The 144,179-nt window shown below is 38.4% G+C and overlaps 1 protein-coding gene across 2 annotated transcripts; it reads left to right on the top strand.

Moving 5' to 3' along the window:
- The first annotated feature begins 25,641 nt into the window (after positions 1–25,641).
- Positions 25,642–139,997, top strand: MBP (myelin basic protein). 2 transcript variants are annotated; one of them, XM_074899326.1, is made up of 9 exons: positions 25,642–25,755; positions 52,147–52,221; positions 81,931–82,021; positions 120,935–121,365; positions 134,907–135,014; positions 135,518–135,553; positions 136,134–136,166; positions 137,145–137,270; positions 139,561–139,997. In XM_074899326.1, exons 2-9 carry the CDS (start codon positions 52,171–52,173, stop codon positions 139,615–139,617), a joined length of 933 nt encoding a protein of 310 aa, XP_074755427.1. In that variant the 5' UTR covers positions 25,642–25,755; positions 52,147–52,170; the 3' UTR covers positions 139,618–139,997. The 2 variants fall into 2 exon arrangements, with proteins under 2 accessions (XP_074755427.1, XP_074755428.1); XM_074899327.1 differs by lacking the exon at positions 136,134–136,166.
- Positions 139,998–144,179: the final 4,182 nt, after the last annotated feature.

The following is a 144,179-nucleotide window of genomic DNA, read 5'->3' as shown; positions in this document are numbered from 1 at the left end:
TGAGCAAAATGGATGCTGACCAGGCCACTGATTTGCAAAGATTGAGGGAAAGGAGCATTTTCCTCAGCTGAAAGCAAAGAGAATTTCAGAGGTTTGTGTCTTACATAATAGAAGTGAAAGAACTCCTTCCACACTCACTGGGAAGATGAGTAATAAATATAGGAAGCCAAACTATTTTCTTCATTTCTTTGATTAGTTTTTAAACCTATTTATCAGTGAGGATATGCTTTTCTAACCAGTTGTAACAGCTAAAACTTGAGAACATGAGAAGCATATACAATACAAGAGTGAAGAAGTCTGAACATTCTTCAGTTCTGCTGATTTAAATGGAAGTTATCTCCTATGCTAGTAGCATAAAAAGATTGGTGGAAGAAAATGTTGGTTTATAGAAAATACCAGGCCTGGACGTCTGATTAGATTAAATCTACAAATCCTATTCTGTATATTCACACTCACAATTCAAGTGTAGACAGGTCTTTCTTCTAAATTCATAGGCTGCCAGGTGCAGATGACTAAAATGAAATAGTACAGTACTTGTTACAGAATGTGAATGTACTAACCTGAGGTAATATAATTTGATCTGTATGTTAGATAGCTGTTCTTTGATTTTTGACATATGTAAAAGTTCATCTTGTAAGTAAAAAGGCCTCTGCTACTTCACTTATCTGATCAGGTGAATTGTAGTTGTCTGGTTTTGTATTGCATTATATTTAAGGTCCCCAAAATGTTGCGAATCTTGTTCATAGATGGATTCCATCATTAATACAGTTCAAACTGTAGCTGTCATAAAGTCAATTTGTAGCCACTATCCCTGATGTGCATGACTGCAGTTACAGTAATCTAGTCTCGTATCTCAGCAGTATAAACAATATTGTGGAATAAGAAGTTTTTTCTTTCATAATCAAACATTTAGGCAAGCTGCACTTCAGATTTAGAAAATCTGAGAGCCTATCAACATACAGACTAGGTACTTACAGTTTTGTTCTGCATTGGGGATAAAAGTTTTCATCTAAATTTATCCCAGGTTACAGGGTAAGAGGTAGCCCTGGCCCAAGCTGTGGGGTTGCACAACAATGGCCACACCATGCAACCAACCTAAATTTTTTCATCTCCACTATCAAAACCCCTGGGTGGATAACATCCATGTAGCTGATGCTGGAATCTCTCTGGTTACCTTAGTCGTTATCTGGTTGACAGCTTCTTCTGACACAGTCTCAGATCTAAGTGCCAGATCCCAAGAATATATACATTGCTATGAGGACAGAATCAAACTTTTAAGGGACTGTCTTGCAGAACCATTTGATTGAATGTAAATGCTGTACAATAGAACGGCTTGAAATTAATGTAGTAAAACCAAGTATGAAAACAAATCATATGTTTGTTTCCTCAAACTTAGAAAATCTCCATTAGGAGAATGAGAAAAACTATTTAAAGTCCATCCTCTTTTGTGTTGTGGTGGCACACATGCAAACTAATAACATTATTGCAATATCAAAATGCAAATGGAGAAGGCCTGCAACTTCACCTTCTAGGCCTATTTACAAGCTTTATTATAGTTCTTTCTCACTTTTAGAAATACAAGACATTCAGGTTACAATCTTCCATCCTTTGTTTTTGTAAGACGTTACACTTTTTTAAGAGGGCTTGATATAGACCACTTGTGCTGCCTGAGACTGCACTAAGGAAAATGTGGAGCTTTTTTACTAAAATTAACAGAGAAAGCTGGGAAAAACTCTATGAGAGTAATCTCCAATTACATCTGCCCTGAAGCAAAACACAATGCAGGCAGAATCCTACTTTGGTGTGAGGTGACAGAGCAGTAGCAACCTCAGAGATTTTTCAGGAAACTGGTACCTGTGGCCGAGAGAGGCTCTTGTAGCTGTCATTGTCATTCTTGCACTTGTGGCAGAAGGTCATACCAATCTTGACTGCATTTCTTTTGGGCATACAGTGTGCTAGTTACATAGTATGACAGTTTATATAATCACGCTATATTTGTTCACTGAAGCGCAGTTTCACTAAGTGAGACCATTAAATGCTATGGGCTAAATTGAATTCTCTCATCCCTCTGCTCTGCAACTACAAGCTAAGCCACAGAGACCTGTACTTTCTACATTAAAAAAAAAAAAAAAAAAAAAGCACTCTAGTATTGATTAGATACTTTAAAACCAAGCTGTAGACATTTCAGACTGTGTATCTAAATTAATAGAAACTTCTGTCTTTAATTTCTGGCCTTATGCTCTTTGTAAAAGGCAGAGAATCCTCTGTCTTTGTATCACATGAGAGTTGTGAAACACCCTAATGCTACGTTTACAAGCAGCATAAAAAAATCATGAGAAGGTAAATAATTCTGGTTTTAAAACAGCATTTCTGCAGTATAGGGTAAATATGATAAATAAGAAGTAAAAAGCATTGCCTGCACATTGATCAGAAGTGGGGAATAATAGCCAAAATACCGAGTAACTGCCTATCTACACAACACTGTCCAGCCCATGTGCTGAATGAGGCAGGGGTCCTACCGAAGGATATAGTTTGATTATCCAGTTAGATAGTGCATTTCTTTGCATTTCTTAACTTGTAGAAACCTTAACTGAATAGCCTTACTGTTTTTGGCTACCTGGTTTTGTAAATATTAAGTATTCAAGGAATACTTAAGTTCTTGTAATGTGGTAAACAACAATCAAGATAGAGTTCATATTTCCTTACTCAACAGTAATAAAATAATGACTTCCTTCTCATCATCTAATAATGCTCCTAAAGGAAGAGGTAGAAGGTAGAGGAAAATTCATAAATGTTACAGGAAAGTTGACTCACTGTAGTGTTATATAATTTTTCCACTTTTTTCTCTTTTCATTCTTCCTTCTAATATTTCTTCAGAGTTGGTCTTTTTTGCTTCTCCTTCCTGTGCTGTGACCTGCATTTCAGTAGTTATTGCTGAAAATGTAGATGAGAATAATTATTTCTAAATCTCTTTTATATTTAGATACTATAATAAAATATAATGAACCTGGAGCAAGGGATTTGCAATATCAGAACTCTCATTTTCACTGTATAAAATGTACTCAAAAGTGTCAAACCTTCACAAATAAGATTAAAGAAAAAAAAAAGGAAACAATGTGGAAAAAATTATACTGTACTAACATTTCAAGGGATGTTTTGCATCCTTAAATCACTTTTTTGTCAAACTGTACTAAAGCATTGAATTAATTCCTGGCCAGTTAATTGCATATCTGTAATAAAATGGAAGAAACTGTAAATCAAATGAAGTATGAATTATTAAGATGTTAGTAACAGACATGCAAAAATGTGTATAGAATAAACTGCTATCTCTAGTAACAAGATCCTGACTTTTTCTGTTCAAATTCAGAAATGACTGTGAGTATTCCTATCAGGATTGAACTGATAGCTGAATTCTGAAAAATTATAAAATGATTTTTTAAAAATTGCTCAGATCCTAATTTGGTAATGGCTTCTTTATTCATTCTTGTTTTCAAGCCATTTCCTAGTGTAAATTTTAATATTAGACTTTAACATTCAGATGCGACAGCAATAACTGTTGTAAGCTTCACATAGATCAAAACTAAATAACTTGTGACAGACAATCTGATAACCATGAACATTTATCATCAGTTTGTAGGCAAAGTTCCTCTCATATCTTGGTTGTCATAGCTGCTCTAATATAAGCAAATTCATTCAATGCAAAGACAAAGGAAAAAGGTGTAGAGTTGCATAAATATTCAATTACTTGCAGTTGTTTAAAGCTAATAGCTAACTACCTAGCTTTGAACAAATTTATGCCATATCTGCCAAAGATCATCATCTAACGCGTAACTAAACTGTGCTGTACATCTAATGTATTAGCAATGGACAGTAGATTTCTGTGTATTAAACACAGAATATCTCTATATTTGAATCCACGCCATCTTCATGACACTGACAAGTGTCCACAGTGATGTCAGTTTTTCCTGACAGTGCAATGGCATGCAATGGCATGCCATGACAGAGCATGAGCATCCGTGCAAGACTGGAAAATCTAGGAGGAAAAGAGTTTAATAATATCTGTGTAAGCTGCTAGTTTTCTTTCTTTTACCCAGTAAGGATAAAATCACCCACACTAAGTTCAGGTGCACCTTTCAGGATAGTAAGTGCTTAATAGCATTTCAATGTTTCACAGATGTTTTATTTGCCATCGTATGCCACTAAATGTCATAAAACTGTTTAAACCTTTGGAGAAGGGTTTCAGTGGGTGTTGGATGAAGACCAGGTCCAAGAAAGGCATGCTGGTACTAGATGGCACAGAGATGATTATTTAGGGCAGTGCAGAGCGTAGTAGAGGAACTCAAAGACCTAGTACTCCAGCACTGCTTAATAGCATTGAGAACTAATCCTGTTTTATGTCATCTGGCATTGCAGACATTTAACACTGCAGTACTGATGTAGTAGAAGAACATTGCCCATCGCTTTTTATCTTGAAACAGAAGATCCATAAAACAAATGTACTTCCTTGACAGACCACAGGGACTTGTGAAGTTTCCACCTGTGTTTCTCTTCCTTTCTGCTCAAATTGGGCTTTCGCAAACTTTCATAGGAATTACCGGACCCTTGGGAGTTACACCTGCTAAAGGAACACACATGCCTAGGAGAAAACCTACATTCTCCTCTAGGTGTAACTCTGACACAAAAAACCTGCTACAGATTATTGTAGCATAATTGTATTGTCTTCCTAATTCATGCCTAGATCAGCTGTTGGGGAAAAGACCAATACGTCTTTGGGGTCTTCTGTCCAGAGGGTCCTCCTTTTTGCTATGATTCTCTTAGTTTCCTTCTCTGGGGAAATGACTGACATTAAGGATAATGAATGTACTGACTCACACTTCTGTTAGTCATTAAGTCATGTTAAAGATTTTCCCTCTGTGTGGGCAGAGGAAGCTGGGCTTCATTAGGCGTCCAGAAGGAAAGATCAATGCATTAATTAATGTACTAGAAAATGACAGCCAGGATCTCTGGAACTGATTTCAGACCGTGTTCTAGCTGCAGTATCTCATATGACAGTTCTTCTAGATTTAGTCAGAATTTGTTCCATTAGAAGACTGCTCATACTCACAATTTCGAATAGGATATTCCACCGACAAGAACCAACATTAATAGCTTATATTCCTTCTGAGAAAAATAATTTGTATTTATTCATCATTGTGTATCATTGGCATGGCTCTAGTTACCTCAGTGCAAAACTGAAGGTGAAACCCAGGCAGAATTATTCCCCATATTCTTGTAGTAATGTAGCCAAAATACTGAAAAAATGAAGTATTCATTTATAGTGACTGTCTTTGTTCAGGAAAGGCTCATTGTCATCTTTTGTGGCCCTCTAAATCTTGGTAGGTAAATGGGATAGGTAATTTTATAACTCTTGGCCCTGCAGCTGGACCAAAACTGCTTTTCTTGTTATTAATTTTCAAAACCTTAAAATTTTATATGCATGAAGATGCTATTTTTTGAACTGTGAAACTTCCTCACAGGTGATAAATACCGTGTGTATTGAAGATTGGGTTTGGATTTCGGGTTCAGAAAAGATTTGTTTATACAGGCAGCAAGGACACAATAAGTTATGTGGCTGTTAAAAGCCACTATATTTAGAGCCTGGTGCACCTAAACTACTATGTCAGGTAATCATCGGTGTTGCAACACCACCTTCATCAAGGTGGCCTATCACACCTATTTGTGAATTTTACAATACAATTTGCATTTCGTTGTAAAAATATTTGCATCTTCCACTGAAATATCTGAAGTTGGGTAACAGAAAATATAGTCAAATAGAGGCAATGGTAGCTGATCCAATATATTCCTGACTGCTAAGTTTATTTTCTGGTGTTTATTATAGATTCAGTCATTTTTAGGGGGGTCAAACTACAGCTGCCAGCTAAAAGGAACAACAAAGTATTAAAAGCTAGCTAGAAACTTAGCTGTATTCAGCCATTCTTTCATTCATTCTTTCATTCAACTTCTGTTGAGTGCCTCTGACTTTGCTTCCTCTCCCCCAAACTTTCCATTGTTGTTAAATACTATTTTAATGCACAGAATTTAACTTTTCGTCAGATAATGAATTATCGGAGCCCACAGAATATGGTAAATACAGCAGCCTTTCACTCATTTTTGCTTGCTTGCTTGTGTTATCCCTTTCTTGCCTTTCTGTTACCTATATGGATCACAAGTTCTTTCAGGAAAATGCATTATATTTTTCCATACATTCACTTGGTTAATTTTCTCTGGGTTCACTTTAAATGTATTTTAATTGGTAATCCCAAGATAAAAATTTTTACCAGTTTTAACTTGTTCGTAAATGACAGTTTAAATTTTTTTAAGACTTTTTCCCAATACAGTTTTTTTTCACCTTAGAGACTAACTGCTCAAACTGCTGCTTAGGCTTTGAAACCACTGACAGTCTGTTACGCCTTTTCAGATGTTGCTAAAATTCAATCTCATGTTTAATGATTCTCATTAGAAAAGAAATCATTTCTTAGATCCATTAATTTAAATGTACTTTGGCAAGAGCTTGTGACACAGTTATTAACATTCTGTTCTCATATTGCTCATCTCTGAGTGGCTGCGACTACCAGCAAGTATTTTGGGATGCATATAATTAATGAGAACCAGGAGTACGCTTGATTAGCAAAAAAACATTAGAGGAAGAATTAAATGTCCTCTGCTGAGTGATACTCTTTTTTCCAAGGAAAGGACAGCTGATGTGCCTGGATGGTGTTCACCTTGGCATCATTTAATTCCATGTATTTGGAATCTACAGGAGAGGCAGAACATTTTGTGCTGTGGCAGGGTCCTGCTGACTCAGGGTCCTTTCTTTACCTGCTATCCTTTACAGTCAGTGCTTTCTCTCCATCCTTCCTCTTTAACATTTCAGAGTATCACAAGCAAGCAAGGTCCTTGGGGTAGAAAATGGACAGGAATAAACCAGAAGTCTAAATTGTTGTGGATACATTTCAGATGGGAAGAACTGAGTTTCATACTAATCATTTGCTGTGTCCAAGTTGGACCAAGACCCTCAGGAAATACATACCCATTCCTCTGTTCAGCAAGATCAGCTTGAGTTCTCATGTTGTTTTTCCAGGGCCAGGCAGGCTGGTGGTGCCTCATGCCATTGGGCTGACACTGCTGTTAAAAACAAATGTATTGTTTCAGCTTCTTCCACACCAGTACAAAAACACTATGGGTGTAAACAAGACCAAGAAACTACTTGTATTGTTGGGGATGTTCACCTACAGATAACTCTGGTGAAGAGATGTATACACGCACTGCCAAGCACCAGTTGCACTGACAGAAAAGTTGGACCTGTGGCATGATTTCTTTTAAAGTTGCAGAAGAACCTACTGGGGTGAAAGGGATATATTAAATCATGGGCGAGTTTCCAGAGGAAGAAGAGATTTGGCCAGTATGTGACATTTCTGTGGGCACAGGTAGTCCACGCTTGCTTGTGTACCAGTCGCACTATGTTACAGGCAACAGCACAGAAGTGTAAATGATTGAGACAGGATGAGCATTCTTGAATTCTGTCTCTTCTGTGCTCTATTATATGCATATGTTATATTGATTTTAATTTGATTAATGAGGTGACTTTTTGTATTTCCAATATTTCACTGTTAGCTAGTCTCCTGAGAGCAGAGAAGGCTGAACTTGTTATCACCCACCTAAGAGGAATTCTTAATTTACCAAAGGAGATTGTGACTCTCAGTGTAGTCATCACATGCTTCAAATCAATGTATTGAAAAAGACTGCTAAAGTCAAAGTGTCAGAGTGCCAATTTGTTCCCAAATCTTGTCCAGGTTTGGCTACAGCTCTGGTAACCTGCCACAGCTGGATGCCACTGGATGCAATAACAGTAGTATGTTGACTATAGAAAGAAAGAAAAAAAAAATATTAGGATTATGCACGTCCACCTAATTAGTATTTGCCAACAATGTATTATTTTCCTATGGATCTACTTTGAAGGCTAAAACCAGGTGTTGCATGCCAGACAATAGAGAGTATACAATTTATGTGGGGTAACTGTCTTTTTAGAAAACTAAAACCTCTAATAGAGCTTGTCCATCTTTTTTTTTTTTTTTTTTTTTTCCTTTCCCCCCCCTCTTCTACCTGCAGTATTGGAAGTTTAAGAAAGAAATTCCGTCACATTTCTAAATAACTGCTCCCCTCTAGGAGACCAGAGTTCTTCACTTAATAAGCATGCAGGAATGCAGTATATTGTATTCTCCAGTCCACAAAGTGAGCTATTCCATTATTGATGGCAGCTCCATGCTTCGTATTCCTCCATCTTCACAGATGTGCAAGCCACATACTAAAACAAAGATTCTAGGTTTTGACTGCTTTTTGATGAAATGCATCTTTGCTCTATCCCCACTGCATAGCATTCAAAATTAAGTGGGGAAACAATTTTTTGAAACCTTGTTTGATTTCATTATCTGCTTTGTCCACACAGAGTACTCAGCCATATGTGCCATATGCCAAACACTGTGTAGGGTTTTCTACCTCAGAATTGGATGTTTCAAATGATGGAGCTTCAGATGATATATGGGAAATCTAGCAATTATCTTGGTTAATATTTCTACACTTATGAAGAGTGACTCATGTTCTCTACCCACAGAGATTTGCCCAAGTTTCTTATTACCCTTTAGCCAAAATGTGACACTGCCTTCCTCCCAATTTGAGGCATCAGCCAACATTTGGGGATTACGTAAGGCATTATGCTTTCTCTTCAGCACTGAGCACGTCCCTCAGGGACAATCTGCTTATAAAGAGTTATCTGATTCACAGATGATTCTGTTAACTCATTTCTGTACAGAATACTACAATTTTTCAAGATCTGGAAATAGATATCACTAGGCTGAAAGGAAACAGTGAGAAATGGAGAAGAAGTTTAATAAAACAAATAAAACAGATGAGCATGGGTTGTTTCATGGGTTTAATTTTTTCCCAAATGGCTTTTGTGTAGACTTTTATTTGTGAAACTTGGGTGAAATTAACTGTGGATTTCAGATGTGTAACAAAATTTTTCAAAGCGTGATAGACTGTGAGATATGACAGTTTTGTTTCAGTAAGATCTGGGTGTTCTGCAGCCACTGTCACTGATAAACTTTGTGGGTTTAAACAAATAATTTCATCTGCTTTTGCACCCATTTGTCTCTTAATTTGGCTTGTCCACGTAGGCTAGTTTTTCTTCAGCACAATAGCCCTTACTGTGTTTTTTGACATTGTTGTTATGACAATCAAATATAATCTTGGTGGGATCTTGCAAGCAATGTTGTACTAACAGTAATTGAAAATATAAGAACTAATATATGCTTGGAGACAAAACATAAACTTAAATAATGGTTACTTAGTTTTTATAAATTATTGCAGAACATAGAATTGTTAAAGAAAAAGCCATTTATTTTTGTTTCTGAGCATGAGACCTACAGTAAAGCCTACCCTTTCAGAGGGGTACAGAGGTAAAGGCAGAGTAAGAGGGTAGAAGAGCAATTCCAGATTATGGACTCTCATAATACAGATAAATATGACATCTAAATGTCAGCTAAATATAGTGATTTTCCCATTTTGGTTTTGAATGAAACATCTTCTCTCCTCCCTTTACAAAATCTCGTGCCTTTGGAATTCATATTATTGCACTGTTCAAAAAGGAGAAAACCCCTGGGGGAAGCAAGAGTACTGCATTGCAAAGCTTTTGGAAAGAGCCTGCTGCATTGGAAGATGATGTTGTAGGCTTACTGATTTATGGCATGTTTGTACCTTATCTCCTGTATAATTTTCACTCCAAAGTTACTGAGCAGCTTGTGGAGCATGTGGCTTTGTTCTGCTTTTTTAAAATATTCTTTCAGCCTTTAACACAGTGGAAACCAGTGATGATACTGTGACATTTTTCCTGCAAACCTCACATTTAACCATGACTCTCTCCTGATATCTGTGGTGCTAGCCCTCCATCTGACTGGTGTGACTGAAATGTAGCCTGTTCTGTTACCCTCTGAGTATAGGAGTATGTACTAAGGAGGCAGGGTTTTATTGAGATAGCCCAGTGTACAGATACTTTTAGCTAAGCAACGTCATGCTCTTCCAGTTACATTAAATACCACTCAAGCTCAGTTATGGTGGAATGCAAATGCAAGCATTTATGCACAACATGGCAAACCAGCAGTTACAAATCATTGCAAAAATATATACATGCAGAAGTGAAAGAAAGTTTTGCCTAGTGTACTTAAAACAAGGCTATGTAAGAAAAATCTTCCTCTCTTATTCACGTAATACTATGTCTACTTTGAGAAGTTATCATCTGGGGCTTGGGCCTTTGCCACACGTGTCAGATGTTGCTGCTGCTCAGTAGTCTCCCCCTGAAATCTTGTCCATTACACTTCTTTTAGCTTCCAACAGGGAAACACCTTCATGGTGCACCTTCAGGTATGCTTACATCTCTGCTTGCTCCCCTTCCTACCCTTTGTTAGCTCTCTTCCCCTTCAATCCTTCAAGGACATCCAGACAGATCTATTCTTTTGCACCAAAACTCATGTTAATCCATGTTTTTGCAGGAGATAATCAGGCCATTATTCTTAATGAAAACCAGAATTGTTTTCCCTCCTTCAATATGTATATATTGCTTTGTTAACCAAGGGGTTGCTGCCTATATATAACTAACTGGTACACAATGCTTTCCTTCAGTGAGTAAAATTCTTTCCTCCTCTCTTTAATGACTGCTTGTCATGTTTCTGTGTGGAATGTAGCTTTCACTGCACTTTATATTCTATACCAATCTGTACATTAAAACCATAATCAAGATACTTATACATAGGTGCTTTCCTGCATCTCATTATTGGCTGAGTCCTGCCTGGACTGACAATGAATTTTGGTGAGTGATGTCCAACCTCCTACTCCAAAGCATACAACTGTACATACTAATGATCTTAAGCTTTAAAAAATTGGTATTTATAGTTTTATTACTCTAAGACCATGACTATACTGGGAGACATGTAAGACTAAGGTGTGCTTTTAAAAATTATAATAATGCAGTGACTTTTGAGGAAGTCAAATAAAAATATTGAAAACTTTGTAAAAAGTTGTATTTTGAAGACTAAACAGACCGAATACCATCAAAACCACATTGGATGGAGGGAATTCAATCTTGTATTTCAGATTTGGAAATGTCAGGTTTTCTCTGAAGCGATAGTGCTATTGTTGAAAAACAATTTAAGATAGGAAAACGGTGTTTGTGAGACGTAGCTGAAAGAATAATTGATACCAGGTACTTTGATGAACAAAAAGTGAGGATAAATTCATCAAGTAGTAGTATCCATACTTTTTTTCCCAGGTTTTGTTTAAATTTACCAAGACTGGAAAGGGATTCTTCTACCTAGTCAGTAGTATCTCAAAATCCAAGCTTTTTGATGAGCCAGAAGCACTGTGCCATCACTGAGTATATATGCTTATTGACCTTGATTCTTCAAAACATCATTGCTATTCAGCTTAGAACACATGATGGAATTCACTGGAGTTGCTGTAAATGTGTGTTTAAATGTCTTTTGTGAGTAAAGATAGATGAGATCTCGTAGATCTGCTTTTTGGATCTTGAGCCTTCCTTCCATCCTCCAAAAGTTAAAATTCCTATGGCAGTTTCAGCCCTGAAAGGGTTAGGGAGTTCCAGAAGATGCTGTCTTACAGACAATCTTTACTTTTTTGGGAATGTAAGTCCTCTACCTGAAGCATAATTCCTAGAAGAATTAAGCTCTTGACAGTGTAAGTGGCTGAATGCAAATTTTAATTTTCTCCTGTCACTGCTGGGCAATCCATTGTATATGCATGAGCTTTCCCAGTAATGAAGAGAGAGGTTTGATCAATGTCTGTGTTTGTTAATTGCCTCTGTGACAGGGCTCTGACAAGGCTTAAAGAGCCCTCTTCACTATTTAACTACCCTGAAAGGTCTCTCATCTAATATATATGCTACCTCAAAAGTGAGTAGCTGTACAAGTGTTTCACTTCAGCCTTTCTGACTCCTTGAGATACTTGTATGACAGGAAGCCTCAACCAGTAACATCTTTTTCTTCATAGGAACTCAATATAAACATGGAGACAAATATGGAAAAATTAATGCATTGGGGTTTTTTAAACTTGATTGAATGCACTCAGAAAGCATTGGCAGTATTTACACAATTCTACTGCTATCTTTTCATCTTAGTCTGTACAGAGACCAAATTCAACAATTTCATGAATCTGGTGGAGGGAAAACAGGTTCAGAATAGATAAAACCAACCTTCTGCATCAGGATAGCTAATGAGCACGTCAGGTGGTAACAGTTGTGCATGAACTTTGTGTGAGGCATCATAATTATCACATTATCCTTTCCCAAATCAACTGTATTTATTTCCAAATGAGAGTAATTTTGTCTCATTTAATGGTAGGAAAAATGAAGGAAAATATATGGGTTTTTTTCCTCAATGAGACTAATTTTTCAAGAGCAAAAGGTAAATTACATTTTTTTCTCAAATAAAGAAAAAAAATCAAATGAAAAGAAAATCTTCTATCTCTTGCTCCATAAAAGTCTAACATCCACTGTTTTTACCTCTTTTCAGAGTAGTTCAATCCAAAGCCTGTTATGACAACTGAAAAGTTAATTATCAGTCTCAGCAGAAGATAGACAATGAATTGGGCCATACAAGCTGAGGACTTAACCCACAGATAGCCTTGAAATGGAATGACTGTGACAGTTTCTGTGGAAAAAGGCAGGTGGCAGTGCATCTATATTAGATATGTTTCTAATCATGTGGACAGACAACGTCACTTTTACAGACGACCTATTAACACAGCACCTCTCTTGAGCAGTACATTCACATGTACTACAAGTGTGAAAGGCTCTTGATAAAACAGACCGTTGTACAAAAGGCAAATTCACCTATCTTGACACCTCATAGAGTAAATAACTTTGCAACTAATGTAATTTTTTTTAATAGGAGTGCTTATTAAAAAAAAAAAAAAAAAAAAAAGTATTCCACACCACATTAAGAAGTTGTCGGATCTAATTCTAAAGGGAGATTTTTCCAAGTACAGGTATGTAATAATGGTGCACTGTGTCACTAACTCTCAGCATTACTGGATAAAGCAGAATTATTTATTTACTTTGTGATCTAATATTTAAGATGTGGATACAGTAAGAGAGAAATTGACAACACAAAAATAATTTCCTTCCAAAGATAGTACTTTGCAAGGGAAATAATGGAGAATGAGAAATTGGTAAGTAATATTCTATTATTGAAGAAACAGAAGACTTCATTAATAGTGCTGAGAGACACGTGAAGTGTCAATAAATATTAGTTGATGCTTGAAATGTATTATTTTTACCTAATATTTCACTTAAACAGCAGCCTTATGACAGAAGTTCTCATTTAAACACTCTTTACTTAATAAAATAGTTTCCACCTTTTTTTTGTAACTACCGTTATCATCCTGAATCAAATCTCTGACAGCAGGCTGGATACCACACATGACAGAAAATTCAATTCCTCCCTGAAGAGCTTACAGTCTACTAAGCTGACATTAAAATCAACGTGGATCTGCTCATTAACTTAAGGGAAAGGGACTGATTGAATTGGCCCAGATTTAGAGTTAAGGATCACAGTCGTATACTGCTTTGAATAGGCAGCTTCAGTGAATCTAAGTGCAAGATGACATTCAGCAAGCTGTTCTTTGCAAGTGGAACACCCATCAAAAGCACTTTTTTCCACCAGTCAAAGATGCTTTCCACTAAAAAAGTGGGATGCTTTTCGGTGCCACTCCCAGAACTCAGAATAGGCAGAACAAACCACAAGATTTCCAGTGAGGCTGGAGAGATTCTGCTCAGCTTATTCAGCCTTCAGGATCAGCAAAAGAGGCCTGATCCTGAACGGGATCCTGTAATTTTTGCAGTTTAGCTTCAAAAAAGCAATGTAGAAACTTACTCTGGAAATATATTACTTCTAACATTTATTGACAGATTTAAAGACATGCATAAGATTTGCAAACAGTTTTTAAAGTAATTTCTATCTCTATGATGGGAAAAACAAGAGCTAACTAGTAGCCATGAACTGAATATGTTTGCTTATTGTTAAAACATTTTTTCCCCATCTGGCTGCAAATTAGATTGTATTGGAGCCCTTAGTTTGTGCCAAGCCAGCAGGAGGTAGACATTTTCATTAAAAATGTAGGTAGTACAGAATTCTTCAAAGATCTTCATGAACTACAATCTCACAGCATGAGAACTGATGTAGTCAAAAGGAAAAAAAGACACGCTGTAATAAAAGTGTACTAGCTGTAATAATGTTTATTAATGTCACGGTAAACCCAAGGCCTTTTTGTGCTAAATGCTATTTCCAACATGAAAGTAAAAGATGGTGACTATTACAAAGACTTCAAATGATAGACAAGACAGCAGATGGACACAGACAGATGGGAAGGAGTATAAAGAGGCAAATACTACCAGTCACAAATAGTATCGGTCAGCTTGCCTGGCAGTTGTCTCAGTACACCAAGAGCTTAACCACCATTATGCTGCGGGTGGGTGTTTTTATTTGGGGAGGGGGTGGGTGGTTCTTGTATGTTTGGGGTTTTTTTAACATATGCATTATTGCAATTGAAGGTATTAAAGCAACTGGAAGGAGGATAAAAAGATAGCTCTGCAGATGTTTACAGGGAGAATCAAGGGCACAGATAATCTCATAATGTCATCTCTACCTTCCTCTCTAAGGATTTGTGTCAGTTTTAGTGGGTTATATACTCAATAAGCAAGTACCTGGCTTCATACTGTATGCCTACCTTCATTTTGGTGAAGTTCAACTCCCCAAGAATTTTAATCGCACGGAATTTTGGTAACGGGGGTAAGGTGTATGCTGTAATGTAAAGAGGTGTTCAGTATAAGGGTCTTGTGCTATTAAATATATGCCTGATTTAACTTGGATTGATGGGTCAGCACTGTCATCAAAAATCACATTTTCCCTTAATAGTCTTTCTACGGTAGAACACTTTAATATTGTTCACTCTGTAATATGTCCTTTCTGAATGCATCATTTTCCCATGTGAGATGTTACTTGATGTAAAAATTACACACCGGCTATATTACTAATAAAAAAATACAACTATCTTCTGCTATTCTCGACAGGCTGATGGCTCCAGTACATGCTAATTTACAGTAATACTTTCACAAAACTTATCTTTGAACAAAGTTCAAAACAGAACAGTAAATCTTGCTGATTTCCAAGTGTAGTGAAGAAAGTATTTAGTTTTGCTTATCATCTTAAAATGGCTATTTTAAAATTATTTGAGCAGTTTCTTATTGCATTTATTAATCTGAATGTTGTTTAAAATGTATCTAGAAAAATTCTTTTTATTTTGTTAACTTCTAAGGACTTTTTGATTTTTTTTTCAGGTTTTCAATAAGCTTGATGGAAACTTGCAAAAGAGAAACCTAGCCATGTCCTACAATCACTCTTGTACCAAACCCAAAATTTAATGAAAGATATGCAGTGGTTTATGACATGTGAAGCAAACATCACACAACATAATCTGAAGACAACACATATAGTGTTAGCATAATTAGGATGACTGAAACAGAGCTATTTTCAGACAAAGACTTCTTGGGCTAAGGCTGAGCCATCAATAACCTTGGTCTACAAAAAACTTCTCACACTGGCATTTTTACTGGGATAGTTTCAGCCACTGGCAGCTGCTCAGCTGTGATTATTTTTTTCCAGTAATCTACATCTATCACTGTATAATTACAACCTAGAACTATAAACGTTGGCCTTCACAGGTTTATTAATTTATACTTTCCTGAACATGTACACAGAACTGAGTCCTCTGGACTGAAACTTTAAAATTTGACTATTTTTATGAAATAATTAAAATATACTACTGTTTATTCATATACTCACTTTAATTCTAAACTAATTGACTCATTGAATTTGGCTGTTCCCCAGTGGAGGTGCTGATAGTAAATTTATAAAGCATTCACTGATCTGTTTGCTTTCCGTTTGCTTTGTTTCTTCTTCTTGGAAATTCAGCTTTGTGCAGACAACTAGTATTTTTTTTTTCTGTTTTCCGTTTTAAGTATTTTTTTCCCTTGAAATGTCAAGTTTCCAGTTTACATCATCTCCCTTGGTGATGCATCAGATTTCAGTCTTTCCACAGCTGTGTAAGCTGTAAAACAATGGCATACACTTCACATTTTTTTCATTTTAGAAAAAGGGAATTCTTCTAAAACATTGAACACTGCATGTTCCATCCCACTAACCAAAGATAGTCATTTATGCAATATTTAAGTAGATAGTTTTGTCCCTTCAACACTGCTGTCTGCCCTCTGCTTAGTGACAATCATTTTACATGCACAAGCACCCTTGTTGTAGCTACAAGTAGTGCTAGAGGAGGGATAGCATAACTGTACACAGTATTTTTCTTCTAATATTTAGCCTTCACCTCATTTTGATTACCAGAAAACAAATCTTCAAAAATCTGCTTTACTCGGGAAAAAATGTCACAAAGAAGATACTTAAGTCTGACAAATAGCTCTTTCAGCTAGCATCACTAAACCTCTACCCTGGACTTACATGAGAAACTTTACAAAAATATTTCTTCCCAATATTTGATGTTATTAAAAACTTTGCCAGCTATTTGGGCCACTTGATGTTGCGTCCTTAAAACTGACACAGCTGTAAGTAACATCAGTTGTGGTCTGGCATTCCTTAACTCAATGAGCACCATCATGGCTCTTGATTAGTCCTCATCAGGATATTTTGGACTACCAAAAAGATCATGTATGTGACTTTTATGGCATTTATGCCATCAGCAGTGCAGATGTCAGGGAGACATCTGCATTGAGAACTACAGGAGCATCAAGCAGCAACTCCAGGAGAGATCAGTGATTGTACCTGCACACTGCTGCAGACAGATCATGTCTGAAGCCATAGGAGCTCATTCTGATACTTTGCCCCATGTTTTAGTTAGTGTTGCCCTTCTCTAAACTCCTTTACTACAATTAAAACTACCTTCTACTTTCATTTGTCCTGTTTATAACAATCTTTTATACACTGGAAGATTTCAGGTTCACCCCCCAAGCCTGTCTAATGAAGTTAATGGTATACTTGTAAACACCAGTCATTCCCCAACACCCTGCTTCTTCCCCATTTTGTATTAATACCTTTGTTTTCCCTTTCCTGAAGTCATTACCTAAGAAAGGTTTAGAGCTTAATTTCTTCAAGATTTTAATTTTCATCTTGTCCTATCAAATTACTTGCATACTTTCTCAATTGGCATCTTCCACCATTTTATGGGCATCCTTTTTATCCAGCTCATATTACACAGGAAGGAATCCAAACAGACAACTGTAGGGTGTGTCCCTGTTGAAATGCATTCAAGTCCCAAATCTTCCTTTAGTCTCTAAGCATTCAATAATCCCCACTGATAGCACACTGGCTGTGGCTGAAGTGCACTGCTACTGCAAATCAGGTCATTTATTCAGGTGTTTTAATATGGACTAAACAGCTCATTTTAGGCCCCTACTCTCAAAAGTCCTCATTTATATACTTGTCCCAACAGTCATTATATGAAGTAGTGGACATGTATGAATGGTAGCAGCTTGTATGTAGAAGAAAACACTTCATATAACTGGATTATGAAAAAAGTGAACCTTCATAAGCGCAGCTCTTCCTCTTGCTCAATTTGAAGTATAGAAAAGTTTAGGGTTTCTTCCTTGAAACAAACTTGCACCAACAAATATATTCACTCTTTGCTTGATCAAGTCATAACTGTTCATTAGTCTCATAATATTATTTTTACATAGGCAGTAAAACTAGCTAGTAATAAGTGAATTCTCAAATTAGTCTATCTGTCCATGATCAGTAACAGTACATAAAAATCGGATACAGCTCATCTGACAGATAAATCCAATTAATCATTTGTAATTAATTATTTCTCCCACAGAAACAGCAAAGTCTGAGCTATGAAGATTTTAATTGGAAATTATGCTGAAGCAAATCTTCATTCCATGGAAGAGACACCAAGTGCTCTACCTTCTGTTATCTGCCCAAGCCTGAGTTCTCTCTGAATTATGTTTTATTTTAAAATCCATTATATTTTCCTTCTCTTTTTTTGTTATATATCTTCTCTTTTTTAAGTGTACCTCCTCTTACTGCCACCTGCCTTTGTACTACCTCATTAATCTGTTCTTTATTTTCCTTTTTACTAATTTTTTTTTCAGTGTAACTCTGTTGATGAAAATTAAGTTTTGTACTAGTAACTAGAGCTTATAATGAATGGAAAAACTTACCAGGAATGTGGTAGACTACTGCTATCTCTGAGCTGCCTATTCTTTTTCATTCAAGAGGCAGCTTTAATACTTAAAACAAGTAAACGCAAAGAAGCTCTATGGTTTGCATTATGACAGAGATCAGAGAATCTCTTAAAATCTGCGGCTACAGAAAAGGCCACTTATCATTTCACTAAATTTCAGTTATCTGGGAAAAATTTATTTGGCCTATGCCCTTCCCTACCACCTCCAAAACATTGTTTGAGCCATTTCTTATACTAGGATTGTACAGATAGTTGCTTTCTCCATATAAAAACAAAAAAGCAATCTTTGCAGTGCAGGCCTAAAAATCCACATGGGGGGGTTGTTAGATCTACCATGCAGGTTAAGATGAATATCTGGTAGTATTGTCCTATTATACCTTATATTTGTTTTGTCCGAGAAGAAAGCTTGGCATAGTCAAATCCAGAGTTGATCCTAGACAAAGTTTTCACTATTGGCTGTGGAGGCAAGATAACCTGCTCAATCCCCTCTGAAACTTCCAGTATAGTCCTTTATCATCTGAATGCGTGGAGGCTATGTTGAGCCTTATTGCATTGTGACCGTAAACAAGGTCTCCTGATGACTGTTGTGTGGAGAAAAAAAAAATCACAAAAATAATAAGAAGGGAGTTGAAGACAACACTATGCAATTTATCATTGTTCATGAAGACAAGACCAGAAATGTATTTCCAGTGATTACTGAGTATTTTATCTGTTTTAATAGATTCAGACTTCGGCATAATTTTTATTTTCACAGTGTTTTCCATAGTCGGTCCAAATAGTAGTCTTTTACTGTGGTTAAATTTATTAGGTGTATAAACGTGAATCACTTTCTGATGGAGGTTTGAATCATCCTCCTATGCCCCATCTCTGAATTTGGGGTAAGCTCTTGTACTAAGCAATGCAGTACAGTGCGCACCGTACAGGAATGAACTGCTGCTGAAAGCCTCTCTCTTTCTACTTGACTATTTGCTTACCTGATAGCATAAGTCAATATGTACCTCTTAGCCAGATGTGATCACCAAGAATAGACATTCTCTGGCACAAATTAGGACACTATCATGCTCATCTTTTAAAATGCTACTGACACCCATGCTTTCTGGACCTCTTTCATTACAGTGATACAACATCCTGCAAGGGTACTGCATCCTACTCTTTAAAAACAAACTTTACAGGTTCAAATAATTTCCGTTTCTTGTTCACCTTCAATTTGCTAACTTAAGCACTTTGCAAATGTAGACTTTTGGGGGAAGGAATGCTACACATTGCCAGCTTCAGGTAAAGTCGGTAGCAGAACAAAGTCATGCGCATTTCATTAACAAGCATTGTAAGCATAGTTGATAGAATTCTTTCTTATATACATTGCACTAGCTATTTAATCTGCTCTAACTGAAAGAAAAGATAAGAGAGTGGTTAGCACACTGCCAGGTATGAAAGAGAAAAGCATTTCCCAGTGGGAAAAGAAGGCAGTGCAGGCAAATACATGCCCTGTAATCGTGTTCTTTGCATAGATTTATACTGAAAACTACTTGTCGTTTTCAAATCCCTCTAGACTATGCAATAGCAAACCAGAAAAAAGGCATGATTTCCCATCCTACAAAGCTGAAGCCCAGCTGCAAATGTGATTGGTTTTGCAGTAGGAGAGGAGACCGTGAGGAGGGGAAGGCCCCAGTTCAGTTATTAGAAACGTTTGCTGGTTTTTCTGTGCTGAAACTGCTGCAGCTGTATTCAGGCGTTCTGGAGTATGTTTTATGTGTGAGACTGGGTGACTTCCTCTCGTTGGAAACACACTGAATAGCAATAAAGCAGAGCTTTGTAGAAGTCTGCCCACACAGTGACTACAGCTTCTTCTCTCCTTAGCAATAGGAGAAAATATAATGATGGCTATCATATTTCAGATTTAAATAACATGTTTTACTTAGCGTAAAACTGATCTGAGTACACATTAGATTCTCCTGTGATGACAGATCGTATTTCATCTGCATTCTATGATTTTGTTTCAAAATGCAGTGACTTCAAGAGCTAGGTGAGCACCAATAGCATGCAACACAAATCTTGCAGATTTTCATTTCAAGAGTTACACTGTAACAAACAAGAGTATATTGTCATTATCTTATATCACATATCTTAATAAATCTTTTATTTCCCTTATAAAAATTAATTTGTAATTTCAAATGTCAGAATCTTATGATTATGTAAAGAAAACAAAGTTATTTCATTGTGGGTGCCAGGCAATCATTCCTATTGATAAGTACACTAAATCTGGTTTTTTTCAATTACCCTTTCACTTGGGGAGTTGTAAATCTTTTTTAAACCTGAGCAAAAGCATTTTTCCTCTTTCACGAGGAAAAGTAAAAGGACTTCTGACTGGACAGCCTCCCATGTAACATTTGTTTCTAAGATCTGTGTGATAAGCAGAGCTTTCACATCTCTGGAACAAGGTCGATTTCTCCAAAAGGCTCCTGTAAACTAGCATTAGAAACAAACCAGCACTTCAACACACCGTAGGCATTGGATTGAGAAAATGGATATTGCAAATGGAGACACAGACAGGCAGACCTTTCTGTGACGCTGAGCTGAGTAAGGACTGCTATTTTAAAAACATTTGTACTGAAATAGAGGAAGTGTTGTGCTGGTCATCCCAAAGAGAAGTCCCAGTTCTGAAGAACATGCAGTGTAAGAGCCAAGGTGTAATAAGTGAGAAGAATAAAGGTTCAAAGTAGGTAGAGTCCTGGATATATCCATTTCTGCCCCTCTTCAAGTTAGCTTTCCGTCTGTCCACGGAAGCCCTTACCACACTATCGTGGCTTAAGAAAAAAGGGATATACATGTATCATATGTATGTATATGCGTGTGTGCATGCATCTAAGTAATTAATGAGAATACAGACACTTCAATTTGTGTAAGTGAAGAGGTATTTATACACAGGCTTGTTTTCCATTCATTCATTTGTAAATTAACCGGCGCGCATCAGGCATGTTTTCTCTACTGATTAAGTGCAAGTGAAAAAACAGAAACATGGTAATGTGCTTACAAGCACTTCAACACATCAAATATTTTTTTACTAACTTTCCCATTATCTGGAATGTTCACGTCAGAAGAAACAAGAGTGAAAACTCCTTTTATTGTAGGGCTTTTTTGACCAACATTGCAGCAGTGCATGACATCTGTTTGAAGTATCATGTGAGATAACCAGTTCTATAGAAAACTGGGTTGCCAGAGGCAATGATTAGATAAAGGCAAAAAACTACAAAATGGAGAAAATCCGTTTGAAAGTCTACTATATTAATCTTCACAGCCCTGTGCTACTACAATCACCTGTTACTGAGCTTTCTGATCTTTTTTAGCAAACAGGATATTGGTGGTGTCATAAAAATAATGCTGCAGAATTTGAAGAAAAAATATTTAGGTAAACAATTCTGAACAAAAATTCTTGTTTGATCATTGTTAGGTTATTTCTGCTCTAAAATGTAGTATCACTTGAATCTTAAAATGCCAGTATTTCTGTAAACAATTACTTTTCCTTCTCATTCAAGCAAGGACATAACATTATTTTCAAGGACTGTCAATATCTATTACATTTGTCATTCATTCACTGCTGTCTTAATTCAGTAGGGAATAACTTACCAGGAGAAATTTTCTATCCAATGCATATTTACAATAAGGTCATACGTGTTAATTTCATGGGTAGTAAGAAACTGAGTTCTGACAAGATTTCTGAAGAGGCTCTGTCCCCTTGTGGCTGCAGAACACCTCCGTGATTCTCAAGGTTCACTTAGAAAATAAAAATGCAGGTTTTCTAAGACTCAAAGGCTTCAGAAACAGCGGCTTTTTTACAGCCCTTTTCACAAGTATTTGCTGAAGGAGGACATATTTTGGACCATTTTTCAAAATATTTGGCAGAGATCTTCTGAAGTGTAGCTACTGAGACCACATAGAAAATTCTCAGCAACCCAAGTCTAACTTTGATATTCATCAGTTACGCACACATAGCTCCCAGTTTGTGATAGATCTCAGCATCTGCAGATAATGGTGTTCTCTTTGCCTGTGTAGACAGTCTGAGATTACTCGAACAAGCACTTGCTGAGATAATGCTCTTGTATCGGAGTCTCCTTGGAAAAAAAGTATCAAGAACGCCTCCTGATTCTGCTGATAGAAGTATTTGTAATTGTTGTGCTGTTATTTTCAAGGACTCATATATAATAAAAGGTTTTAAGAAATACAGCAACCTTATAAGTCTTTATAATTAAGACAATTTTAAGACTTAAATGGAAGTGTTATCACCTGGAGTTCACTGAATGTCCATTCATGAAAAATTTCAAATGAGTTCATAATCAGATCTAGATTAGCTTTCCTCTGTACATAGGGCTTGATATCATTAATCTTGCATCGGCAGTTACCACTGTCTCAATGATGGTTCCTCATTACGGCATTTTCAGTTCTTGAAAGTGAATAGCTGTTCTTTCATCTTAATTCAATAGCATCCTGTGAATTTTAATTAAATTATTCTTTGAGTTTATACGACATCCATCTGGTTATGCATTAGGAGGCTTTCATACCCAAACTACAGTTTCCCTAATAAGTCTAACCTATCGGCCAGGCGGGTCAATTGTTTCTCATCAAGAATAATAAATGGCCTTTTCTAATACAAAAGTACATATGAAATATTGTGCAAATTCTGCTTTCCTTCCATTCCCTTTCTCTGATTTGCATAAAGGAACACTTTATACTTAACTCAATCAATTTTTACTGGACAGTTAATTAAAAAAAAAAAATCAAGATTAATTTCCTTGTTCCACTTGTTTTCATACTGTCACTTATTCAGGTAGAGCTCTTTACAGTGGCCCAAGGAGCAGGGGTGAAATATTGTGTAGGAAACATTTAAAAATGAAGATGACATTCTTTTTTTCTCCAGGCAACAGGAAACAAACAGAAGAAGAAACGATACTGGCTTTGTAGACCTGGACATATAAACAGTGCTGCTGAACATACACACTTGCTTTCTTCATGAAGACTTTCCAGAAGCTGGCATTCTTTAGTAGCAGAATTATAAGGGACAAATTAGAATGTCCACATACCTAGATACCAATGCTGTCCAGCGATTCTAGTGTTTTTGCAGAAGTTTATTTTTTATAAGTATATGTAAATGAGCATACTGACATCTGCCTACATACAAAAATCCTGGAACAATAAAGGAAGCCGCAAACTGGGAAGTAGGGAGATAGTCAACACATGAAGAGAGAGCTGATACAGCTGTGCCATGTAACACAGCCACAATTGTGACTCTCCTCACAACTTTGTAAACCTTTAGGCCTCAACAGAGTAACCATGTGTAATTGTATGTAGACATGCATACACAGGTATTTTTATATACATGTATGTATGTTAAAAATGTATGCACATCTGTATGCAAAGATAAATTCACATGTGTAAATACATGACACACTGCCTGCAGGATAATTATTCTAGCTCAAAGCTACATGTAACATGAAAGTATGAGAGATTAGGGTTCTAGTCTCTCTACCGTGATTTATTCATCTGCCTCTGAGAGATTTTTGATCTAATTGTTCCCTGAGATTTTTATGAAAAAAAGGCAGAGATGACCAACTGAAGACTGAAATTGAGTGTTGTCTTTTAAAGTTTGTAAATGCTGGTTTCTTTTTGTCATGCTTTTTAACAGTTACCATTTCAAACTAAAACCATGCATTACACTTAACTATCAAACTCATTTAGTATGTTCCTCAAATTTCCAAGACAAGAAAGTTATACCTTCTGGCCAGTAAAGGAGTATGAGGAAAGACAGTGATTCAAAGCAGTATTTTCTGTATTGTTGGTATAAAATTCCTAGACTTTCAATTGCTCATAATGGTGATATTCCATCTACTTTTTTCCTCTGCAATCCATCCTTCCTTCCTTCCTTCCTTTTTAACTTGCACTCCAGTGTTTTATCTTCAGCTTTTAGCATTCTGTCTGGTAGTCTTCATGCTTACAATAAAGACTGACATTGCAAACTTCTCACTTGACACTGTCAGAGCACTATTGGTGGGATGTTCCTTTCATACAACATACATACTGTTTATCCATTTGAACATACAATTTATAATCTGGTCCAAAGTATTTTTCTAAAACCTCCTCCATCTTCAAAGAGGAATAGTAAGGCAAAAAAGAATTATGTATTGAGGAATTTGTGGGTAGCTGACTTCATAACTCTCCATCTGTTGAGGTTTAAACATGAAGCACTTGACAAGTCCAACAGATAAATACAGTGATCACCAGTGAACCTTCTAAATAAAGTGACTTCTTAAAAAAAGCAACTATCTATAAATTAACTTCCTACGTTTGCGATTTTGCACAGGATGGAAACAAATGTTATTTACCCCAAGTATTCATAAAAGTGAACTGCCTCCCCCCCCAAAAACCAGATGAAATTCAAAAGGTAGTTTCTCTTCCCCAAGCAGCCCCACCCTCGGGGTTCAGGCTTCGAAACTTCTTCCCACGCAGGTGGCCGAAGCCTGCCCGCGCCTCACGCCAGCGTGACACCGAGTCACGGGCCTGCAGGCAGCCCCTCGGAGAGCGGGGGGTCCCCCCGAAACGGCGCGTTGCGCCCCGGGGCTCGGGCTCAGACCCGGCACAGCACGACGTGACCCGGGGATCCGTTGCGGGTGCGTGACTTTGAGTCTAAAATTGCAGATAGCTTCCTCCCCCCAAGGAGTCAGCCAGGTTTATTCCAACCCCACGAGGCCCGGCTACGGGGCGAGCAGCCGCTCCGTCAGGCCCGAGAGAGCGGCGGGCGCCCGGCCCGGGCAGGCAGGTTGCCACCGCTCGCCTGGCCGGAGCCGAGCCCAACTCCCGGTGTGCCGAGCCCGCTCGGCCCCTTTAACCGGCAGGAGAGCGGCGTTCGCCCCGGGCAGGGTGACGGGCTCCCGCTCCCCCTTCTCCCGCGGGGGGCCCTGTCCCGCCCGCCGCTGCCGGCGGGGGGGGTGCGGGGCACGGCGGGTGCCCTCGCCCGCTGCTTCTTCCTGGTTGAGGCGGCGAGGGGCGGGCGGCGGGGAGGGAGGGAGCGGCGCGCCTTCCGCGCAGGTACCGGGGGCCGCCGCCGTGATTTCACGAGGAGGGTCGTGGGGCAGGAGAGAGCGAGCCAACAACCCGCCGACACCGAGCGGGGGGATCTCCTCGCTGGCCGGCGGGGCGGAGGAAGCGCAGCTGTGGCGGCGGGCGGGAGGGACCCACCCGCGCTCCGTCCCCGCCTCTCCCCGCACCTCGTCGCCGCCTCTCCCGGTGGGTGGCGGGCACAGGTCCGGGGCGGGGGGTGTATATGGGGTGCTGCTGCCCTCCCGCACCTCGGCTGCCCCCGCTGCATGCAGCTCCCGGAGCGCGCAGCCCAGGAGGACACACCGGGTGCGTTGTGATTTATCCCTTTATTATTTTGGAGTTTTTTCTTTTCCTCCTCTCCGGGCGGCTTGGCGGAGGGGAGCCCTGTGGGAGGGGAGCGGGACGGGCTGGGGGCTTGGCGGACACCCCCCCCCTCACCGCCGCGTTTGTTGTTGTTGTGCTCCGGGGAAGGAGGCGGTAGAACGAGCGGTTCACCCGGGGCCGAGGAGGCGGAGGGGGGGAGGGTGGGTAGCGTTGGGACTTGCTTCTCTTCCTCTTTGCCGTGTGTGCCCCGCGTCCCTCCTCCTCGGCGGGACGAGCAGGGGGCTCGGCGGGACACCTGGAGCAGGTGGCGCCGGCACAGCCCGGTAGGTTGGCCCCCGGGCTCCCTCCTCCTCCCCTTGATTCCGCCTCCGGGACAGGTACCTGCGGACAGGGCGAGCGGTGCCCGGGGCGGCCCAGCGCGATCGGCGGGACGGCTGGGGGGTGCAGGGCCGCCCGACCCCGCGGAGGGGTCTCCTTCACCTCCTCGCCGCCGCGGGCGGGCGCGGAGCTTCCCCGTCCCGGCGGTGTCTGTGCCGGGGCGTTACATAACCGGGCGGGGGGTGGCACAGTCTGTCGCGCCCCGGCCGGCAGCTGGAGGCCCGAAGTCGGTACCGTGGCCTTCCGGTTCCACATGGTGGCCGTGCCTGGAGCCCAACGGCCAACTTCTCTTTTTTTTTTTTTTTTTTTTTTTAACATCACGGGGCGAAGCGGCGTGGCCAAGCGCTGGCGGAGATCACAGGAGCGGGGCAGGTGCTGCCCGCTCTGCCGTCCTACCGGCTGCCCCCCTCGCCCCCGCCAAGTCCGCGCCCGGGCACTCACCGGCTCCTACTAGGGATTTCCTTGAAGTTTCTGTGGGGAAAACGTGAAGCGCGCCCGGTGGCGGGGCCCGGGCTGCGGCTGCGAGGTGCCGCTGTGCCGCTTCCCGCCCCGGCTCCTCTCAGCGCCGGGGCCCGCCACCTCCTCCCCTCATCTCGGCTCGGCTGGAAGGTGCCAACCTTTGGTGGGTGTCACCGGCTGGGCGGTTCGCGTGGAGGCTTTGGCAGCGTCTAAAATAACCGGGGTTTGTTTGTGTGTGTGTGTGTGTGGTGGGCTGCGGCGGTAGCGAAGGCAGCAGTTTTAGTTTCTTCGTATGCGGGTGGGGACTTGTTGAAAATCGCTGCAGGATTTGTCTCGGGAAGGATGTAAACATGTATTTTTGTAATTTTGAGTAGGTCAGACATAATGGTATTTTCTGTGGGCATCATGTTTGTCCTTCAATATATCAGATGCTACCTTTGGAGTAATGTTGATTTAAAAAAACCCAAACAAACAACAAAACAAAACTGAAAATCAAGACTTTCTTGTGGAGAAACTGAAGTTTCCTCCCTTTGCAGTGGGACCAGCATTGAGTCTCAGGTGATCAGGAGTGACAGCATGCATGTTGCATTGTTTCATTTCTGCTATACCCGCTAATTATTTTTAAAATGCTGAGGTTAATAAATACAATTTTGTGTCTATGGACAAAGGTACAAAAAAGTTAACCTGTAGGTTGTGCGGTGATTGTGTATAAAGGCTTGAAATACCTGGCTGGAAGGATGGTGAAGTGCTCCCTGTCAGTCAAGGTAAATAATAACAGAGTAAGAGAACAGTCTTGCTTTATGTTAATGACTTGATTACTGTTGGCAGTTAAGTAGGAAACAGTTCTCTGATGTCTTTAAATGCTCTTAGAGTGATAACTGGTATGAGTCTGTTGGAGCTGTCAAGCATCATGAATTATATACTTCTAGTGTTTTACATGAGCTGTGCCGTATGCATTCTGAATTATTCTAAAGAGCACGTATGAGAACATTGAAAATGCCACACTGGGATGTACCAGAGTTTCTACTGGCAAGAGGCCACGAGTAGGTGCCTAGAGAGGACCATGATAGGGAAAGCTTGCAAGTGATGCTTCCCCAGCGTACTCTCTCTCCAGGCAGCTGTGGCTCAAGGATTCTCTTGAGTAGAACTGTTGCCTTTGTGCTTGACAAAGTTCGTTGTTTTTTTTCTTTGATCTTATACAGTATCTTTTGAAGCCGTTAGTAAGATAATAGGTATCTGAGGAAATAGGTGACCAGATTGAGGATTTTATAGGTGTTATTGATCACTAGTAAGATGGTCAAAGGACAGTTTATAGTTTGCAAAGGCCCATGCACAGAAGTTATATTAATGGATATTAAATTTCAAAGCAATGTTCGTGCATTAGGCTCTGAGATAATCCATCTAAAGTAAAGCTTGATATTTATAACAAAAGCAACCAAAAAAAAAAAAAAGGCAGAGCGTTATGCTCTTCTAATGTATATTGAGGAAATGATTCAATTAATTTTCACTAAATTGGGAGACAGCCATAAGTAAGATGTAATTTTTTGTCACCTTCACTGGATTTGTAATAAGTAGAGAATTAAGAATAGAAATTAAGAGTTTATGCCATGCTGTACAATTAACAAATGTACACAAACTTTCAAAGCCCCTGTTTTGTAATGTTAATTACTATGAATGGGGCAGTGAATGTTACTATCATTATTGTAGTGATTGTATTTTGGCCCTCCTCTTTATAATAGAAATTGCAGCACATGACTTAAAAATAGTTTTATATTCTTAGTTGCTAAATTTTGTGCATTCATGAAAATTTTCATGACAAAGTTGTTCTTGCATTGGGCTTTATTCCTTATAAAGTTGGTTCCCATATGATATTTGGACTTCTAATCAACTAAGGTCTTACATCCTTTTTAAAGACAAGCTTGTCAGAAGTACAAAACTCACAGAGTCAATATCCTGCACATGTAGAGAAGGATTATATCTGTTTTCAAGGTATGTCAAGAAGCAAGACTTGACATTAGCCACCCTCTGAATTGGTAGCATAATTGGGATGTGCTTCCAGTTCTTTCCAGTTCTGAGAGTTTGAGAAGACGAGTGTTAAAGGTGTGTTGGATTAGAAATGAAGGTACACGGAATGGTAGGATCAGGCAAGAGAGCAACCCATCCTAGGGGAATGCCAGTGTTTTCTATTTTGGTGTTGCCTGTAAAAACATGGAATTTGGAAAATAGATGCTTGTGTCTCAGTACCGCTGTGTATGCACAGATTTTCTGTTTATTATTCTTGTGATTTATTTATTTTTTTTTTTTTTACTCAGTACTCGATATAAAGTACGCATATGATTGAAATAGCCTCTTCAGTTATTTATTCCAACAAACAGAACATATTGTTATAGTTTAGGCTCTGATTACTCTGCTACATGATTGTTATGACTAAAGAAACACTTTCATTATGAACTGTTGAGAGAAGGCAGATTAAAATGAAATCCACATCTCATACTTACTTGCAGCATAAATAGCAAAAGTTAAGTGTTCAAAATATGCTACCTGTTTTCTGTTAACTTCTTACCTGCCAAAAAGCAGAGCTGTGAAAATAGACAAGTGCCCATATATTAGAACCTGAGCAGTTTGGTTCAAATTTTTACTTACCAGAACTAATCAATTTAATTTACATGAGAACACAACAATTTTTGACAGTTAACACAATATGCAGACTAATGTGATTGAAATGCAGTATTCTTTGGCTAAAGCATTGAAAGCATAACCAGTGTTTAATGGAGGAGAAGGCTGGAAACTTTGCAGTCTAAGACTCTGGTCTTGCATACAGGTTTAAAGTGTACACTGTCATGGATTAAAGGATAACAGAGTCTTCTGGATCACTGGTGAGGTGCCCAGTCCTGTGGTGTTTCATTACCTGAATAATTTTTCTCTCAGGCAAGATGTCATGTTGAAGCTCTGGTCCGTGTTTTCTGTAGTGAGTCTCTTAAATAAAGGACACCAGTCATGAACAGCAGTAGGTCAGAAACTTTTAGATGCAGTTTTGAATACAGCCAGTTGATAGTCTTTTATAAGACAGGTGGTTTGTCTGGCTTCTTTAAAATGCTTTTTTGAAGGTGGAAAGGGAAAGTCATTACAGTTGTACAGAGTTGTTAGGTGTTTTCAAGAAAAAATCAGCAGGACGCTGCCATTTCTGAAGAAGCCTGACTTTATACATTTTTTCTTTTTTTAAAAAAAGTTAACAAACAATGGAAAAAGAATCAGATAAAGGATACATGCTTTAGAGCTTGACTGCTCAAATAACTTGTACAACTGGAGTTTCAGGGAGATAACAGTAGGCTCCAGTACTTTATTTGCATGTTACTTGTGTTAATACCCGTTTTCTGGGGCACCCAGGCTTCTGCACAGACTGCTTAATTTGGACCTAATTAGATAATCAGTATAAAATAAACAAGTTGGTCTCTGTGAGACCAATCCAGTTGCCAAAGGCAGTGGCTGACTTCAGCGGAGACTGCATTAGTACTGTATTACTGTAGCCTTCAGTCGTAGTTCGGGGTCTTGCTTTACTAATCATTCTGCAGGCAGATTGTTCTCACCCCGATGAACAACATGTGAATGCTGCGTTTGAGCTAAAGGAACACAGTGTTGTGATACTGACTGCATCATAAATTAAAATGACACAATTGAAATCTAGTTCTTTAGGGGTTTTGCCCACTGGAGAATTTACACAAAGTATTTTTAGTGTAAGCACTGTAGAAGTAGCTGTAGCTGGAAACAGTTGCACAAAACTTCATTGTCAGCTCGCCCCAGCGAGACAATGATAGTGTATAATCTTACATATTCAGTGATGTTAAAGGCTATGTCACACCTGGTTTTAGATTTTCTTTACTTACTCATCTCATTCAAATCACTATGGATTTTCTATATTTGTTCCTCTGTTTTTTTTCATGTATTAGTAGCATGTGAAGAAATTTCTCTCTCCTACCATCCAATTACCATACAGATATCAAATGTAATCATCGTTGAATCCTTGTGTCACATGAGCTTTTGGGTATAATAGTAAATAATTTTGATATTAGTTATGTAGAAGATTAGCAAATTCATTAACTTTTCTGAAGAACAAACTGTACTAGTTTTTTGATTTGCCAGCTGTTGCAGAGTTTGTCTTTTGTTCTTTTAAAAAAGACATTTTCTTGATATCCAGGAGATATCAGTCACTCGTCTCAATTTTCTGCACCTCATCTTCTTAGCTGAGAGGTTTGCAGAGTGACCCTTCTGTAAAAGGTGGATCATCCTGGGTTTAACTTTTCTGTAGAGATTGACATACGACTTCCTACTGTTTTCTTTAAGGGATTCAGAACCTATTATGAACCACTATGTGATTAAAAATTTTCTAAATAGCAGGTAAGTTAAACAGTTCCGGGCAACAGTATTCAGATTTTAATGTTCTGGGTTTCTCATATTTGGGAAAAAGCTTTATGCTGCTTAAAATGCTCAGTTAAAAATAATTGGAGAACTCTTTGGTTAATAAAAAGTGAGATCGTTCCTATGAGGTTTCTTGCATCAGTTGCAGTAACTGTGAAATCCCAGCTCGGTTGCTTGGAATAGCTGTAAATCTTGGACATATCCCAGGAAAGCCCACACAAAGGGCAAGTGAGAAAAAAACAAGAAATAACATGGAAATTTCCAGCCAGTTTTTTTGTTCTGTCCTGAAGCAATTTTGAAATAACTCAGTAGGGAAGTCAGTTTTCTAAATCTTTACTTCGCTATGACTTTTTAATTATTTTTTTTTTTTCCTCCCTGAAGCTATGAAGCTTCTGTAAGGCCTTTCAAAGGGGAGAAACAAAGTAATAAATCTGAAAAGATTGATCAAATCAAATTATCTTTTTTTTTACATAAATACTGTGATTGAAGGTACAACTGATTTTTATATTAATATTTTTTTAAATGTCAGCAATTTTTAGTCAATACATCAGCTGTACTACGTTTCTTTTGCACATTGGAAGGAAAGATGGTTTTTAAAACTTGCGGTTTTGTCTTTTATTCCAACACTTACAAAATTTCTTAGTGTATAATTGTAGTTCTTATTGTAGTTCTTAATATTTAGTTTATTAAACTTTTGGGAAAGCCTTTCCAGATAGATGCTAGATTCTCTTGTTCTTAATTTCATCAGACTATTACGATTTGAAAGTGAGAGGGAAAAGAAAATCAAAGCAAATATATATATATATTCCTAAAATTACTTCAGGCATGTAGTGTATTTTTATATGTTTACCTGGTACATTATCTTTGGCTTCTGCTAAAAAGTTGAAATCTCTGGATTACAAGTGCAAATATGTTTGCTCCTGTCTTATTTCTTATTTAGAAGTCACAAAATTCAGGTAAAACAATGCAGTTGGACAAGTTATAGCTATCTTTGGAATTCAGACACTTGAAAAAAGAGGCTTGGCAGCATGAGAGATCAGTACTAACAGATACACATAAAGGTGTTCTGGAAAAAGTTTATGTATTGTTTACAACCTTTGTACCTGATCCTAATGTTTGCTTTTAATCCTTGACTTCCTGGAAAAGATTCTTCAGAAAATACTGGAGAGAGAACATTGTTATCAAACATACTGATATGTTTGTTGTACCTGGCTCATTTTTGAGTCCGTTCTCTTGATTGCAGTCTTGTGAATACATGCAAGACCATGAGAAATAATGGTTATATGCAACTGATTAGGTTTGATTGAGGACTTGTGTAGTGCAACAGGATCCTCTCATCTCAATGAGAATGTATTTGTCCTCCAAAGACTCAAAAAGCCCTGAAATACAGCTGTGGTATAGTGGTTAGTGCCCTGCCATTTTTTTTTTTTTTGGTTATAAATTGCGTCACGATAGTTTCCAGATTAGAAGGCAATTGCATATTCTGGGTATCCAAGGGTCTTTCAGGGGACAGTGTATAGCTGCTGCTTTTGTTGTGTCTAGGCACGCTATTGCCAAAGTGGTGGTATGGTGGTAAGAAGGCATCCATGAGGGAGATTCGTCTTTGGGGATAAGGTGTTTCACTGGTAAAACTGTCACAGTAAAATCATAGTTTCTACTGTAACGATAGCCTCAGAGCCCTAAGGACAATTGTACTTAATATTTACATTTCTAGTTTTCCTTGCTAGATGTCAGATAGACAAACTGTAGTAAGGTAGAGTGGCTTCAGGTTGGTAATGCTGATTGGGTGCATTAAGTGGTAGAGGTGGTCTTTTCTGTCTCCTCAAGTATTCTTCCTCACCAACCTAACAGTGTCACTTTCAGTTTGTCCATTACAACTGACCAAATCTCACTCATTCCTCAGGGTTTGTATTGGCTGGGTTAGTGTCTGTCTTGATGAAGATACAGCCTAGACTTTTGGTTCTTTAATGCAGCAATTCTGCAGATCCTTTTTACCGTTGTTACTGTCCTATGGCCTTAAAATCTGTCTATAAACCTGAGTGTCATCAACATATCCCTAGCTCACAGCCTTTTTTTTCTGACTAATATATTTAATAATTATATATTGAGAACTTCTGTTGGCTTCCCATAGTACTCCCTTCCAAGAAGTGTTCTTGGAGTTCATGACAAATTCCTTAAGTAACCTCGACTCTCAGCTCATCTCAGAAGAAACTTGTCAGCTTCTGGGATCACAGTTAATTCCACAATGTCTCATGGTTAATAGCAAAACATTGCTTTATGATGTTGTCTTATGTATTGTAATGCTTTTCACTTATCTTTCTCCATCATTGTTATCTTCCAGATGTCAGCATCCCTCTTCTGATTTAAAAAAAAAATAAAATCCTTAGTTAAATTCTCATGTCACATCTTGTTAATTCTCTGGATGAAAAATAGTTTTGGAATATCACCTGAAAAGCTACCATAGACAGAGCTTGCAGTGATTAAAATAAAATCATATACTTGTCCCGTTAAGAAGGTACAGAAGGAATTATGAGGGATTTGCGCATCTGTTGGTTTTGTTTGTGAAGGACAGCTGTACAACTTTGTGTCCAGAAAGGACTTGTTACAGTGAAAAACATGGCAGCAAAGGCTGAAGCCAAGACAAGGAAAATAACAGGCTGATGTCTTCGGTAGACCTGTGGTATGGGATACAATACTGATGAAACAATACAAAGCAGTAAGTTTGGAGATGGATGCGTCCCTTGAAGCTTTATCCACAAAGAATGATGTAATCATTGGAACAGGAAACTTTCTGACCCTTATTGTGTTGCATTTGTAGTGTTTTGACACAGCTCACGCATTCCAGAGAGCTAAAATAGGAGCAAAACCCATAATCTCCTAAAATACTAAAATCCACTGTCAGATTACACAGTGATCCCATTTTAGTTTGCTCTTTACGGAAATGGTCACTGAAAAATAGTCAGCAATTCGATTTGAGGCATTTTCATCTCTACATTGCTTACTTCAAAGAAGGAAAATACAACGCCTGAAAGTCTGACCAAAAGACAATGGTGAACTCTTGTGGAAATGGTTGCGTGGTGTGCTTCATATTTTAGTGAAATTGGTGATAGCAAAGATGGGCAGAAACTTTTCTCATTTTTTAAGTCAGCTTTTTGTTTTTGTGAAGAAGACAATACAGTGATGTTTTATTCCTAGTTGTTTTTTAGGTTAATATACCTGCTCAAATAATTGGCACTGACTTAAAGGAAAACAATTGAAATTGTCTTTTATTTTAGCTCTTGTTGGGCCTTTGACTCTTAGACTCTTTCCCCAGATGGTGGAAGTTACTGTATTGAGAGACTTCTTACTAAACAAAGTGTGTAGCTTCTACAAATAGAAACTCCCTGGCTTGGTTTTCGTAATCTTTTATCTGTACTATTACTTTGCCCTGACTTGTTTGTGGAAAAGAGGTAAGTATAAGCTTCTGCATAGCTTTCATCAGCATAGCCTGACTCAGCACTGTGCACCTGGAGGGTGGGCAATAATTTGGCTTTGTTTTTGTTTTTCAGAAAGATACTCTTGTCAAATGGTAAAGAACACATAACAAGCTCACAGGTTGTCATTGTTTTAATGGGAATTTTAGTAGGTGCTTTTCAACTGAATGCAGTACTGCTGGTGTTGAAAAATTTGTCTTAAATTTTGGCTGACTTCTAGAGTGGGTTGTGAAATATTCTATTCTCCTTCTGTGGTAAAAAGCTTTGTATGTGGTGTGGTAATTGGGTTTGGGTTTTTGGTTGTGTGGCTTTTTTCCTCACCTTAATACTTAACTCCTGAGTGCCACAATTTTCTTTATTAATGAAAGCAGTATAGGAAGAAATTTGGTTCTAACTAAAGGTTGGAATTGTAGCCACAAGTATTATAATAGTTCCTTATGTCCCTGGAAAGCACAAGAAGGGTTGCAGAGTAGTTTTCAGTAGTTTTGATTGGCCTTTTATTGTAAATGGTTTGTACATTTCATCTCTGTGAGTAATATTTTGTCCAACTATTAGGCCTTAGTGAGGCCACAAAGAGCACATAGCAACAATAAAAGTGTGCTCCTTGATTTAATGGAGTTATCTGGTACAGCACTGAGTAGCATCATACTCAGAATTCTCAGCTGCAGTTTACTTTCTACCATTAGAGACTCTTGTATCAGCCCTGAAGCATATACTGTACCTGTAGTCTCTTCTTATTTATAGTTAGCTTTTGGTTTTGGTGGCTTCCCCCCTACAGCTGCAGTGCTACTAAGTGAATTAGGATTAATTGTGGTTAAAGTTGTTCATTCTTTCTGGCTCAGTGAGTCAAGCTTTTGAAGGACATGTGCTGTGCAGCCCTTGTCAGTCGCGTAACTAAATAATTACATGGATATGCGGTTCTTTTATCTGCCTAAGTGCATACAATTCAGACAATAGTGAAGGTGTTCAGTTTACTGCGAGTACATAGATCATTTGTACAGCATGTTTCAAGTATGCCTGAAGTTTCTTTTGTCTTCCTGGATGCATTGTGCCTAAACGTGCATGCTCTGCGTAACATATGTACGCAATTCCAACGTAGCTTCATAGAATTATACAGGTTAGAAGAGGCTTTGAGAGGTCCCTAGTCCATCCTTCTGCCTGAAGCGAGGTCACTCGTAAGAGCAGACCAAGCAACATAGGGCTTTGTTTAGTTAGGCCTTGAAAAGTTCCAAGGACAGAGTTTCCACTGTTTTAGGGTACCTGTTCCAATGCTTGATTATCCTCATAGTGTATTTTTTTCTCCTTATCTAATAAATACTTATTAACTTCTCTGGTTTCAGTTGACATTGTTCTCTCCCCATGCACCTTGGTAAAAAGCCTGGCTCAACCTTTTTAGCAATTCACTTTTAGATACTGGAAATTTGCTATTAGGTGCTCCAAAGCTTTCCTGAGGCTGAACAATACCAGTGTCCTCAGCCTCTCTCCTCACAGGGCACGTGCTCCAGCCGCCAAATGTCTTTGTGGCCTTTCTCTGAACTTGCCTCAGTTGACTGTTGCTTCATAGTGGGGATCCAAAAGTAGACTTAGTAGTCCAGGTACCAGAATAATGGAACATGCATGAAACAGAACAATTGCCTCCCTCTGCCCACTGGCTGTGCTTCTGTTGTCAAAGCCCAGGATGTTGTTAGTTCTCATGGCTGCCAAGTGGGCTGCTGATTCATGCCTTGCTTACTGTTGTCCAGGACCCCAAGGTTGTTTCCAGCAGAGCTTCTCACCAGTAAGTTAGTCTTCAGGCTATGCTCTCAGGATGTTTCTGTCAGCCCTATCTAAATTGTTCTGAATGGCAACCCTGCCCTGCAGTGTATCAGCCACACCCTGAACTCTGGTGGTGTTTTGCAGATTGATTGAACGTTCTGCACACTCTGCCAGGTTGCTGTTAAAGATATTAAACAGGTAAAGCCCCCAACCAATCCACTTGTAACCAGGTTATAGGCAGATTGTGAACCACTAAGAGCTACTGTTTGAGCCCAATGATAGAGATAGGGGTTTTTATCGTCTAATAGTCTACCCATCTAGACTGTACTTAGATCAGGTTAAGTGCAAAGATGCTGTGGGAGACATTGTGGAGTCTTGCTAAATTCAAAGCAGATCTCTAATCCGCAGATCCTTTCATTTTACAACAGAGAGCAGTCCTCTTGGTCAGGCATTATTCAACCTTGGTAAATCCATGCTGGTGATTCCCAAGCACCACCACCTCCTTCATATGCCCAGAAATGACATCCAAGTGGATGTATGTCTGAACATATGGAGTAGGCTAAAAAAACAATGAAAGTAGGCTGGACTGTCATGCTTTCTCTTCCTGTAATCCCTCAGATTTGGTAACCTGTGCATAATCTCCCTCTTGCTTTTCTTTTCTGGATGCCTAGCTGTTTTCCATCTGTAGGTGACTGAGTGCATGCTGGTCACAGGATGGAGCACCTGCATCTTGGGAATGTGGTGATGAATGAGTTGGGACTTCATGTGACCTGGGGGAACAAGCTTGTTAGGAACATGTTGCTGCTAGAGTGATTCTTGCTCCCTGTGTGTGAGGAATTTATAAGAAAGGAGGGTGCCAGCAAAAGTGACAGTAAGTTTAATAATTATATTGCTTTGATCATTTTATTGATGACCTCCATATAGCCAGTGGGTTTTGTCTTGAATTCTCTTTTGTGTTGATTTAGGTCTGTAATCTTGCTGTTAGCTTGGTAATAAGAAATACATATGTGAGTGTCAGTGAGAGGGTATGAGAAAATCTTAACTTGCATTCTAATATGCATTTAAATCTTTTTTTTTTTTGGTGGTTGGTTGGTTGGTGGTGGTCGTTGTTGTTGCTAATACGCCTTTTAAACTCCTCCAGTCATGTGGTGGCTTTTTTTTTTCGTCTAATCACCATTTTGATATTCCCTTATTACTTGTAATTTTTTTTAGGTAGTCTTCAGAAAACACCAGCAACCCTCAAATGCAGTAAGGCCCACGGTAAAACTGAGACTTGCTTGATTTGCATGTAGTAGGAAGCAAACATATTTAACCTGACTGTACTGTGCTGAGCACTAAGTTTATAATGACTTCCTGGGAATTTAGTATTTCTGAGATCTTATCATGAGCACCACATGCCTTACTGGTTCAGACAATTTTCCAACTTTTTCTGTTACTGATGAACAATGGTTGCTCTGTGTAGTTTATCATGTATCAAAATAATTTTGTCATGTGATGATAGTTGTCCTTGGTTTCGTGCTGTACAGAACTACACATTATGTTTTAGGTCTTAATTTTTATTCATTGTGTTATTATTTAGGCTCTAAAAAACCTCTTGGGAATAAGGTTATAAATATGTTTAATGAAACATTTTTCCACGACCAGTAGCTGAACTGAATGTAAGAGTTACAGTTTAGAAATGTTCTAGTGCCAGCAGATTCATAAATAATTTGTTTTATATGTTTTGAATGGCATGTATAATTAATGTTTTTAATATTTCCAATACTGTTTAATTGTATGAAGACTTTAATACTTTAGGAAAAAATCGTTATAGATTGAAAATAATTGTCAGTATTTTAACTCAGTCTTACATGTACCCCAAAATCATACTGATGATTTCTAAGCTGACGCTGACAAATCCATGTAGGGGAAAAAGTCAGATGCCAGAAGGTAAATAATACCTCCATAGTAAGTTTTAGATGTGTAAATTTTTACTTTTATGTTTAGTGTCTATGTCTCTTAGATTTTAGGAATCTGTTTTTATGCTTTAATTATTTGTGAAGTGTAAAATCACATTTTCCTTTTGTCTAGTTTGGTCAATTAATCACTGCAAATAAAAGATTAACATGCAAATATGACATTGGTAGAATATTACATTTGAAGATGGCCAAATGATTAAAGGTATTTCACAATCAGCCAGCTCTGTACTTTAACCTGAGAAAAATAACGCGGGCTTTGGAAAGAGAGCAATTAATTTCATAATCACTTATGCATTACAGCAATAATACTGGCATGTAGAAGCATGAAAGCTGGTTTTGCAGTGTATACCTGATGCAAAACAGTACAATTGTCTTTAGTAGGCTTGCTTATATAAGAAAAGACCACCTAAATAAGATCAAATGAATGCAAGATTTTAAGACGTCAATGTTTGTTGTCACACTAATTTTAAATAGATGATACATAGATTAAAAGGTTATTCTGCATATGTCTTTTTGTGATATTGAATCATCTTGTGATGATTTTTTTCTTTATTGCTTGAGAGAGGCGTTGACTTAGGGTATGTTGACTCAATTCCATCTTATAATTACATTCTGTTTGTATAAAAATTCCTCCTGTAGTGTCAGTTGAATAAGTTGCCTGTCATTTACTGTGTTAAGCATTTTAAGTGTTCTCTATTTAAAGGTTGCTGCGATTCAGAAATGCTAAAATAGCCACTCTTAAGATACTGTATTTTTATAATAATGGTTTATGATCTAATGATACAACTTTACATAGAATACTAATTTTCATGAGGCCTCGTTCCTGAAAATGAAGCTATAATTAGATGAAACTAAAAGATACACTTAAATTATTTCACTTTGACCCCTGTCATAAAGAACAAGACTAACTCCTAATTAGAGAGATTCTTATGATTGCTGTCATAACAGAAATTCGTAGCAAGAAGCCCGAAGTAGACAAGTCACAAAAGTAGTACCAGTTCACATGAACCAGAAAATAAAAATTATGTTCAGAGAAAAGTGAGGCAAGAAATTAGAGTTCACACTGAACAGAAGGCTGAGTAACATTTCTGTGAGACATCTATAGCATGTTTCTGGCCAAGAGAGAAGATTTCATTCTGCTTGCAGTACCATATTTGTCATGTAAGGCCAGGCAGGTTAGGGGAGGTGAGCATGAAAAAAAACTATCTCCTCTGATAAGTTGGGTGTGGGCAGGCTGCAGTGTGCAAAGGGTAAGCAAGTGATGAGCAAGATTCTGTTACTGCAGGAGTGTCATGACTTGAAATGAGCAAAATAGTAATTGGGTACCAAAATTATTAAGCACCCTTGCTTCTGCTGTGTTGTCATACCATTCATTTATCAACCTGTGCATGTCCCGGTCTCACTGGGCCTGATATCACTGTGTGTCTGATTCAATTATTATCTGTTTATGCCTCTTCCCCATGTGGCATTTGAGAGAGCATCTGTGGTATGATCTTCAAACCTTCTCCGTTCTAGCAGACAACCAATGTATAGTGTAATTTTAAGTGCATTAGGACTGGCTTATTCATATGATATAGCTGGCATGATAAGGGAAATTTATGTGTGTTACTAATTGAATGTAATACTGAATATAAGTAAATTCTGATGTTTCCAAACTGATTAAATGTTTACATGCAGCTATGTTTAAAAAAAAACCAAAAAACAACCCAAACCAAAACCCAGTTGTGGTGGTAATTGCTTTCCACTTTGCTTAACTTGAAGCATACAGTGTCTGCAGGGCTTTTAGCTTATGCTTTTAAATGTTCTTGTCGAATACTATGAAACCTGTGGTTTGGGGATAAAGCTGTGTTTTTGATGAGGGTGGTTGATTTGATTTTTTGAGGTTTGATTTTTTTTTTCTCTTTTTTTATTTTCTCTGAGTGAATATTGTGTGCTTCAGAAATAAATGGGGAAAAAATCCTCCTCCCCCCCCCCCCCCAGCATTGCTGTATTTTTGTTTTGGACATTGACATTAATTTTGGCAGATGCTCAAATACTAAAAAGGAATGGATTTACTAGTAGATACTTACTTACAAATGGTAATGCATTAGAATTATTGGATGCCCCAAAAGAAGATAGTGGTTAAAACTGTAGCATTTGCTTACTAAGAGCAAGTTCGTTCATTCAGAATTGTAAGGTTTTAAAATGTCACAGTCCAGATATCAGGGACCGCAGCTGGGCAGTGTTGGCATAAAGAAGAAACTGGTGCCATACATGGGTCATTGCCAATGTGTTTGGGAGTGAAAGGGTCCAGCTGCAACATCTCAAAATAGTCATAGCCACTAACTTAGAATAGCTGGATTTCCACTAAAAAAATGGGTTTATAAAGTAGTTAAAAGCTGTCAGTATAACTTAATTGCTTGTAAACTGATTGATCCCTTATAATCTCAGTAAAAGCTGGTTTAAACAAGATGATACATTAAATAAAAGACCCATTGTTTTCACTCAGGGATAATTCATATAAGTGTTAAATGACAGTTTTTGGTTCGTGTAATTTGTACTTTAGAAAGTAACTTGTATTAATGACTGCACTTTTAGTACTATGAGCTGTTGTTGCTTGAGAATGCTATAGGTGGGTATAGCTGATAGTAACAGGTTGAGATGGTAGGGAATTCGGCCAAACCAGCAGCTCAGTATCTATTCTGTGAAAGATTTTAACTGTTAAGGAGTGGGATGAGGGGCACCTTTATTGATTGAACCAATATGATACACATGCAAGTTTCAAATGTCTGTTGCTGGAGAGTTTCTTATATATATGTGATATAAAGTTTCAGTCATAGACTGTAGAAATATTATTCATTACTGCTTTCCCATGGTGGAGCGTTTACTGCAGAGTGCTCAAGGAGGGGAAGGGATTTTAAGGACTATTTTGGAATATAGTGTTGGAGGAATGTCATGAAAAGACCAGTTGGTTTGTAAGTTATTTGGGAAATAGGGGTTAAAGTGACTTAAAGAGCCTTCTATAAAGCACGTTAAGTCTGTCTTATGCTGAGCATTAGATGTCCCAGATTATTATCTAACGTAGCTAACAAGCCAAGCAGATGGCTTCTTGAAGTCAGTATCCATCAGAAGTGTGTTACACTGCTATTCCTGTTCCCAGCACTGCAGAGGGCAGAGGTGGGCTTTGTGTATGTCTTGAAACCCTTTCCTAAGGGCAGATGCCCACAAACTTGGAGAAGAGCTGGTTAGCCAAGACCCTACCATGCTATGTTTGGGATGGAGGTCAGCTCTGTCTCATCCCCAAAGGGTTCAGACCTGCATTTCCCACTCCAAGGAGCAGGCTGCAAAGGTGAAGGCTCTTGTGCAGGGGTTGATGGTCCCTTTCTTCAGTAGATGTGTGTCTTTGTGCAGAGAGAGTTAGTTTTCCTGTACTTCATACTGATCGCTTACAGGATAAAATAAATGAACAGGAATTCATCAGTGAATTCAGAGCTGGGAATAAAGCCTGTTTGTCCGATACCCTACACCCCAGTGAAACCCAGCTGGCTAAAAGCAAGCATGTTTCATTTTTTGCCCTCCATTTCCAGGGTATTGCTGGTTTTGTGACTTTATTTTGTTTGGGGCTTTGATTATTTTATCTTTTTTTAAAGTCATTTGTCAGTATATGAACAGGTTCAGCAGAAGGTACTCCCTCTCTGTTCCCCCACTACCCTGCAGTGCTCCAGGTACACTGTAGAAATGCAGACTGGAATATCCTCAGGCAAAAGGAATCGCCTGTGTCATTTGGGCTGTTCTGCCATGGCAAGAACCATGCCATTCACGCAGTCTCTGAAATAATAGTAGGCAGACTCTTGCTTTCTGTCCTGAACATAGCTAGGTATGTTATTCCCCTTTGGTACTTCCAGAGCCCTGCTCTTCTGATGTTTAGAAATACTCTGACTTTCAGCTTAGATTTATATGTGGGCTGCATGTGTTTTCTCCTCTTCTAACACCCATTTAGCTTTGCTTTACTTAGGCTTGACATGTCACGGGCTTTTATCCCTGTATAATAGGCTTCTACTGCTCTCGCCATCCTTGCATCTATTCTAGTAAAAAATTTATGTTTTTAAATATGGCTGACCAGAATTGTATCTTGTATTTAGGGGAGGTTATGCTAGTGGCTTGTATGATGACATTAATTCTTCACTATCTTGACTGGAAATATCCCCTCATGATACAATGTAGGTCTGTTTATCTATCCTTTTTAAAATTTTCTCCCGTCAGATCACATTGGTGACTCACAGTTATCCTGTGATCAATTCAGACTGATCTCAGTCAGACTGATCTTTCCCCTCAGTATCTTCTAAAACAATCCCTGGTTTCCCACATCCTGTGTGAGTATGCTAATCATAAGCTTATTATCTAATGGTATGGGTGACCTCCTGCTATAGCTGTTTAAAAAAAAAAAAAAGCAGGGAGGGGGGTGTTACAGTGGTTTCCACTCTGTCTTGTGATAAGCTTGAGTCTGATGGTTAGCATATTCTGTCTGAGAAAGTCTGCTGCATTAAGACCTAGGATGGCAGAGAAATAACCTCATTGTATATTGATGGAGTTCTGGTACAAAATGATGTGAAGCTGCTTGGCTGTGTCATCATGGCTGGAGTGTTGTTTTGTATGACTGATGGCAGAACTTGAAGTCCATAAGCACTTGTAAAACAAGAAATGAGGTGTCTGTTGTGATTATGACCCCTCCAGCAGTATGTAGTAGCTGAGAAGAGGTTTTCAGAATTGCAACTCTGGATTTATGTTTCTAATGTCTGCTTAAGCTTCTCAAGTGGGCCGTAAGTAATTTTTCACATATTGTCCTTGACTTATCTCTGCCTTTGTTCTATATCTGTAATATGGGAGAAAGGTTTACCTCCTACTCATGTGCTTTGTATATGTATGTTGCAAGACCTTTAGGGGAAGAAACTTCCTCTCTGTCTTTGCATACTGTCTGGAATGAAATTCCTTGGTTGAAGGCTGTGGACCCTGTCATGATTTTAATGATGGTGTTTGAAACATTTTCTTCTTTTTAAAGCATTCAGTTAATCATAAAAGTAAAATAGTTCATCCCCATACTTTACAAGTGCAACTTGTTCAACAACAATATATTCTTTTGACGGATGCTGTAAATATTACATGTAAGCTTACTTAACTTTTAAACATATAGTGGATTTGAGGTATATTTTAGTAATCATCTTTTGAAAGTGAATACACTGCTAGGCCTTACTGAAACATTATTTTGAAATGTTGCCAGATTTTGGGTTGAGTTGTGGGGGTTTTTTATACACTGAATTAGATGTAAATGGTGAACTGCATTGGAAAACTGTGCTGAAGAAACGAGTGTTTGGCCTGTCACATTCTTTTGTCTTTTTTTTAACATGAATTAAAAGTCTGATTTTCTTACTAATGAAAGAAGAGGAAATAATTGTCTTGTCTACATTCTCATGTTCAAATAGAAATTTTTCCCTGTGTCTGTCATTGTTCTCTTCAATAGTAATTCAATAATGACTGTTCCAATACTGTCTTTGTGCATAGCCTGGATAAAGGTTGGGAAATCAACATTAGTACATGGAATTCAAGATTTGAATAAAATGGTGCAATGTTCAAGAGGCACGAATACCTGAAAGCATTTTGAAGAAGCACAGGAGTACAATAATTGTATCAGGGTGATGTAAAGACTTAAGTGGTTTCTTATGCAGATTTCAGTGCCAGGATTGCTGCTGTTACTCATTAATTATTTAAAATTCCAAGTTCAACAACTCACAGCTTAGTGACTGTAACCTGCTGAGCCTCTGACCTAAAAAACTAAAGCCCAGAATACCTGGACTAAAATTCCATTTGAAAGGGAGATTGATTTATTTATTTCCAAGATACACAATTATTCTTAGCAAAAAATAATTTTGCTTTCTCTGTTTAGAAAGGAAAGCAAAGCATTGTGTCATTGCCAGAGAGAATCCCAAACTGGTGTCATAGTTTCTGTGTTTCCAGATAAGCAATTTTTCTGTGCTCATGAATGCCTCTCTACAGCATTGTAAATCCCTTTGTTCTTAAATATATTTATTGATTTATGAGCAGAGGAATTTACAAATCCTTACTTAAGCTTCATGAAGTGACACTTGCAACTTGCATAGAAAACGATTCAGGATGGAGAACTGTCTTGTTTGTGCTAATGGACTGCAGATAATGGTAACCTGTTAGGAGGCTGCCACATGGATCTTGAACCTTATTACATGTCTTAAGCACACTCACAAATGAAAATATTGAGGACTAAGTCTCCATCAAACTACTTAAAAATACTTCTAGAGTCATGCATGAAACGTCATGAAGTCAAACTAGTAAAAGATAAGGCAAAAAAGTGAGAAAGATAATGCACAAAAAGTAAGAGATATAAGCATGTAGTTAAGGATTTTTTTTTCATGTCAGAAATGAAAGATTGGGTTTTGTGGCTCTTTGGCAGTGTGTTTATCAGAAGGGAGGGACATGATTTTACAGCAGTAGATTGAGCCAAGAGGGAGTCAACTTGGAGTATGGTGAAAGGTGGATCCTTTTGTAATAACAATATTTATGCCAAATGTAACAGAGGAGCCCATCTCCTCTGTTCTGTTACAGGAAACCCATCTCTTGGTTGATATGTTTACAGTATAGATTGATAATAGATGAAGTCAGAACAGAGGGAGAGAAAGGTTGGACAGAGATGTTTTTTCTTTTTTTTAAATTTATTTATATAATTGAGAAGGATATAGTGGTTCAGTGTTTTCTCACAGCAGAGTTAACGGTGTCTGGAGAGGTTGAATCATCATCTTGTCCCATTTGTCAGTCTGCTGAATACGAGAAGATAAGAGCCAGCATACAGTGTCTTTGATTCATGTGTGTTTAGAACTGCAGGTGTGCATTTTGTCATCAGTCCTCTACAGCGTGTTAATGAAACGCTGATCATCAAAGAGGCTGAGTTTGCTAGGAAGCTTAGGTGACCTACCTCACTTTAAAAGGGAGACTATACCATTCACCATTTGGAGAGGTCTTGTTTTTCTAAGCAGAGAATGGAAAAAAATGTGAGTCATCAAACATAGCTTTTATTCTCAAGTTATTTTTTTTTGTTTTTATATGAAAACAGATGTTAGGTCTTGTCTGATTTCAGAGTACCTTGATCTCAAAAACTGAAAATCTCCTGGTAACAAATAATGATACTTGTCTGTGTGGTTTCTTGATTGCTCTGTGCTTTTTTCCCTCTGGAGGTGGTAAGATTATTACTTAAAACAAGAGAAACCTAAACTACAGAAAATAAATATATGTGGTTTAGCAATTTCATTGTAATTGTTTTTACAGACTGTTGTCTGTAATCAAGTTTGGACTATCCCTAGCTGTGCTGAGGTGAGATTCCTGAAAATCACGTGTTTTTACGAAAAAAAAAAAAAAAAGTAATATCCTTGTTGCTGGCAATAGACAGAAGAAAACTGCAATCAAAGCAGTCGGAAAAGATCATAAACCTTGGGTCCTGTCTGCTGGTCTTACTCCATGGCAATTTTAGGAAATTACTTGCAACAGTGTTCTTTCCCGGAATGTATTCTATCTCAGTGTTGTAGACTTTCTCCTGTGTCACATGTTTGCAGAAAATTGTAGTGAAAATTAACAAACTTGTCCTTTGCAGTGATAGATGAGGTGTATGTAAATTACTGAGCAGCTGTGCCAGCACTGGGGAGTACCTTCTCAGATAATCAGCATTTCAGAACTTGGCCCATCTCTCAGAGGGGTGGTTTTCTAGGTCTAGGATCCTTGCGAAGGCACATACGGTTGCCTGTAAACATGGAAATTGCTGTAATGCCTAGATAGGCCAGGAGGGTCAGGACTCTGATACGCAAGGCACTGTACAAGCATGATTAAATGCACCTATTGGTACTAAATACCTGGTGACTTCTCTAATTTAAATATTATGGTTGCTACTGAAATGTTGTTTTTGATCATTCATGATGAAAATGTGTCTGGAATAATGTATTTTTCTTTCAGGAAGGGTTTCTCTTGGAAATATCATTGTGGAACTTAAAAATGAAATAAGGTTTGTTCTAGCACGGATTGTACACTTTCGTGGGTAATAAAAAAAAAATCTGCATTAAATAACAATGAAACTTGTAAGGAATGTAAGGCACTATATTTTATGAAATGATTTAACACTTGAATTAAGAGGGCAGAATTCCTAGGAAGAAGTTTGCCCGTGAGGCAGGTTACTTTTTTCTGTGGTTTCTCACATCTGTCTCTGAAGCACCTGACTGTGGCTGCTGATAGAATTAGTTGCAGGTCACTCACTTGTGCCTGCCAGAGGTTTTCTTTCTTGTGTGTGGAATACTAGGTTACTACGATTAGAGAATTCTGAAGAAACAGATGAGGCATGTCCAGTGTCTTGATCTGTTTTGAAAGAAGGCTAGATTGAAGGGCCTCCTTCCAAAGGGAGATATCACATCAAGAGCCTAAAAAAGCCCACTCAGAGATTTCCATCTAGCTGGCAGCCAGTGCTGGACAGTGTGTCAGCTTGCTTCCCAGGAAGCTATGAAACCTGGACCTGACACTAGAAGAAAAAATCTTTTGCATGTCATTTTGCTGGGTAAGTTTGTAATAAAGAGCCTTTGCTAGAGGGCTACTGAAATTAGAGAGAACTTGCACATTTCTTAAAATTAATTACATTTTCTATTTTGTCTAATAAGATCTGGATATAGTAGTAAAATGTAATATTTACTTGGATAAGGATAGTTATTAATTTAGTGGGAACTTTTAAGTAAATTCCTCTTTTTTTATATTCTATGACTGCCCTCCCATTCATGAGTAGGACTAAGAGCACTTGCTACATCTATCTGGCATTGTAGCTCTGAACTATTATCTGACAACGTCAGTCTGTGGTGAATATGTATTCCTAGACAAGCTAATAATTATGTTCTGATACGTGTAAATATGTAAGTACTGGCATACCTTTGTTATTATGTGTAGTTCTGTTGAGTCATAATTAAGTGTGTAGGAAGAGGTAAGATTGAACCCTTATTTTACATAACTAAGTTACTCTTCAAGGATCATACTTAAGAATCCATTTGCCGCATCCTGTGATTTACATGTGGTAGTTTATGTATTTTAGTACAAAGTAACCATTAATGTTCAATAAAGGTGCTACAGGTGCATTGGCTTATAGCCTCTTGTAACTTCTGAATTACAATTAGTAAGCTGTTCAGCTCCTGGGATGAAGTTTATTGTTTGTATTTAGCATATACAAAAATTACAGTGTTCTGTGACATATTACAGGGGAAGGACACTCTATAGAGCCTGATGATTACAAGGGATGAACTTTTCTCAGGCTCTTACGAGCAAGTAAGAAAATGCTATTTTGCAGTTAAAACAGCATAACCTGCAAAAAGTGATACTATTGCATTTCTTGTTGTATTCAAAAAACTGAGAAGCATTTTTCTGCCTTTCAGTGATAATTCTAAATCATAATTTAAACTTCTTTATAGGAAATGTATGTATGGGAAGATGATTAGAACATCTTTTTTAATTACAAATATGCATTTGATTTCAACAGGCAGACTAGAATGGACTAAAAAAAGATACATGTTTCTAAAACCCTATTTTTAATCAGCTGTTTAGATGAAGATAAATAAGGTACATGATCCCAGCATACATGTATTTTTACATGTATGTGATGTGTAGGACTGAGTTTTTCCATCCCATTTTGTATTTGCTTGGGTTTTATTTTTATCTTGTGTTTGGCAGACAGCTAGGAGAACTTTCTCTCCTTGGATAAGGCAGTGGCATTTCTGTAGTTGTTGCTAGTTGGAATACGGTTTCCTATCGTGAAGAAAGCAGGAGAGCAGAATGGTCTAGCCTTCCATTAGGTTACCCGTTTGACTCCGTAAGAAGGTAAATAGATGGGAGGATACACTTTATTTCCCTAGGCAAAATCCTTGGGCTGCTTTTGGAATTACTTGAAGCAGTCTGGATAGCTGGAGTTATTTCTGTATCAGTCATCAATTGGGAAGTGCCCGGGTCTTGGCAGCAGAGCTGATTCAGCTCGATACGTGGTTGCAGCATAGTGCTGAGGTGGCCGGGTGACTCTGTTGGCAGCGTCTGCAGCGGCGGTTCACAGCTTCCTGCCATAACTCACACACTTCACTCAAAACAGTTACCAGGTAGCTGAAATGGTTCCAAACTTTTAGTCCTGTTAAATCAGTTTGTTTGCATGGCCTGTTATTTCCTGAGTCTCTCAGATGGTTTAAATAAGCTGAAACCTACAGGCTTGATGGGGAGTTTTATAGGGGAGCTGGTGATGTACTTTGCTGCAGACCTGCATAGTGCCCCCCCTTCCATTTTGTGACTCAAGCTCATGTACAAAATCTTTCATCTTGCAGGATTTACAAAACTTGCAGGGTTTCGTCAGGAATATTTTGGGCAAATGCTGTTGCAGTCATAAACTCAATCTCATGCTTCGATCTCTTGCAGCAGCTTGTCATTAGATGCGATTCATGTTGGATTCAAAGAATTATTACTTATTATTGCATTTAACAGTACTTCTGTTTTTGCAGTGTTTTGGAGCTTCATGACCTGCTTGTGTCTGTTTAAATGCTAAAGCATATACAGGTTCCTCTGCAAACAAGAATGTTGATCAGCTGACTGACACTTGTTAGTATGTGCAGGAAGCTGCTTTTTTGCTTTATACAGAGCTGCTTAGTCTGGCAACTTGTACGTTATGAAGGTGACTATAATAAAAAGAAAATGAAAATCTTTCCAGCTCGGATTTTTTGAATAGTTGGCTGCAAGTTCCTACAAAGATCATTCAGTGAGTAATCCTGTTGAAGTCAGTGACTCAACTCATTGCATAAAGATTGGCACAGGTAGAAACTGTAGTGTGGTCTCTTCACAACAGTAAGAACGCAAGTTGGTGTTTACGTCTTAACACTTCAGGATGCACTTGCATCCTGAACTGCAAGTGACCCATGTGCTCAGTTTTTAGTCAAGGCGGGCAGACTTCAGATTGAGGCTAAAGTGAAAATTTAGGTATTTTTGTTGTTGTAGAAGATTTTAATATTTACAGGCTTGTATGTATGTTTTGCTTCCTAATCAGGTTCAGTAGAATGGTGGCACTATAAATTTTCTTTCCTAATTCGTGTCAGATTTTTTGGAAGTCTTTTTCTCTCAAAGGATTACTTATAGTTTTCTCAATTTAATAGGTAGCATAAAGAATTCTGTAACTTTTACGATGCTCTTGCTACCCAGCTGGTTGCTTTTGTCCTTTTGGATAAAAAGTAGCTTTATCTCTACATAAGGAATTTATAGCAGGTACCTATAGCGAACTTAACTTGAATTTAAACATCTCTGCTCATTTATGCATGAAGAAGGTGAAGTAAAATCTAGTATTAGTGTTAGTTTCTGAATAAGAGGTGAGAATAAGAGGGGGTCAATCATGTGAATTTAGACCACATGCTGTCCCTCTGACACATTCAAAACAGTAGAGGAAACAGAAGTGCAGATTTACAGGCTTCATCAATGCCATTAGTTTTAAGCTTTAAATCTGTTCCTGTAGAGAAACTTAACACCTGGCCCAGATGTAGGTGTACTCTCAAACCACAGTCCTAAACTTTTAATAGCGTAGTTCATTTCCATTTCTCCAAGCGTTTTTCTCTTTTTTTTTTTATTCCCTTCCATGTGTAATTTTTATCATCTTGCTGAAGGATTTATACCCATGGGAATCAGGAGTGCGTTAATCAGCTGTTTCATATACTTCTTTGTTTGCTTGGTTTTCATTTTGTTTGCTTGCTTTGTGCAGACTTTTGAGCAGAAACTGGTCTTATCATTTTCATCTGTGGTGTGACAGCATGGAAATTTTTATTGCTTTTCGCTGACCAACAGATGATTTTTTAAATATTTATCTGGTTTAGTTTCACAGTATAGCTTGTTTACATCTGGTATCTTTTTCTACTTCGGCATTGCAGGACTGGAACTCGGGTATGCTCATTGTTTCATAGGTGCAAGGTGGTTGTACCTGGCTTGTTATTCCAAAGACACGAGGGAAACTAAGTGGAGACAGGAGGATACTGATCGGAGTTCTGGTTTGCAGGTGTTATGTTGGCTCCATAATCTGTTACTTAAACATCTGTATATTACAGATCAAGTGTAATTGTTAGTCTTTCAATAAATGACTAGAAGAGCAACACTCAGAACATTATGCCTTTATGTTCCACTGTAGACATTTCTTACGGTTTTGTATTCCACTCTTATTTTTCTTATTTTGCAAAGCAGGTGATGAGGGGTGAGCTGCTGCTCATCGTTTGTAGAGGAAAGGCCAATTTGTGGTAGTTCAGCTCTGAAATCTGGTGTATATAAATTTATTTATATTTTTCCTTGAAAATTTTCATAATCTCACAAAAATGTGAATTGGTTGTGCTTATTTCACAATTTGAAAGGATGGGGTTTTTCTTTTCATGCTTTATGCAATAGATAGCACTGTTTAAAAAAAAAAATAAAATCTGTTTCCAGTTTGCCAATAAACTGTACCTTGAGTACATTTACAGAGTTTGGATGTTTTTTAGTTTTAATTTTGCGAGACCTTAGAAGTGTATATTTATGAGGAATTATTTAACTGGATACAGTGATATGCGGCACTTTGATTTTAGAGTGAATGGGAATTCAGTGAATAGCTAAATGAGCACTGCAGACCCTCACTAACTTGAAAATTTTTTCATTGCCAGAGAAGGGGAGGGTGGAGGATAAATCGATCAGTCTCTCCAAAAGTTGCAGTTGAGATATAGGATAAGATTACCTCTGCTAAAGTACACGTTTCTGCAATGGAAGGTCAGAAGTAATCCATATTTAGCGTCCTTTGGTAGACAAACCAGTGCGTATAGCAGGGGTTATAATTATATTTGTAAGTTCTACCGAGCATACCTGGTTAATAGCTTATTGTTTTACTTCATGCATTTTCTATCAGAGCAAAGGTCTGGTTGTCCTTTTCTCCCAAGCCTTTTCATAAGATTATGCTTAATGAAATAATTTAGCCCTCTGATATTGAGTGTTGTGCTAGGCTTTCTGATGCTGAAGGTTTATGGTATATACGTCTGTTTATTACAGAGTAATGAAGCGTTACTGTTGCCACCAGAAACTGAACTTTACTACTGAAAGTTCAGCTCATAGTTTTGAGAGGAAAAAGTCCACTTGAAACTTCTTTTGCAGGTAGTTTTAAGTTTCAGGACTTTAAATGTTACCTTGCACTGCATTCAAGTCGGCCGAAGGCAGCAGCTGTGTGTAAGATCCTATACAAACACATGCTGCTATGAGAAGAAACACATAGTGTAACCACAAATGATTCGAAAAGCTGAAATTTGAGTGTTGTGGTTTAACCTACATAAACTCTGTTAAAGCTGAGATGCAACAGGATGAGCCAGAAAATACAAAGAAAGAAATGGCATTCCTTTTATATGTGCTTGTCATGAAAGTGTGGGCTGTAAAGAACATACCCATTCTCACCTCCACAGCAAATTGTTAGCAGTTTAGTGTGGTGCTTTTTTCAGTAATTGCTGTTTATATTTATATAATGGCAAATGTGAATTTGAAAGAACTTAATCTTTTATGAAAGTTTGTAGTTACAGATCAATTGATACATATTACACTGTTTTGGTATTATAAACATAGTATCAAGACACAGGACCTCTACCTATTATAATTTCTAATCTAGTCTTGTATTATCTTCAAATTTCATAGTAAACGTTTTATTTTTTCTCCTCTGCTTATGTCTCTCTTTTTTTTTTTTTTTCCTTAGGATCTATCATAGATCTTACCTTGGACTGTAAAAATGCTTGCTGTATGAGAACTATCTCTTTGTTCTGCGTCAATGAAAAATTAACTTGTATTTCACTATAAATGTATTGGTTTCAAAAATGCTGTTTTTTTTATCTTTTCAGAATTTGAAGTTCTGGTGATCCATCATGGGGAACCATGTAGGAAAACGAGAACATAGTGCTGACAAGTCAACCAAGGTAAGTGTAGAAAATTGAAGAGGCAATAGTATTAGTATATTAGTGTGTTTACCAGATCACTTTCACCATTACTATTTTGTAGTTGTCACTATAAAATAATCTCCTTTTCTTTAAAGAGTGTCCTATAAGATGTGGCTAAACCAGGATTTTGCTGTGCTGGATTTAATGAACGATGTTATTTTTTTCTGCGTCAGATCAATAGCTGATAAAAAGCTTCTCAGTCACAGTGGACATGAATGAAATGAGCTTTAGAAACATGACATTGCACAAACTTTTAAAGAGCCAGTGAGCTAAATTATGTTCTGCATGCTGACAGCTTTCCATTTGGGCAAACATTGGCTTTATCCATAAAAAAGAAACTATTAAAAAAACATGTAAAATAAGAGAATTTTAAAGGAAAAATGTCAATCTGCAGAGATACAGCTTTAAAAATCTCCTCCCCATAAAAAATATTTAAAAAAAAAGAATTGTCAAAATGTTCATAAGAAGTTTGTTTTTGCTTTCTGGCCTCTGCTGACACTGTTGTGTATTTTGCACATAATGTAGTACTCTGATTGCCTTGTGATAATATCTTGTTTATTTGTTTTTCTACATTGTACCGGAAAAGAATTCACACATATCTTAAAAAAGGGCATCTTTCTATATATAAAAAAAGATGTTCCTTGTTGTTAGCTATTGCTAATTTCCCTCCACCCATCCCCACCCCACCAGTTTAGAGTCAGCCCACGCTGTATAAAGTTACTGCCCTTTGCATTGGACAGATGATATAAACAGATAGTTCTGTGCTTTATCTGGAGGAACGTGAGTATTTTGCATTGTTGTGGCAGATAAGCAGCTATCCTTAAAAGGTATACAAACTAGAATTCATACAGTTATTAATTCTTTGCCATCTCCTTTAGGAAAATACGTAAGCACACTGAGGGAATAAGGAGAAAACAGCAGGAAGAGAGCACAACTGGCTACATGTGTTTTGTATTTCTGCAGTATTTTGCAAAATGGTTTTGTGGCCTAAAGTTTCTGTTTCACTATGAACAACAGTACGAGTCCGAAGTTGCGGTCTTGTAGTGACCAGTCTTGTATACTTCCCCTCTAGAAAACTCTGTTGTGCAGATCCAGCAGTCAAATGCACCAAACAGATGTGTTTAGTCAAATATTTTGATCCTTTCTGACCAAGAATGTGAGATCCTGCAGGTATGATATGGCAGGCATACAGAGCTTGGTGGTCTGTTGTGCACCACGTATCCCCTCCTTTGGTCTTTGAGGACAAAATTTGGTTAGAAAGACACATCCTAAGTTTTCTCCTGCTGTGGGATCAGGTGTGTCTGATGCATCTGGGTGGCAGGTGAGTGAGCTGTTGAGCTCATGGGGCCTCAGAAAGGAAAAGAAACTGTAGCAGCCCATGCAATAGATGCAAGTTCTGCAGCAGTGAGTGACAGTCAGGTGGCCATGAGTCTTGTACTTACTGTGTGAGAAAGGACTACAAGGAAATGGGTGCTGCAATTTTAAAAAATTCCTTCTTTCTCATAGTTAGCTCATGGAGAATACTTGAATCTGAAATCTCTTTTACCTGAAATATTTTTGAAGGGGGAACATGTTTCTATAGTAGTATCTTCTGTCCTTCACTCATCCTTCTAGAGTGAAAAAAAACCAAACCACCAAACCCCTAAACTTTAAAACAGGCAATACTTGATCAAAATTTCCCTCTATCCACATAAGACAGTAATCATGTCACAAGAAATAAGGTCACAGATTGAAGATCAGGAAATATATGGTTAAAGTGCAAGTATGTATTCCACAGAACTAGTAAATCTTGATTTGGTTCTTACAGGCAGCATTAAAGTTCTCACTGGCCATAGTAACCATATATCATACTTTTTTCATTTTAGTTGTGGGTTTTTTTTTAATTTGAAGTAGCCTTTCTTTGTCATAGCTGTTCAATATAGCTGTAAATTAGAACTGGTTTCCCACCAGTCTTATAGTGTGGTATGGGAGACAACTGCTGAAGGCTTTCAGAGACTACAGTGGAAATGCTGAACTGCCTCTCCTCACGCTTACCCATAGAACTGCAATGAAAGAGGCTAACATCTCATTAAGGTCTTTCGAAAATACATTACTTGTAGCTTCAGCCTGTTTAGTATATTTCCTGTCCCAAAAATATAGTACCAAAGAACAGCATCATTTTAGGCAGCTTCTTTGAACCTGTGATGTTTGCTGCACAAACACTGTACTGCTTCCTGAACTTACAGACCAGTTCTCCAGACAGCTACTTTACGTACAGTGATGTTAGAGAGACTGTTGCCAAACTGTAGCAATTGTGATTCTTGGTTGTCCAATAAATGTCCTGTAATACAGCAATTATTATGGGATTGGGGTTTTTTTGAGTTGGCATTTATCTTTGTTTGCTTTCAGCAAAATTGGGCATTTGAATTACAAAATTAGAAATAGAGATCTGGAAAGCAATTATTTCATCAAATGTCTAACATGACACCCAAGATGCTTTCAAATTGGGAAATCTGCAAAAGACAACAAGATGTGTTCCCATGCTGTGATACTTCTTTTCAAAATATTGTTCTTCTCTTGATTTATAAATGTGCCAAACTACAGTGATTATTTAATAAATAATGAGATACTGTGTAATTAATTGAATGCTTTGAAAAACAGTCAGTCTATTTGACCTAAGTAATGCAGAAAATATTTACAAAACCCTCATGTTTTACTCAAAGCAGTAACGTACTTCATCTCATTTCTGTCAGATTTCTTTTCCTTGTATTTAATGGATCTGCATTTTTTATGGTTTTGTAAGATAAATTGCTGGGTTCATTGAATTTTTTTTATTTATCTTCTTTCTCTTCATTTTGGATGCTACTAGACTTTGCAGTCTGCTTAATGCATTAATAAATGTGTAAGGTTTTTTTGTTTAATTTTGTTTGTAGTGTTCATACTTGGGTTTAAACATACATAAATGTATCTAAGGACAACAATAACAAAATTAATGGGCTGTCCTTTGTGCCCCAAGTTTCCTTAAGTTCTTGGAGAGCTAAATGTAGAGGAGTAGACAGAGTAGACAAGTTTTATTGGTCTTTGATTGGAGTTGTAGTTGATGTGTGTTAATTTGGCATCATTAAGCTATGAAGCGCCACACGCTCCTTTGTAACGGCTAAAGCTGCCTGTAAGTATTACAACAGCGCAGTTCTCCGCTACTCTCCATTTTGATTGTCTTCCTCATTCTTCACAGCACATATATTGCCATCCCCAAATCTTTGAACCTTCTTGGTATCTGTCAAAACTGGCCCTTAACTTCATTGATTGTTTTAGAAGATTGGAAGGAAGTTTTGCAGTATTGTCCTATTTATTCCACAGCAAATACCAAATGCACTGAGTCCACAGAACCTGGTTTACATATGTCTTAAGCCATGTAGTGCTGTGGGGATCTGGAAACCAAGCTTGTGACCTATAATAAAAGATCAAAACCTGCTGCCCTGCCTTGTAAAGGGATTGTTCAAAACACTTATACAGGCCTGGAACACATTAGATTATTGGAAATACTGGATTATCTACCTATAAGTCCTTGACATATTTGGGGTGTGTTGTAAATAAATACCAAGGAACCAGTTGCTACCTCAGATACCTAACTCTGAAAAACTCTGGGAAATGTAATTACCACAGTATATTACTTTTTCACAGGCCAAACCTGAAAACGGATGTAGTAATGATAAGGCACTCAGTCTACAATTTAATGTTTTGTTTGAACTAAAAGCTATCTGTTAACAATGACTGAGACTTGCTGTGTAGTAAACTTATGAAAAATCTTGCCTTTAATTGTCCTGTGTATGTACCTAGGTTCTATAATGTGTTTTGTAGTGGCTGATTTGATAATTTTAATAAATGGGCTGGTTCTCAGTGTTTAAGGAAAACTCAGCATAACTAGTTCAAGGGAAATTGCTATGGTGAGCATGCATCAATAAAATTGGATGGTTGCTATGCTGTTTCTGAGGAGATTCTGTTTTCTCTCCTCTTTTTTTCCCCGTCTTGCTAATGTTCAGAAATTTGCACTCTGCGCAACCTTACTATTGGTAACATTGGCAGAAAGCTTTCTGGCTGTCACTGATGAGAGAGAATTGAAATTCTGAAGATGGCTGGCACAGGACCGTAGTTGTATTGTTCACCTCATAGATTCTCAGTGATCTGCAAGCAAAAGGGTTTTCACGCTGTTCTCGTCTGATGCCCTGCCTCTCATGGTTGAGACTGCTTACAGACCTGAACCATATGTGTAGTTTTTACCAGGTGCTTCCTCCTCTTGGTATGCATCATAAAGTATCAAGAAAGGAAAACAGAAAAAAACAACAGATGAAGTAATTTTATTTGCTTTATTAATTGCTCTCGTGTTATTTTTGTAAGATAGAGTGCTTTTTTTTAATACAGTTTGAGAGGTACATGACATACAGATTATGTGTATTTTGAAGTATAGGATGCTTTTCTGTAAAAAAAATTAACAAACAAAATCAAATGTGGTCTTTGATTTTTATTATGTTTAAATAAATAGTCATTACTGTACATAAATTAATCAGAGTACACCCTCTTTGCTTTTTTCCCTTAGGAAAGTTGTATAGCACTGTTTTTATTTCCTACTATAATTGTGTGTTTTCTCAGAGTTTTACCTTTTGCTATAAAGCAGTAAAGATCCAGGGGCTATTGTGGTGTATTCTTTGTAATTTGATATATTGATTAAAAAAACTCTCTCTCAAGCCAGTATCTTTCTGAAGGCAAAGGAAGAAGGAAGGAAAACTTTAAAATGTTGAGAGCACCAGTATTTTCCATGAGAGATCTGATAAGCATTTTCATGAGCCAGTTTTACAGGTTACACACTCTAGAAATTCTTGGGACCAGCCAGTGTCTGGTTAAACTAGTGCCTGGTATAAGGAAATACTTCTTTTGGAAGAAGCAAATCATCTTCCAGGGTGTGAAGGGAAGTTCTGTACAGTCAGGTTAAGCAAGACCAGTTCAATTTGCTAGATGCCAGTTTTCTTCAAATTCTACCAATCAACCTAGATTTGGCCTTGATCAAATGCTTTGTGCTCACTCTGTCCTCGTATTTCTTATCTTAACCTTCATACTGTCTAACTGGATTGTTTGTTGGGACAAATGCAGTGTCATTCTGTATTAATAGTAGAGCTTGGAGACCTTGAGGGAGCCTTCAGGCACTAATGTGCTTCAGCTAGTGAGATGATATCATAGCAATGCTGAAATGACTGTGCAGTTTGAAGCCTCTGAGAATGGTAGGTATGCAGCACCTATGACATCTGTCCTCAAAAATTAACCTTAAGACCATCATTCAGTATGATTTTGGAAGTCTTAAGTCTTAAATAGGCAAGTAGCTCTACTGTAAAGTTGAAGGGAACAATTTGTGTCTAAATCCAAGTCATATGTTTGAATACTTGACTGTTCATTAAACTCTTCAGGTGCTCAATTTAATAAGGTAGTTATAATTTCTAATCTTTCTAATGTCTAGAATATGGTACACTTGTCGTAAGTATGTGAGGAAAATAAACTGTCCCTGGATCAGAGCTGGTACTTTTACACTTCTGTGTTTCCTTTTACACTTTCTGTGTGTGAAGGCCACTGAAAGTACTGTGCTCTGCTGTGCAAAGCAACTGGTAGAAGAGTTAAAAGTAGGAGACAAGGGTGGTGTGAGTGAGGAGCAAGTTCTGGTCTTGTCAGAACTAGCAGCACCTGCTGCTAGTATTTCAGTTGCCTGAATTGTATTATCTTGGCAGTATGTCACTAGATCTGCATTTCAGTGAAAAAAGTAAGTAAATATGTAAGTAACGGTTACATGAAATAAGTTGAGAGCATGTTTTTCTGGTTTGCACGCAACTGCTACGTACTAGTGTTTAGGTCTCAAGCTGGTTGAGCTTGCATGGGTGTAAGAGGAAGAGGTGCAGTCGCTGTGGTTTTGGCTGGGAGGAGGTAGGGTCTTGGGCTTTGTTCTCCCACCCTCAGCCTGCAGAACTCACTAGAAGAGGGAAGTACACTCTGTACATTTTAAGGTCTTGTGCTTCAGATGCCATGCTGTTGTGGTATAGTTTCCTATAGTTCTCTTAGTTCTCTTCTTGGCTTTGATATAGAACTAGATAAATGTCCTGTCAAATGAGTTTAATGACAGTACCACTTAAATTAATAAGGAGTCGGAAGAACAGGAGTGTAATGTACTGCCCGTTCTTTGTGAATGCTCTGTGAATTGTTCTAGTTGCTGAGATGACTTCTGTAATAAGAGTCAGCCCATACTTCAGCCTGAGAACATGTTGTTCAGTGTTTTAGCAGCTTCATGACAGTAAAATGAAAGTTATTTTTGATCCTGAGGAAGCAGTAAGTGACATGGAGGTCCTGAAAGGGAGCAATATCTTCCTTCCTCACATAATGTTTTTGTGCTTCTACGGTTGTGGTGGTCATAGATCAGCCTGTGGTGGAATGTTGCATCACCTGCTCTGAAAGTGAGATGTCAAAGTAATAAAACAGAATTTCCATTACTTATATTTGAGAAAAGCTTAAAAAACCTTTTGCAGTAATGTATTACATTAGAATACAGTTATAGCTGTAAAATCTGTTACAATGAAGTGCATTCCGCCTGTTACAGAGATTGCCAGGCTTTACTTATGGGTACCTAGGGTCAAACCACATCAGAATCTCCAGTATCTAAGACAGCGACTGGTAAATCTGTCCTGTAGCATTTATCAAAATATTAAACCCTGGTAAAAATGCATTTTGAAGTTTGTCCTCATCTTTTTTCCCCTAATGCTAGTTCTGTTGTCTGTGATGCTCCTGGGCAGCAGCTGGGAAGAAGAGTGATGGAGCCATGTTTTATTTTAATTCTCAGGTTTCATATACTTGTATTTCTGATAATGTACCTGGCTGTGCAGCTAGGTCAGTGTAACTAGTTGTAGGAATGGTTTTACACTTTGCATTGGTACAAAGCCAAAACCCCGTCTCTTCTCAGATCTGATGCTAAATGTTCTGCCATGAGAAAAGAGGAGTTACACATTGCTAAGGTGAGCTGAATCTTACTGTAATTTGTAAATTCAGCAATTGTGCAATGGAAAAGGAAAAAGATACAGGACTTTCCTATCCAAAGTATCACTTTAACAGTAGCTTGTTTTTGCATTTCAGAAGCTGAAGATGAATTTCTTGTGTAACTGGAGTTATTTGTACACTGAGTAAATTTGACTTGTCTGCGGCTATGGTTCAAAGACTGATTTTTTCCACTTTGAGCTAAAATGTCATGGACCGTTTTCCTTTTTACTTAACTTTCTCATGCCCTCTGCTTTAAGTTGATGGAAATACTTAAGTAGCATTTGCTAGAGAAAAAAAAAAATTTTTTTGCAAAAAGAAATTTAAAACCTTTTAAGAAGAGTAATATGACTTTATTCTTGACGGCTGAGATAAAGTTCACTCTTAAAAACAATCTGGTCTTTCAGTGCAGCATCCTATGGATGTGGACATAAAAAATACCAAAATTAACATCGAGGTGGAAGCCACAAGATACATACCGCTTACCCTGGATAATTAGGGGGACTTAGGAGCATCAGATATAATCAAGAAGAGGCAATAATGGAAATCTTGCATTTTTGTCACGGTGCCACAGAGTGACATTCAGGTTGGTGTAGCTGGACTTGCCTAGAACTGAAAGATGAATTTAGGGAGGCATGAGAGCACTCAGCTTGCTCATGAACTCTGTGCAGCTCAAAAGCCACGGAAGAGACTGAAGAGCCAGAAATCTTAGCAAGACTATCACTGACGTGATCTATCCTTAAGCATGTCACTTATTATCAAAAAAAAAGTCACCGTTTTTAGGTTCTCAGTTATTCCCAATCCGTGCAAGAGCTTCACGGTTGGATTCATAGGTAATGCTGAGGTTTTCAGATGAATTATAGAAATCCCAATATGCAGAAGGCATCTCAGTTAAAAGGTACTGTCCAAGACTGTTATGTTGAAATCTGAGTGATTTTTTTTTTTTGTGGTCATAACTGACTTGCATGTCTAGCACATTTTCCCAGCCTTTCATACACCTCCTCTTCCTTCCTCTCTTTATCTTCCTTCTTACATGCAGTTTCTTTCTGCACACTACTTTCTGCCAGCATCTCCATCTCTGATGCAGTTTAAATTCAGTGCCACATTTTGATTTTTCTGAGACATTAGAAATAACACTTAGTTGCTACCAGTGCGGTTACATGCTCAGAATCGGTGAAGAGATGGACAGGTAACAGTCCGTCTGATCAGGAAGGTGGGAACACCACGGAAAAGAGAAAATTTGCACTTTTCTGAAAACACATATCCACTTGAAAAACATTTTTTTTCTCTTTCAGACAGCTTGCTCGCTTCATGTTGACATACGACTTTCAACAACTATCCCAGCCTACCATAGTGTGTTGCTTTACAAAGCAACCCAGTAGTGCCATTGCCAATATTTGAAAGCTGAAAATCAAAACTTCTCCTGTTATATTTATGACCAACTATCATCATCGTTTATATACTTTGTCATAAAGTTGTGTTGCTTTTTTGCATTTGTACCTTGTACCTGTTAAAGGAATTGTTTTATGCAGAAAACACAAGTATTGCTGTTAAATTCTTTTGAGGAAACACGGATAAAATCTGTCAATCTGAAGTGGAACTGTGTGCAAAAACTTTAAATCCCACTTTAATTCCTTGTATGCATGTATATATGTGCATGCACACACCCATATATAAAAAGTACAAGTGTATATTAAAAAAAAAATGCAGGTGTATATTCAAGTATAGATATTCTGCTTATATCCCTTTATGGCTGCAAATGTGCTCACTGTATGAGTTTCAAAAGGCAAGACCAGTAGCCTTCCACCCTGGGGAGTCTGGCTATCCATTCTGATCTTCCCTGTGAACTGCAGAAAACGAAAATGTTTTCTTAATGTTGAGCCAGAGCTTTCTACTGCAGATGAAACTCACCTTATGGTGCACAGTGATAAAGTCTGAATAATCACTGTCTTTTTGTTGTTTGGTTGTTGTTGTTTTTTTTAAACTTAATGTCTGAAATTCCAGACAACCCTGTTTTTTTGAGACTTAGCAGATGAAAAGTTGGTGAATGTGAGAGACTGAAAATCTCAAGTCAGTGTCTGTAACAGTTGAGGAATGTTTATATCTCATAAAATATATTAAAGATATTTCAATACTATGTATTGATTAAAAAAATAATCTTTAATATATTTAACAAATATATAGTACTAGTAGAGATAAATTTTGGATTGGAACTAGATGATCTTTAAGGTTCCTTCCTATCCAAACTGTTCTATGATTTTAAATATATCTTTGTGTTCTAGGAAAGGCATCAGAGCTCACAGTAGGTGAGACCCACTGCATAAAGCAACAACTGCTTTGTCTTTAGTACGCTGCTACACAGAAAACTCAGTATGTTTGGGATGACTGACGTTACTTCTGGAGCTCAGTCACATGAGATGAGATTCTAGGTCAAAAGCTGTACGTAATGAAGACTAAAACTTAGTTTTTCCACTGAAAGAAGTAACTTACTTTGTGCTGCAAGATACTTTCTGATAGAAGGAGGTCCTCCCTAGCACCACTGTGGTGCTAATTTTCGGTTTCTTTCCAAATCAAATCTATGTTCAGAGAAAACTTGTTAAAAATTTTATTGAGATGGATCCAAACCACTGTAATTCATTACATTCAGACTTAAATGAAGCATGTTTATTTGTAGGTGCTGACAATGTGGACCTGAACACTTAGCCTAGAATTCTTGCAGATTCATTTACTTGACGTATTACTTTTAATGTTGATTTTTTTTCTACAATTCAGTATTTTTTTAAAAAAATTCTTATTAAAAGGTTGTTCTTTATATTTCTTTCAGCTTATTTCTTGCCTTACAAAGTAAGAGTTAAGAAGCAAAGTAAGAGAAAAAAAGAGGGGAAATACCTATTTAAAATTGAGATTTGACACTTTTTTCCTCTTGTTTTGACCTCAGTGCTTTGTGTTTTACTTCAATGAAGTCCTCTCAGGAGGAGAGGAAACATAAATGGATTTCTTCAAGGTACCTCTTCTGCCCGTTGCACCCTTTTCCCTTCCTCTGGCATCTTGTCTGCTGTTTATTATTTTATTATTATTCTATTATGCTATACTATATGAGCCGTATAAGGATTGATAAAACCATCTAAAAATTGAAGTTTTTTGGAGCTTGGGGGAAAGGAGGCCAAAAGGCCTGTGTCACTGGATTCATTCAGGTGGGATGGGGAGTCGTGGGTTCTAATGCCCTCTCACCAGATTGCCCGGGTGTCCTGGCTAGTGACCTTTAACTCAAGTAGATGAAGAGCCAGAGGAATAAGTGCTGTGTCTAGAAGGGATGCCGAGATCTTTCAGGCATCAGATTCTACTCTGAGATTTTGCAGAAAGAGTTTATAATGCAATAGCATAATGCAGTTAATACCATAATAATACTGCATTGCAGCTGTTGAGTCACCCAATTATGGGAGAATAAAAGATTTGTGGCATTTTGGAAGCTTATGGGACTTGACATATAGACTTTGTATCATCTAAATTGCTGATTTTGATTCAGCCTCCTGCTGCTGTATGTAAGGGACAGGAGACCCTCTGAACTTGTCTTAAATGAAGCTCATAAGAGAGATGGCTCCACCAGGAGCAGGGAGCCTTAGCTTCTATTCCAGCTTCTGAGCACTGGTCTCAGCAGTTGACAAGTTGTTCTGGTTTTTGCCCTGATCAGCTTGCTTTTAGCCAATTAGGCTATGAACCGTGGGCTGGTGGAGCAGGTGCAGAGCTGCCTTCTTCGTGCGGAGAGCCAGATGGCCAGTTAATTGTCCCAATCACTGAGTAAGACTTGGCCACATCTCCTGCTCAGTTCTCAATTCTGCTGCTGTGCTGCCAAGTTAAGGCTTGTGGCTTTAAGAAAATGAGGACTTCAGGGACATCTCTGAGCATCTGGACTTCTCTTAATCATGATTTAATGTGGTTAGTGGTTCCTAGCTGATTTTTTTAAAAATCTGTTGATGCTTAACAGGAGTAAAGACTTCTTGGTCTGAGTTAGGACAGTTTGCTTGTTACAGCATTGTTAGCATTGAGGTATGGTTGTGACAGAGAAAAAAGTTTAAGTAGGAACCTGTATTTTGAAGGATTGATTCTCTGGGATTTTGCAAGCAGAACTTTTGTATCTGTTGAGTTACATCCTACAGAGGAAGAGTATTTTGGTTTGCTAGGGTTTCAGTATCCTTTTTTAGGATAATTATTTTTTCTTGTTAGGAAGAAATGGGAAATAATTGTTTGAATGCTGCACTTAAGGAGATGTTTACAACCCCTTATAGTCTATCACATGCTATTGGAAATGCAAATGAAGAGTATTTGCTTATATGTGTGTTTATACTTAGACACAGTGTAATAACTGCAACTATACTTTACGTGTGACTTCTTCATATGAATATATTTTTCTTCAAATGCAATATATGTTAATCAGTTGCTTTTGTGTCAAAACAATTCAGTTTTGTTACAGTAAATCATTTTAAGAGGTAAAACTGTGGAGTGCTAGAGGCAAAGGATGGGACAAAGCAGATAATATGTCATTTGAAATGGTAGAGAATTTTATTGAAAAGATGCCTAGGCATTTCCAGCAGACCACCTATTTTGTTCAATGCTAAAAAGGCAGTCCTGGTCTAAAGTGATTCTGAAATCCCATGTTGATAGTTATTCAAGTGGCTTGAATAGGCTGTCAGTTAATTCACAAGTAACCTGTATATGGGAAGGATTAAATATATAAGTTAATAACAACAGGGCTATATAAGTTTTTGTATCGAGGGTTCATGAATTCTAATCTGCTTGCCTTTTTTCCCATCATTATGCTCCACCTGTTTTCTTGAGTCCCGGATCTGTTTTGCACAGCTTTTTTTAGTAGTTTTTTGCCTGTGGCTCTTGGCGGTACCAATTCTACCAGGAAGTTATGTAGCCAGTGGATTATGCTACCTCTAGGGAATAAGGTGAAGAGCTTTGCATAGTCTGTCGTGCTTATATCTGAAGTCTCACTGCACAGCATATGAATAATAGCAGAAAGTCTGTCTGAGGTCTAACTTCTTTGAAGTTGGACCTGCTTCTTTTTTTATGATGAAATACCAGCAGGAGAATGGCAGTGGAAATACTTCTGTGTTCATGCACAGGTTTTCTCTCTCCAGTTAAATTCCCTGCCTAGAGAAGTAGTTGAACATAGCTGGCTCAAGTTTGATTTACAGTTTCCCACATGACACCTTTAATTCCTGCTTGCCTATAGAATCGAGGCATGGATTTTAGCCTTCGCAACACATATGCAGTAATGTAAAATTCTATTTATGTGCAGAGGGTTACTAAGTAACAGTTGCTGAGGAAAATGCAGTCTTCAACTGTGTGACGTCTGTGCACTTAAAATTGCCAGCCAAGTAGTGCATTAACATAGTTTTTGCACATTAATGTAATGGGATTTGCTGTGGGCTACGTGTGAGCAAAACCTTGAGGGGAAAAAAAAAAAAACAGTAGCGTAGTTTGAAGAGTTGGAGTCTCTCTGTATCCTGGTCTTGTGGACAGGAGATGAAACCTAGTTTTGCCCTTCTACCGCATCCTCTCCATACTACACCATAATTATGGACCTTGATATATTTGTGTGTGTGTTTGTATTTATATGTACTTATAGATAGAAAGGTAATCACTATGTTTTGCATATGTATTTTCCTTCGGGGGGAGGAGGGTTGAGTGGCAAACAAGAAGACAGTTGTGACTCAGGGATAGTTTGGATGTTGATAATACAAGGAGAAGTTTGCCTTGAGCTGTGTCTCCTCTAGTAATTGTGTTTACTTATAATTTTTCACAGAGGTTATCAGAGGATTTGTCTTTTCTAAGGATTTATTTTGAAGGAATGTTACTTTGGAAAGGTCACCTGTCTAGCCTTGAGATGGAGCTTATGTATTGAAAAGGATTCTGCTTAAGTGATCAAACTTTCCTTTAAATCACACTTAGTATAGCTTACACTATGTCTTTGAGCTAGAGACCTTTATATGCTGATGAAAATGAGCTGTTGAACTGTCATCAAGTCCTACAGCTTTTAAATAATTTCTCTGTTACAAAGCTACTTTTTGTCTGCAAATACTTGAACGATGGGGGTGGGTGTGTGTATGTGAATAATTATTGCAGTGGGAAGGTAACATGAGTTTATGAGGCTGTATGTTACTCATCGTGGACTATGTAGAACTTAATTTCAGTGAGATTCTTGTATTAATTTTATCATTATGTCAGTATATGTAAAAGATGTGCAAAAATAAATTTTGATAAGTAACTACTACTACAGTCCTTTTATAAAAGTGGCATAAATATCTATCAGGCATATTTAGTAATTAGTTTCTTGGATTTTTATTATGTTGCTTAGCTGAATCCAAGTATGTTGTTTGTTAATCAGAGAAATTCATTATAGCCAGGAGTTGATGTCATGTTATTTACCTGGACTCCACAGTAACCAACATATGCCACTATCATAACTTGTCAGTTTTGCAAAATTAATTTCATCTAGTCATTCATGGTAATTGTTTGGGGTTTTTTTCTTGCTATGGATGATTTACCCCCCCAAAAAAAGTGCACAAAAAAAAAAAATCAACCCCAAAAACCAAGCCTACTGACATCATCACTCTAAAAGCTGTGTACATTGATTTTTGTTTCTGGCATTGTAAAGTCTCGACACTTTTGATAGGATATAGTTCCAAAGTACTGGCTGGCTGCGTTTTTTGCCTGTGTTTGAGGTAGTGTCATATCTGAGCTTTTTTGTAGTCTCTCATACAATCCACCCATTTTGGTTTTGAGGTCAGAAGCTTTTCCCTCTGGGGAGAAATCAGTCAGGCTCCTGTTTTTCTGTAACTCAGTGGCCAGCTGTGACTGTTCAAGGGATTTTAAACTGGTGTATTAGCCACAGCTTTTCCCTTGGGAAGCTGTCCTCTCTGGTGACAGTATTGACTCCAAGCAAAATATCTTTAAAGCCAGTAGAAGAAGCAAAGCAGAACAAGGGGAGAAAAGTTGTCAGCACAACACTAAGTACATATCTGTTCTTCCAAACCCTTTTCTTGTTGCTCTACAGGGACTTATGTGCATCTTTTCTCTTAAATGTCCAAGTTTAGGAGAACTGGAGTTAAGCCTTTTTGCTAACAGTGCCTACTTTTGCCATGTACTTCAGGAGCTGTTCACCAGTTCCAAACACCTGTAATACAGTCATTTATAGTCACTTAGCTAAAATGGATACTAAAAATAAACAAAACCTTTTCTGCAAAGCTGATCCTAGTGAATGGGGCTATGCTATTTCACATGCAGGTCTTTGCATTTGCTTTCATTGAACTTCATGAGATTCTTGTCGGTTTATTTCTGTAGCCTGTCAAGGTCTCTGAATAGCAGCTCTACCTTTTGGTGTACTGACTGGTCCCCCTGTTTGTTATTACCTGAGTTTTTATTAAGACATTAAATGATACTAGCTTTAGTGTTGATCCCTAAGAGATGCAGCTGCTGACTGACTGCCAGTTGGACTTCGTGCCTTGATCACAATCCTCTGAGCCTGATGGTCCAACTAGTTTATCCACTCCTTGTATTCCACCTACCCAAACCTTATCTTCTCTGTTTGACTATAAGGGTAGAGTGGCAGACTGTGGGAGGCAGTGTCACAAGGCCATGCTAAAGTCAGGGGATATGATGCCATGCTTTTCCCCTTCTCCACAGAACCAGTCATTTCATCACAGAAGGCTCTCAGGTCGGTCAGGTACCATTTGCCCTTGGTAAATCCAGGCAGGCTGCTCCCACACACCTTCTATCTATGGAGAACAATTACTGTTAAAACTGTTATGTTATCTGCCTTTAATAAAAAGATAAAAAGAGCTATGTATTTGAAGTGCTCTGTATTAAGTATGGCTTTTGCTTTACCTCAGTACATTATCGCTCCTTCACTGCGGGTACAGAGGGTTTTGTTGAGCACAGAATGTACCCTACCTTTGGTAGTCTTTTATACTTTGGTACAGTATTGCACTTCGGGATAATTGACAAAAAAATACTGGAGATGAAGCCTTTTAAGACAAATACATATAAAAGAGAGAAGAGGCATGAAGTGCACTTTCTAGTTGGATGATGATCCTTGCTTGCTTGAAACCTTGTTGGAAAAATGAATGCTGGTTACAGATTCACAAAGACTTGACAAATTGATACCAGCCTGTGGTAACTCTTAACAGTACAGAGTTAGTGTTGAGTGGTCACAGAAAAAAGGTGCTGCTGGCTGTCTAAGCTAAGGGTTGTTTGTTTTATTGTTTTGGCTTTGTTTGGGCTTTTTTAATTAAATAGCTAAAAAGGAGGAAAGATCTGAAAATTAGGCACCGAAGGAAAAGGTGGAAAGTTGAAGAGAAGAACATGTGTTTGTGCCCGGTGTTTGAGACACACCCAGGCAGTGAATAGAAATGCTTGCTGGTAATGCTCCATTCTCCCCCACTGAGCCTGGGACTTGCACAAATGAGGGCTATAAATAGTGCAAAAATATCACTTATTTCAGTCACTTTTTTTTTAACATATAGGTCTTGAATTTCAACATAATACAGGCGTGTCTTTGTTCCTGCCTCCCCCCACTATGATGCTTTTCTTCCCCTGAAGGTGTACAGAGTTTTTACCATTTTTCTATTGCTTGGTCTTTGAGTTTGTTTCTTTGTTTGACTTTATGTATTTGGAAAATGGTAGATACAGCTGTGTAAAACAATGCTGTACCTGTAAATGTTCTGTTTTAAAACACAACAACAAAACAAAAAGTGCTCCTGAAGAACAGGATTGTGTATAGTACAGGTAGCATCTTATTCGGTGATTAGATTATCTCTTCATGCTTTTCAGAAGGTATGAGAACAGCCTTATGTAACATTTATATTATGGAGCCTGTATCCTATCACGTTGTTCATCTGACGACACTTTTGATAAATGCCTTCTGATCACAGTTTTGTTTTTTTTTTTAAATGGTGTACGTAAATGAAAGCAATTAGCTCTACAGGAAACCCCCCCCTATTTCCAGGTGAGTAATAGTGTGCATTTGCTGATGAATCAGGTGTCATCTGGGACTGAAGAAGCACTCAGTGTAAGATCTGAGTGAGTCATTTCCCCAAGGCTCTCAAGGTTTGTCTTACAACTGGCTCATTGTGGTAAGCAGCTGTAGTTAACTTGAGGTAACTATTTCTGAAAGTTATTAATGTATTAAATTCTTAATATATAGGAAAAAAATACATTTTACCTCTACTTGTTGCATATGAAATCACCAAGACATGTTAGAAACTAGCCACATCACTTTACCAAATTTTGGTTAAACATTAATTAGATCGCATATGTAAGTGTCTACAACCATATGTTACAGTCTGGACTGCATTAGAGTGTAAGTGTGCTCCAGAGGAGGGCACCACTATCTGAAGGTGACTGTGGAACTGATGTAACAAACCATTTGGTGGCCTGGCAGCCCCAGCTCACTGAAGTCAGGCTCTGAGTGATAGTCCTTAAAGTTTCTAGGAGCCCCAGTGAGATCAGGTGCTCTGATCAGGTTTAAAATGCATGCTCATTGAAGTGCATATATCTCAAAACTGCATAAACATTATGATATTATTGCTGCTGAATGAAACAATGCATCCACTATTTTCTTGTAGTTTGCTTCTTGTTTCAGAGGACCTTCATATATCAGTTGTGGGGTAACTAATGAAATTGGCCTCTGCCATTCATTAATATCAGTAGCTCTTCAGGGTTTTGTTTTTTTTTTTTTGTTTTCTTTTCCCCCTCACAGTGGTCAGTACAATTTGAATGCCAGCTTAGACATTTTAAACACAGACTGAACTGTTGCCTGAAAATAAACAATTATAATGTGTTCTCTCTGAGTCTGTTTGGGTAAACAGTCATTTTTGGCTTTTTTTTTTTTTTTTTTCCCAAATGTTTTGCCTCTGAGACTTTGTTTTTCCCTTCAGTGATGGGAAAGTTCAGCTATTGAACATGCAGGCTAGTATTTCAGCTTGGTAGCTTCATACATGTGTTACAATGGTCCGTTTTTCTTCAAATCATATTGGTGCAATTTGTAACTCTGCACAGTCATTTTTGTGAGAGTGCCTCTGTCTTGGCTTGAAGCATGGAGGAAAGCATTGTTCTCTGGTTTTGCTTTTAGAAAACAAAATAACAGAATAAGGAGCAAAATCATGGGAAGAGGTATCTGGTATTAGACAAATCATTGACATAATACCACTTACACAGAGGTGGCTGACAAATGTTGCTTTGAAGGCATTCACCGTTGTGAAAAACTGAGCATGCTTTTTAATGGTGAGTTCAGCAGAGCCTCTTGCTTGGAGTCTCTGGAGTTGCAATTCTCACCGTTAGCAGCATCAGAAAATCATTTGCTTCTATAGAAGCCGTCAAAGGAGAAAATACCAGTTTTTATGTAATGTCAGATTTCCTGTCGCCTGATTGTTCTTGCACAGTGAGTGATCTATGTGGGTACTTGCTGAAGTAACTATGAGTTACTAGTGAGTAACGATGAGTTACATCGTGAGTGTATATGGTGTCTGAAGAAGCATTGGCTTCCTAATGGTTTTCAAATCGCTTTCTCTGTGAAAACAGTAATAAAGAGCTATGATCTTGTTTAGTGCATCTGAACATTGTGAGAGGGAAATAATCGTCTCATTAAGGGTCTGCTCCTCTGTTCCTAGTAATGGATGGTGAAGTCAAAGCAAGCAGTGAATGGGAACAGTTTCTATTTGTGATGGAAACGTTGCTGTGAAATGTTTTTTGTTGGTTTTGGAATGGATTATTTTTGGTTAGCTTTTTTGAGATTCTCTTGACTTCTGTTGTATTGCTTTAGTGTTAATTAGGCGTATTTTGTGGGTTTTATTGTATGTTCTGTGACAGTCTTTCTGCTTTGGTTTAGACAGTTTCTTGAAAAATGACTGACAGCTAGAATATTTCAAAAATCAGTTAATCGCTTTAGAATTTGCATTTTGTGGTTGGTAAGGTAACTAGGGAAAGCAAGAAAGGGATCCTTATTGTGCTTCTCTTCAAATACCTCAGGCAAATCATAAATTAGTATAATAGGTGTTCTGAAAAGGCTTTCTCAAAAATATCCAGAAAACTATTGTATACATTTCAGTGTTTATTCTTTGGTTCTAGGATGACCTTTTTTTTTTTTTTTCCTAAACATGAAAAAATCCTAGATACATAAATAAAATTACTAAAACAGAGAAGTATCAGTGCCAACTACCTACTAGTTAACATTTGGTTTATACTTGAGAGACTTACAGTGGCCTGCTGAAAGGAAGGTCAGCCAGGTTTGTGCCCATAGTTACACATTAAGTGAACAAATCCCTGGGATGGTATCATGTCTTTCTGAAAAGTTAGTTGTTCCTGCCTTTTGATTCTCATATCAAAATTTAGCATCTAGCTGTTGGCTTCCTGGTAATTGTCTGGCATGTGAATTAAAGTTGCTCAGAGTTAATGGGCAAAGTCTGTCTCTTAAAATGATATACTTTAAAATGTATTTTAGTGGTAGTTCCAGAGAAATATGTTTGAATCTATCTACTGAATTTCTTTGAAGGAGGGAAAAATCTTTTATGCTACAAAGGTCTAAAAATGTTTTGCAGGAACCATTATTGATGAAACTTCTTTTTACTGAGTTGCAGCTTTCTGATTTACTGGGGCAGGAAAAGATGGTACTTTAGGTTATGGCTTTCCTTTGAAATTTCTTGCAGTGCTGCATTCATGTAACTACTACCCAAAATCTCTGATATTGCTTCTTTTTCAAAGAAAAAACACCATGAAGATACCTATTTGCCACCAGAATTGTTTTAAAACTCTTTATGCCTGCTGTTATTTTGGAGTACAGTCTGCCTGCATATCTCCTTTTAAGAAATAATTAATGATGAAAGGGTTTAAAACCGAGTTCTTAACCATATTTTGTTGATATAGAAGTGAGAAAGCTTGATAATTTCTTTTTTTTTTTTTTTTTTTAGTCTGGTTTTGTTCAAGATTTGCAGGGGTGACTAATACTTTTAAATGTCTTCTTGCAGTGTCTTTGGTGAGATATAGGAAAGGGAGGTGATTTCTGTTCTTTTAAGTATGTTGAGAAACATCCATGAGGTGCTTTATGTTAGTTTTTAGAACCATATTATACTTCCCAATTGTCCCTCCTTCCTATCTTTTTTAAATCCAAGGTCATTACTTAAGGTGCAACTACATTTTTGTGCATGCTCTTTTTCTCACATACTTTCTATTTTAGGAGAGAGGTTTGGATCCATGGTGAGGCTGCTGGGGCCTGTTAGATTGTTGCCCCCTTCTCTGCTTTTCCACATGGGCACCCTTGATACCACTAGGGGAAACCTGGAGCCTCTCAACCATGGTTATATGGCTCAAGGGCAGAGAGGCCAAGGATTTTCTCCTTGATCCTCCCAGTGGGAGTGTAGGGCTTGAGAAGAAGAAGCTGATGGTTTCTGGAGGTCAACAGCTGATTGCACAGCTGATGTTGACAACAGGCTTTTTTTTTTTTTTTTTTTTTTTTTTTTTTTTTTTTTTTTTACAATCATGGAGACCCTCTTTGAGGATCAAGGACTGCTCAGAAGAGATTGAATCTACCTGACCAAGTCAGGCAAAAGCATCTTTGCCAACAGGCTGGCCAACCTGGTGAGGAGAGCTTTAAACTAGGAATGACGAGGGAGGGAGATGATAACCCACAGACAAGTGAGAAAGTGGCAGACTGGGTTGGCAAATAAAGGGCACAGGCTGATGTGGACAAGAGAAACCTTGGAGACAACACAACAGGGCTGAAGGCAGAAGTTTTTTTCCATGGACTATCAAGGACATGCCGCTGAATAATCAGTTTTGCCTAGTGTCTAACATTCCTGGTGAGTCTCCATTAGACTCAAGTTTTGATAAAACTTAGTATCTAATGTTTGTGGCATTTTTTTTAATGTAGTTTTATAGTGAGGAACTATTTTTGACACATTACTATCTTGATAAAGTAATCCTTGACAACATGATCAACATCTTTCCTTATCTTCACATACTGATAGTTATGGTAACACTAAGCTAGAGCTTGTAAAATCAAAGAGTCCATACTTTTGTGCCCATACTTTTGTGCATGGAGCTTTTCGTGACCTGTGGTGTTTACTGGATGCACTTAATTTTCAACAGAGAAATGAGACTGACTTCAGGAAGTCATGTCTCTGTTCTTGACAACTACCCTTTCCTGATCACTGTTCTGTGTTTATGAGTTAAGCTTCAATTTCAGAGATCTACAAAACCACACACTTTTGAAGTGAACAAAGGTTTTTTTGTTTGTTTGCTTCGTATTTTTAATTTACTTAAGTGGGGGCATTAAAAGGTGTCATACCAGTTTTTACAATTATACAGTCAGTTTTGGGTCTTTGTCAGTTATTTTAGCTAAAAAAAAATCTTACTTCCATGCAAACTGTATTTCAAAATTCGTATCTGAAAAGAAATCTTTATTTGCATTTTGGAAAGGGCAGTCATGTTGATTATTTTGTAAATATTATCCCTGTAAGTCTTGACATTTGAAAATATTTTCTTTTAAGTGGTGTTTGTGCATTTATTTACAGTATGCAGAGGATCTGTGTTCATTCCAGGAGTACGGAGTAATAAAACTTGGGTTTTTTTCAAGATCATGCATTTAATATTGGTCTATTTAAATCAAACAGGGAAGTGGAAAAGCTCCTGTCATTCAGTTATAACATCCATAATTTTCTATCTTGGGTGGATAGACGAGAATATTCATATGAAGACCTCATACTCTTTGACCGGTGGCAAGTTCATGGCAGATGCCGTCTTAACCAAATGTTACATAGCAAACCTTTTTTTTCTTCCATTAAAACTGGTGTGTGTGTTTATGTGTGTGTGACAAGGCTGGGGCCATGGGGGGAGTGTACGCCCATGAGGAGCTGAAACATCTGGGTTGAAATACCATCCCAAAAAAAGCCCAACCCCTTTTTATACAAAATCTAAGAAACATTTGATAATTTTCTCTTATCACAGTACAGAAACAAATGCGTTGGTCAGTATTGTGGTCAAAATTTCCTTTAAAACTACAGGTCTTGCAAGTAAATATAATACATTTTAATATCAGGCAAATTGTGTGTAAAATTTTTTTTTTGGCTTTGGCTCAGAAATACACTTCACAAGGATAGAGACTGCCAAGTGACCTAAAGGAGCGAAAATGATCTTCCTTCCAAATCAGTATGTTGGAAAAATTCCCTTCTAAAATTAACTGTTTGGTGTTACATTTATTTCCTCTTCTAATTCTTGGCAAATAAATGTAAGTTTTGCCTTTTAAAAATATCTTGGTTGTTTTTAGGGAGTTGAAGGGATGTAATTTTGAATATAAAGTTCTTTTACATAGCAGCCTGTGAGATTTCTTTCCTCATGAGCTAAAAGCTTGGAAGTAAAAATTAAATTCAACAAGTCAAAAGTCCATTTTTGGTGTGCAGTGGGAATTGTTTCAGGGTGTGTTTCCTGCTCATTAAGTTCAAAAGGAATTTGGTTTAGTCTAATGTATCATTGTGAGTAGAACAGTGAGAAAGTCAAGTTGACCATCCATTTTGGCCTTTTTTTATGGTACCCTCTTAACACAGAGCAAGCACTAAAAAGATACTTTCATTATTCAGTAATGCCAATCCTCAGCTGCTTATAGAAATGGCCCAGATGTATATGCTGGCGTATTTATTTTGCACACTGAAGGGCTGGTTCTTGCATGTAATGGAATTAAGTATAAAATACCAGAAGTGAAATTCTGTCCTCCCTGCAGTCTGGTTTGCTGCTGAGGAACGAGGCAGAGCTAGACTGTTGTGTCGGGTGCTGAGTTCCTTCTTTGAGTGTTTATTTGGCACAGTTGTGTTCCAGCTTTTTGTAGCCCACATAGTCACATGCATTCCACTTCGCTTCTGCAGGCTTCTGGAGTCAACTACTTATATTGACTAGGGAAACCTTATCTGGTTTTCCCATAATAAAGGTAATGCTGGCTGCAGATTCACGATGTCAACTGCATTGGGTTTTTGTCAAAAATACCTGTCCACTGTCAACTGGAGTACTGCAAAAGCCGGAAGGTTTTCATAGCTCGGGACCCAGAAAAGATGTTTTGTTGCTGCTAAGCTGGTAGACTGGTTTAGTTTTGATAGTCTTGTATCATTCTTAGGCATGACACTTTTACAGTGAATATTTCTGAGATTCTCTGTAAGAACTTTAATTTTATAATAAATTTCACTCAAAATATCTTTTACGTAATGGAAGGGAAAAAAATATTTAATTGAATATTTGATTTTTAATTTTTTTTTTTACTCATTTAAGACCCTCTGAGTATCTTCTTGTTTCTGGGCCACTGCAGGCATCCCTTTGTGTGATGAAGCAGATTTAGGCATTGTTTCAGGCATGATTATTTTAAATTTTATTTTTTTTTAAGCCTCCATAAGCAGCAGACTAATGCAACATTATACAGCCAGTTGGTGGGAATCTGGGAAAGGGCTTTAGTCTCCTCTGAATGTCATGACATCAAGTAACTTCTGTACTGAATTACGATTTGGAATGGTCAAGTCTCCCAAACGTACTCCAGCTATTTGAAGAGCTCTCTCAATGCCTTTGCTTCCTTTGCTGTTCAGTGCTGCTTTATAAAATTACGCACACGTGTAGAGCCCAGCACCCTCAAAAAACCCTCTCAGTGTTGCTTTGAGGCAAGTTTGTAGTGCTGCTGAGTGCTGTGCTGTATTGTTGCATTATGCTCCTCATAGAGATCTGCCATCTTTCTTACCTCTCTTCTCTCTTCCTGTGGTTAAAAAGAGCAAATCAACAGGTTTACTGCCACAGACAGCCCTGTCTAGGCCCCTAAGGAGGATTCAAGGCTGATGATCTCTAATAATTAAGGCAGTGGCAAACATTTTGTTTTTTACTCATTACAAACTGACAAAACTGCAATATGAGAAGTTTAATGGTTAAAAGGCAATTTCTGCCTGAAAAAAAAAAAAGCTCCAAGTGTTTGTAAGCTTCTCTCTCTGACTAGTGGATTGTTATTTTGCACTTTTTAAAATGGTAATAGTTTGGGGGTTTTTCTGTCTTGACTGTTGTGCATCATTCTGTAACTAGTTTGTAGTTTTTGTGTCTCTGTTGTGCTTTTAGTATAGATTGAGTGTTCAAATGCGTAGATGGCCTTTTTTATCTTTTTCTGGTGTGTCAGATATCTATATGAACTCTTTTCAGATTTTGTCAATATGCTAGAATATAGAAGTGGTTTCATTAGCAGAAGGAAACAGGATTGCTTTTGTACACTTTCTTTTATTATTATCCTTCAGAAGGACCTCAGGTGGTGGCATTTGAAAATTACTAGTCTGCTAGGGTTAGACACTGCCATTATTCAATGTATTTATAAAGCCCTTAAGGAGATACACTGAGAGTTGAGGCTGTGTCATCAACACTGTGTTTATGACTTAAACCACATCCTTTTCTTGGGAAAAAAAAATATTTGTACTTGTTCAGCATGTGGCTAAAAGGAAAGTAAATTAGCAAACACTGTCTAGATGGGATAAAGGTGAAGAGTGGACTGTGAAAATATCAGTAATCAGTATTGATAGCTGTCACTCTTCAGAGTGTTCTGGAAATCTGCTTAAACACCTTTTGTAAAAGGAATTTGCTATTGTGCTTGATATCCAAGGTACCTACTTTTGGTTTTGTTCATCGAGTGTTGTTATGCTTCCTCTTTGATTCATGAGGTCAGGAGCTGCATCCATCAATGTGCTGCCAGATGCTGTTTGCAGTGACACTCTAGAAAAATGGCCTGGGTTCAAAGCAGGCTGCATATGTGCTTTAATAACATTAGTTCCAGGTCAAGTGTTCTGGAGGCTGTCAAAACTCAGCGTGTTTCCAAGTGCGGTTTTAGTTCCTTAATTGATCTTCACAATTTGGTATTTACTGTGTGTGCCACTGCGCTGCTTGTACAGCTGATGTGGTGGTGGTTACTCTGCTCTGTAGGACCAGGGAGGGATTGATAGAGGAAATAGCAAATCATAGCTCTGTCTGTACTTGTCTGAATTTTATGTGATTCATGTTCAGGTTTCCTGTGTACGGTTTCAGGATTAATGTGCACAGAGTGAAAGACGCATGACAGGATTATTGCTTTAAATTGAAAATACTGACCCGGAGCATATTTTTGTCTCTTGTCTTAACTTGTTTTGCAAATTCCTTGATGTTTTATGAGAATTCCTGATTCTGACAGTGTGTTAGAGTACCTACAGAGTAACAGGTCACTCACATAGCTTTTCTTCTCCCTCTGCCCCTGTGTATGTGGTACATGAGTTCAGGTTTGTTGGGTATTTTCAGTTCACAGTATTCATGGGAAAACCTTGATTCTTGCACGGAGTTGCCTGTCCTGATTTTTAGTTTGTTTTGTTTCCGAAATGAACTTATTTAGGTCCTTGCTCCCAAATGCACTTAGGCTCTCTTCAGTGGTATGGACACAGTAATGTAATTGCTTGCTTTCTGCCTACTGCATGTGTGAATGTCCCTCCTCAGCATTGAAGGAATACCTTATGGACTAGTAAAAGCTGACTAGTAGCATACTGTGGATCCATTAGTTGTCTCTGTTTATTACATTCTGAGCTGAAGAGATTTTAGTTCAGTTATGAAATATGAAAACCCCAGTGTGGTCAGGAACCTTTTCTCAAAATGAAACAGAATCGCTTTAAAGGCAAGATGTCCTGTCTATTAACCTAATCTGTAAGAACTTCTCCACAAACAGTAGTTTTTAAATGCCTTTCATAAAGGGAGGGAAGCACATAGCAAATTAGTTTGGAACTGATAATGAGGAATGTAGCAAGTTTTTGAGTTGGAATTCAGTGTTTTATACTGCAGCCCCTCAGTATCTTAAGGTTTTAAAATAGACTGAACGCATTTCTTCAGATCAGGATAATGTGTTTGAGGCATCTCAAACCTTTTTCAAAGGGCCTATGTCTGCCTCGGGGGTTAGTGACGGGATCCCTTTGTTTGAAATGTCTTTTGAAATTCTTCATCTGTGACATTAGCAGCAGTAGCACTATACTGTTGAAGCTGAGAGGAACAGAAAACTGTCCTTGGAAAACTCTAGCCCTCTCTCTTTCCATCACTGTCATTTTTCATTATCTTAAATAGGATTTTGACATATGCACAAGAATGATTACTCTATATAAAAGTTATTGCATATTTTGAGTATTACATTTTAGCAACTGGATGTAAAGAATCTTTAGAGATGAAAATAAAACTGAAAATATGAGGTATACCAGAAGACTGGAGATAATGGTTGTGACTATCTTGCTGTTTAAAAGAGTTGTTTTATTTATCTGAAAATTAATGGGAGAATTTGAATCCTTTTCATGACTGGTGGGGACAGAAGAAGAAACTGATGTGGGAGTTCCTGGAACATTTTCAAGAGCTTGAAGCTGTGTAGAGATAACATGAGCCCAGCTTCAGTCTGGTGTAAGCCTATTCTGAATGATGGCAGTACTCTCGCTCGGGGAGTCCTAATTAGCCAGTATGGCATTGTTAAAATTCACCATTCGTGTTCTGTGCAAGAAGCCTGATGCTTGCTAATACGTGTATGAGTTTCAGTGTTAATGCAAAGGGGGTTGGAAAATCTCCACAGTTAAGAAGAATTGATGGGTGAGTTCAGGAAGATGTTGGAACATGCTTGTTAGTGCAAGTCCAAGAGATCTCTGCCCACGAGAAGAGGGCCAACTGCCATTCCATGAATTTTTAGTGTTAATAAGGATTGTCCACAGCATCTTGTCTATTTGATTGTGTTAAGCTGTGAGTGTAAAATTCCTCACAGGTGATGGGAGCTAAAAACTTTGAGACTAATGGAGGTCTCTGAGAATAAAATAACAGGGAACTTTTTCCAGTTTGAGTGGAAGGATCATTGTTATTACTTAATCTGAGGATGCAGAATACAAAAGTTGCAAAGAAAATGGTCACTGTTAAGAATGACTTGCGTCCTGTTCTGCCAATTGCAGCAGTATTTGGTATTTGGAGAAACGTTCATTCATTTGACGGACTTATCAATACATGGCTCTCAATCATGTTACTGTCCTGTTTTTGAAGGAGCACATATACATAATTTAAAGATTTTTCTTATTTTGTTTTCCCTGGAACTCTGTTGGAAGATCATTTAGCTCTGAGAAGAGGCAACATAGATAGTGTCCCGAAGGTATTCTATAACCTGAATATCATACAGACATTTTGTGAATATTAAATGAAAAGGTAGCTTTGTCTGATAGAATTTAGGTGAATATCGCTGCAGAAGTGGAAGATCAGGAACATTTTGCAGAATTCTTCAGCAGAGTCGAGAGTTGTATGGTCTGCTGCTATGGATACTGTTTAGATTATCAATATTGTTATTGCCTGCAACAATTTACCCTTTTTCTGTTATTCTGAAATGGAGGTTTATTGCCAGTCAAATCTGATTTTATCCACTAGAAACTCTTGTCTGTCTTTTGAGGTGGCATCTGTTGTTTATTTTAATTTTGGAAATGTAGCATAGAGGAGGAATCAAGTGTGCTAACATGCCCCCAGCTCTGCTAGGTGTTGTGGGCTTAAGTGGGCTAAGGGAAGGTGATGTGCTACGGACAGGAGTGAATGAATGAATCAATGAATGAGAATGAGAGAAGGAACTGGAAAAATGGCTATGCTGCCAAAGTAGCAGTTCATGCACTCACAGTCTGTGTTGTCTTGCCACAGTTAGAACTTTTGATGTTAGCGTGGCACTTTTCTGTCAGTAAAAGAAATTTCAGTCTGTTTTCACTTGTGTCATTGGGATGGAGCTCAACATGCTAGCAAAGCACATAATAAGAAAACATAGTAAATTGTAAAAGGCAGGAATGAGAGCACAGACAATATGAATCTCTGCTTCACACTGGATTTCTTGGATTCTCTTTTAGACATAACACTTCATGAATAATTGTTTAGTCTGTCATTTGTAAAATGAAGCAATTAAGTACCAGTTTTATCATTAAAGGAAAAGAAACAGGCCCTTCCTAACTAGTATGCAAAAATGACAAGGTAGTTAAAAAGTTTTTGTAAATTTAGGTCTCTATAATATTTATTTCATGCTAAAATCAGGTGTAGTCTATAGTCCTTGGGAACTTGGATACTGTAAAATAAACCTATTTTGCCGATCGCTTCTGAAATTGCAGAGTGCTCAGCCTGAAGTAAAAGCTAGATAGAGTTACATTTACTATGTTATGTACAAAGGGCCTTTATTTTATAACTAACCACAAGTACTTTGTAACTGTAGGTAAAAAGTCCCTCCTGGCACAGCTCAGGCAGTGTAAGGGAACATGTTTCACTTTTCCTGTTAATTGATTGGAAGGATAGAGACAGTTAAGAATTTTTAGGACACTGAAAAAAAAAAAAAAAAAGCAACTGGCTAAATCTTGTCTTAGAAAGTGCTGGTTTAGACTATAACTTGTTTTGGGGCATCTGGATCATCAGTTGTTCTTTTGCAGTTATTTTTCTTGTATTGTTTTTGGTAAAAGGAATATTAGGTACGCCAGTAATAATGTGTTGTGTAAATTTTTTAGTGCAAATAGTAAAGCAAACAAAACCTTTTTAAAGTCTGTGTTTTGCATAAGAAGCCATGCCAAGTGGATGTACATCCAGCCATGCACTGTCATGCTTTAGGCTGATATATCACACAACTTTCCTACCAACATCTTGGAGCTGACATCTGTCAACACCAACATTGTGGCTTATCCAGGGAGCAGACAGCACAGATGCTCTGTAGTTCCTTCCAGTGACATAACTTGAACCAAAATATCTCAAGGCTCAGTCTTTCTAATTTCCCTAAGACTGCCAAAACCATGTTTTTAAAGTAAGGGATGTGAACGTCTCCCTAGTAAGAATATGGAGTGACAACCCATTTCATCGATACCACTGAGTATCTGTTGAATAGTATTTTGTTGCTGTTGCTCTTGATGCAGCAGGTTACAGACTTTCAGCTGTTTCCCAAGAGGAGCAAGGACATGAGGAAGAGTTGTCCCTCTCTTCCTGCACCACCAGCTTTACCATCGAGTAAATATGGTGGAATACATTTGGAAATGGAGCTAACAAGCAGTATCTTTACGGTAGCTCTGATCAGGAGGTCAGTTGTCCCTTTCATCTGGGAAAGCCCTGAACTTGGTTTAATCATTGAATTGTATGAATTTTGTCTCATCCATAATGGCACAGTTTTTAGTGGCTTTTTGCTTTGGCATTGGCTCACTCTGCTGTAGCAGATGTCCTCTTCAACTTTTTTCAGAGTTGAAGGCGGTTAACTCAAGGGAGTGCAGAATCCTTTCTCTTTTGCAGGTGTTTCTCCTCTGAAGCACAGTTTCTCCTTTCTTTTCTGTTCTCTGTTTTCTCTAATTCTTGTCCGCTGCTGTGTGACAGCAGTAGGCTTCCTAGGTCTTTCTTTAATTTTTCATGACAAAGCTTGCTGTCTTCCTTCAAAGTCTCTTGAGTTTATGTACAGTGAGTTTGTACTTCTGTATTCTACAGGGAGGTTGACAAACTTAATCTATCTGTCATTTTATATCTTCTGTATGGTTAATAAGGGGAAATAAGAGACCACTTACAGTATGGAAACGTTCTATGTTTCTGAGGGTAGAAACTGTAATTTTCACAGATTGTATAGCAGCATTTTCAAAATGTAAGTCAAAGTTTATAAATTGTACAAAGGTACCTCCTCTAAAACATTACACAGTCTTCTGAATGAGCATGTACTTGAATGGAGGAATATCTGTCCTTTAAAAAACCCTGGCATATTATATTTTTTTTTTCCTTCCTCAATTATTAGTCAACTCTTTCTGGTAATATTTAATATTGAATCAGTCACTTCATATCTATCGCTGGCTGCATATGCAGTTTTCTGTCTGCATTGCTGCAAGCTTGCATGTACATTTCTCTTGAGTACCAAAGTAAAACATTTTGAAAACCATGAGTTAATTTCCTTTAGTAGCAATATAAATATTTAAAACTCAGTGTTTCACAGGTTGTTTTCTTTAGTCGATTCTAGGTAGGGAATGAAATGCTTTGACTTCTGGCAATTTAAGTGCTGAAGCTGTTGACTTATCTCTGGGCCCAGTCTAAGAGCAGATAGCTAATGGAAAGATTTGATTCAGAAATAGAGAAGTACTTGTGCTTTAAGCAGTTAAGTACATCAGTTGGTTAAAGACTTGAAGAGGGCTGTTCCTAAGATCTCGTAACTCACCTTTGCTCTGTAAAGAGAAATATTTGTGCACTATCTTCTGGTCTCTTGGTTCACTGTCAGCAATGAAAGATGTCAACAGAAAGAAAAGAAATATGAGGAGGAAAGGTGGAAACTTACAAGTCTGTCATGATTTTTAAGATCTCTCTCTTACTTAGATGTCTTCTCCAGCTCTCCATTTTATGTACTCTAGTCAGATTAAAACAGACTATAAAAAACACCCTGTGTTTTCTGAGACTATTTTCCCTCAGTATTTTGCAAAATCACATATACATAGTAAAGATACCAAACCCCACTATGTTAATGATTCCATATTCATTAAGAATGTAATGTCTGCATAATTAAAAAGTTTGAAGAATGTTTCTGGTTGATAACTATAGCAAAAGACCTAATCTGAAAAAATATTTATTTTACAGAATGCTGAAACCAAGGTGGAGGAAGCATCTAAAGAGAGTCCAAAAGCAGCCAGACTAACACAGCAGTCTTCAGAGGATAATGAAGTATTTGGTGAGTTATTCAGACAACTGGAAAATGTTATTTGACCTGTTAGTTCAGAAAACAAAATTCCCACAGTCCTTGTGATCTGCTTAATGGTGCTCTATAGCATTTGAGTGTGCGTCATACAGTTCCACAGAAACCTGGAAAGGTGGAGGAAAGGACCAAGAAAAAAACAAAAAGGGATCAAAAGTCTAAAATAAATCATCTCTGAAGAAAGATTTGCAGTTGATTACCACAGAGAAGAAAGATTGAATCCAAGCAACAAAATTAAAGGTGCATGCAATAAGAGGGAAAGTAAGTTTTCTCTGTCCATGATGGATATGACAAGCAGTGGATTCTTTAAGCTGCGGAAAGAAGGATTTGATTAAATGTTGGGAAGGGGAATCCTAAAATGAACACTAAAGCATTGCGATGCATCATTTGGAAAGTGTGGAGATTCATCATTGCAGGCCTTTAGACTAGTAGCTGTCTAAACTGATGCAATGTAATTCATCTTGTGGCAGAAGGATAGACTAGATGACTTTTGGGGATAGTCGGAGACCTAGATTTTAGGTGAGCTCTTCTTGATAGTTTGTGAATCCCCCCTGCTCCCCCTGTAAGTTTTGCTGGTAGCTTTATTATTTGAACAGAAAGCTGTATTTAGCCTTTTCTTCTGCCTTAAGATTTGGAAAAGAGCCAGGGAAACTTTATTGTTCTAACTTTATGTTCATTTTATGCTAGTAGAACTGAAATAAAAAAGCAGTAATCTAACGTTAATGCAGGAGAAGTGAGGGCGAGGCTGACGGTTTTATCAGTTGGTGTAGTATTTACCTCCATTATGTTCTGCAATGGAAACGCAAGATCTGCAGGAATCACGTGGGTTTTATTAAGGCTGACTAGCTTGAAAACTTTTGGGTGAGTCAAATATTTTTAAATACAGTGAGGCATTTTTTTTCTTTCAATGTACAAAAAGAATGGAGCACGAGTAATTAAATCTTTCTTACTGTCTATGGAAACATTGCTTGTGACCATTTAAACTGGTTTAGTTTAAAATCAGCTTTCCTCAGTGAGATAATGTAGTGTGACTGGCATGTGAGTATGAATTCCTGGTATGAATGTTTCCAACACTGATCATATGATGCCAGTGTCTGAGGAATCCACAAGTGGACTTAACTATGTTTCAACTTTATTAATTCAGTGGTGAGGTTATTACCTCATTTCCTCTACATCTGCTCCACCAGTTATTTGCAGTAGATCCAGCATTACTGGTTATAGACGCCCATGGCACTGTGTAATGTGCGTCTCAGACTGTGCCCTTTCTCAATTCCGATCTCTTCTTATCTCTGTGTGAGAACGATGGAGACATCAAAGCAAGGAGACCTCCATCTGCTTCTTCCTAACAGCAAAATCTCAGGCTTTTAAACCTTCTTTCTATTCTGATCACTAGCCTCATGTACCAGTGAACTAAACCAGTAGTTACACAAGCCTGTGGTCCATATGGGGACTGCAAACTTAAAAATGGTAATTAAACACCATGAAGTTCACTGTAGGTAGGCTTAAACTCACCATCCAGTAATCCATACCCTCACTACAAATAAGTTTACTAATTTAAGAAGGTAGATGAGCACTTTACTACATGTTCTTTAAAGCTAATGATTTACTAACAAATTGCTAAATAGTTCCATCTTCCAAATCTGTGAACTGAACTGCTTTTGTAAAATAAGCCAATGACCAACCTTTGATAACTTGGCACTACAAGGAGGAAAATTTCTGACTCCAAAACTCAGACTATAGCATCTTATATGAACCATTTTACAAATGAAAGTCTGGTTTCTTTGTTGTTGTTAAGATGGGAACAAATTGGGGGGGAAAAAAAAGGCATTGTGGTGCAAATGGAGTCTTTTTCACCGTGGTCAAGTGAGGAAATCAAAGTGGACTGAAGGTGCAAATGAAACCACTTTAGTGTGAAATTCCCTGAGAGTCAGGAAGAAGATTTGGGCAGATACAAGTTTTATGTCTCTCAGAATGATGCTGCCTTTCCCTGCTGTTCTGGGCAATTTCTTAAGATGTTCAAATCCATCTCATAGGGGATGAATTATAAGCTTGAAACGGTTTTCCCTAGGTGAGTTATTTGTTGTCCCATGACTTAAATGATTAGATTACAGACCCTGCTCAGTTATTCTCCCTCTGGCTTGATCTATTTCAAGCTATCCCTCATTTCTTTCTCCTTTCTTTTTCTCCAGTGATGCTAATTATAATGAGCATCAAGTATGCACCAGGAGTTGGTTAATTTATAGCTTCAGCTTTGACTAGAATCCCTCTTCTGAAGAATTTTAAATAGCCTCCAGCCTCTTTGAGCGGGTGCAGCACAGCCTTCCCTTTTCACACAGATCGCTGTCTTCTGTGCCTTATATGTTTATTTTTCACAAAGATCTCTTTCCCCAGCTTTCTCTGGACAATGCCACCCCCTACAGAAAGGTTAACACAGGCAGCAGAGAAGTTAACTCCTGCCTGACGCTGCCACTGAGCCCCCTTCAGAAAGGGGGGCAGCACCCCTTGTCTGTTGCATGCCTTTTCTGTCCTGGTGTGTGGGTGTGCTGCGGATGCTCAGAGGAGTCCCCCTGAAAGCCCTGGCTGTCCCTCTTCAATGAGCCGCCCGGTGGCAGCAACTGCCAGTCCCTGGCAGGCACCAGAGTGCCTGGGCTGCCAGGTCAAAGGCTCTTTAACAAAGGAGACAGAAATCTCTGCTTTGCTCTTGTCTCCCCCTTCTCCAAGGTTAATATTGTCTTAGACCAGGTGACAGTATGATTTTTTTTTTCAGGAGCAGAGAAACTTCTATATGTGGACAGGATAGAATAGATGCAATTGCTAGAGACTGTTATACAGTTTGAATACAGCAATATTTCTTTTGGAAATACTTGCTTCTAACTGTGGTTTCTGCAGTCCCTATCAGTTGGGTACAGTTTTGGAGGCAAGCATGTTATTATTGATTGAAGATATCGTGGTGCTAAAGAACTAAGTGCAGATATCTCTTTCAAGTCTCCTAGACCCAATAACATTCTCTGTACATACAAGGAAGGATTGATCCACTACCAGCTGTTTTATGAAGCAAACAAGTCAGGTATGGCTTGTGTTTCAGAGAGCTAATTCTCAAAGGCGATGAACTTCTTATATGAGAAGATAGAGTGGAGAAATGGAGCAAAAGGGTAAGGATATGGGAGAGAAATGTAGTCTGTACAGTAATGGTATTTATAGCTATGAAATTCTGAATTAACAAGAGTTAGTTTTGTTTGTCCGTTGAAAGGATTTTCTTGTGACACCCAACAGAGTTCTGTTGTCTGATATATACTGAATATGCATCTGTGATGTGGAACTAGAATGTCTTGCTTGCAACAAATTTCTTTTGAATTTGCACGTAGTCAACATGGTCTCTGTTGCAAGCAGTATGGAGTCAGAAAAGTATCCTGAATGACATCTCAGTGCAAGAAAGAAAAAAATTGCCGGGTAGAGTGCCATGTATTTAAAGAAATGGATTAGGAGTTGACTGCTGGTATTACTTTCAGAGATGATTTTCAGAAGTTTATTAAATCTACTGCTACTCTACAACTGTGAGGCAAAAGCAAGAGGACAAACTGCCTGTCATTCTGACTACTGGGAGGATTAGGTCTTCCTTTGGTGCAATCCCACATTGCATTAACTGGGAAAAGGACAAATGCAGATTTTTATTGATGCTTGGTGGGGTTTTTTTTCATAGGGTTGAACTAGCATTAAATTACAAGTAAAGAAGAATTTTCTCCATGAGTGAACTGTAATATGTTGACAGTATATTCCCCTTTCTGATAGCAATGAAAAGTCAAGGTACTAACTGTTCAAGATACAGTAAGTCTTAATCTTCTCAAACAGAAAAGCTTAATTTCTAGTAAATCAGGTCAAGAATTGCATCTGTGGATCTGGCCATGGTTCTTCATGGCATAGTGCTTTCCAGTGATCTGTGCTATGTGGCTGGAATTGTACTGTGGGGTTTTTGGTTTTTCTCTTGTTGTTTGGGTTTGGTGGGTTTTTGTGTGTGTTTTGTTTTTACAACAAAGGCAAAATGAACTCTTTTTTTTTTTTTTCTCTAAAAGATCAGAATTGTAGAGCATTTTTTTTTTTTTCACTTCGGCAAGAGATAAGTGCTGTTCCGAGTGTGGCAAAGTGACACTGAATACACCACCATTCATCATTCTGACGTTTCTAATTGCGATATTGGGTACATCCTAAGGTATCTTTTTGTATGCAGAGCTCAGAGATGTAGCTAGAAACCATACACTCAGCAAATTCCATGGCGACCCTGACTGATCCCGACTCATTCCTTATGCTGACGCCCGTTCCTTATGCTGACGCAGAATATCCTATGGATAGTTGTACAGCCCTATGCAGGTTGAAGAACTTCTGTCTCCACGAGATTTCCATCAGTAATGGTTTGACAGATGTAGTCACACTCACCGTTGGCCTCCCCTAACATGGTAGAGCAAGGGTAGCTGTAAGTTGCTGCAGTCCCACTGCATCCACACCTAGGAATTTTTGAATGTTATGTATTGGATATCCGGTTTTGAAGTTTTTTTGTTCAGATAGGGATTTAATGATGGTATATAAAACCTATTCTCCTGAAATAGTCAAGAAGTGTCATTATCTTACAAATTAACGAGTGGTTGCACAGAATATACTTACAAGGTGGGAATATATCTGATTGTGTGTTATATCTGTAAGGATTTCACTCTCGTATCCATTTTTGCTTTTTGATTCCAATTTGAAAAAGGGAGGGGGCAGAATGCAAAAGGAGGAGCTGGAAGGCAGGTAACAGCTCCTTGCTGCACAGTGCCTTTATCAGAAGGGTCCCGATGCATCAGGAGCTTGCTAAAAGCTGAGGGTTATTATAGTTCAGTGACCTTCTTACTGGGAAGCTTCTCTCTTTGTAAACAAAATCAATTGTGACACACAAGCTATGACTTTAATGCAAAATAATGGCAAGCTTACACAAAAACATCAATCTGTTGAGACAGCAAATTGTCCTAAAATAGATGTTATTACCACAGTGCAATTATTCCCTCTTGCATGAGAGGTAAATGTGGGAATTTAGTCTCCTGTAGTTTTTCATTATCAGCTAAGTGATGATTCTGTTTTTCTAACTGTCCACACATTTCCACTTTCTTTTACCATATCTTTCTTTTTGCCTGTTTCTTGCAAGACTTGGCCTGTCTGCTTCCATCCAGAGACCACTGGTTTATAAAAATTACAGTGGCAAGACTGCATTAACTTTCTGAGATGGAAAGAAGAGATTTATGTTTTAATAAAACGATGCTTGGCATTTTTCGTGCAGTTGTTGGATCTCAAAGGTACTATGCCCACCTAAAGCATTTTTTGGTTTTTGGGTTTATTTCCGCCTGCCCAGGGAAAGGGCTGAAACTCCCTTCTTGCAAGATCTTACATATCGTAAAATGCTTTTTGCAAACTATGTGTAGCTTACGTATGGGCAAGAGAAGCCCAAGAAGTAGTCTTCCAGTGAAGACTAGAGAACTGCTGTGGTGGAAAGAGACCCACAGGATTTCAGAGGCAGCCGTTGGCCAGCTAATGGGATTTTTTGTTATATTAGGGTTTGAAACTTTTTCTAAAGTACACATACTTGCTTTTTTAATGTTAATTCTGTGGTTGATATGATTATGGCTCGTTCTTACAGATTTATTTTTTTTAACAGTAGCATTCAAACCTTTTCTTCTGGCAGCTATCTGATGCTTTCAACAGTAACAGAGCTCTTGGACATCTAACTATTTAATATGCCGTTATATTTAATGTACTGCTATACAGCAGCATCTGAGCCTTTAAGATTACTTTTAACATGGCACAGATGTTTGCCACAAAATTAGTGCACAAACACTTAAGGGCATTTTAACAAGTCTGATCTGTAGGATTTTTCTTTTTTTATCATCTGTACCATGTGCAAGCTACATGCATAACAGAGGTTTGGGTTTTTCTTCTTTTATAGCGACTGGAGCTACTAGATTCGTTAGCGTAGACGTGGACCTGAGCCAGTGATGCCTGCTGCATTTTTAGCAGTGCAGGGCTGGTGAGCTGTGCTTGCTGTAATTAATCAGCACAATAACAGTATAATAAATGTCTTATTATTTTAATGCTTGCTGTACAGTGTACAGGATCTGCTGATTTTTATTTTTTTTTCCCCCTTGTTTATTCAGTAAGAGTGAGTCTGTAGGGAGATGGAGGGAAGCACAATAGTCATTTACCATCCTATTGTTATCCAGAGCACACATTGTAGCTGATTGTAAAAGTGAGGATGGCCAAGGGTGGTCTAGTGTCACATGTTGCTGGGTAGCGATATGAGGCCTTTGGCTAATTAGCTAGCCATGAAAAAGGTTACTCATTTCCCAGTGTATTTTGTTGTCTTTGTCCTGTTAGCAAGCTGCAGCCCAAGGGACTATTCTGTTTGCACAGAAGAAACAGAGTCCTTAGTGTTCTCTATCACTGATCTTTATGTACCATCCAGTTTGGTTAAGGCATGATTTTGTCTGTAAATGAATTCAAAATGCTTTGGAAAAATCTTTATTTTGGGGAAAGTAGCTGGGATGTTGTTGTTGTCCCATTTCCAGTTTTATTGAGGCTGAATAAGTGCTCAGTTCTGGTTTGAGTGAAATAAGAAGCAGAATAGTCCTCCGTGGGCCAACCACTCTTGTCATGTTAGCTGAAACAGATGTTGTCATTAAAGTTTAATTACCATGTGACTCACTCTTTAATGCAATGGCTAGAAGAGAACCAGAATGAGATTTTGTACAGTCTATGAGGAGAATACGGAAACACCAGCTGAGATTGATAATTCTTTTGCATCTTAAAAAAAAAAAAAAAGGCAAGCCACCTACTTTGGCTTTTTGCATAATAATAATTACAGAATTTCATTGGGTAATACCTGGATCAAATCCATAATACCTGATTGGAGCCAGAATAGTGTCCTATTGCAAGGACTGTATAGAAACTGTGGATTCTCCTCAGGCTTCCAATGGTCAGTTACCCTGGTTAAAAAGAGGCACTTGGTTGATGGTCTCGCCCCCATATTTATCTCTGATTGTGTGACTGGGCTCCATTAGGCTGCCCATAGCACATGTCATGAGAGAGATCCTAACCCAGATTTTTTTTTTACCTGAATGCAGAAGATAGAAACCAGGCAATAAAGGGGATACAGAGGTAAACGTCTTGCCCTCATAAACACAGTAGGTCAGTATTAAGTTGTTGTTTCCCATGCATGTGCTGTGGATTGGGTGAAATTTCAATTCCTTGTCAGGATCAGATGGGCCTAAGAAATTCTGGCTTGGATTTCTTAGTGGTACTTCGCACTCACACCCCCATTTAAGCCTCATCCATTGGCAATATTGTACTTAGCTCTATTGACTTTGGCAAAACTATAAAGATAGTGAGTTGATCTTAAAAATCAAGAATCTATCAATCTGTCCTTCCAGCATTAAAAGGGTGAACTGGAGTATGAAAAGGCGTGTGGATTTTCTTACGTTCAAGTTGTTGCCCAAAGAGTGTGGAAGGGCGGCAAGAGAGGCATTGTAGCTGCATCTGTTCATCCAGCAACAGTTTTTCTGCAAAAGTATCAGACTTGGTATGTGATAGCTGTAGCTCTGTAAGGGAAAGCCAGACAGTAATAAGCCCATTGTGAAAGGGTTATGAAAGTAGAGAATGACAGCATATTGTAAACACCCCATGCAAACTGTTTTGGTGGTGACCCTCACAAAATATTTTTATTTCTATGCTGAGTTAATCTAAATTGTGCTTCAGCCAAATGTATGACATTTGCAACTGTGTCCGCAAGCCTAAAACTGAATCTAATGGTGGTGGAGAGTGAAAGCAAGAAAGAATGCAGAGCTTTTGAATGAGTGAATGAGATTTGCAGGACTTGGCATCTGTTGGCTTCCCCTTGGCACTCCCATCTCTGTACCCTGGAGCTCTGTGAAACTCCAGGGCTCCATTACCATGTCAGGCAGCAAATCCAACCCATACTTGAAGCTGTGGCTTTCTGTTACACGTTTGTTCAAGAAGGCTGACTGTGGTTTGGCTGAACTCCTGCGAGTACATAGCTTGGTAGCACTTGTGCAATAGTTTGATTTTATGGGTGTGACAGTGCCCCTTTAAGTGCTGACAAGGAGGCACAGAGCAGAAATTCACATCTGAGATATCTGGTTTTGATGAGGAAAATAGAATTGAAAAGGACTAGTATTTACTGGTGTGCACACACTGGTACTTGTACAGAAACATCCTGGTGGCGACAAGACTGCAGTCGCTTACGAGCCTTGCGAGGAGCAGAGAACAGCCATGATAATGCTGCTCTTTATTTTCAGTGCTGTTCAGAGCAGGCTCCCTCTCCAGAGCCTTCCCTATGCTTCCCTTCCCTGCTGCCAATGAAAAGCTTGGCTTTCTCTAGGCCTTTTAATATTCCCACTTAATTAGAAGGAACCATTTTTCTACTGTGTACAAAGTATCTCCATCAAAACAGGAACTTTAAATTAGTCTGAGTGACTTGTAGTTGCTGTTATCCACTGTGATTTTTTTTTTTTTTCCTTTTTGATCCTTCTTGCTGTAGCATCTTAAAATTTCTACTGTGTGTGATATTAACCATGGAAAACTAACAACATCCCTGGTAGTGCTGACAGCGGGCGTTGCAGCAGAAATCAGTGTCTTAAAGTCTAAACTCCGTTGTTTACACAAACACATGTATGGATGCTGTTGCAAAAATACTTCTAAATCTTTGTTTATCTCAGGTGCCTTCAATAGAAACTGGCTGCAGATAAAAGAAATTCCGAAGAGTTCTCATTTCTGTTCTGGAAGATCTGTAATAAGATTTTGTTTTTAACTTTTTCTTGTGGAAAAGTGATTGAATATGCTCTTGAAACAAAAGTTTTGGACACCTAAGCAAGCCACTACACAATGTTACCATAAATAGACTTTGTTTCACAGAGCTCAATGGAGACAAAATAAAAATATTGATGCTTCTAAAATAGATACATAACATTTGACAAATTATTCCTTCCTTGAAATAAGTGGGCTTCCCTAAATGTTTACCAGGATGTGGTGACTCTGTTTGCCTTGATTTATCTATGCAGGACCTCCTGCTTTTTCAGCACAGGAACTACTGGTTTCAACAGAGCTGTGCGGTGGTTATGCCCGAGTTCCTACCAAGGAAGATGCTGATCGTAGGTCTGTGGTATGTGAAGTCCTTGGCTCGGCTAGCAGGCTTGAGGAAGCCATCTATCACATCAGGCGTCCTGCACGCCGCTGGGGCAGCTTCAGGCAGAAAGACATTTCCATTTTCGCATCTGCAGATGTCTTGCAACTCAAAGCTTAATAGGAGAAGTAAAAAATCTCATTCCTGAACTGAAGGTCTAAGTTTTAATTGCCGTTCTGACATTCATTGTTGAGTGGACTTAATTCTTTGCAAAGCCTTTTCAGGCAGGATTAGTTCTAGACATGATGCTTTTTTTGCCTCCTGCTGCTTCACCTGTTCATCAGGTCTAAAATGCTCCAGTATTTCCTTTCTGTAAAGTAAGGTTATGGCGTGAGCAGGACTTTGCCACATTAGTAGCGTTACTGTTACCTTTTACTTTCTTTCAGTCTGACCTTTGTTTTGTGTGTCATGTTCAATCTTGGTCCTTAAAATGACCACAAGACCCTCTTGTTTGGTCTCCAGATTTTATTGCTATGGTATTACATTCCTTCTGTATTTGTCAACACAGGAAATTTATTACAAAATAGGATGAACTGGAAAGCTTAAGATATGTGGATAGCAATTATACAGCAAGCCTAATTACAGTCTGAATCCCTTACTCAGCATTATATATGAATTCTGAAAGTTTACTTATTTCAGTTTATTTGCCAAAATTTCTTGAAATAATTTTAGTGCTCTGTTTCAAAATATATAATTCCAGTATGAAGATCTGAAACCAAATTTGTTTCAAGATCCATGCTGAAATAAAACCCTCAACCAAAAACAGTCAAGACCCCTGAACCTTTTTCTTTTTCCACCAGTTTACTCTGCCCTCACTGTGAGGGATCAGTGGCTAGCCAACATCATTTTGACCTGCACAGCCTACAAAGGGACAATGAAAAATGAAACTAAACAGAGGAATTTCCCTAGATTTCAGCAGAATTAGGAATACATTTTAACACTTTGAAATAACAATCCAGATTTTGACATAGATATTTAGGTGGATCTGGGCTTAAAGTTGTAGTCAGAAGATTGAGCAAAATAACTGTTTTCCCCTTTTCCCTCTGTGACAAATCCCCCTGGGTTCCAGCAGAGAGGTGATACCTCTGTTTCCATATGCCAGCAACAATAAATCTGGCTTCTATTTCAAAATCAGTGCTCACATGATTGTGGTAATTTGTATTTAGTGGCCGGTTTTCAGGATGTGGATTGAAGAGATCTGTGGGATTGAACCTAATTAATAGGATTTTCTGAAAGTGAGAAGCCCAGGAGGTGAGACACTCAAATGCATGCCCTTGGAATTTTCCTTTTTCCTTTTTAACTGCTCTTGTTATTTTCATGGTGCACATGGCTTTTTTTCCTCTATTATGAAGTACCATAATCCAAATGCAGACTCATTTCTAGCATTATTTCGTTGTTATTCATACTGCAGAAGCACCCACTCGAGGACTAGGACCTCATTAAGCCTGTTGATCTACTGACCTAATGGGAAGACTAAGACAGTTGCTCTGCACCCATTACAGCTGATTCCCGTTTCTCAAAGTACCTACTTCCTCTGACAGTCAAACTACTTTTGCACCAAGCAGTTTGTTGCTCTCTAACTGTAGTATAATACAAGAATCAAATTTCTCTAGTATTTGCAGATGAACTGCAGTTCCACAATAAAGCCTGTGCTGCTTGGGAAAACTCAGTAGCAGAATCACAACAGCACAGTTTATTCTATTTAAATTTGATTAAATATTCTATTGCGCTTCATTGGCACCCTCTCTACATGTCATTTCTGCTCTGGACAGAGTTAGAGCCACAGTGTCTTATTAGTTTCTGAGTTACACATTTCCCAGCTGCTTTTTTTTTTTTTTTTTTTAACAAAATGCTGATTACTAAGGTCTCCTGCAGTGAAAATACGAGGACTTTTATAGTGTATTTCCTTAGTTCTCATGTAAAAGGACCCTTTTTAGCTCTACCTAAAGTTAAGGTACCTATTGTAGGATTTCTGAATCTCAATATTCTTGCAAGTTATTTTCAAGATTCCTATAGAAAACAAGAAAAAGCCTGGAGAGCTGCCCCCTCAAGAAAACAGAAGTGAATGTCTTGAAATGAGCATGTTACTCAAAATTGCACACTGCTTTGGCTAGGCATTATGACTCTCAATGTCTTTATAATAAATTGCTGCTGACTTACACAAGTATCTGACTTTTCTAGTCAACTCCCCATGTTTTTCAGACTACCATAATCATGTTTTTTATCAGGAATGAAGTGTGTGAAAAGGCTGAATATAAGCTAGTTGGACATAGGGAACTATTTAAAATTAGAGCATTTTCTCCACCATCTATATGAGTATGATTATGTTGACATCGTGATGCACCACTGCAATATAAAGACTTGAATTTTAAGGGCCAGATTCATAATTCAAATATTCTGATTTAAATAAAAATATAAACCCTTTAATTTAACAGATTTCTTCTCGAGGAAGTATATAAATATTTGATCCTTATGATGGTTTTATTTAGGTGTTTTATTTGCTTTTTAATTTAGAGAATAAAAAGAGGTTTAATTTGGAGTTCTCAGTCAGAATATTGGAAAGGTGTAATTTTTTTTGACCTATAATGTTAAAAGAAAAAATATCTGTATAAGATAATGACATTTTCATCTGGGTAAAACATTTTTTGATTGTAGGTTTTTTTAATGAGGTCACATTTTTCTGAAAATTGCAGTTTGCATGAAGTTTAGGTTTTTAGAATCCTTCAGACCTCCTTAAAATATTGTGGATACAATACTGCATTTATTTTAAGAATGTTATTTATTCACAAAAATAAGGAGTCATGCTAGTAAGCAGTGTTTTCCCCAGAGGGGAGTGGAAAAAAAGTATAACTCAGATTAGGGGGAGGAATTTGATAAGGCATATTCGTGTCTTTTCATGCGCTGTAGATGCATGTTTTTAGTTCCTAGTGGGGTCTAGGCTGGTTTCTATGCTAATTCAGAGAACAGTGATGTGCACACAGTGGAGGTGCATAAGCAGTTTTTCTTGTCTTGAGTGTGAGCTGGAAAGTGGATCAGTCTTCTATAGATTTTAGCACATCATACCAATTTGAATTCTTGCCTATATGCTGCTTGTGCTAAAGTGGCATGAATCAGAGGTGGGTTGGTTTGTTTTTTATTAATACTCATATGGACAAGAGTCTGGGCATTTAATTTTTGAGATTACTGGTAAGCAACTTAATGTTTTCAACGAAACAATTCAAGAATCATTAAAGTGCATCACAAGACTATATTAGTGACTTGAGTGGAATATTGTAAAACAAATTTGAAGAGTTCAGAAATAAAAATACATATTCTTACGAGATGGTAGGACGGGACAGCATAGAGTAAACTTGTTCTTTGTCAGTTACATTACCTTTGTGTGCAGCTTTTTAGCCTAGTGTTTGGGTTTGTCAGTGTAGGGGTTTTCATTGTATTTGAGTGGGTTTGGGGTTTCTTTGTATTGTGTGTTAGTATCTGCTAGTACTAAGAGCCGTGGATCAAATGCACTGGCAGGTTTCTTCCTGTGGCTTTGGGGAGAGCCAGATGGATTTGGCGTTAGAAACACATCTGTATCTACTCTTTCATTCTTAAAACTGCTTCACCATTTGACACACAAGCTCTCAAGCTTGAAATCCTTAGGTAAATGTTTGCTCATATACTTACACCTTCTGACTTACCCTGATGGTCAGCAAATTCAACTGTCATCCATAAATGCAGAAGAGAAATCCCAAGTCGGTGAAAATCCTTCACTTAAAATGTCCTGCCAGCAGTTCTACCTCGGGCTTTATATGTGATAGCCGACATATCTCAGATGATCTCAGCTCTCAGGGGAACATAAGAATAGAGGCATTCTCTGCGTGCATGAGTGGTTAGAATAACACTGTGCTTAGTGATCAAATGAACAATCCCTTTGAGCTTTCGAGATAGTACCCCCTCTCACAGGGCATCGGAAAGCATTTCTTTAACAATTATGCAACAACAAAGCACAATAGAATCAGTGACTGCCATGATTTCTTTCAGAAGAGAAAAGTCAGTTTCTACGTTACCTTGTTGTTATGATTACAAATTAAACCACTTTGGCAGTCAAGGAATGCAACTTAATCTGTTGCCAAATTCCTGGTATTAGTGGAATAGGCTGCAGCATAAATAAGTGTTTGAAGATTTTTTTTTTGCATATTAACCCATAGGTTTTTGCAAATATGTCACCTACCTGGTGCTTGGTTTTTTTCAATCCATTTTCTGGCCTTCCTGCTTTGCATTAATCAGTTTAAAAATCCTCCTGGTATAAACAGAACCTGTACCACCGACTGTGATTTTCTTATGCTCTGGGTCATTTCTCCAACCTAGTGTTCTTCGTAGTTACTGTGACTTATTCCCAGTGTGTGACTGTGCTATTTTACTACTGTTGTCCGGTTTTGCTTATCACCAGTGTTTTCCCTGTGCTTTTCTTCCCATATTTTCTTCTCATCTACTGATCCATTTCTTTCTGCCAGACCTTCTTCAGCTGCATTTGCATCCTTCCGTCTGTCTGGTTTCTTCCCTTTCTTCCTTATTCCTTTTCCCTCTTCATGGTCTTCCTTTACTGCTAGGGGTCAAATCTACCTCAGCTGCTTTCTAGCAGCTACTCTGCCCACAAACACCCAGAGTTCTGCTTCTGGCAAGCATCTTGATTATCAACCTGGATGTTACTACAATCATACTACACAGTATTAGCCAGTCCATCTCTCTTCTTGCATCCCTGAACATCAGAAAAGGGAGGAAAGAAAAAAGTCCATATGTAAGGGTCAATTTTAAAGTTACTTAGGTTTTTCTTTTTTGATTTTTAAAAAGACAAATGCCCTTCCTTACTTGTAACAAGCTGACAGGATACACGCTGCATGTGAGATGCTGCAAGCCACATGACAGCAAATATTCCAGCCTTGCACAGATGAATACTGGTGAGATGACCTGGGTTAATAGCACTGCTCAGGGCTGTTGTGGCCATTCTGCTATAATAACAAATTCTAATCAAGATTTTTGAAACATCATCTGCAGCAAGACTTCCTTGAAAAAGAAAGTTTCTCTGGAAAGTTTCATCTAAACAAAATATACTCTTTTCTGATAAAAGTCCTGGTTGTCTTTAACCAGATTTTGGGCCTAAGATATACAGAGTCAGAATCCATAGAAGTGTAATATTTTTCCAAATAGCAAAATAAATTATAAGTACAATTCTAGGTAAATTCTGTTACAAGTTGGTCACACTTTCCAGAATTTAAAATACTATCATCACTGAATGGTTCATTTGTTTTACAAATAACAGGATTCTAGATTTCAGTTGATATTGGAATCCGACCCACTGTCTCTAATCTGCTTGCTAGACAGAGGGGGTTTATTTGTAGTTGCTTAGATAACAGCAATTTTAAAGTAAAAATTTTGCCAGTGGGGAAAAAAGATACTTCTGTTGTGAAAATGCCGCTGAAGTATTTGCATCCTGAAGCACATAAATCACAAAGCCCTTGTACATTGAAATGGACAGTTCTTAATTTATTATGATTGACCACTGCAGTCACTGTTAATAAAATTAACTAAGTTAATTTGGTTTTATGGTTATTAACAGAACTTTTATTAAATGGTTTTAGCAAACACATGACACTCCTGAAAAGCTGAAGCTTTAAGAAAGCGGTACTGGGTTGCTATTAGTCTCCTAAGCATCTAACACCATTTGGCCAATGTACAGTGGTTGAGTGTATGTATTTGAAAGGCAAAGGAGTTAGCTAACCTTAGAACTTTTAAAAATGCTAAGTAAATCTGTTCAGTTTTGGAATTTGAAGCTGAAAACTAACACCAATGCCAAGATTTTTTTATGTTTTTCATGTGTGTGTACAAACGTGTATTTATGACATACAAGTGCAGCACAGTTAGACAGCAGTAGAATCAATACAAGCATATACATATTCTGTGTTCTTTTGAATGTTCATATTACCTAATCTTCACATGAAAGTAGAAGATTGTAAATTGCATTGTTTTAAAATTAAGATCGGGTGCTTACATTTTTTACTGGTGCAGTGCCCATGTCCTATTAAAATCTTTAAAAAAGGGTATAATCTTAAACAGAATTGCTAGTTCTCAGCCACCGAAATGGGCCTCAACTTAATATGGATATTCTTTGTGTTTAGAGCTTTACTGGCTTTTTTCCCATGCCCCCCTTCCTTTTCTCCCTGCTAATTAGATTGAAATTTACTTTTACTTTTGTATTTATACTATTTATCTATATTTCAGGTATGTCCTTTTTAGGAAAGGGAATGAATTTCAGTCTTAGCCTTAGATTTCAGATATGAGCCATTATTGTGTCTGGAATCAGTCCTCACTAACTCATCCTACTGATGCTCCTACTTTGAGAGAGTTTTTTGCTCTGATAGTAGTTTTAAAGTATCTTGTTTGTCATTACCAATTCTTTTGCTCTCACTAGTTCCAAAAAATCCAATACCAGCTGTTATCTGCATGTAATCTGAGTTATGTCCTGCTCTGCTTCAGAGTCCCTCAGTGCAGTTAAACCCAGCCAAATCAGGCTTAACAGTGCTTGCAACATCCTTTGTCCAAAATTGAGCACTGTGTAGATTGAGGCATTTGTAGTCTGCTCCTTAATGAGCCAGGTGATTTAATGAGAGTTTTGTTCAACTGCATAAAGGTTAAACATTTCTTCATAGAAAAGTAATTGCTGTGAATTTCCTGTGTTGTTTTATTTTGCTTAAAATTAAAATTGAGGTCTAGATTTTATTAAAACAGAGAGTCTTGCAGTGGAAGTTTAGAGTTTTTTGTGGGTAAAGATGAAAGCTAAACCTATTTTTGTATTAGAAGCACATGAAGTCAAGTAGGTAGAAGTGGCTTTGAGCTTAAGATATTTTTATACTTGTTTTTTCCCTTTCCAGTGCCTTGCAAATAACTATCTTAACCATTGTGCTCTGTATTCTCAGTTGAAGCACAATCTTGCGGAATTCAAGATCTTACTATGTGCTCTTTGGGCTGCCCAACTTTAAAGTTTTGAAGTAAAAAGTACATCACTAACAAAGGCATCTTTAACCTAAAGGGACGTCATGCAGACAATACTATTGATGCTGTAGGACAGTCTGGTATCATTCCCCTTCTTCCAGCTCATCCTGGTAGAAGAGACTATGAATGTTGACTTTGAGCTGCTTAGAATCAGGAAACACAGTTTGTTAGGTTCTGTATTGTTGGAGTGCCAGAAGCTGGAAATGGGGACATATAAATTTCATATTTGACTTGATATTCTTTATACATTGTCCTATGTTGTTTCTGTCAACCTTATATTAATTCAACTTGCAGGCCTATTTACAGGCACCTTGGACACTGAATTTTCATGTTTTGACTTGGAGAAATTTTAGAGACAGTAAAGTTTTGCACCACTGTTACCAAGTTCACCAATCACATGCTGGAAGGCCTACCACAAGCTGTGCTTTATGATCCCTGCTGAGTAAAAGCCACACACGTTTCTTCCTTCTCAAATCTTCCTTTCTTTTGATGGAGCAGAACACATCTGATAATGAGTCCAAAAGCAAGTGGTTATTTAGGTAGCCTAACTGTGATCCCAAGAAAGAATGGGGAGGTGGAAAATTTGTTCTGATTTTGTCTTGCAGAGGGTATTTAGCACAGCCAGTTTTTTTAGTGTCCTGCTGTGAGATATTTTTAGTATGTAGACAAGTAGTTTCAATGTCTGAATCTACTGCTGACCTTTTTTTCCTTTTTCTTAATTATTTTGAGTCCTGTGGGTTAGTATCTTGCTTCAGATTTAGAATTTTAAAAACCAGATGAAAATGCATGATACATTGACAGCGTTTATCTGTTAGAGGATGAAACTGATACATAATAAAAAGCAGGTATAAAATTGTTAAGCAGGTAGTTTCCATGTTTGGGTGGATTTTCTGAAATACCCAAAGAGAATTTTTAAATACTCTAGAAAAATTATCAGAAAGATACCATAACCTGTGTGTTGTAAATAACAAAGAACACCAAGCACAGAGCTGAGCTCTGCAGCATATCCGAAAAGCATTTTCACATTCACAGTTCAGTCTCGAAGAAGAAAATTGTAAATGTAAGGGAAGGACTAGAAAAGTCTGTACCATGGAAGCATTAGTAATGAACACTTGTGTCAATACCATGTTCTGGGAACTTGGAGATTTAAAATAACTGTTGACGTTTGGGAGTTTGTACAGGGTTGGGGGTTTTGGGTGGTTTGTTTGGGTTTGTTTTGTTGGGTTTTGGGGGTTTTTTTGAAGAGTTGAAGGTCAAAATAACTGATGCCAGACTGCATAGGAGCTCTAACCTGACAGGTGAAATAGTTTTGCTGGTAGTAGTGCCCCTAGCTGTGTGTGGTTTGTAAGAACGATACTGAAGACAGCCAAGCGAGATGGCTAAATGGACACATACTCTTAAATATCAGCTGTCTGTAACATCCAGTTTCACTTAGCTAAGCACTAATTTGATATTTTGCTTTTTTTATTTTTATTTTTTTTGAGCACATTGTAATCTATTTGGAATGGTTGGTTAAGTTAGCAGTAATAGTCCAAAAGCAGAACTTGACAGCCTCTGCATTGTTGCCAGCTCCTGCTTACAACCCATTTCAAGCGAAACCCATTTTCAGGGTAGTGTGATGACACATTTGACTTGTTTGCTTTTAACTTTCATTAGACTTTACTGCCAAAACAACCTGGTCATACCAGTGACAAGGTTGAAAGTTGGCTTGCTAACTAACAAGTATCAATGTTTGCCTTAAAAAGCAATTTGATGAAGATTCATGCAAAACCCCTCTCCAAAGAGGGAGGCGTTTTAAGTCAGTAACCACACAATAAAAATATAAAATTTCACTTTTGGAGACCACTCATTTTTAAACAGCTCTGGGTGAATATATTCCGTTCTATGCTGAAAGAAAAGACATAGTAGTTGATTTTGTTTGTTATGCCTGCATGGGGCAGGAAGGGAAGGGAGGCAGTGTACACTCCTGCCGGTAGGGGAACAGGATGTTTCCTTCTTCTGCATCTGGATCTTGGTCTGAAATTCATGGCATGTGTCTCACACTGACCATGATCATGGGTGGAAAGCTTAGAGTACTTGGCTCATTGCTCTGTTTTGGACAGATACAATACCAGTGTTCACATCCGAAGTGGGACAGAAAAGTTGGCTGATCAAGCACATAACTGATCCTAGAATCTAAAGATTTATTTCTGTACTTTTGAAATTCTTTCTCAGTGAATGATTTATTTTATATGTACACCATTAAAAACAAATAAGTGTTTTTTTTCCCTTTTAAAGCTGAGGAATAAGATAGAGAGGATCCCTCTAAACTGCAGGACCACAGAAGCATTTTCCAGCTCTCCCGTTGGGACTGCGTCCTGGTGTCTCCCTGCATTCGTGTACACACAGTCCCTTTGTTCCCCCCTTACACTCCTGTGTCCCTGTTCCCGTGTCAAAGAAACCTTAATGTGCAGACTGGGTGACAAAGGATGTCGGAGCTCCCTTCCTACCGCATGGGCACAGCTATATAACCAGAATGCATTGGGGCAGACTGTTTTTCTGCAGTCATTGGGAGTATGGCTAAGGCAGCCTCCTAATTTTTTAGAGATTCGTACCGATGACTGGCCTTGATCAATTTTAATTTGTGTAAAATAGCTGCAGGAAAGACTAAGGAATGCTTGGACAACATAATGGATGTTTCCCAAGCATGGATCAGCTTAGTTCTGAATCATGATACTGTGTAATTGCTGTAAGAGAGATGGAGCATGTAGTCCCAGATATGTACGCTTGGCCAGAGGTAAAATGTTCACTCGGTCATTTTTTACGACTTTTTATGGATCCTGTAGGACAAACAGTCTTTCTGTAGAGGAGGAAAAGACATTGCTGTAGCTGTTTTTCTGGTATCATTGGCATCACTGGCATGTCTCCAGTCAGCATTCAAGTGTGATGGTATTCATTCAGTGTTATGTTTTTCAAAAGCAGAGCCTCTTGCTCTATTTCAGTTGGTGTTACAAAACATGAAAAGACAGTCTCTTTGAATAAATTTCCTTCTTGCAGTCACTGACCCTTTTAAATGTATTTATTTTTTTTCATTTTGATGCCTTTTCTGGCTACCGTTCAAGGTATGTTTGAACTAGATAGCTAACCCTTCTTCTGTAGGCTTAATGCTGCTGGTACTTCTGAGTTATTAATGCTCGTGTTCGTGTAGATGCTGCTAGAGAAGCTGTGTATGCCCACCATGAGAAGCTTCACTGGCAGAAGGTAACCTGGCGCACTCCTTAGGGATGTGGTGCCTCTGCGTTGGAGTACATCCACCCTTGCCTTCTGCTGATATTTATCCATTTACTTAGGGTTTATGTTTATTAATAGAATTGCTTTTATTTAGGCAGCAGGTAGGCTGGCATTTACTAATGACATCAAATTTGTGTGTGTGTATATGCAGGATAGTGCTGACAAAAGGCTTCTGCTTACAAAACTTAGTAGTTATGTAAAATAGGTCTCAGTTGTCTGTGAGTATGCTGACTTAGAGCTGTACAGGTGCAAATGTTTTTTTCACAGCACGGCTCAACAGAGTTGAGATTTGTGGTTGAATCTAAGATATCTCTTGGATGTACAAGGTTGTACAACTATCCAATTATGTTAAAGTGCCTGTGAACTGGGCTGGATGTCATAGATCTGCCACTCGCATGAGCACTAGTGGTTTGTAATGACTTGAATATCAGTCAAAATAACCTTAAATAAAATTAGCAGATCTGTACTGCAGTGCAAGCAGAAGAGTAGCTGAGATAACACAATTTTTCTGATAGTTAGTGATAGTGATGATGATAGTTAGCACTTAGGTGGCCCCATATAAATTCCAAGGAGTGCACAAAGTGTGAACTAGTTAAACGTCAACTACTACTTTCAGTTCACTTTCACTGTATTCAGGAAGCTTGAAGCCTTCTATTACCTGTGGCAGACTTGGCAGTGAAAAAAGATGTAAGCAGACTTCAACTTGCATCCATCTAGTCAAACTGTAGCAAGTGCAAGTTTTTGTCCTAATTATGAACTGCTTATTTTCCTTTTTTATAAAATCTATCTTGGTTTGTTAAACAGTATGTGATTTGCGTTTTGCTTTTGTTTCTCGGGCAATACTATCATCAGCGGGCTTTTTAGCTGCTGGAAGGGATATCCTTGATGTTCAACCCCTCCTAAGTGTCTCATTTTATTTAGGTAGTTAAGATAATTCATTATATACTGGAGGCAATTCTGTAAATTGACATTGCAGGTGGAAACAAGGTGGAACCCTGTGTTTTTCTTACGCTCATTGGACTGAGCATGGCTTAGTTTTCTTTCAGTATTTGTTGAAGGCCAAAGATACTAAATGAGGACTCAAAATTAAATGCATTTTCTTTTTGCATTTTGATGCTTTCAGGCTGTTAGGGAGCAGCAGGAGTGGCTTGCCCACAATGGGGACAAGCTGGGGCCCAGGGTGACAGCAAGGCAGCAGTGCAGGTACCCCAGGTACCCGAACAAAGGGAGCAGAGTGGGACCAGGGACAGCTGTCGGAGTCAGATGCTGTCTGGTGACCACCAGGCAAGTCTGCAGTGACCTGGCAGGTCCAGCCTCAGCGAGACATGAGGCCAGGCATGGGCAGTGTTGCCCAGGCCAAGCCTGGCTGAAAGCAGAGCCAAACACCAACTGCAGGCCAGCCACCTGAGAGGCTTCTCACAGGTCTTTCAACTGAGCTGTTTCCCCGCAGTCTGTAACCTGGGTTACTGCTGCCCCATAGCAGAGCTGACCTTCGTCATGGGCAGGTAAACTCCTGGATGTGTGGATGGGAAGAGGCTGCAGAGCCTTCTGGTGCACTCAGGATGGTGTCAAGGTAACCTCGAGCCATGGTTTTTTTCAAATTATTCTTTACAGTTACTAAAGATGGAGTTAGCTTTTTTCCTTTTTATTTTCTTAATTGCTTCTTATTAGACTATTCTCTCTCGATTCCAGTAGTTCAGGCTTTCAGTGGGGAAAAAAAGAGACCCTCAGTAAGCCATGAACACAAATCTGGAGGTACAAGGCCAATTTTTCTGCTACTTCCTCCAGCATGTTGGGCTTCTACAGTCTGTGGCACACTTCTGGCACGCTGCACTGGTTGTCCTGGTTTCTCAGGATTACCGAAGTCCATGATTCACTATGACAGACTACATCCTAAACTGAGAACTGAACCAAATTGCAGGGGTTTTATAAATAGATTGTATTATTTGCATATTTCAAAAGGATGCTAAATAACTTTCTCGGATAGCACAGACTATGAATAGGAACGGCTTCTTTTATTTTGACAATCAGTTTGGGGCTACAGAAATGTTCTTAAAGAATTTACCTGGGAAATAAATGACCTTTTATTTTCAGAGATAAGATTAACACAGCTATTTTCTGTTTACGGAGCATTTTTTACCTTTCGTGAGTTGTCTGCACAGCTTCTAGGAGGTAGAAAAATGAAAACTTCCTGCTGAGAAAACCGAGGAAGAGTTGTTGTCTGTTTATTTCAGAAGCGCGTGGTGGCTTGCGCGTAGTGCTCCTGCACACATGGACATGCACGCGCACACATTTCTTGTCATGCAAGCACAAGTGGAGCATCGTTTAGAACTACTAATTGTTCAGCCTTTTGCAGGCAGGCGCAGGTTGCTGCATCTGAGGAGCTGCCAGCGCCAGGTTAGTGCAGGCCCAAGCCCACTCCAGGCATCAGCCAGGTTTGTAGGCTGGGGTGATCGTGATGCTGAGGATTGCAATATGACTTCTGCTGGCTTGGGGTGCAAGTGGAGCAATCTCTGCCTGCAAAAGCCAGGCACGGTATTGCCTGGCTTCCTGGAGTTGCATCTTCAGTTAGGGTAACCAGGAATGTGTGGCATATGTCTTGTGTATACAAGTGCTGCCCTTCTGGTGTAACCTACTGAATCACTCTCAGGCTTTTCATAAAGTATTCTAAAAGTGGTGATTTTACTCATATTTTCTGGGTGGATTGAGAGGAACATACCCAAATTACACTTTGAAAGATGTGTTTATAGCATTTCTTGCCTGTTAAAATATTCCAGGTCATGTGTAGCTGATTGTACTATCATTTTAGTCTTCAGAACTAGTTCTTTTTGTGCTGAGTGTGTTTTCTTCATCACATAAAAAGTGACTTTGTACATACTCACATAGAAAAATAAAGTTTGTGGATTCTTTTTTTTTTTTTTTCTCTTCTTTTTTAATAGCAGTAACTCCCACGAACTGGTACAAGGCTTGGTACTGTGCAAGCAGTTTTTCACTCTTAGAATGCTGCTACTGAAAAGCAGATATTGTGTAAAGTACCATCGATCACTGCCGCGGTTTTATACAGTTTGTCACCATTGTTCTTCGTATAGCATTGAATCACATTTAGAACTATGGTACAGCTCACTAGTGTTCAGGCGGGGGGGGGGGGGGGGAAGTGTTGGTTTTTCTTAACTTTAAAAAAAAAAATCCTTACTATTTATAATCTAATATCAATTATTTGTTAGTGTATAGAAAATATGTCTAATGTGGCCTATTCTAGGTGAGAACAGGTTTATTAATACATTTAGAAGTGTGTAATGTGGCTTGTAATGATGGAGAATGGGATGGAGTTTGTAAAGACCTAGAATAGCTGATGTTAGATACTAAAATATTAAAGCAAAAATCTAAAGGGCTGTTCTGACAGATGGTTAGCTTGGAGGCAGAAATGGACTTTGGTATGTCTAGATTTACTTTAACAGCTTTGGGATTTCCTTATAATTCCTTGGATTTTTTTTCTGACTAAGAAGGTACTGCATCTCAGGTAAAATCCAACTGAAATACTAGATAAATATGTGTTTAAAGAGATGTATTGAGGAAATTTCAGTAGTTTTCGTAGAGACTGGTATGCCCGAAGTGCCACAGAGTTTGTTGTGCTTTCTGGATATGTTGTTAGGATCCATTACCTTGTTTTTTTGCCAACTAAGACTCCAAAGTCTACTCTCAGGATTTTTCCTGAGATTTGATTTATTTCTTCTAACATAGCATTGATTTTAAACAAACTGTTTCCCTATGAATGTGCTTTAGTGATTCCAGCAGGAAATTTGTTTTCATTTGGCAGATTTTTCTGGCTGCATTGATGGGCATGCTACTTGACACTACCATCATTGCCACTTATCACAGTAAATATGATGGGAAGCACAATAAATGATTTTCTCAATGCTAAGCTCCCCTCAATCTGTTGTAATGTGTATATGTAAACTGATCTTTGTACTTTCATTGCTATAACGTGCATTCTGGGATGACGAAAGATAGGACTAAGGCTCTAAGAAATGTTTCTTTCAAAAGTGAAACAACCTGAAAAATTGACAGTTGGAAACTTTTAGCACTTGTTGGAGACGTTTAATTTTGCAGAGAGAGCAAAGCATTCATGTGAGTTTTCTAACTAGTTTATATCTTTAAAAAATTGTGGGTTGACAGCAATTGTCAGTTTGCATGAAGAAATGGTATCAATTCAATTGAATTTGTTGAAGGAAATTTTCCTCATGTGTGTGTTTATACCTGGGAATTCAGCAAAGGGAAACGGCCTACTTTGAAGATTTTATGGTTTAGGCAAAACAGTAATCAGATAAGGCAAAAGAAGTGAGATAAATTAACTGCTATACTGAAGACCACTGAATGCTTAGTAGAAAGACTGGTCTTATGATAGCCTGTAGCTTTTATGCTCAACCATGTTGGTCTGGAGTATACTGGCAGAGATTGAAACATGTCTCTGTATGTATGTGAAAAGTGGGTACCATTTCTGCAAGCAGAGTTGAAAACAGAAAAGTTCTTTAAAAAGTATCTTCTATCTGGACCTTGAAATAAGCAGAAATGGACATGGGAAGGTGAGAGGGATAGGGAATTTTATTTTTTCTGCTTTCAATTAGTATGCACAAAGTACATATAATTTGCATATAAATAGTGTGTTATAAAATGTATGCTGTCCTTACTGATAGACTTAACAGTGTAAAATTGTCATGCACTAGATTTACAAGTAATTCTAGCACAGAACAGTTGCTAAGCTGCACTTAAAGATTTAAAATTAGTGAAAAATTACTACCTCTATGCTAAATTAATCTGTTTTTCCTTTGATCTTCTAGCAGAATATTGAGGAATTAGCGATTGCCCATGCTCAGTGCTGGAAGTTAATCTGTGGAAAGAACCTGCAATAAGTCTATGCACCAGACTGTTGTCCAGTTTAGGCATGCCGTGAGACTTGCTTGACTACTTTGTATTTTGCTGCCAAAAGCCATGCTAGCACTGTGCTAAGCTGCAGTTAGTTGTCAGGATCTCTTCCAATGGCACTGCTTATGCCTAGTGCCTTAGAGAAGCTGTACAACTTTCAGTTGGCCTCAGGTGCATGGCAAACAAGACGGCTTTGAACTGATGCAAGGGCAGAGCACATGTGCTCTTGGTCTAGCAAACACCGTGTAAATACATCTTTTAGAAATGTAAGATTTCATGCTGCGCAGGTGGTGCAAGTAGCCCAGGCTACTTTGGAAATCTTGTAATTTTGCCCCCTCCTTCAGACAACATAGAAATGTTTTGTTTTCCTTTCATGCACTACCTGTATATATATGAGCTTGTAATATTGAACAGGGATAAACTTGTTGGGATGTGGAGGAGGCATCACTGTATGATCTTTGTATTAACACAGCCATTTAAATTCCTCTGGGAAGGACGAGAAATGAAGTAATTCTACTTTCAGTGTAGAAAGGACGAACTTCCAAAACTGGATCAATCTGTGGCACCAACCAAGCGACACTTAAGACTGGGTAAGAGAACTGTGGGCAGATGCTGATCTAGCAGTGCTCTGTTAACAGAGCTGTAGTGGGTTGATGGGTACCACTGGAAAGATGAATGTATTGTGAAATGACTTTGAAAGCTCTTAGTTAATGTAGACAAATGTCAGCAGAGCAGCAGAAGTTTTTGAGAAAGGTCAAAACCCCATGCAGTATTTATTTTCCGAGTGGGAACCCTCTGAATTTAGACATTTTGTGTTAACTCCCAGTATTGTAAGAAGTACGTGGATTTTATGACGTAAGTTAAGAGAGGTAGTGCTTTATTCTTGTGACTGTTCTAACTGATTTCTGCTTGTACTAGTTTCTGACAGCTCTGACTGGTATTGGGCAGGTAGGCTTTATGACCAGGAGAGATTTCAGAGGTGAATTGCTGTGCAGAGATAATTTGGAGTTTGGTCCAGAAGAGCCTGCTAAAGCTGCAGGAGTATGGTACGGGATTGCAATATCTGTGGAGGTGGAGCTTGTGGAAGTGGGGTAGGCAGCGCAACAGAGTGGTTGGGACAGCAGCTTTGCTCCAGGAGCCTAGTGAAGAGGAGGTGGATGAAGAACTGGCAACTGGTGGGGGAGCAGAGAGGGAGAGAGTGCTTGACGTGGGAGAGCAGCAGGATGGTGTGACAAATTGGAAGTGCCACTACTGTCCTTTCGTTCAGAGTTGGAAGATTTACATCCAGACATTTAAGGCTGTGGATTCTGTGGTTCATCATGGAGTATATGGTCTTCCCATGTGACTTCTTGTAACATGTTTCTGCTAAATGCTGGCCATTGCTTGCAGGATAGACAGACAAGGTGATTGGTATCCAGCTCTAAAAGTCTGAGTTCATATTTCCCATCAACCTCTTCATCACCAAAAGAAACATTCATCTCTTTCTTTCTGATATCTTTATTCTGAACATCCTATTTTCAGCTCTCTGCCAGTATTTTATATTCCTTCTGTTGAATAATCTCTCTGCTGTAAGACCCTGTGCCAATTGAGTCAGTGCAGACTACTTTAGTCCTTTGTATTCATTGTTGTATTTGCTGGACGTTCCTGCTTGGTTTCAAGTATTCTTTATTCTGGTTTTATGACTGCACTCGAGGCTATTACGAAGAAGATACTGCCTCCTGTAAACTCTATGATAAGTTCTGGAGATAAGATTTCCTTCTAATGTGTCTTTTTCTGCCAGGCAGGCAGACGCTTTAGTCAAATCTCCTATCAATTGTTCAGGCATATATTAGAGTTTCCTTCTGAAAAATATTTCTTTGGATATCAAATTTCTTCACTGAGGAAATCACTGAGAGGACTCCCAATAGTTTATCATTGATGTATTATCTAAATTATCTTTAAAACTCTTGGGTTTTTAATTATGTAGATTATTTCAAGACCTTTGTATTTTTATAATTTTTCCTAATAATTTAACAGACTACCCACCTTTTATTGCATGTATTACAATATTTTTATATCCTCTGCTCGTTCTGCCACAGTAATTGCATGGCAATTACATGCTCCTAGGTCTGTGCTGACGTCCGCCATTATGCAGCTTCCAGACAAAGCTGTTTTGACAAGCAAGACAGAGCGTGGTGTCAAAAATCCTGTTCCCTCCCTTCACAGTAGGCAGCAGAATGCAACATTCAGGGGTGCTGTGCTCCTTGCGCCAGGGCCTGCAGAAAGACTCTAAACGACAAGACTGGCCACATGCAGCCTTGGGAGTCTGTGCCTCAGCAGCATCCTTGTCATAAACGTGCAGAGGTGTGGGTGCTTTTTGCACGTGACTCTGGATATGGCATGTGGAATTTGTCATCTTGAGTAACATGGCTTTGGGGTTTATCTTCAGAGTTCAGAATGATAATTTTGACTGTCACCCTCTAAAATCTCATTATTATAGGAATACATTTAAAAATCTGTTTAGAGTAAGCATTGTCAGACAGACAAAAACTACAGAGTCTGAAATGCTGAAATCCCTGAAGTGACACATCTGTGAAGCATTAACTGTGTTTTAAAATTAGGAGTTAGCTGCTGATCTTTTAAGCAGAATTACTCTGTCACTGTCCATACTACAGGCAGAGCTGGAGCTGCAGATGACAGCTACACGCAGTGTCCATATCAGACAGGGATCTTCGCTTCTTGCCAGCACCTTGCACTGCAGGTGAAGCTCATGACGTGATCCTCTGCTTCCTCCAAGGGCACACAGATGCTCATGTGTTCCACCTCATGGATGCAGCTGGTGGTGTGGCTCCTGTCCCCACAGAGGTGTGAGCTTCTTCCACTGCTGATGTTTTGGGTTGAGCTGGGGGTGTGAGTCACAGCATGGTTGTTGCGTTGCCCCAGGTACTCCCATCTTCTGCCTCCTGGACACAACTGGAGATGGGGGTCACAACATGGGCCTCTGCATCCTCACGGGACAGGGAGCTGCTCTCTGCTGACAGGGCAGAGTGGGTGGGAGGTGTGGGTCACCCACTGGGCTTCTGCCTGCCACAGGGCACAGAGGTGCTTACACCTCTTTACAGTAATCCACCAGTGTCTGAGGTGTGACAAGCTCTATGAGCAAACTGCGACTGGAAGAAATACCTGCTCTCTTTTGCTTCTCTGACCTTTCACCACAGATGTAAGGTGAAAATTAATTCTAAAGTGAAGATAATGTCAGAGCAATACAGTGTCTAACCGCTGTGGACTTCTGACTGTAGAGAACAGTAGTTTAGACAGCCTTGAATATCCCTACAGCCCCTTTTTGATTTTTTTTGAGTATTTTTTGTCAACTTCTGTAGAGCCAGATCTTCAATTTTGTTTTACATGTAGAACAGTGCAACACAGTGGAAAACGGTCTACAGGCTTATTCATGCTCAGGTATTTCAGATATTTTTAGAAAAGTTGGCAGATATGTAATCTCTACTGCAAATGTGTAATTTGTAGGACTGTAGCATATCTTGGAATTTTCTGGTAAAAATTTTCTTCTAAAAACTACCAAAGTAACTCCCCTCACTGTGAATTCTGTAATGGTGGTGACTCCCTGAGATCAAGTGGGCTGTTTAAAGCTTCAGTTCAGAAGACATTAACAGGGAAAAATAGAGAAATTCAGAGGTACAGCAATGTACACCTGAAGGATGCATGAAAATTTCAAGCATATTGATGACAGCATCTTGCAGGTAATTCACAGCTACCAAATACCCATCTTGCATTGTGTACTGTTCTCTCTAGGACTGCCACATTCTTGTAACTTACTTTTTCCCTGTGCCTGCTCTATACAAAGTCGTCTTGGAAATCGAACTTTGGAAGTTATGTCCCCAGAACCGCAAATCAGTGCATTTATTTTTGGGGGAGTTACAAGCATTTATATTCTTCTCTTTTTTTAGCATATTCAGAACTCATATACAGTATTTCAGGCTATATTCACTCCTGTGAAGTGTTTTGTTGGGGTTGGTTAGGTTTAGGTAGTTGATCTCAGGAAAACATAATACACATTATTCTGTAGGACTAAAATACTCTTCATATAAATAGGGGTTTGTAGTCTCATGCTGTAAGTAGTTTCTCTGTGGTCACAATCAAAGTGTGTTTCTTAAAGTTAGCGTGTTTGCAGAATAAAATACAGTTGCAGTAAATTAACCAGTTTATAATTCCTAAATAATAATCTACCACTCAGACACTTAAACCCTGGTCAAGAAGAAACAGCAATGTTATCAAGGCCTCTTTTGGAGAGTCTACGTGATGGGATTTAACAGAAAATATTCTACAGCTGCTTTTTTGTGGTGCTTATCAAGCTCTGAAAAACTTCCTTTGAACCAGTTGGTTTAGTCACTGTCCTCACCTCACTTACTTCTTCAATACTTCTTTTTCTGCTGATTTTAAGGCCCTGTTTCTCTGTGGTGTTGTGAAAGAAATCTTAACTAATATTGTGTATTCACTTGCACTGACAGGAATAGGGTTAGTTTTCAGAAAAAACAGAACTGACGTGGAAAATACAAAAGATAGTGGAAGCTGTGAAATCTGATGTAAGCGCTAGTCATTTCGTTGTGGTGTTGCTTGGGGAGGGGGGGGGGATATGTACAGGTTTTGCAACCTAACAATAATTCAAGGTCAATGTGTCTAGCAGAAAAGGTGAATAATCAAGCAATCTTTGTACATGAAATTGTTTGTTACAAATGATGCCCCAGCTCACTTTGCTGTGGGAGGATCCTTTGTGAGATACCCGAGATTAAAACAAACCTGTATATTCTAGTAACACAAAGGAACATTTTTCTTTGAAATGGTGGGTGGATAAAATTCTTCGGTTAAGTTTTTAAAAAACGCTCTGCAGGCTGTGTGGAGAGTTGCCACATGCTTCTCATAGATTCCAAATTTCTGCCATAGCAAGTCCCACTGGTTTCAACCACAGGCTTTTTTGTTTTCTGTACTCTCCTTTGTAACTCTAAGCAAATGGAGGCAATGCCAGAAGTTCTGGAAAACAAGAGAGAGAGGCTGCGAGCCAGGCCTACACTGCTGCATTCCTCTGCAATGGTAGGCCACCGTGTGGGCTTCATTTCAGCTCTTCAATTGTGAACCGATAAGCAAGTAACCAACTCTGTGAAAACATGCAGAGTGCAAGGCAGGTCATGCAATCAAGTGGATCAGTTTTAATTACAGTCTTGAAATCAAAAACTATTTCCCACGGAAGATATTTTTAACTTTGAGTGCCTCTTTTTACTTGCATATTTCTTTACTTAAATAAGTTCACAAGCAGACACAACCTTCACACACCCATGAGGCAAATAACAAAGTCCAGAGCCATTTTCATTTTGCTACTGATCATGCCATGTATTCCCAAATAGGTGACTTCCTTTACATGTAGCTTGTCAGTACAGTTAGATAAAGGCAGCAGATAGCTCAGTAGAAAACTTTTCTGCAAGACTTCAAAAGCTAGCAGTAACTCGTAATTTCTTACAAAGATGCATCACTGCGTTGCAGAAATACATATATAGCCTGTACTATAAAACCCCATTAGGACAGGGGAAGAGGAAATTAAGCTTAGTGAAATTAAGGGAAATTAAGCTCAGTGCAATGACAAACAATGTATAACTTAGGCCCCCCAGCTAATTTCTTGCATGTTAAATTTGGTGTGACTTTCAGAGTAGTTTAAGGAAAAAAAAGGGCTGTTGTACCTCTGGTTTTAAGTTTTAGCATCATCTCTATCAGGAAAACATCAAGAATTGGTATGCAATTACGTTCCTATGGTTTGAAACGCATTGCTGACTCGCTTGCCTTGATTCCTGTGACACGGACAGAATGAACATGGCTGTTTCAGCTGCTGCCACTACTCACTTTGCTACTTTGAGTATCTGTGTGAAGGGCTAAGTTTCTTTGGTAAGAACAGAGAGGAAAGAGAATACTTAAAGACATAAATAATACAGAGTGTACAAATTTGGGGAAGGTATAACATTGTTTTTCCTCTATCAAGTCTAAAAGCTGGCTCCCAGAGAGCAGCCCCTCACTGTCGGTTAAAGGATGTTAATGCATTTCAGCCCATAGTAACCACACATGCTTCTTGGTAATATCCAGACTTTGGGCATGGACTACAATGTTGGGTTATCACTGCACAGACTGCAGGTGTGTTCACATCTCCTGACATGCAGATGCCAGAGTTGTGTCTGCCTCGGTGAAAAGTCTGACAATACAGAAGAGAGTTTTCCAGCAAAAGGACCCCTGGTGATGGTATATCAAAAATCTCTTGACTCAGTATTACTACTTTTTACACAGTGATACTGTAAAACTTAGCTGCCTTTGGTGGAACACTAGTGCTGAACACAACCTGTAGTGAATATACAGCGTGCTTTTAGTTTTTATTTTTATTTTATATTTGTTTCATAGAACCAACCCTCTCAAATAATAAAATTGTTAGCAAAACTAAAAATGGTATGCTGTTTGCTAATTCATGAGGTAAGACAAACATTTGGTGTTACACCAAATCTAACTCCAGTTAGATGTCGCATTCCTGTGCGTTTTCAAATGGTCATTGATTTGGTTGTGTCATGGTTTTACTAGTTAAGTTGAAAAAGTCGGTATATTTACCCTGCCAGAAAACATACCACAGCAACAACTCCCCACAGTGCCAGTACCACCTGTTACAGGGATCTCTCTTCCAAAGGTTGTTAAGTGCAAGCACACTTTTGTTAGCTTTACTTCCGAGCAATGCTTAAGGGATGCATTTATCGTGAAACAGGTGATCTTCTAACAAGCGATGGTTCAGTTACATATGAAACACTTTGTCGGGACAATCAAGTCTAGCTGAATTTAAGGGAAAGAAAAAAAAAATCAAGCTGTTGATTACCCTAATGAACTTGCAAAATCAATACTTCTTACTGTTTATCACTGTAATTCAGTGCTACTTTTACAGATGAAAGTGTATTCGCTTCTATGTTGTGTTCATCATCTGGCTTTTAAGCATTGGGTCCATGAAATGAAAGAGGCAAATTTAGGAAAGCAGATGATGTTTGTTGTTAAAGGACATCATTTACTGGTCATGTTGCATATAATTTTACAGTTTTCCTCAGTATAAATACTACCTAGAAACAGTTGCTGCCATATTGAAAGAAGTGTATTTATTTTAACCAGATTCTGTGGGACCTATGCAAACTTTTACTGCTTGTACAAACAATGGATACGCTAGGTCCAGTACTTAAAATTGAAAAGTCCTTTCTTGTCTCCCAAGCAGGGAGTTGATGATTTTGATTGTTCTTATTCAGTGACTGTACATAGTAAAGAATGTTTCTGGCAGATCACCTCTCTTGTACTGACAACCTTCAGGATAAACTACTTCATGGGTAGATTTTTCCAGCTCTACTTCCTGAGCTCAGAGAATTAATCTTTCATGTAGCTGGGGGAAGTCCTGAAAATGATACATCTCAGGGTGATGACAAGACCTGCTCTCTGGTACACTGAGGGAACCAAAAAGAAACTGTCGGGTCGGCTTGGAAGGTTTATTTATCACAGTGTCAAAAGAACAGCACTAGTGTTACAGACACCTTTGACAGGCAGCGTTTTTTTCACTGAGTGGCCCCTTGTAAAGAAGGTTGCTAGTCATTTTGAGAGCTTTTACTGGGTCTCTTACATAGTAAAACAGCTACTTTTGAACCAATGCCAAAATATGTCAAATGTTCAAGGCTTTTTTTCGGCAGATCTGGAATACATTTTAGGTTGTATCAGAAATGAAGTGAGAGGAATTCTCATACCACGGTAATTAGTATCTGAAAGAATTGTCATTCTCCTATACAATTTTCATTTTTTTTTTCCCTACAGCATAGTTTTAGGCTTAAAAGTACATATTCCTGTTCTACCTGAGTGAATGCATTATTTATTTCTTCCAAAATATGAGCATAAATAATGTAGACATAGTGTCACTCCTTTCTCCTGCTAAACCTGCAAAGACAGGTATTTCCATAATATAATAAAGATGTGAACTGGCACTTTTTTTCTTCTCCATCAAAACCTTTTTGTTTTTTCGTGCAAGCTCTGCTGTAAGGCCAAGCTCTGCTTCCTTGATGGGTGTTCTTCAGCGGGAGAGAGCCTGGAGGGCTTGGAGAGATGAGATCTTTCATAAGTCTGAAAGCAACTGTGCCAGGACTTGAGTATTAGCGAAAGTCTAGAATGAATAGATGCAGTTTGACCTATTGGTTTTCAGTCTGGCAGTAGCTCTCAGGGGGCATAATGCTGCATGCAGAGAACAGCTAAGAACTGGTATTCCACAAGGCATCAGGGCTTCAGGGAAAGCAGCATTTGCCAGGATCTTGTAAAATTTTAAGTGGAAGTTCCATTCATCTGGCTGCAGCATTGCAGTCTAAATGTCAGTTCTTTTTAGAGTGGTGCTCTTTTTATGTGTGGTGCCTTTACCAACAGCAGTGCAATCCTTTTTAGCAGGCTTAGCCAGTGATCTTTATTGTCCTAAGATGTAGTACAGAACTAAACTTGGTCTTTTATTCAGATGAGTTCAACAAAAGTAAATACAACTGTAGTAACAGTATTTATGAGCCTGTACTGGGCCAGGTAGGGTTTTCCACTTTTTACTGTATTTTTAGTACTAAGGGTTATTGTAAGGAAAATGGTGCCGCAACAGACCCCCTTATGCACTGCTTTGTCAGATAGGGGTGGAATCAGTGGAATGGAAACACCCTCACAACGTTTCATTCTTATCTGGTAAGAGTCTTGTATGCTCTATAATGTTGGATGCATGCAGTGAGGGAGGAAAGTCAAAGGAATGCATGTTATGCTTATCAGATGGCTTCTCATTTTTTGTGGAGGTTTGGTCTACAGCTTGATTAGCCCATAGGAAAAGCTGAGTTTCTTATGCAGAAAAATATTCTTCCTTCGGTTACTCTGAAGCTATAGAGAAAATTTGCCTTTGGGTGGCATTTTTTCCCTGAAAGTGATAAGCTTTGGTAAGGAGGAAGGGAGGAGAGTGAGCTGTAATGGAAGCGATCTTTTGGCTAACTGCAGTAGAAGTGTTACAGTCATGTGAATCTGTATTATGAGGCACACTGGCATTTCTCTCTGCATTCGTTCTGCTAGCAAATGGGAAAAATGTTTGTGTAAAGGCTAAATGCACCAGCAGATCAGTTCTAGTTGTGTTCAGAGCTATAACCAACTGTTTGTTTCACAATTATGCTGCATGCCATCTATTCCAAACAGAAATATTTGTTCAGAATTGATTTCCAACAGTTTGACAGGCATCAGACAAACCCAGTAATTAGATCTGTGAAGTGTCTGATGGCATATTGCCTTCTAACCATATTAGTGAAGTTAGGCCGAGAGCCATTTTTTGTCTGCAGTGTCTTAGCATAATGAGGATAAATCAAGCTTTGCAGTTCAGATTTAACAATGCAGACATAATTCTTTCCTCTCTCTCCCCAAATACTTCTGTAGTGAAGCCTCATGGCTGTAGACACTCCCTTCTGCTGTGAGCTGCGCTGCAGTAGAAGTCCAAACCAGGACCTGGACTGTAATTCTCGCTGGTGCCCAAGGGAGGGAGTGGAACCAACTCAAGCATTTTGATCAGTTAACTCCTGTAGTTCTAAAGCCACTCAGCAAACAATCAGGAGATCCAACAGCCTTGTTTGCTGAACCTTTCTCTGCACCAGTTTACTGGTTTGCACCCATTCTCTCGTCCCCTCTTCTTTTAGTCTGACCAACGGGTGCTTCCACTGCATGCTAAGCTCCTCGGTGCCAGCTCCAGCAGTAGAGCTCTGGCTGGAAGCCAGGACTGGCCTTTCTGTTTCGGACAGATGACCTGCACCAATCTGTAGGATGAACAGGTTTTGCTACACTTGCTTTTGATACTTCATACAGCAGAGGACCAAATAGTTGGATCCTTTTTCCAAGGAAATTAAGTGTTAAATTGGCCTGATTTTTATTTGATCCTGGTCCTTGTGGTAGGTCACAGTATGTAATTACTGCTGCATGTTCAGACTCCTCATTTATGTGTGCATCCAAAGCCCCGTTGTTCCATCTACTCGAGAACATCAGAGTTTGAAGCGAGGTGTGTGATAGTGCAGAAAAAATGGAAGTAGGTGACTTCATGACTGTATCCAAAGACAGAGTTGAATTCGGGCTCCCAGCAGTGCCTTATGCTATTCTTCCTACAAAACAGTTCTCTAAGGCCCTTTTTCTAGAGAACTTAACTGCATAAAAAGGAAAGGCACAGTGTTGGGAAACAGTAATCGACGTAGAGTTGGAACCGGGACATCCTCAGCTGCAGTTTATATGTAGTGATGACGGATGTGCTTTTTCTGTGCTTTCCATTCTTTCAAATGTCCTCGTACTACCATGAATAGTACTAAAAGCCGTGTGTTCCAGAATAGTGGTTTTCATCCTGTTAAATGGTGCAAGGCAAACTATTACTAATACATTGCATATATGCCTTAGCACTACAGCTTACTGAAGATCTTGAAATCTTACAAAGCTGAGTAGTTTTTAGGTGTAACCTTTTGTTTTTCAAGTGACTAAACCCAGGTAAGTCACTACAAAATTCCAGATGTTTTACTTCATATTTTATTATCAGCATTTCAATAAACATGCTGAAATATAGTTGACTCAGAATTGAGAACTGCACTACATTATATTTAACTATCCAGTTGTCTCCTAGAAAAGACAGGGCCAAAAAAGTAGAAAAGGACAAATACAGGTTAAATTTCATATACTGATGAACAATGCTTCATAAATATACATGACAAGCTAAAATGAAAAGCTGATTCAAAAGGTCCCTGAAGTTAAGTGAGAGAATTTTCATCTTCATATTCTGAGAAAAGAAGGTCAGGAAGAAGGAAATTAGTAATCAGTCACAGCAATCTGTAGTTATGATAAAATTAATCAAATTTATAACACCAAATATTTAATATATCTACTTTGTGGTGTTTGTAATGAGTAAATAATACTTAATTCTTAAGATTTTATACAAATATTTAAGCTGCTGTCATGCATTAGTACAATCAATATTTGCAACATGCTGTGACTGTTGAACTAAGCCTCTCTTGAGAAACTGAAGGAGTGGAATATGCTTCTGCTTTCATCATTTTCCTCATGTATTTTACAGCATTTGTAGAGGGAGCAGCAATAAGAATGTGAGAGGAATTACAAGTATCTGCAAGAAAGCAAGACTGGAAAGGAGTGGGAGGAGATGAAAAACTTGTAATCCTTTTATCCTTTTTTTTTTTTTTTTTTTTTTTAATTAACACATTAAAACTCTTAGCTTAACAATCTCTTCCCAGTTAGGTTGTCCTCTGTATGAAGGAAGACTGTGGACTTCTATATACATAAGGAGGGACTGTCATAGAGCAGCGCTACCAAGTGACCCATGAGAAGGAAATTTGTATCCAAGGTCTCTCCATATACAGAGATTGTATAAAATGGGTTTCCATCGTCTTGGCAGTAGCTGTTGTTTGAACCACAGGGCTGAGAGGTCCCAGCTAATTAGAAGCTTACGCAAAAGTCCTATTTTGATTCTCAAGAAATAGGATAAACTTAGTATCAAATTGAGTATTTATTAAAAACAGTGGTTTTGAAAATACTTGTAAGCAGCCTAACTCCAATTAAAGGCAGTAGGGCGTTGGTTTTAATATTGTTTCATTGAAAGACCCTTTGGAATTTCTATTTTGTTTCATTAGCAGGCTGAATTAGAATTTTTGGCCCATCTATATTCCTTCGTTTTGGGCGTCACTGCATATACAGGGAACAAATGGCTTTGTACATTCTTGACCAATATGCACAGGGAAAATTATGCCAGCAGCAGGCTCCAGAGCTGCACAGTGCAAGAGGAACTGGAAAGGTGGCGTTGCCTTTGCGAGTGGTCCTCAGCCATGCCTGGAGTGCCAAATCCCCGCTTGGCATCTGGCGCTCTCCTGCTGCTTTTGGGCTAATGCGAGGACGTGCTTTTCCCATGCTCTTGCCTGCACAGCTTTCAATGACTTTATTCACTTAAATATAAATAGATGACAATTTAATAGCCTTCTGGTAATGCCTATGGCAATGCATTCTTCTGTACTTATTCTTTAACCCGTTTTACAGGGGTTTAAAAAAAAATAAATGCCTGAAGACTTTTTCCTCCCTGGGCAGCTTTCTCTTGTACAAGTGATATGGTACAGCAAGTGTACTCTATTTTAACAAGAGAGCTTCATCTTGCAAGGAGAAACAAACAAAAAAAAAGTGTATCAGTGTCATATACATAGAATTTGTAGTGGGTTTTAACAGAAGAAGTCTAAATACTTGTTTTTAAATGAACAAGTAAGCATAAGTTTACATGCTCCATTAATTCTGGATATCCTTAAGACATTATTAAAGTGATCCATCTCTCCAAATGCACTTGAAGAATTTGATTAGTTAGCTCAAATATTAACAATATCTCTGTTACGTATTTTTAAATATTAGAGAAGACTTATGCATGCCGAAAATCTAGAGGAAAACTTAAATGTGTGCTTTCATTACTGAAATAAAGCATACAGAAAGATTTATACTTTATAGCTCACTGCGTTATGCATTGGGAGAAGCTACTTTTGTGGCACAAATACCCTTCTTTGTTGCTTACCAATACCAGTATTCAGTGGCACAAAGAACAACTGTTGTAAAAAATATTAGTATGCAGATGCTCTAGTGTTTTGTTAATGCATTTAATTAAATACAATAGCTCTTTTGTTTGTTTTCCTTTTTCTGTTCTTGAATGGATTTGTATTATGGTATAGAATCTAGACTTAGAGATGCTGTTTAAAATGTTTTGCAGTTTTAGAATGTGTCATATATCCATGTTAGTTACTTTCTCTTTCGGATGTTTTAACCAAAGAAAACTTCCTTGAAGTTTCCCAATATTTTCTAGGTGGTTTTCAAAGAAGAAAAAAAAGGTTGCACAACAAAACTGCATGTTATGTTTTTATATGAAAAACTGTAGCAGACTAATTACAACAAATTGTAGCCTAAGTACTAGTGTATGTATTTGCAGAAGCCATCATTACTGTCTTGTGTCATTATCCATAAAATAATTTCAGAATTATTCTCAGCCTGAAAAGAGGTTTCTTTAGTGCCCTGTGGGTGGGTGAAATCCTATGAAATGACTGTGTCAAGTCTGAAATTGCTCTGGTGAATCAGCAGAGTACTTGAGCCCAGAGTACTTAGGAAACATAACGGTTCCCATCCCTCCCATGGCAAGAAGGACCAAATCAAATAGGCATATAATGAGGTAATTGGAAGACCCTAAAGGCAACATATTACTAACTGTAACTTATTTCTGAAATTTTGAGCCTCATTAACTCTAAAAAATGTTTCTGACACAAGTATGTCTGCTCTGAAGGTTGCTTCTCAAGCAGTGACCTACTAATATTCTTTTGGTGTTCCTTGAAAATAAGACACATTCTTCAGTGGGTACAGTTTCCTTTAGAACAGTGGGAATAATGGTATAGACTATAAAAACCTCCATCAATCTTTACCACTGATAGAAGGATCTACTGCAGGTTAAGGGTTAAGTGTGCTGCAGCTGATTCTTTTCAGATATTTTACTGTGTACATCAGAACATAACTAGAGAAGGCAGCAGATGTTTCCCTTACACCACAGAGGTCTTTCTCACCACCTTCCTTGGCTAAAAGCTCATGAGTTTCCAATAGTTGTTTTTGTCCTTTCTCACAAGCACTAAATGCAAATCAGACAGTTTTGCTTCAACGTCAGTGCTAGAACATTGTACGCAGAGTGTCGGGATCATATGTGGAGAATAACTGTCATGGGGGGTCAAGCAGCAATTGCAGCTTTAGTGTTATCTGGCTTTTTGAAGTGAGGACAATTAAAATAGTGAAACAACCTCCCCTCATTACACTAGTTTGATCAGTATTGAAGTTACAGTGAGGGATTCCAAATGAGGACAAAACCGTCAGGTCCAAAAGTTCTGATACTGTGGAGAGGGAATGTGCACTTGCAAAGGCACAGTCCTGCAACATTGCTTTAATTATTTTTTATTCCCCGTTTTGGAGATAAATGTCACATTTTAGAATTGTGGCCTTCAAGGGAAAATAAGGGAATTCTGATTGTTCACTGAAAGCTGCCTCATCAGCAAACCTTCCATGTAAATAAAATTAGTTTCATTTGGGCTTTGAACAACCTATTGATCTATTTACAAATATGTTTAATTTACAAAAGCACCTAGAACTACTGCAGATTTGGTGTGAGAACATCGTTCCAGTTTTGGTTCCAAGATAGCTTAATGTTCTTAAAGGCTGATAGAGAACATAGTTTCATTACAACTGCACATATTACGGGTTTTGTATGCAATGAGCATCTCAAGGGAAGGGAAAGAAAGCAGCATTGTTCCAGGGCTGTTTTTCACAGGCCTGTATTCATATCTCATCCTTGTTGTTTGCAGGAGAGGCAGATGTGAACCAGAACAATGGGACCTCCACGAAGAGCCCAGCGGTGACAGACTCCAAAGGCACAGCAGACCCGAAGAATGCCTGGCCTGAGGCCAACCCAGCTGACACGACTGGTCGCCCCCACTTGATCCGCCTCTTTTCCCGAGATGCCCCAGGACGAGAAGACAACACCTTCAAAGATCGGCCCTCAGAGTCAGACGAGCTACAGACCATCCAAGAGGACAGTGCAGCAGCTTCAGAGAATTCGGATTTGATGGCTTCACAAAAACGCTCCTCTTTCCGGCACGGATCAAAAATGGCATCTGCGAGCACTACAGACCATGCTAGACATGGATCTCCAAGGCACAGAGACTCGGGTCTACTTGACTCTCTGGGCAGATTCTTTGGAGGTGAAAGACACGTTCCCCGACGGGGCTCGGGCAAGGTGAGCTCTGAGGAATAGAGAACTGCACAGCTACAGGAAAAAAAAGTACAATTAAACAGGAAGGGTGGGACTAAAAGGAAGGTGTAACTGCTATAATGCAAGAGTTGACTTAGCCAGCAAGATGTTACTTGCAGATGTGCAATTTAATGCTTGGCTTTAAACTGAAAACAACAAAAAAAAGCGTAAATCTGAGAAACAAGAGGAGCTGTTCTGGGCAGTAGCAAGGAGTATTAGAAATCCAGGTGGCTCTAGAAACATTACTGAGAGGAATTTTTATGAACATTTCATGCGGTGCATTGTATGCATTTGTATGCTGTGCCATGTAGAGAAACTTCAGTCTGCTTTTGTATGTTTTTCTTAAATATTTGCAAAACGGAGCTAGGTGAGAGCACTAAATGCAAGACAATCTCTAGATAGTTTGGCACTAACTGAGGGACAGCCTTGGAAATAGATGTTAGAAAAAGAACTATAGCCAGATTCTCAGCCTGCTTGCACAAGATCATGTTTTAAGGTCAGTTGATAGCATTGCTGAGGAGATGGCTTGACAGATATATTATCCTGAATCCCAGGTGTACAAACAGTTCAGTTGCTTTCTTCTGGTCAGAAGTGAAGATTTATATTCCAAGCATTTCATATTAGAAATTGTGCAACAAACCATTTCTTCATTATGAATTGAAAAACAATGTATTGATGGAAGGATGTTACTTGAATTCTTTTTTCCAGGATTAACCTGCCTCCTCTGATAAGTTATGCAGATAGCATGTTGGTTCACTGTTGTTCAAGTGGCAAAGTTTAAGGTATTTTCACTGTACCCTTTGCCATGGAAATGATAAATGAAGCCTCGTGTTTGTGTGTTCACACACATGAGCACTTGAATGGAACTACTGTGGGGCTGCAAAACCTTTGTTCTGGCTGAATATATTGTTTGATGTAGCTGCTCACACTGTGTGTTGAAAAAAGCAATGCTCATAGCTGCTGGCTGGGCCTAAATTTTTCAGTAACCTTTGACGTTTGCTGTCTGTTCAGTAGCTCTAACCTGTGATGCTTGCTGGGATGGGTTATCATGCGCAGCTTTCCCAAGCTGGCTGTCTCATAGTGCTGCACTGGGACACAGTGTGTACTTCCCTGTGGTTTAGAATTGATTTGTGATCATAGGACAGCTGCAGGCTGCCAGTGTACTTCTCAGCTCTACTCTTGGAAGCACAACGTATAGCAGCCCTTCCCTGAAGAGTTGTTGTAATGTACAGACCACTGGATGAAAAATACTCTAGAAACCTAAAACCAGAAGCTTCTCGCAGATGGTACCCAGTTCTGTGTAAGCCGTGTGTTTTGGTCTTTTTGTTTCTCGCATTTACAAACTGGGGCCTGTAATGCTAATGACACAAGTTGTTTCTCTAGGTATATAATGCTCATACGTGCAACAAGCAGTTGCTGCGAGAATGAAGAAAACCACTTTCCTTACTGTTACTGCAAATATCAGAGACTGTTCCCAATACTGCTATTTTCTGGAACCTGGTTGGCTAGCTCAACTCTTGCTGTTTTAGTCATATACTGTGTTACTTAGTAAGAGATAGTATATGAAATGTTCTTTGTACACCAAGGAAACAATACCAAAAACTTAAATTTTGCATACAGAATATACAGAGGTACGTACGTTCTTGCTTAGCAATAAAACAAACCAACCAACTCACTTTTTAGTAGTGATGACTAAAAAATGGCTGCAAGTTGTACAGATTCTGTATTTTATCCTTTGGTGTGAACACGCTGTGATTCTCTACAGATCTCCACAAAATTCTGTGTGAGAGGACAGAATATCATCTGTCTTACTGCTGTTGCTGTTCAGTAAACTGCTATTTTGAAGCACTTAAATGTCTGCAAAACAGTACAGACTTATGGACAATTCTAACATTTTTTTACCTAGCAGAAGTGGTTTTTTAACAACAACTTTATCTAATGTTACAGACTCCTGACTTGCGGATCTCAGCTGTAAGCACAGAGAAGTTTTATTATCTTGGCAAAAGTCAGTCACATTGGTGACAAAACATCTCTAGCACTATTACACACAATAATATTGATGCATGAAAATATGTTCTAGGAAGCTCTATCATAGGAGGATTTCAGTGCAGAAAATATTGAGCAAGTGGCTCAGACAGTTGTTTTGGTTACTATTTATTTAGCCTTCAAATCAATGCCTTTTGGTTTCTTGTATCAAGGAGGGCTTGTGGTGTCATTTATTTATACACGTGTATACAGGAGGAAACCTAGATGGCTGAGTCTCATTTGTGCTTCAAACCTAAATAGTTGCCACTTGCTGAATTCTGTAGAGTGTCAGAGTACCGATAGATGATGGTGTTCATGGATGAGCTGAAATAAAGACCCTTGACACTTTTCTAGACTCCACTAAGGAAGCAGGTCTTTGGTAAATAAGATACCATGAAAAGCACCTTAAAGGATGAATCTCAAAGTCTTGAAAGTGAAAAGTTCATAGAGCTGCACTGCTTATTTGCTTGCACTTATTTCTGATTAATTTTTGAAGCATTTCAAAGCAATTTTGCAGCTGCCTGTCTTGCAATCTTCCTTTTTCAGCCAGCCCGTGCCCCAGTGGGAGTGTGTATCTCAACTACCCACACCAGCAAGCCCTGGAATGCAAAGACAACACTTGCTCTTTGTACAGATTTAGGGCTGACATTCAAGCAAAACACATTATAAATTCTTTGTGGAGGCATTTTCATCTTGCATCCAGGGTTGAAAAGTACATTAACGAATAATATTCAGTATTGTGTACGGAAAGGTGGGGTAGGAACAAAGCGGGGACTGTTCTGTGGCCTCCTTTTCTCTGGAGCAGGTTCTCCCTTACCCTGGAATTCTGAAGTTAAAATAGAAGTGCACGGGAGTCTCATGAGAGTAAATAAAAATAGAAATACTGGAATATACAGAAATATCCCTTCTCTTCTAAGGGGCAGCAAGTGCATTTGCTGTTGTTCCCCCAACCCCTCTCCACTCCATCGAGATTGTGGATAACAAACTCAAGAAAAAACAGCTTGAATTTTGTACTTTTAAGAACAATTTTTAAGGTAGAATATTTCAAACAAAGCTATTGTTGTGCACAGCCTAAATTTAACTGTATTAAAGAAGAATTTTAAAGGGTGACAGAAAGAAGCTGCGGTGCAGACATTTTAAAAAGCATGCAAGACAGTAGTGTAACTATAAGTTATTTCCTTTCTAATCTTTATAGAATATTTATCTAAACATTTGTAAAACGTATAAGGAAGTTTGTTAAAATGATCAAATCTTTCTTGTGCCTCCTAGATATTAGCCTGTATTCAACATCAGTATGTACTGAGCACTATTTTCTTTCTTTTACTCACTTGTTGTAAGCAGTTGTTGATGGTTTTGTAATTCTTTTATGATTTTTTTTTTGCTCCTACTAAAGTTTGGATTGTGAAACAAGAACTTTTGTGTCCTGGTTTAACATTATGCATTAACGTACTAAACTTTAAAATACATTTGTGACACACATGGAACACCAAAATATTGTGAGTGGCAGTAAATAACAGGCTGAGGCCAGACTTAGTGAAAGATTAAATCGATTTTTGTTTTATATTTTGCTTCGGTTTTGTATGCAATCTTGTAACGTTCTCCTGTTGCCTGTATGAAGCCTTGCTCCTCGTATTTCTTTCCCAAGATATATGTGTTTGGGTGCAAGGAATATGGAAGGTGTACATGAGGCTTCCCCTTCCTACAGACAGATACAAGGAATGAGGAGGACTGGGCTGAAGTTCTCAAGTTGAGCAGAGCTGGGGTTTAGGATCAGCATCTCTGAAACAGTGGTTCCAAACCCACCCCAGACTTAAGCAGCTGCTGTAATGGGGATCTACAAAAAGAGTTGCGATAAACGTGCACAGGCAAAAAGTTTAGGCACCACAGTTTTAAATAATGACATGGGTATATTCATATATCCGGGCATCTTTTGTCTTTTTGCACTTGAACTCTATTCACATTTCTTGTGCAAGCTTTAATGTGTACTACAGCACCATGAAGACTGAAAAGTAGCTAAATCAATGCTAGTCTGACTAGTATATGATGTGATTTAAGTAAATACTGTGATTTTTATTTCTAAGTCTTAGATTTCAGGGAGTGGTATTGCTTGTGATAGACTGTTTTGTAAAACTGACTGTGCAAGCAATATGCTTGTAAACCAGATTTTTTTATATATATAGTTTATGGTGGTTGTAACAATTATTTTGTTTTAATCTTTTGCTTTATATGTGCTTTATGTATTCATTAAACTCTTTACATCACAAAACCAGTGTACTAATGATTTAATTTGTTTTAAATACTTTAATCCATTAACAGAAGTTGCAACAAACTACTTCATAGTACATAATGGGGTGTCCGATAATTAAAAGAGGCTGTATGTCTTTTCACAAAATTCAGTTAAAACAGTGTATTGGACAGAAATTAATAAAGCTTGCCTGCTCTAAGGAAATGACCACTTCTAAAGAACTGAAGCTGCTAAATCTGGTGTTCTCACTTTATGATAATGGGAACTGCATCTAGCCTCTCTTTCTCATAGCAGGTAGTAATGAATGATGAATGACCTAAAAATGAATTTGTGTATCAGAACTGCCGGTGTGATTAAAGCTCATTTCGCTTGTATGGTGGGCCTCTGAGCATGTTAGATTTGTCTGTTTTAAAAAATAGTAATCTGTACAAAACAAGCAAGTATCAACAGGTGAGTACCACACAGCACATAAGTGAATGGCTTTAGGAACCACCATTACATAGGATTGATTTTGCCACATTCATTTCACACACGTATGACCATATACATGTTATACATGCTTAATAATTAACACAGAGCACTGGAACTAATTATCCCTTGCATTTTTAGGAAATTACAGCTTAAAGTAATTATTACAAACTGTAAGAGGAATTTGGAAGTCAGACTAGGTTAAATGCTCTGTAAGTGATGCTTAGAAGAGCAAGGACTAACTTTTGGTAAAGTATTAGTGATGCAGCTGCAGGGCAAGGTTTATTCAGAAATGGGGCAGAGTAGTTGGGGCTCGCTGATCTGTATTAGAAGTTGAAAAGAAAATCATGATTGAGTGGACAGAAGAAGCCTTTGCACTTCACCCCTTTTTCTGTCTTTTATATGGTGGCTTTTTACCTTTTAAATTCAGAAATGTACTTAGTAGTGTGTTCAGACTAAAATACTAATTAATCAACTAAAGCATTTTAAAGATCACTGTTTCTAATCAGCCTACAGCAAAAGATTTTCATTAAACTTCTAATAGCGTCTTCCAGTTCAGTCTTTGCTGGAGTATTTCTAGATTCTTCTGTCCAACAGTATGTAATAATAATCTGTTTAAGAGGGAGCTAATAGCATGCTCTGAAGAAAAGCTCCAAGGATTCTTTCAGGTACTTGGTGAAGTTACAGCCTTGCTGATACACTTTGCCTGGGCCTCAGGGTAACAGAAGGGGAGAGCTGCAGCTGCTGGAGAGGCAGCGATGGCAGCTCTGGGGGCTTGTGGTGGGAATTACTGTTCTACAGTAATTCCTCTGTGTTAAAACTGCACAGTACCACAGCCCAGTTGAGAATAAGGTCTGGATTTGGTTTTACTGTGTTATACCCAGAGGGAGTGTTTGTTTAAATGGGTGGGAGGGGGAGGCAGGAACCCCAAAACTCACATGGAGATGGTCAAATGGATGTATTCAAAATTTAGCACGAGGGTTTTCTCTACCAAACGTTACATTTTTCTCACTGTGTTTACTCATCTGCAGATGAACCAAATTTAGAAATAAGAAATTTCTTTATATTAAAAACTGTTATGTTTGGGTTTTTTTCCAGCCACCTATATTCCTTGGAAATTAAGAAGTGCATTATCCTTAGCACTTTCCATCCTGGAATGCCAAAATTAATGACTTTTTTTCTTCAGCTGTTTTGAGATTGTGCAATGGTAAACACCACCCAACAGAAAAATTGAGGCAAAAGTTAATAGCTTTTTTTCCTGAGCTTGTTTTGTACCTTCCATCAGCGCATACCCATTAGCAACAATTGGCTTTCATTTTGTGTGCTGATGTAAAATATCTCCCCTCCTTCCTGAAATGGTCTCCAGTTAGACATGTTCAGTTATTCATTTCATTCTAAAGTTACTTGGTTTCATTTCTGAGCTACACAAAAAATCCTCTACTGCCCTTTTCGGGTGCTTTTACCAAATTTCTTAAAAAGTAATATGAAAAATGTTTGTAAAATATACTTAACTACTGCTGCAGACCCAAGATGAGCCTTAGCTCAGTTTCAGCTTTTTCTTATGATGCATCTACTCTTCATTTCTGATGTATCCTGCAATTAACTTCTCTTAGAAACTCTACAAGCTTTAGGTTTTGGGGGGTCCACCTCCCTCACATTTTATACTGACTACATTATTTGACATCTTACCTTGGAGTGATAGTTTATTTCTTGGAAACAAATACTATTGCATGCCATGTCTAATTATTTCATAATAGTAAACTCTCCATAAATTATGCTGATATAGGTAACAGTACTTTTAACAACCTCTACAAAAGTTTAGCTTGTCATTGTCTTACCTATTAAATGCAGAAAAGAAATAAAATTTGGACAGACCCTTCAAAGATGAGAACTGATAAAATAGCTTGTAGGTGGGTGAGTGTGTGCAATCTGAGGTGAAATGTGTATTTCAAGAAAATAAGGTTTTAGTAACTTTTTTCTCATCTTATGCTGCTCAGCAGCTGTAAAGGGATAATGTACACCTGGTAGATTATTTTTGTTTTCTAAATAATCATCATCTTGTTTATTGTATGAGCTTCTTGACTATATGAAAACAGTAAGCAGCAGGCCTTTTTAAAATTTTTACAAATTTCTGCTTTCTTCCTAATAGGCATACCCACGATGTTACGTTTTTTTGCTGTAGCCTCACCAACAGATGCATCTCCACCAAATATGTAGTCTAGCAGTAGAAATTTATCATTGTGAATACTATTATAATCTATGATGCCTTCTATATATTGGCCATGTGAAGCTTATTGGTAGCAGAAGCTACCCTGGAAAATACCTGAGAATACCTACTAGTCAAAATTTCTTTTTTGCTGGGATGATCATTCTCAAAAAAAAAAACCCAAACCAAACCAAACAAAAACCCAAAGCCTTGTACTGGGTTTCTATAGTGGGTCATTTCAACAAGGTTTAATCCATGTCCTTGATACCAACTTGATAAAACAGCACAGAGGACAGTACTGAGTATGCATCAGAGACTGTGTCCAAGCAGATAAGGAACTTTCATCATAAAGAATATTTGAATAAAATTATTAATGTTAGGCAGAAAAATGCTTCAGAAAAGCAAAGGTAAATAAAAGCACCAGGTTTTGTCCCTGGAACCATTTATCAAGAATAGATTGGACATGGAGAAAAACCCAGAAGGTGTGATGGCACCAGTCTTTCACTCAGGACCCATTATGAAACAGTACTATCCTGAACAACTATCCTGATTATTCTTTTTTCTCGGATAGTTCTTTCTTCTCACCTTCTAATTTGTGAACCCTAATTGTCAAGTCACTAAGGAGTAAGAGGGTTGTGGAGAAATGTGGTTCTGGATTATTAGCATTTATCTCTCTTGATGGTCAGTGTTCTCCACTGTTTCCTTCTTCATGTCAACTTTCGTCTCAGGTTTCTTGTTAGTCATCTCTTGTCTTTCCTCCTGTGTTTTTTATTCCCATCTTTCTGCTAAGAATTCTTCCCTTTTTTTGTTCATCACCTATTTCTAGACAAAGATTGTATTAACAATCTCAGCACAGCACTGGAAGGCAGAATCTCCTTGACTCTACATCTCTCTTCCTACCACTCCTCCGTAACTTTGAGCAAGTAATTTCATGTCTGTCTTAATCTCCTCATTACTAAAAATTAACAATTACAAGGATGTGTGCTTCATCCTTTCTAAAGTGATTAGAAAAGCCTGCTGAATAAGCTAATTAATGATAATGTGACCATCAGACCAGCATGTGGAGAAGATGTCAGCATTCCCAGCGCTTTTTCTAACAGATCAGTAAATTGTAAGCAGCCTAGAACAAACACCCTCACAAAGAGCAAATCCGTGCTCGGGTTGTATGTGAATGGAAAACAGAAGCAGCGACAGTAGTGTAACCCAGCTCTGGCTTAGCAGTCCATGTTTACAGTAGGTGTAGTACTACTGTCATAAGCATGAAGAAATAGCTCCTCACATTTCAGGTGTGCTGTATATTCTGTCAGTGCCTGAGGAGACACTGGATAGCAGCACTGGAAGGTTCTGACGCAGTGTCAGCTACACCCATGAACACAAAGCCCCACATACAAAGCACCTCCGAATCCCGGAGTGAAGCAATTTCTGTATGCAAGCGCCTGTCACATTTCCCATGATTGCTCTCATCAAACTGTATGTAATAAATTTTTAAAAATTAGTGTATATATATTCACTGAAAGGATACGCCTCAATTCCTGTTTGGAATACTGTTTTGAAATGGTACTAACTACAGAAATTCAAACCTGGGTAGGAATTTCCTTGGAGTTTGGATTCGGAGCCCATTTCAAGGACAACACAAAATAAGCTGAGTGGCTTACAAACTGCCTGGTGCTTTTCCAGTTTGCTCTTCCCACAAACCAGCATGAAGAGCATTCATCACCTAACCCTTAAAGGCTGATTTTAGTCTACCGGTATAGCTGCAGATTTCTTAGTGGAGGTTAAGCATTACATCCTGCAGGTTGTGGAACAGTTTGGTTTCCTAAGACAATCTAAATCTACTTTTAATATCTATATGAATCTGAAATTTGTAGATTTTGTATTTCTTTTAAATTCATGCACAGCAACTCATTAGGTATCTTGTGAAGACAACCCAATGGGAACCATGAAACTCAGCGAACCCATTAAAATGTCCATTGCTTTTCATTCTTACTAATGTCAAAAAATACTTACTTGGTTTGATTGCATTTTAAATCAGCTATTCCCATATTTCATATGTGTTTGGATTTTGCCGTAATAGAAATTACATACGATGTGAAATTAAAATCTAAAGAACATCACAAAGTAGGCAACAAAAATACATAATCGTGATACTGAAAGGAACTGCAAAAAGCTATAAATTCAGTACTCCAAAACATCTTAGTACTGTTGCCACTAATGCATATCACCTACTGACTGGGAATTAGAGCTTTAAGTTTATACTTACGTGCATATGCGACCTAATACACTAAAAAAATGTCTGCTGCTCCTTAACTGCGTTTTTTTATACTTACGCATCAAATCTGAAAACAAAGTAGGACATGTAAGATACATAACTGCAATTGTGCTTATATGATAATGAGTTTAATCCCCCAAATCCTACCACATTGCAAGTCGAATGCATGTATGATCACAAACCTGGATTATCAAACACGGTGTCCAAATGTGCTAACCAGAAGGGCCTGCTCATTTATCAAAAACCATAAGACCCTTCTTCTCTAATCTCCTGTAGAGTTACAGTACAGGCAGTAACACCCCTTAACCATTATTAAGTGCCACAGAAAGTATGAAGAGACTTGGTTAATCCTGCTGTCTTGGAACAATGAAGAGCATATACTCAGCTATCTTCACATCAATTGGAAATGTAATAGTGTTGCACAAAACCCCAAATGCAGCACATACTGAATTATGTATGGATTCTTATTACTATTGTTAGAGAAATGGCCCTTATTTTTTTTTCCCCAACAGCTCTTTCAAAATATTAATACAGGTTGTGCTGGTAAATGTAATTAGTTTGATGTGAAAGTACATAGGTAAGACAGGGAATGCAATGCCAATGTGTAACTGCTGTTAAGACCTCTATGTTTTCTTCGATCTACATTGAAACTTACTCTCTTCTCTTGTTTTAGTGGCCAAAATATGTAAGGTAGGTGGCACAGTGAAATAATGCAACTTTCATGTCTATCACCAGAAAGCACTGCAAAGGATTCCAATATTGAATCCCTCCCCATTATAGAATAACTGTGGGTATTTTACACACATTTTAAAGAGTGTTCTTACTTACATTATTAATCCTGAAAGCTATTAATTTCACAGTGAAGTTGCAAACAGCCTCTGTGTCATCAGATCTCCCAGATACTGCTTAAACTTCCAGTACTAGCAAACATTTTCTAACAATTAAGATTATTCAGATTAAGGGATTTTTCCTTTTTGGCTTTTTTGAATGTACACCAGAGTTGACTTTGTAGGGATCCTTTATTAAGGTCAAACAAAAAGTAAACTGAGTGTTCTCTTCTGTCCTATTTTTTTTGAAGGAAAGACTGCTCACAACTACAAACGATTCAGAATTTTTTAATTTTTTTTTTTTTTTTTAAGGGCACAAACAGAGGCATTTCTGTTTTCAAATTCACAAGCAGTACCCAAGGGCTCTGAATTCAAGATTACACTTTGCGTGAACATTTCATAATATATAGATGTGGAAGCCAAGCTTGCTTTTTACTGGCAATGCTCCTAAGACTGAAATTCATGATGATGTTGCAAGAGGTGTGGGGAGAGCTCGCTACAGCTTGCCGGGTGCTAGAGACTCGTCACTAAAGAAACAAGTAAATGTCACCTGTTCCTAAAACATGGTTGCTCTGCTGTATTCCTATTAGATTTTAAGGTTAATGTTTTGATTTGGTTTGTTTTTTTCCCAAGCACTTGAAGCATATTTAAAGATAAATGGTGGTCTTCTGAATGTATTAGTGAAACGTGCAGTGACTAGATGAGGTCATTCAAAAAGGTCCAATTATAAAATACCACCTCAGTAGCCCATCCTAGCAGAATAAACCAGAGTTGTTCTCTCTTTCATTCAGCAAAGAATTGCCTGAATCCATTAAAATTTAACTTTTAACACCATAGATATCAGTTGTTACTCTTCTGAGGGAAATTATTTTCATAAAGCATGAATGTGAGCAATGTCAGGAAGAAAACCACTGGATTTTGTGCTCACCCGTAGGAGTCCAAAAATTGAAAGAACAAGCTACAGGTGAAAGAGTAATTCTAACAATAAATTAAAGGGAACATGTAATTAACTGCCACAAATTGAGAATAATATGGAATATTCTGACCACAGATGAAGCTTGCTGATGATAATATGGAAGGAAAGCACTTCATTTGTAACACTGGGAAAACCATGGTATTAAATTCATACAGAATCATCATTAAAAATGGCTTCAGACTTGCTACTACCTGCTAAGCTTTAAAAGGGGACCCATTCAAAGACCGTGCTGGCATTTGGCACCACAGGCAGAAGAAAATTTGTGTGTGTTACATGATAACCTTTTCAGTAAGCCAAATTATTAGCATCTAGTAATTGATCAGAACGCTCAGTTCAGGAACTCAACCTCATCTAAACTGTAGAAAACGATCACTCCAGCTTTTCTGGGATAATTGCCTGGTAGCAAGCCATCACCTGCTGCAGAGTTGCAGGCTGCATGCAATCAAATCTGATTTTGAAGTTTTCTTCACGTACTGCAATAGTTTTGCAGCTAGATAGCAACCCCTTCCTGCTGCTAAAGATGGGCGTTCAGATCTGCAACACCACAGTATTTATCATGGTACCTATCCCAAAGACAAGGCATTCATCTGGTTCCAGAGGCGAAGCAGTGCTTCATTTCAACACAGCGTAAAAAGTCAAACACCTGGCTGAAGGAACTTGTTCCAAACACATGTTGATACCTTACTGGCTCCCTCTTCCTAATCATGGCAGCAGAGGGTATTTTGGCAGCACTGGAACTAGTGACAGAGTAGAACCTGTTGCAGAAGTATAAGCTGGACTGGCTGCCTGACACGACAGAAATCACGCAGATACAGTAAAATTCAGGAAATCCTGTTTTTTAAACAGTAAATCTCTACAAATCATTGGCATGCAAAAAATGATGCTGATAAATACCAGCTGAACTTCTCTGCATTGGTTCATTTTTTATCCTGAGGAAATTAATCTTCTAAACAAAATGTCTGAATTTCATTTCTCTTCAGAATTACATAACTTAAAAGGCTACTCATGAAGGTGGATACTTCATCTCATTTTGCACGATCCAACATAATATAAATCAATTTAATTCACATAAGATCACAAGACCTGACACCAATCTCTTCAAAATAAAACTTCTGTGAAGCAGCTTTGAGCACACTAGATGGTTTCATGTGACCTTTATTCAGGAGTCTTAGAACATGGAAATCTCTGTGCAGCCATTTTCAGTAGTAATACCTTGAGGCAGTCGGAGTCATTCTGAAAGCTACTGATGACATTTCACTCAAAGTGCAAAAAGACTCTTCAAACCTTTGAAAATCCGTTCTACAGATATTAACTTATTTCTCAAAAATCACCAAACCGCTCATGAGTCAGGAGTCCCACCAATCAGACTATCTCCAACAATCAGACTAAACTTTTTCTCTGCAAGCTGATCAATGTTTTCTGTATGTGATAAAAGCAAAGTATATTGTAAATAACTATTCATACCGTTCTACAGTCAAATGTTCACTCAGTATGTAGTAATAGGGAAGCACTTATGCATGCAAGCTACTGTCTCGCTATGGATTTCCATTTCATCTTTAGGGGCCAATGAAAATTTTTAGTCCACATGATGCTTATAATGTCACTGTATTCTCGAGGGATTCATTACACTAAGAGCACTTGCAGCACCGTTGTTACATTCATTCTCTCCTACCTTCTCTGTTCCCCATTGCACATACTTCAGATCTGTTGCAATGAACATGAAGCCTTGTGCCTCTACATTTGCAGTCATAGGCAGATGTCTGTAATTGGGTCAGTCTTACATAACAGTTCTTTTTTAAACTTTGTCATACTGCATCCAGATAGCAGTAACTACACTGCATTTTTGACACTATTTTCACCACAACAGATTCATCACACTCTAAGTACCAGTCAAGTTATTCACTCTTCACAATGTGTTAATTTTGTAATTTATTTTACCTTTGCTTACTGGACTTCTTTCTATATTACTCAGGAAGTCCTACTGCAAATAGAAAGTATAGTCAGTCTCATTTGATTCCCTCATTCTAAAAATAACATTGCTCTTGCAGATCATCGGTGTTAGGTAGTCTTTGGGAACTGAGAAATGATACATGATCCATTCCTGCTGTCACATGAAGAATGGCCCAAGAGCATTTTAAGGTTTTCTCCATTTCAGGTTTCATTTCTAAAATTACATTCTACGATCCTACTTACGAAAGAGGAAAATTACAAGGCTTCTGTTATCAGAACTTTCCAATAACAGGTTCAATTCCACACTGGGCTGTAATATTAAAACACGTATACCCATCTATATATGCACAACATATGTCCATATACATGCTCTATATTTGCCATTGTATTAAAAAATTGTTCCTTCACAGCACTGACAACTGTAGGTTGCAATCTCTGTAGATTTCCAAGGCATTTTTCTCTTCTCTCTGTTCCTGGTGAAAATTATTCTTCTCTTCATACAGTCGGCGATTATCTTTCCTTCCTGGCTGACTTGGCAATATGCCTATTCTGCTTTTCAGGATATACATGCAGCCAGGGCTAGCCACCACGTAGGGTCCATCCCCCAGAGATCTCAGCATGGCCGGCCTGGTGACGACAACCCTGTAGTCCACTTCTTCAAGAACATTGTAAGTCTTCTCTCTTCTTGTTATGTACTGAAATGAAATATTTTCTTTCTGATCCATCAGTAACCAAATACTCCCCAATCATGAGCCATTATTTTGAGCCTCGTGACTTGTCCTATGCCTTTGAGCTCATCATGCCATTCAAATACAAAAATAATTTTTACCTGGAAACACAAACAATACTGAAATGCTAAAAAAAAAAGTGGGTGAACTCTCCATTAGCATAGTCAAATTTCAGCAACAACCATTACAAATATACAGCTTCACCATTGACAGGTTTTGTCCTTGTGTCTTCGGCAGTGGCTGTATTAAGAAAGGTTTCTGTTTAAAAATAGACAAAAATCTGCTGTGTTCTAGGCAGAGCCTAAGACAGCAGAGGAGCTTCTCAGTGCAAGTACTTAGATAGCACTCAATCCTACCAACTCATAGATAATACGCAAAAGGATTGATGATTCCCTACATGTATTTTTGCCTTGGTTTTACAACTTTTTTGTATTGGTTTTTAGGTCTCACCCCGTACACCTCCCCCAATGCAAGCAAAGGTAAGTGTTTTTAGGGGCTCAAGCAATGTCCGAGATCTTTTGTGGGCTAATTTACACCAATCAACTGCTAGCCTGATTAATTTTCTTTAATGGCACTAAGTAAAATCTGGAGTTATCATTGGAGTATTTAAAGCAAAGGACTAAGACAGAAAAGCTATGGTTCTATTCCTCATGCACTTCCTGACTTGCTGCATGACAAATTAAAGCCACTTGCAGGAATTTTATATTGCATTTATGTTGTGATTGCTTTCTGTAATAAACCAATAATAGCTAAAGCTTTCAAACAAGCCTCACTCACCCGGAACTGTCCTTACATTAACTAAGCTCAGCTGGTTTCTAAAGTACATAATACTGACAAACCATGGCTGGTGAAGTCAGATCTTGTAATTATAACAAAGAATTTTGCCTTTTGTGTTTCATGGAATGACTGTATAGATTGTTATTTTCAATTCCTGCCTCATTATATGGCCAGTATTTCATACTTTTTATGGCATTTTCATCTTCTTCTGTGTATGGTACACCCAAACACTACGTTCCATAGTGATCATCATGTCATTGTCTCTATTTTTTGCATGTACAGGGAAGAGGATTATCCCTCACCAGATTTAGCTGGGTAGGTGATGAATGTGCTTTCAATAACAGTCACTTTATTTACCAGGCCAAAGCATATCTTGCTTCATTGCCTCAAGCTACTGCAGCAACGTGATAATTTTGTTTTGTCTCTATTTTGCTATTTTGCTTCTCCTGTTGACTTTCCTCCCTTCTCCCACAGCACTTTAAGATGGTACTTTTGTTGCTTGCTCTTATCCAGCAACTTGACAGCCTTGCAGTGATAGGTTTTTTTGCTTTAGCACAAAGGGACCAAAATCCACTGCATGGCAAAGCTCTCTTTCCTTAAAGACTCCTGGAAGACTCATCTGCTGCGTTTTTCTTTTCCTGGGAAGGACAAAAATGGGATGGAGGGCTGGGATGAGATGGGGACTTATTCCACAGTTCCAATTGCTCTTATAAAGTCTGCAAAACTAACACTGTCACTAATTCAAGTTTATTGTCCCACCTCTCCTTGCAACCCCTTTCAGTAAGAAGTGATCTGCCTAAACAGTCACTAGACAAGTTCTTCCCACAGTTAACTCACAACTGATTAAATTCTACTTCTCTACCACAGGTCTGACTTAATATGAGATGGACATGTTAAATTACTTGCATTTTAAGACAAAATATTAAAGCCTTCAAGACATTAAGCATTTCTTTCACTATCAGAAGAACACAAATTAGTTGACATATTTGACATCTTAGAACTGGTGACACTGAAACATTTTAAGTTTCATCACACAGGTTAACCTTCTGAGTACCCATTTTTTGATTATTAATTCATCTCTTACAGATTGGTGCTTCCCTCAGATTTGAGTATATTCAGATAATTCCCTAACATTTTTCTTCATCCTTGTTTATTACATAAAATATTATTTTATTTCAACACCTCTACATTTTTCATTCGAGTATTACATTTCAGTGATCACAAAGATTACAACGTGCATATAGTAATGTGAATGTGATAATTTGCAATATATATGAACATTTTTCTTTGCAGGGTGGTGAAGGACACAAGCCAGGATATGGAGGAAGCGGAAAATTCTATGAGCATAAATCTGCTCACAAGGGACATAAGGGATCCTATCATGAGGGCCAGGGCACTCTTTCCAAAATCTTTAAACTGGTAAAGTACAATTGAACTTACTCTAAGTACAAAAAATTGAGTCCGGGAAAAAGAGAAGCCAAACCTCTTCAGAACCTGCCATGTTTGAAACAACCACATTTCCTTAAAGCTTCTGAAGGAATTAGATTTGCACGGACAAAACAGAATGTTATCTCATGGCCTAGTAACTACTTACATGATAGAAAACAAAGGTAAAAATAAGAGTTACCATCAGGAAAGAAGGTAAGTCCACAGAGTCCCACAAAGACCCACATCAGGATCTGTTGTTACTGAAGTCACAAATGATCTGGAAAACAAGATGAATGAGATGACACAGCTTGCTGCTGCTGCCAAATTATTCAGAATATCGAAAATTAAAGCAAACTGGTAAGATGCAGAATGGTAGTATAGGGCAGTGTTGCACATGTATTTGGCTGAGATGTAGTAACACCTTGAAGAGTCCCTTGCTCCCACCTCAGGTGGCAGAGCTCATATAATACATCAGTATAAGAAGCTGCGACACCACATGGTAAGGTAAACTAGAAAACTGTCATATGAAAAATAAACATTTGTTAAACACCTGGTTCAATTCACCATTTTGAGTCAGAGCACAGCCCCACCAACACAGATAATAAATGAAAACAGAACAGGAAAACAAGTCAGTTGTGAGGATTTTTCACATTCCATGTCAGCAAAAAGACATATGAAGAGCACATCATATCCACTGGCAGCTACTTTAACTAAGACTGCTTTTCCTCAAAGATAGTGAAGGATTCACTCATAACAGATCACCAAGTATACTAGTCACACATGAAGAATGCAATCAGTAGTGATCTTAACTTCAAGACAGAAGGTCTGAGATCCCATTAGCAGAGCTCATCATCTCAGACTCTTACTGCTTATAACAGCACCTTCACTTGTAGCAAAAATACATTTCTTGTCTCTTACATGGTTTAGGGTACGTTATCTTTCACTGTAGAACTGTTTTTCAAACATATACAGCAGCAAATGACAGCTTGAAAACTTCAAGGAGATAGTGAGAATTGTTATGTTGCAATTTAAGAAAAGGAATGAGCTCTTCAGAGGCCCAGGTAAAAATCAGACCTTTACCTTTTAAGTTTAATTTTCACTTGTAGCTTTTTAGTGTAGTTCAGATACGTCAAGAATACCATGGCTATAGAATGACATTATTTGTAAAATTTCTTTTGAACATCTGAAAATATCTGATAATAATTTCTCTCAAAACTTAACAATCTCTTTTTTACATAACGATCACAACTATTTAGCTTGGATTTATATATATATCTGATGATATACATACACCAGTTCCACTTTTTAGATAGCCTCTCTCCGAGCCATTGTAACTTTTGGAACTCATATCAGAGTTTTATTAAGGACCATTTGATTTAGACCCATTGTTTATAGCAGGAGGCATTAATAACTCTTTTTATAGATTTACTTTGAAAGAAGCCAATTAACTAGTGGATTACACTAAATCTTCCTTGAAACAGTTCAGTAAAACTAAGGAGGGAGCACTGAAAGATCAGAAAAATAGAAAGAAAACATGTATGCTTAATTTTTTTAAGTAAACAGTTCAGTCATCAGCGGACTGCAGTAACAATTCCCACACTATCTCACACTTGTAGTCCTAGTAAATCATTCAAGGTTTGCCTAGAAAGTTGCTAAAGCCTTGGGAAAAGATACCCAGTTAGCCTAATCTTTAAATCTGTAAAAATAGGCCAGGTTTCAGCCCTTTATCTTTTCTTAGTTTTTTCCTGTATTGGCATCTGAGCTTTCCATACAAGACTGATGTTGACACAATCACATTAACAATTTACCCTAATAGATATGACAGAATTATTACATTTCAGTTCTTTTGGCTGTGAGATTATCACAATTTGTATGCAAGCTTTGCAGTTTTTGGTTTTGGTATTGTTCTTTTTTTTTTAAGTATACAAACAGATCAGGGGTAGCCATAAAAATGAAAATTTCCAGGATGTGCAAGTAAGTAAACTGCTTTCATTAGGAAGGCCTGAATAAAAACATGCACCTACAAATAATTGAGGAGAGACTGCCTAGCCCCGCATGAGGGATTTAATGCGAGTAAATTAATCCTCTGTGAAAATATATGAAAAGCATCATCTCTTTGAAGTGAAAATTCCAGTAACATTCAGCCATATGCTAGAGGCCACTGCAAGCCGTTTCATTAGCTAATATTTAAAATTCTGTAGCACTACAGACTGCTTTTCAATTCATAGACCCAAATATACAGTACCTTTTAATTAACTTACCTCTCTTCTTCCCTCCACAGGGAGGCTCTGGGTCCCGACCTGGATCGCGGTCTGGTTCACCAGTTGCTAGGCGCTGAAGCTCTAAGATGCCATCCAAGGATCACGTACTCTGCTTCATAATGTAACTGCCTTAAAATTAGTAACAACTGCAACAATTACCTAGGTAGATGCAATCCATTACTTAATGCCAATTAGGTTTTGCATGCAGTAGATTATACAAACTTCTATTGGCAATCCCTGACCAACAGTTGAATGAAAGGAACACAAAAAGTAGTTTTACTAGATGTTTTCCTTATTTTATGTGAAGTAACATGATCTCTGACCTTACTCATTCTTCTTGAGGATGCCCTAACTGTATGCTGGACTTTATTTCTCTCAAGAACCTAATTTGAGCTCAAATCTCCTGGTTTCGTTTTAGTGAACATCAGAATTACAAATAAAGACCTAATGTCTTGGATACTGAGCACTGCTGTTCATGAATTTCTGAGACACTGCTGTAAAAAAAAAAAAAAAATCTACCATGTGCAGAAGTTGTAAGGACTGTTTATCCAAATACTTTTTTTTGATTTGGTTTTTTTTTGTTTTGTTTTAATCTTCCTTCTCTCACTCACAGAATAATTTATTTTCATAACAGGATTAGGCAGTCATGGAAAGGTTTACCAAACATTGGGAGTTCAAGGTATGTGAAATGTGGGAGGGGGCAGATGTTGTAGAATCAATATGATGTGGAGCAATAGTAATAAGGAAATTGTTTTCATATCATGTATTGCTCATCGCATCCAAACCATTAGAATTGAGCAGATGAGGGAGAGAAAGAGGATTTCAAATTTGAGTTAGACTAATGTTAAGAAACAAGGGATATTCCCAGAGAAGAAACATCTAAGATTGCACAAGTGACCACTGGACATCACTGGTGCTTCACACAAGCTCTGCTGCAAAAGCATTAACTTCGCAGTAGAATAAGTAAGTAAATATATAAACAAATAAGTCTAATTTCTGAAAGAGAGCCCTTCAGTAATGGTATCTCAGATAGTCCTGCACATCTCGCATTAGAATTTCAAATCTTTCTCTTGGCATTGCAGCAGTGTTATATTTGACTGGCTCATCTTTTGCCTGAGTAACATCTGGATGCCTGTTAAGGGCAGTGCACCAAAGCAAACTCATAGTAAACTGCTGTGAACATTTAACTGTTGTACTGTAGTTGCCTTATAGAAATAAATTGTAGCTGAGTTAGATTTAGATATTAATTGTTCACAAATTACTAAAATGAATGTGTGGCAATGGTATGTCCAACCACACTTAGGGAAATAAAAAGCTCTTCTGAATTGCACTGGTTTATTACTTAAACTTACCATTTCTTCAAGATGTCATTTAAGTGTCTGATTAATTATTTTATTTTTTTAGTTTTAGCCTATGCATTTGTAGACTACAGTTAATGCTTCCCAGGTTGAAAATGCATTCCTAATAAGTGCCCAGTAAAAGTTACCTATGTTTGTTAGTTGCATTTCACATCTAAATCTATTATTGCAAGTTTAAATCAGTGTCCATTAATATGAAGCAATGAAAGATGAGAGGATAGAAAATACATAGAGACTAAAGAAAACAAAACAACCAAAATTATTAAGCATACACACACATATTACATCTTCTATTACCTACACTGGTTGCTATGTGTATTTTTCTATTGTAGCTTCATTCAGATGTATACTCTGCAATGTAATAGTTGATTTAATTTGAATATGTATTGTTCTTATAGGAACACAGCTTTTAAAAATATTCATTATTGAAATAAAGTAATCAACTTGAAATGAAACTTGGACCAGCTTTGTCTTTTAAAAGAGAAAATTATAAAGTTCTGTGGGGTTTTTTTTCCACAATTTATGAACAATGTTCAGATACTAGAAAATGACACATTGGGACCCAGGACCCAGTTGCCTGCACACAGGCTTCTAGTGACATTGCTGGTGACTTAGCACAGCCCACGAGGCTCACAATGTGACAGGGGATATATGGGAGGCCAGTGCCTTTGTGGAGCAGCAGCTAAAGGCCAGAGGGATATTGCAAGGCATACAATGCTTATGTACAGGCAGTGAAATCCCACCCTTCATAAACAAGTATAGCACAAAGTATCTTTCACATGCTCTGTACAAAGAAATCAAGTTGTTTTTTAATGCAGCCTTCAAAAATTGTAAAGAATATTTAAGGAAAATAAAAAAAATTGAGAAATGTATCTTTCAAAACACTGCACTGTAGAGCTATAGAACTTATCCAAAATGTCTTCCTTGCCTTCACCACTCTGCTTTCCCCTCAGTCACCTTTTCCAGAACCTGGAAGTGGCTTTTTTGGATTTACTTCCTATAGAAGAAAAGGTATGGTACTTTAAAGCATCATTTTACCAACACAAGTCTCAAAAGAGATTAAAACTTAGACTGAAATTTATTCCTATAACTACTCACTACTAGTTTTGCTGGAAAATAGTTTAAATGTCTTTTTGATTTGTAAGCAAAGGATTTTTCCTGAAACAAAAATGCACAACCAGTACTAGGAGTGTGTCATTGCTTATACTGAAGGAATGGACATAAACCAAAATGAAATAAACCAAAATAAATACTTGAGCAGACACAAGCCAAAAAGCCTGAGACTAGGATAAGCCTACTACTGCATTAAACCAGAAAGACCAGACATTCCTAAGCACTATTCACTTATCCACTGTGAAATGTGACTCTTCGTTTCATAGACTTCATAGAATGGTTTGGGTTGGAAGGGATCTTAAAGACCATCTAGTTCCACCCCCCTGCCATGGGAAGGGACACTTTCCACTAGACCAGGTTGCTCAAAGCCCCGTCCAGCCTGGCCTTGAACACTGCCAGGGAGGGGGCAGCCAGAACTTCTCTGGGCAACCTGTGCCAGTGTCTCACCACCCTCACAGGAAAGAATTTCTTCCTTTTGTCTGATCTAAATCTGCCCTCTTCCAGTTTAAAACTGTTACTCCTTGTCCTGTCACTACACTCCCTGATAAAGAGTCCCTCCCCACCTTCCCCATGGGCCCCCTTTAAGTACTGGAAGGCTGCCATAAGGTCTCCCAGGAGCTTTCTCTCTCCAGGCCGAACAACCCCAACTCTCTCAGCCTGTCCTCATAAGGAAGGTGCTGTAGCACACTGATCATCTCTGTGGCCTCCTCTGGACCCACTCAAGCAGGTCTGTGTCTTTCTTACACTGAGGGTCCCAGAGCTGGACACAGCACTACAGGTGTGGTCTCACAAGAGTGGAGTAGAGGGGGACAATCCCAATCCCCTCCCTGGACCTTCTGGCCACACTTCTGATGCAGCCCAGGATGCAGTTGGCTTTCTGGGCTGGGAGTGCACATAGCTGGCTCATAGTCAGTTTTCCATCTGCTAATAGCCCCAAGTCCTTCTCTGCAGGGGCTTCTCTCCATCCACTCATCACTCAGCCTGGATTTAGGATAACCTTGACACATGTGCAGGGCCTTCCCTTGGCCTTGTTGAACTTCATGAGGTTTGCACCGACCCACCTCTCCAGCCTGTCCGTGTCCCCCTGGATGGCCATCCCTTTCCTCTAGCATGTGAACCAGACCACACAGCTTGGTGATGTTCACAAACTTGCTGAGGGTGCACTCAATCCCATTGTCCACGTCACCAACAAAGATGTTAAACAGCACTGCTCCCCACTCCAACCCCTGAGGAACGCCACTCGTCACTGCTGACCACTTGGACATCGAGCTGTTGACCACAACTCTTTGTGACCACCCAACCAATTCCTTACCCACTAAGTGGTCCATCCATCAAATCCATGTCTCTCCAATTTACAGACAAGGATGTCGTGCCTTAGCACAACAGTTCTTTCTGCTACCTAAAAATGTCATCTACTTCAATATTGCTTTTGAAAATATGAACATAGCGGTTACAGCGTATTTGTACGGAACATCAACAAGATGCACGGATCTGAAAACCTCTGACTCAATCTTATCCAGGAATCTGGGCTGTGAAAATCTCTGTTGTCAGGATACTCAAGAGTGAATTCTTGAAGTTCATGGTGGAAGAGGATGCAGGGAAACAAATAAAATACCGTGTTTGCTACAAAAAAGATTTTTAAAAGTCTATTTACTGTAAGGTACCAGACTCCGGGCACTGGAGGAGTAGCAAACCAAATTCAGGAAAAAGTCAGCTGACTCCATAACTCATGTTGCTTATTTAACACTTCCAAGACTTACAACACACACTCATTGACTCTAATCAAGACATAACGGTTTGAGAAGTGACCATTTAAAAGTGGCATCTTTTTACTCACGAGACCTGCTTTTAGCACATGCTCACCCAAGTACCAACCACTGCCAGTTTTTACTTGCTGGCAAAGCAATCACAGCTAGAGCAGACTGAATGCTTTTGAGTATTCAGAAATCACATTCCCATTATGAAGGAAGAATTTGCACCTGGATGTAACCAGATGTAAATCAACTTCTGTCAAACTGGATTTGACAGCCTCTGGAAAGAGTCATCTCCTAAGCAGCAAATCAACTCCAACAAACTTTGCTGTGCATTTACACAGTATTCTCTGAAAGAATGGGGAAAAGGTTTTACACGTGTGGGAGAGTGGCAAGCTGACATTGGCCTGTCAGCCA

This window comes from Athene noctua, chromosome 2, assembly GCF_965140245.1.
Source record: "Athene noctua chromosome 2, bAthNoc1.hap1.1, whole genome shotgun sequence".
Classification (NCBI taxonomy): Eukaryota; Metazoa; Chordata; class Aves; order Strigiformes; family Strigidae; genus Athene; species Athene noctua.
The sequence above is the reverse complement of the archived record's forward strand: the minus strand, read 5'-3'. Positions and strand labels throughout refer to the sequence as shown.

Coding starts and splice junctions, on each gene's coding strand:
- MBP (XM_074899326.1), top strand. CDS start 52,171: ATGGGGAACCATGTAGGAAAACGAGAACATAGTGCTGACAAGTCAACC. Junction 82,022..120,934: donor AGAGGATAATGAAGTATTTG/GTGAGTTATTCA, acceptor TGTTGTTTGCAG/GAGAGGCAGATGTGAACCAG. Junction 121,366..134,906: donor CCCGACGGGGCTCGGGCAAG/GTGAGCTCTGAG, acceptor TCTGCTTTTCAG/GATATACATGCAGCCAGGGC.